The 110000-nt window shown below is 36.8% G+C and overlaps 5 protein-coding genes across 10 annotated transcripts; 2 read left to right on the top strand and 3 right to left on the bottom strand.

Moving 5' to 3' along the window:
- Positions 1 to 1702: 1702 nt before the first annotated feature.
- Positions 1703 to 8162, bottom strand: LOC121330714 (torsin-1A-interacting protein 2-like). The gene is made up of 6 exons (XM_041277437.1): positions 8135 to 8162; positions 6022 to 6153; positions 3883 to 3963; positions 3644 to 3739; positions 3281 to 3322; positions 1703 to 2703 (listed from the first exon to the last, which is right to left on the bottom strand). The coding sequence occupies exons 1-6, from the start codon at positions 8160 to 8162 to the stop codon at positions 1919 to 1921; spliced, it is 1164 nt and encodes a 387-aa protein (XP_041133371.1). The 3' UTR covers positions 1703 to 1918.
- Positions 8163 to 9739: 1577 nt separating this feature from the next.
- LOC121330842 (olfactomedin-like protein 2B) lies at positions 9740 to 20994 on the top strand. Its single transcript, XM_041277692.1, has 8 exons — positions 9740 to 10226; positions 10728 to 10991; positions 13418 to 13525; positions 14655 to 14831; positions 16231 to 16435; positions 18398 to 18964; positions 19558 to 19734; positions 20265 to 20994. The coding sequence occupies exons 1-8, from the start codon at positions 10035 to 10037 to the stop codon at positions 20864 to 20866; spliced, it is 2292 nt and encodes a 763-aa protein (XP_041133626.1). The 5' UTR covers positions 9740 to 10034; the 3' UTR covers positions 20867 to 20994.
- A 28-nt stretch (positions 20995 to 21022) lies between these two features.
- LOC121330841 (cyclic AMP-dependent transcription factor ATF-6 alpha-like) lies at positions 21023 to 70049 on the bottom strand. 3 transcript variants are annotated; one of them, XM_041277689.1, is made up of 16 exons: positions 69807 to 70047; positions 69131 to 69207; positions 68662 to 68734; positions 68141 to 68238; positions 67798 to 67909; positions 67391 to 67594; positions 63791 to 63999; positions 57432 to 57614; positions 57170 to 57261; positions 50589 to 50726; positions 47838 to 47951; positions 47074 to 47173; positions 40653 to 40720; positions 38044 to 38155; positions 30953 to 31034; positions 21023 to 24618 (listed from the first exon to the last, which is right to left on the bottom strand). In XM_041277689.1, the coding sequence occupies exons 1-16, from the start codon at positions 69898 to 69900 to the stop codon at positions 24413 to 24415; spliced, it is 1962 nt and encodes a 653-aa protein (XP_041133623.1). In that variant the 5' UTR covers positions 69901 to 70047; the 3' UTR covers positions 21023 to 24412. The 3 variants fall into 3 exon arrangements, with proteins under 3 accessions (XP_041133623.1, XP_041133625.1, XP_041133624.1); XM_041277691.1 differs by lacking the exon at positions 38044 to 38155 and having other exon boundaries at positions 24534 to 24618; positions 69807 to 70049; XM_041277690.1 differs by lacking the exons at positions 21023 to 24618; positions 30953 to 31034; positions 38044 to 38155 and adding an exon at positions 39840 to 40274 and having other exon boundaries at positions 69807 to 70049.
- Positions 70050 to 71246: 1197 nt separating this feature from the next.
- Positions 71247 to 75110, bottom strand: dusp12 (dual specificity phosphatase 12). The gene is made up of 7 exons (XM_041277323.1): positions 74906 to 75110; positions 73813 to 74137; positions 73398 to 73511; positions 73077 to 73195; positions 72243 to 72339; positions 71873 to 72056; positions 71247 to 71541 (listed from the first exon to the last, which is right to left on the bottom strand). The coding sequence occupies exons 2-7, from the start codon at positions 74064 to 74066 to the stop codon at positions 71380 to 71382; spliced, it is 930 nt and encodes a 309-aa protein (XP_041133257.1). The 5' UTR covers positions 74067 to 74137; positions 74906 to 75110; the 3' UTR covers positions 71247 to 71379.
- Positions 75111 to 84387: 9277 nt separating this feature from the next.
- Positions 84388 to 105489, top strand: LOC121294180 (retinoic acid receptor RXR-gamma-B-like). Of its 4 annotated transcripts, XM_041217800.1 has the most exons (11): positions 84397 to 84531; positions 96097 to 96251; positions 98318 to 98577; positions 100607 to 100754; positions 101853 to 102032; positions 102651 to 102811; positions 103102 to 103231; positions 103529 to 103661; positions 104383 to 104474; positions 104847 to 104952; positions 105138 to 105489. In XM_041217800.1, the coding sequence occupies exons 2-11, from the start codon at positions 96158 to 96160 to the stop codon at positions 105283 to 105285; spliced, it is 1452 nt and encodes a 483-aa protein (XP_041073734.1). In that variant the 5' UTR covers positions 84397 to 84531; positions 96097 to 96157; the 3' UTR covers positions 105286 to 105489. The 4 variants fall into 4 exon arrangements, with proteins under 4 accessions (XP_041073736.1, XP_041073735.1, XP_041073734.1 ...); XM_041217802.1 differs by lacking the exon at positions 96097 to 96251 and having other exon boundaries at positions 84388 to 84531; positions 98332 to 98577; XM_041217801.1 differs by lacking the exon at positions 96097 to 96251 and having other exon boundaries at positions 84388 to 84531.
- The last annotated feature ends 4511 nt before the right edge of the window (positions 105490 to 110000 follow it).

Genomic DNA, 110000 nt, shown 5'->3' with positions numbered 1-110000 from the left:
CTCATTTTACTCACTGGAAAAACACCCTTGATTGCAAGACTGGACCAGAGGGCAGGATAGCTTGAAACAGAAATGTACTGATTTCTTCCTTGTTACACAGCTGGTTGTCCAGCACAGTTTTATAGGTACAATACATTTTCACTGGAGTCAGCAACACATTGCATGTAGAATTGTATTGTAAAAGAACACTGACAGCTGTTTATTTTTCTTAAATCAACATAAGCAGCTCATAAAAGTATCCCTGTCACACAACTCTTAGCCTCATGGTTAAGGTGACCGGCTTCAGAAGATGGGTTTTCATGCTAATTGAGCCTACAGTTACAAAAATTAAGAAGCTCAGAATTGTACGGCTGGTTTCACATGCTAGCACCATTGATCTACTTACTGTTACTTTAGGTAAGGTTCTGTATCCCAAGATTGGTGCTAACTCTGATCTATGAAATCTGCTCTATGTTATTTTTCCCAAAAGGTTTATTTTCAGACCGGAATCACGGTACTTGGGTTTCAAACAGTACAATAAGAGCAACACTTTTACTATCTAGAAACACAAATAAAAGTTCAAAATGCATTAGTCATCTTTATCTAAAAGTTCATTTAAACTGTCAGCTCAATTGAATTTAATTTAACCTACATGGAAAACACTGTATTCTTAAACATATAGCTCCCCCTACTGATAAAAGTGTTCCACTGTGATTGACCCAGGTTAAAGAGACCAGTCAGCTGTAATTTAGACTACAACCAGGCAGATACAAGACTAAAAGAAAATATGTATTCCTGGCTTGTGAACCTACTGAGGGTCAGAGTTACTGATTAACTGAATGAGTGGGTATAACTACATTAAGTGGATATATACAAATACAAATAATTTACCAATTGAAATATTAGGGCACAAAAAGAGTAAAATTACATCTGATTTGTTAAGTGCACATATAAAACAAAAATGACTTGTCTTCATGCAGGACCCCTCCCCACCCCCTTCCTAGTGCAAGGCATATGGTTATGATTAGTGGGTTACAGCACAGAATCTCAAGGGTTTGATCACTTTAGGATAGAGCTGCATATGCTAGTTATCCAGTACTTTAAAAGAAAATGAAGACATCTTGCGTATCAATGAATTAAACAAAGAAACAAAAAAGAATGGACAAAGAAGTTAAACATGACATTAAAATAAACAACAAACGAACACATGCAAGAGAAACAGATACCCTAAAAGGCACACAGGATTAAAATTGAATCAACTCAAAATAAACATGTACCGCTATCCTTCATATATTACTTACATTGATTAGAAGACTGAATCCCTGCTGTTGAAATTTACATAGAGTGACTAATCTAGAACAACTGTTGGAATCCAATTATAGGGTCCTGGCTTACTAAGAGTTTGTTGTGGTACTTTCTTGGCCCCATTTATTTCTGAAAGGAAACAATATTGTGGGGAAAAAAAATACTAAGAAACTACTTTGGTGCAGATTAAAATTTTGGTTTTGCTTCATTTCAATATAAATAGGGAATTTTTAACAAAGCTTAGGAAATCTGTCCCTTAACCTCAAAGCAAGTGTCACCAAATGTGTACAGAAACTCCTAAATAACTGAGTGAATAGTAGAATCATGGACTATCCAGTAATATACTTTATGTGTAGTCAGTGGTTATCAATGGCCCATCCAACTTTTTATTTTTATTTTTTATTCGGTTTGCTTTTTGACATACACTGCTGGTAAATGTGCCATGGACAAAAAAAAAAAAAAGAATGATATATATCATGTTTTGTAGTCATTATACTCTTTCCAGAAATGATTGACAAATAATGGAGTTACAATAGCGAGACATGATTTCAATAGACAACTTAAAATGTCTGTGGACATATACAATCCTGGTACCAAAACTTGGAAGTAAAGAGCAATGGATGAACACAAGTACTTATTTACTGTCAGCAGAATCACAGCCATGGTTTTCAAAGTCCTTCTCGGCAGTAACAGGCAGAACTAAGTGGGAGATGCGACTCCAAAGGCCTCCTAGCTTGTCGGCATCCATCCTGTTGAACGCATCAGGCTGCTCTGAATTGATAAACCTCTTCTGAATGTAATCCCGCACCTTTTCTTCCACTGCACCCAGATTCAGCCTGGGGGTCAGCTCCTCCTCTTCGAGCAGGACAGTGAAGATGAGCGACACTGCCTTATAGGCTGCATTCTCATGGTCGCAGTATTTGTAAAAGATGAGGGTTGCGCCTGGGGGAAGCTCTTCCAATTGGTGGATCACTGCTGTTCGCTTATTACCTTCAAAGCTGCTTTTCAACTTTTCATCCAACAGCAGCTTGACCTGGTCGCTGTCCATAGAGGCCAGGCCAGACCCGTCAATCTGGACAGTGCTGGCGTTCAAAGTGGAGGAATAAGCTCCGGCGATCTGGCTTGCCAGACAGTGCAGCGTCTTGTGAGCATTCTGCCCGGAGGTCAGTATCATGCTGGCCGGCTCCGAGGGGTGAGCTGATAAGAGGTGCTTCTCAAGAAGGATCTTGCTTCTCTTCCACACTTCTTCTCTCTGGCTGGGAAAACGGGACTTCAGTTCCTTGAACTTGATTTGAAAGGTCTGGAGGGTTGGATTTTCATCTGTGGCTGGGGGCTTGGGCTTGTAGACATGTAGAAATGTGCCCTCTACAAGCAGAGCCACTAGAACTAAACAAAGGATCTTCAGTAGACAGTTGATTACTGAAAATAAAATTAAAAAGTTGTTGCATTAGGTTGTCAGCCTTACTGAATACAATCTGTTTAAGTTTCTTGTATGTCTAAATCTTATTCTTAAACAGAAGAATAAAAATATAAGTCTAATGGTTTTTGCCAAACCATTTTGATATTACCTTTTTGGCAATTCTTATTCACATGTAGTTTTATTAGGGAAATAAATTGTCCTTCAAAATGCAAATTACCCTATTAATATTAAAATATGTTTTAATGTTTCCGACAGTGCTCCTGATATTGTTGGCCAGTGTAATATAAAACAAAATAACAAAAATAGGAAGAAAAAACAATCCTATTGAGTCCATGAAAAGATTATTTGAATATTGGCCTTACTATATGAGTTTGAAAACGAAGATCTAAAAAGTTTCACAGTTTGTTTTCAAAAAGATATAAATCAAGCCAGGACAAAAATGAAGAAATCAATTAAGAAACAAAAACGGGAACATGATTATAATGCCATGCCATTAATGTCAAAGTAGTATATGGACAAACTAATATACCTTTCAAATGAGAACATGCATTATTTAACAGCAAAGTCAGTACCTACCTAAGCCAGAACTGTTTGCCTCTTCTCGCGGCTTTCTCTTTCCTAAGAAAGAAGAAGATGAAAAAAAAAGATTTTCCAACAGGAGTCTCCAAACCATAAAAAATATAAAGTTGCCATGGTTTATGAGATAATTGCAAATCATCTGGGACAGATGTGATTCTTATAAATGTACTGTACTAGAAGAAGAAGAAGAAGAAGAAGAAGAAGAAGAAGAAGAAGAAGAAGAAGAAGAAGAAGAAGAAGAAATGTCCTTATTTTCAAATGTCAATATTCAATAGTTTTTTCTCTTTTCAGAAAACAATAACACTTGAGTAAAGGGTTGTGTTCGTGTTCAGAAGACATAACTTAAGCTGATATTTACACCTTTTCCCACCGTCTCTTTGCTGGTTGGGTGTTCTGTGCTTTTTTCAGTATTTCCTCTGTGCCGTGTCTGTGAAGCAAGCTGCGGTTCACTGAAATCTGAGATAAAAATGAAAAAAAGATTTAGACAAGCAAGTAATTACAAGCACTATCTCAGTCGCAGTATTTAGACTCCATTATGTGATGAGGTGTTTTTTTCGTGACAATACATGCAAAACATGCATGAATGCTAATAACAGTACCTTGCATTCTTTCTTCCCCATTATTGGTTTGGGAATGATGATTTTTTTTCAGTGTATGTGATGCATTATCCTGATGAACAGCTAACAGGGAAAAAAACACATGTTTAAAATAACATTCACATCGAACAGTAACTTCTACCCTATCTCTCCTAATAATATAGATATGACTTCAGGTAAGTTAGAATTAGAATTACTGTATATAAGTTTAGAGTAAATAAATAAAGTCACTCCATGTACAGAACTAAAAAGGAGTTTTGATTATTTCAAATCAAAGAAATTTAACCTAAGCATTTTCAAATCACATTTTTAAAAACTGGTCACTAAGCACACACATAGGTCAGTGTTCCTGACTCCACCATCATTAGACATTGGGCAAAAAATGGGTTTCATGGCAGAGTAACAAGGTGGAAACCACTGCTCACTAAGAAGAACATGAATGCTCGTCTCAAGTTTGCCAAAAAGCACCTGGATGATCCTCATCCTGAGTTCTAGAACAATGTTCTATGGACAGATGAGTCAAAAGTGGAACTTTCTAACCAACATGGGCCCCGTTATGTCTGGCAAAAAAAACAAACACTGCATTCCACAGTAAGAACCTCATACCAACTGTCAAGCATGGAGGTGGTAGTGTCATGATTTGGGGATGCTTTCCTGTAACAGGACCTGGACGACTTGCCATCAATTGAAGGAACCATGAATTCTGCTCTGTATCAGAGAATTCTACAGGAGAAAGCCAGGCCATCCGTCTGTGAGCTGAAGCTGAAGCGCAGCTGGGTCATGTAGCAAGACGATCCGAAACACACAAGCAAGTCTACATCATAATGGCTGAAGAACAAGAAATTTAAAGTTTTGGAATGGTCTAGTCAAAGTCCAGACCTAAACCCCATTGAGATGTTGTGGCAGGACCTGAAAGAGCAGTTTATGCTCGAAAACCCACAAATGTCACTGAGTTGAAGCAGTTCTGCATGAAGGAGTGGGCCAAAATTCCTCCACGGCGCTGTGAGAGACTGATCAATAACTACAGGAAGCGTTTGGTTGCAGTTATTGCTGTTAAAGTGGCGTAACCAGATATTGAGTCTAAGGGGGTGATTACTTTTTCACACGGGGGTATTGGGTGTTGCATAACTTTCTTTAATAAATAAATGAAATAAGTATCAAAATGTTGTGTTGTTTGTTCACTCAGGGTCCCTTTTATCTAATATTAAATTGTGGTTGAAGATCTGATAACATTCAGTGTCAAAAATATGCAAAAATGCAGAAAATCCCTCAGGGTGCAAATACTTTTTCACGGTACTGTATAATGGGGATTGGTTTTATTAGTATTACAAGGATGGTAAAACGCAACTGACTGTGTATCTTGCCGTAAATCCCAGTGCTGACTGTAGTCCTGTCACTTGCAAAACAGCTCAGTCAAGCAACATGAAGCTGACAAGTGTGCAGAGAAGTGAACTGCTCAAGTTTTTTTTTTTTTTACAGCAAAGGAATCAATGCTGAGACAGCTCTCAGGGAATACCATAGAGTGCATAACACCCGCAGTTGCAGTTCTTGGCACGACTGGAATTGGATGACCAGTGGCCTTGTAATACCCAGTGGATGGATGAAACGCACTTCACCGTCTGGAAGTGTGAACACACGCAACTGTGTTATCTGGTCAGGGACTAATCTACATGCAACCATTGTGAGACCCCTACATGATATTTAAGTGACAATGTGGTGTGGCTTTACAGATAACTTTGTTATTGGACCGTTCTTTTTTGAAGAGCCATCAGCAAGGGGACCTCAAACGTGTACAGTCACTGCTGCAGAATCATTTCCAGTCCAGACCTCAAGGGTGCCGTTGTCCGGGAGGTGGCCAACATACCTGATGCTAATACTGCCGTAATCGTTGTCACACGGATGCAATTGATTCTGAATCATGGAGGAGCACATACTGAACACCTGTGATGATCAGAGGTACAGCAGGTCATAGTGACAGCCCCTAGTGACAGGTGGCATTTGCATCGCCATGGTTCCCTTAACAACTGTATGTAATTTTACCTTCCTATGCCCTACAGTTTGTGTGAGATGGTGCATTTATGTGGTAAATTTACTTTCTAATCACCCTGTCTATATTTGTTTTCACAGACCGCTACTCTGTACCTGTGGACTCAGCATCCCCCCCAGCACCATCCGAATCCCTGTTTCCAGTAACGTCTTCATCAGAATCTCCTGATGCCTCAGCTTCACTCACATCTCTCTTTAAGGGGAATTTGCTCTTTCCTTGGCTGGCACCTAAAACCAACATGCATTAAACAAACAAACAAAAATCTTTAGAGTATGACATGGCTAGGATTAATATACAGCTGTTAGGTTTCCAAAAGTTGATTGCAGATTTTTTTTCTCTTTTGTATCTGAAATAGAAAACATGACGTGCATTTGTAGGTTTAACTACTAGTTTCACAGACCCCAGTTAGCACTAATCTTATTTGACTACCTAGTGTTATAGTAGAAGTAAGGCTGTATTTGCCATTAGTTATTTCCTGATTTATTTATTTTTTCACTGATTTAATGATATCTCTATCTATATTGTTTGTATGTAGCACTCTCAGCCTGGCTAGGTATTTTGTTGAAAAATAATAGTTGGAAAAACAGTTTATTGGTACAGTATCAACCATCTCCAGATGGTGGCGCCAAATGTTTATTTTCTTTCTTTATTTTTAATCATACAGTTTAACTTGCTTAAGGGTCATAAGAACATAAGAAAGTTTACAAACAAGAGGAGGCCATTCGGCCCATTTTGCTGGTTTGGTTGTTAGCAGCTTATTGATCCCACAATCTCATCAAGCAGCTTCTTGAAGGACCCCAGGGTGTCAGCTTCAACATCATTACTGGAGAGTTCCTGTTCTGAGTGTCTCTTTACCTAACATCCATTGTGAGCCCTGGTCCTTGTTTCTTTTCTCAGGTCGAAAAAGTCCCCTGGGTCAACATGGTCAATATCTTTTAGAATTTTGAATACTCGAATGTGATCGTCGCGCAGTCTTCTTTGTCGAAGTCTGAATAGATTCAAATATTTTAGCCTGTCTGCATATAGCATGCCTTTTAAACCCAGAATAATTCTGGCCATAATTCGCTCTTCTTTGCATTATTTTTACAGCAGCAATATCCTTTTTGTAGCGAGGTGACCAGAACTGAACACAATATTCTAGATGAGGTCTTACTAATGCATTGTAAAGTTTTAACATTACTTCCCTTGATTTGAATTCAACACTTTTCACTATGCAGTATAGTATATCCGAGCATTTTGTTAGCCTTTTTTATAGCTTCCCCACATTGTCTAGTCTCTAGATGAAGACATTTCTGAGAACACAAGCTCTTAGATCTTTTTCATTGATTCCTTCTTCAATTTCAGTATCTCCCATATGGCATTTATAATGGACATTTTTACTGCCTGCATGCAGTGCCTTACACTTTTCTATATTAAATGTCATTTGCCATGTGTCTGTCCAGTTGTTCATGTTGTCTAGATCAGTTAATTATTTCTCATATTATTCTTTCTTTGTTGAATAATGCTTTGTGTTGTATATCTATAAGAGGATTCTGCTGCGCCAGAAAATGTGCATGCTGTACCTTTAACTTAAGTATGTTACACGTTTACAGAGCGTTACAAAGTCCAGCCGTACTTTCTTGTTTGTTTGGGTGCGTTCACAGAGATCATTCTGCACAGAATATGCGCAGAATGATCTCCGTGAACGCAGCCTTTATGTCCAATGCATTAGACACTTAATCTACGTGTAAAAGATAACAACCGGTGTGCGTGTGTGTCGGGGGAGAACAAAACAACCACTGCTATACATTGAATTAAAATGGTGAATATAGGTTTCATATGTAAATGAAACCGAGTGTAATTTTTTGGAAAAAAAAGTAATACGAGGGTTGATAAACGATTATATTACAAGCAGTAATACATTGCTGTTATTATAATTTGGAAATAGCAATTTGTCGTTTGCATTGCATAGTTGGAATCACATTATTTAATCAATCATTTTTCTGTGACATTACATTGTACAATTTATTTTAAAGTTCTGTTGTAAATGGACATATCATGGATTCACCACGTGGTTAACTTGATTCCAAGTCCACAGATACATTAATGGACTTCAAAATGAATCCAAAACCACAAATACAAATGTACACTCCAATGTGCTGTAATGTTTCAGTGTGTTTTCATTCACAGAAATGTGTTACTATTTTAACTCATTCATGGAAGGCTTACCATTGGTTGTAGATCTTGTTTGAGCCATTTTTGCATGAATTTCCCCCTCGTTCAACTTTCCTGATTTCACCAATTTTGACTTTGACGTTTCTTCATTCACATTTGGTGGAAGTTTCTTCACACCGGTAAAAAGAACTCGTGTTTCTTTCAGTCTTAAACGTATCAGAGAAACACTGAGCCCGGAAACATGCGCCACTATGAGGAGCTAATTTAACTCTGTCAGTTTGAGAGTCCAGTTCAGCTGTTCCTTGTATTGCAGTTTTATGACTTCTGATAGAAGACCGAGGATTCACATCTCCAAAGTATTTTCCCGTCTGTGCGCCGATTTTATTTTCGATAGATCTTCTATTACAGCATGTCCATAAGTTCCTAGGTTAAAAGGTGTGTGTTATGGTGCCCGCCCCAGGTGAATGAAAATAATAATAATAACAAATGTTCATTGCATAAGGATTCAGTATCGCTCCCTTACAACATTCTGATGTATGCTGAGAAGAAAACAAACCATAACATCCACTCCTTCTGAGGTTTCGAATGAACTTGTGTATATAGAAGCCCTTCGCCTAGCATTGGAATGAGTGTGTCAGAATTACATTTCCCTGCACCTTATCTGTATTTCCACATGGCATCTAGGTGCAGCACATTGGCACTCATTACGTGTAATGTGTTTGTATTGTTTTGTTTTAAAATAATAATAATAATAATAATAATAATAATAATAATAATAATAATAATAATAATAATAATGTGAAATTAATAAATATATTTTATGAATGAAGGCTACTGCAGTCTAACATTAGAAAGATTCGATTAATGTATTATCTTTGTACTACTTAGTATTGATTTAAGTACTATAATGCTTAAAAGAATCAGGATTTTTTATATTCCCCTAAACGGTTGTGAATTATGCTGACACATTTCCAAAGATTAAATTGAGCTGTGGAACTGAGCCGAATCAGGCTTTTTAAGCATGCAGATTGGGTTCCAAATCTAAAAGGCAAAAATGTTGCCCGCTGGTTTGAGTCATGTGATCCATAGGTGGCGCTATTGGATAAGGTTTTTTTTTTTTTTTTTTTTTTTTAGGTCATCTTCTGTCAAAGCGCACAAAACCAAAGTAAAACTTTACCCGTAGAATATTCTCACCGGCAGTCAGTCGTTAAGCAAACAAAAGCCTTGTTAGACAACTTGTTAGTCTGTTTTTATTTTGTATTATTATGTTTAAGTGCGTTTAGCTAAATCAAGTCTTCAATCTGCAGTTCATTGGTATAATGATTACAGCATTATTATGCAATTATAATATGTTAATTATATATATTATATATATATATATATATATATATATTATATTATATATATATATAATATATATATATATATAATATTAAGAACCATAGTGCTTTTTATTTTGTTTTGTGTTTTTTAATCAAAATAATTGCAGAGCTATATCGATTAATACATTCAAAATTAAATATCCACAAATACATTTAATAATTAAATATATTTTGTGTGTGATTGACTCTAATGACAAAATTGCTATGTAGTTAATTTTCCTTCTGTTAACAAAGCCTTACAACTCCTCCCAGCTTTGATTAAGCCAGAGATTCCCACTGACTGCTGTATGCTCTGCAGCACTCGCAAAAGCAGATACTTCTCTTCTGCACCTCTAACTCCTGCACGTTTCATGTAAACAGGAGTTACGGACTTCATTTTTAAACCGAAAAAAGAACTACATCTCTGCGGTTGATTTACTAGCAAAGGTGGTTGAAATGTATGCAGGGTGTCTCGGAACCGTGATGTAAATGCACAATGCAATTCTCATTTTGAGAAGAAGTGCCCTTCGGATTTGCAGCGTCTTGCCTGGATCACCCAGTTCTCATCAATTGGTTGTCACCAAGTGATCCTGATGTCTAAGATTGCGGTTTTGTGTTTTTTCTGGTGTGTGGTTCTGAGTGCGGGTTCTCCGCTGTCTAATAATGGGGAGCAGGACACTACGGCCAAATCGAGTAAAACTGGTGGAGTTTGGGAGGAATTCAAAGAAGAATACACGGAAACTCTGGAGAACGAGGCTGACAATCAGGAAAATGTTTTAACACAGGTATGAGATCCGATACCATTTTCATTGGGAATTATTTTGTACCTCACTAGGCTACAGTGAGTCTGAGTTCATGCTAAATAGACTCATTCTTGGTTATGCAGGTTTTGTGCAGAACGGCGGGCGGGCGGGGGTGTTCTATAGTTTTAAGTTATTTCAGTTTGACTTTAGTGGAAATACACACATTGTTTACAAATGTACATTTTTCACTGCGAACTAACACGAAGTTCGAGTGAGACCCAAATCAGATATTCTTAACAATAACATCAAAAATGATAACCTCGCCTATACAATGATCGCGAGAGGAGTAAACAGTCCACTGGGGACGGTAATTAATAGCAAGGGAATAGTTAACAGACTATAAATTACAGTACCTCCGCACCTTTTTCATGTTTTAAAAACCTTCCAGTTACGTCGCCAATATGTAAATTCTGGCATGCTTTTATACTTTTGTTTCAGCTAAGTCTGTTTACAATATTGTTTTACCGTCTTTCCACATTCCAGCTGTTGGGTGATTATGACAAAGTCAAAGCCGTTTCCGAAGGCTCTGACTGTCGGTGCAAGTGCGTGGTCAGACCGCTGAGCAGGACTGCCTGCAAAAGGATTGAAGAAGGCAGTGCGAAGGTGAACGACTTCTACACCGTAGAGACTGTAACATCCGGACCAGGATGCAAATGTGCCTGTATTGCCCCTCCTTCTGCCCTCAACCCCTGCGAGGGGGATTTTAGATTTAAGAAACTCCAGGAAGCTGAGAAAGATGGTATCAAGGTAAATTAATTAAACACATCTGTATGTGAAAATGATGTCAAACAGTTGCATGGATTATTGAAGACTAATCTTAAAAAGTGTTTACTCCAGTCTAAAATTCACTTTTTTAAAATGTTTTAAGTGTTAAATTATGTTCTTATTATGTTACTTATTTTGTTCGGTTCTTGTTTTGTAAAATTGCAAGTTTTCAAAATGTATTATTTATGTGTGTGTGTGTGTGTGTGTGTGTGTGTGTGTGTGTGTGTGTGTGTGTGTGTGTGTGTGTGTATATATATATATATATATATATATATATATATATATATATATATATATATATATATATATATATATATATTTTTTTTTTTATCAATTTACCATCTGTATTATGAGTTTTTAAAAGGAGCAACAGGAGTAATTTTTTGAAATATTGAGATATATTCTCTTCTCCTTTCAGAAAGGTGGTTAAAATTACGCACAGAAGCTAAAAAAAAGTTAATTATCTGCTTGCATCTCCATACTTTGTGAATTTAGCAGTTGAACAAAGTAATAAAGGTTGCCACTGTTTCCCTTTCAATTTGAAGATGGCCACCAAACATATATTTTTATGAGATGTACTCCTGCCTATTGGTAAGTGTCACTGAGCTCTTACTATCAAAGCTGCCGATAGGCTCCCCTTCACTTGATGACCCCCTCGGTCCCGCCTATCGAGGGTATAAAACTGTCATGCAGGAAAGGATTGACCTCTTTTCGCTTCGCAAGTTGGTACGGTAAGACCATCCGTGTTGCATTGAGCTCTTTTTATTACTTGAAGCGCTGTGTTGAGCTTGCTGCTAGTTCCCTTACACTTTATGCTGAACGGCCCGTCTTGGGAGATTCCACTTCACCTGGATCTCCTCAGTCAGACAAGAGGCACACGTTGGCACCCAGAGCCAGGCAGGCTCCAGCTGTGGGTCTGTCCCCTGAAAGGGACCACTGGTCAGCCTTAGGGCTGTCGGATGCAGTTGTGGGTATTTTGCAGAATGCTAGGGCGCATTCCACTAGGTCGTTGTACACCTATAAGTGAAAATATTTCCAGGATTGGTGCCAAACTAATGGTCATGACCCAAACTCTTGTCCCATGCCTGTCGTCTTGCAGTTTCTGAAGGATCTGCTTGATGCTGGTAGCTCACCTTCCACACTGAAGGTATACCTAGCATCTATTTCTGCTTGCCATGCCCCCGTTGACTCAGTGTCCCTGGACGTGCATGTTCTGGCTACCCGGTTTCTCTGAGGTACTCGGCGGTCACGCCCTCCTAGGAGGGCTACTCTCCCCGACTGGAGGTTCTCATGCAGGCCCCGTTTCAGCCTATATACTCAATTGAGTTGAAGTATCTGTCTATGAAGACAGCCTTCCTCTTGGCTATCACCTCCGTAAAGCAGGTTAGTGAGCTGCAGGCGCTGTCTGTGCATAGCTCCTGCATGCTTATTTGGGATGATGGTAGCAGAGTGTCACTGTGTGCAAACCCTGCTTTCCTCCCTAAAGGGGTCACAGCCTTCCACATTAATCAGTCTGTGGAACTGGAGTCCTTTTTCCACCACCATTTACTTCGGAGGATAGGAAGTTGAATTTCCTCTGCCTGGTGCGAGCATTGAGATGCTACCTGGATAGAATGAGAGCATTGCGTCATTCTGACCAACTCTTTGTCTGCAATGGGGCATGGACCCTGGGACAGCCCCTTTTGAAGCAGCGACTGTCACATTGGATTGCGGACACAGTCTCGACTGCGTATGATGGTGCTGGCTTACCCCCGTCTGGGTGGGTAGCCGCACATTCCATGAGAGGTGTGGCTACGTCATGGACCCATTTTAGAGGTGCCTCCATGGCTGAGATTTGTAATGCGGCTAGCTGGTCTACGCCACATACTTTTTTCCAGGTTCTATCGCCTTAATGTGATAGATCCCTCATCTCCTTCAAAGGGCACAAGGGTCCTTGAGGTTGCACGCTCGTACCCCTGACCTTGGGTCAGGCAGGGCTGAGGCGTCCCTCCCTCACAACGGCTCTGGTATTCGTTTTCCCATAAACAATGTTTGGTGGCCATCTTCGAATTGAAAGGGAACGTTAGTTTACCTACCGTAAACCTGGTTCCCTGAAAGAGAAGATGGCCACCAACCGTGAGGTCTCGTCGGTCGTCCTCATGGTTTCATCGCGAAAAGAGGTCAATCCTTCCCTGCATGACGGTTTTATTCCCTCGGTAGGTGGAACCGAGGAGGTCATCGAGGGAAGGGGAAGCCTATGAGAGCTCGGTGACACCTACCAATAGGCAGGCGTATATTCTATAAACGATGTTGGTGGCCATCTTCTCTTTCAGGGAACCAGGTTTACGGCAGGTAAACTATCTAGTTCCTTACTGAAATCCTAAAAAAGTACACAGGCTGCGAAATCTAACCTATTTAATATTTTGCAGCTCTCAAAAGTTATTAAATTGCTTGAAGGGGCCTTCTATGGTTTGGATCTCCTGAAAATGCATTCAGTTACAACTAAACTTGCACATCGCATGGAAACATTAGAAAAGGTGAGGGCTTCATTTTTGTTTTAACCAAACAGTAATGCAATGTATGTGGAAACGACTGCCCTGCTTAGTCTAAATGTTGTACATTTTAGTTTTGTCTGTGCCTGTCTATCATCCCATGTTTTCTTTTACTTTGCCATACGGCACAACACAAGACTTGGTCCACACAGTAAGTCCGATGCATTTGCTGTGTGTAGGGCATCAACACTACCAGCATCTATAATATTTATTACATTCGGCACTTCTCCCATCTAGTATACTGGTTCAGACAAATGAATACATGATTCCATTATCATAACCAGTATGAGTCCTGTATAAAAGTCCTGAATAGTGTAGAACCAGCAGCTCTATCCATCCATGCAGAAACATGGACGTTTGCTGAGGGCCAATAGCGACACACATGGTTGCAAAAAATAAATAAATAAATATTCTGATCAGGCAAATCTACAAAGTACAAAACGCCTGGAATGCTATAACACGGTGTTTAAATATTGGCGTATTCTAGAAAAGCAAATGCATGTGATTTGAACACATTATTTCTGTTCCTACTGGAATAAAATCTAGGGTGGAATTGCAGAAAGAGTTTATAAAAAGTTTCCTCATTTAGGCATAAAGTCTAGGCATTAAGCAGCCAATGTTCTGCAAGTATGCAGACCAAATAAGTCCAACAATAGAACTATTCAAGGCTTTGCAAATTTAAAGTCTAGGCAATTAAGAAAAACTCAAAATAAATACTTTAGTACTGACGTTCACATCTCATTTTGGTTTCTATAAACCTTTTAGTTCTGCTCCAGGTGTTCATATTTTCTTATTAAAACAATAAGCTTATTTAACAGCGTATGTGCCCATAAAGCTCTGTTGCCAACTTAAAGGTGTGGCTTTCCAGCTGGAATGTTACATGTTCATGTCGACAAAAAAGTGTAACACATATTTCTTTTGTAGGAATAATATAATAGAACATCTAGTGAATGGCAGACCCTAAAATTAGTATCAGTTCACCTTGAGACAAGAAAAAAATAAAGGCAGATAGAAAATGATAAATAGATGGATACATAAATATGATTGGATGTATTACAAACAAAGGACTTCAGACTTTCAACACATCTGTCAAACGTATACCTTCCTGCTCTAGGTTGCCTTACAAAACAGAACTGAAAAGAAGGAACATTTAAAAGGAAATGGCAAAGTGAACCACATACCCAAGAAAGAAAACAGTTCCACCACCAGCCCAACAGAAACTAAGAAACAGCTCACAGATCTTGGTTCTGACTTGCAGAGGGATGCTGCAACTGCCTATAGTCGCAAGGAGGTAGGGCTCTCCATTCTCCTTATTCTACCTACACACCATTTTTTATAGTCTTTTCTTTATTTAATTATATATATATAACATTTTTTTTCATTCTGAGATGGTGTATTCAGTATGTATTGTGACTTTCATGCATAAAAAGTCCTTGGCACACCCTTTGATCAGATATGTTCAGATCAACCTTTCCATGCAGATCACACTCAAACTTGTATAGCCTCTGAGACACTTAGGTGACCAGGCTGCAGGTCAGGTGGTCAAAGCGCTGATGTTCTTATAGGAAGCCATGACTTGTGATCTGATCTTGGCCAATCCTGAGACCGTGGTAGTCATACCCACTTCACCTTCTTTTAATTGGTGGTTGGTTATATAAAGTTATGAAAGTATCAAGTAATAATGTTGACATTGTCTTTTTGGCAGGAAATTACTATTCTTCTTCCTAGAATATTTGGCTAATACTAGTTGCTGTTCCCTACGTCTATAATCAGGAGTAGTAATTTTGTCTTGGGCCAGCTTGGCAACCTACTAAACAATTAAAAGCCTGCCAAGATGACTTTTATACAAAGTTCATTCTAGAATTATAAAGCACTTATTGTGTTTTATGATTTAAAAAAAAAAAAAATTTCCTTTGTATCATTTCTTGGATTTCCATATTCAAGAAACACAGAAGAAGAGTTAGATCAAGGAAGGTTTTATTGAAACTATTTTTTTTTAATGCATAAAAAGAGTGTTTGATAAAACAAAGACCTAAAGAACCTCGGTTTCTATTAGTGGAATTAATTTTATATACAGGACATCGTGGTGTTAATATAAGAACATAAGAAAATGTTGGGAACGAGAAAAGGCCATTCAGGCCAACAAGGCTCATCCCTTATTAGCGCATCATTCTCCCCTTGCTGAAGGGAACTCTTTAAAAGCACATCATTTTTGTTCCAAGTGTTTTAGATCCTATTACATCACCTGGTAGGCTATGAATTTATAACTCCTTTCATAAAAAAAAAAGTGCTTCCTAACTTCTGTTCTAAACTTACTTTTCCTCGGCATCCATTTATGCCCCCTTTGTTCTTCTCACTGTGCTAAATGTGAAGTAGTGCCTTCAATCAAGTCCCGTCTTTCCCTTTTTTTTTTTAGGCTGTAGACATTTAATTATTTGAACTTGTCTTCAAAGCTCATGTCTGAGTCCTGGGATCATACTAGTTGCCCTTTTCTGTACCTTCTCAAGTACAATTATTTTTTGTAGCGAGGTGACCAAAACTACACACAGGTGGGGTCTAACTAGGGCATTGTATAATCTTAGCATAACCTGTCTAGACTTGTATTCCACACTTTTTTGCAATATAGCCTAACATTCTATTTTTCTTTTTAATTGCCTCACCACATAATGAATAGCCTTTTTTAATGGCAGGAATATGAAGACAGTTTTGTTGGAGAAGCAGTATTCTCTAAACCACCACTAAAGAGAAATGAAGGCCTGACTGAACCACTGGAGCGTCTGGAGTCGTCTCAGACAAAGCCCAGAACAAAGCCTGTCTCCCGCCCTGTAATCATCCGAGGAATAACGTACTATAAAGCTAACCCCATAGAGGAGGACAATGACACAGATGAACAGCGTAAGTTTGCACCCTGTGGCTCACTGTACAAGATCCTGACTTTTACATTACATGGTTACACGGCTCTCGATTTCCATGGTGATTTGATTAAGCCTTGTATATTTAGTCAAATGCAATCCCTATGCAGGAAACGTGACCAGTTTTTTTTTTTACTTGTTTTAAAAAATGGTAACTTCAATAACTTTTTGCCAGTTTATTGATACATGTATTTTTGTACTGAATACAGTACATTGGGCCATTGTTTGATGGACAGGTGCTACATGCAGTTCCTATAGGAAGTATTTACCCCCCTTGGACGTTTTCACAATTTGTTGTGTTACAACCTGAAATCCTGATGCACTTAAATGGTTTTTTTTTTTTTTCCCCTTTGATTTACACAACCTACTCAACACTTTCAATGTGTGAAAAAACGGGGGGGGGGGGGGGGGGGGGGGGGGGTGGGGGGACGTCAAATCAATTAAAAATAAAAAAACTTAAGTCTTCATTAGATAATAATTATTCACCACCTTTGCTATGATACTCCTAAATAACTCCTAAATAACTCCTTCAGAATTCCCGCAATAAGTTAAATGGAATCCATCTGTGTGCAATAAAAGTGGTTCACATGATTTCAGATTAAATACACCGGTCTCTATAAGGACCCACAGTTGGGTAGTGCATTCAAAGCAAAGAGACTACCATGAAGACTAAGGGGCTTTCAAAACAACTCCGGGATAAAGTTTTGGAAAGGCACAGATCAGGGGAGGGGTATAAAAAGATTTCAAAGACATTGAGTATCCCTTGAAGCACAGCCAAGTCGATCTTTAAGAAGTGGAAAGCATATGGCACCACCCAGAATCTACTTAGAGCGGGCCGTCCTCCAAACTGAGCAGCCGGGTGAGAAGGGCATTGGTCAGAGAACCCACCAAGAGGACAATGACAAATCTGAAAGACCTACAGCGTTCCATGGCTGAGATGGGAGAAACTGTCCATGTGCCAACAATAGCTGAGGTACTCCACAAATCTGGCCTGTATGGAAGAGTGGCAAAAAGGAATTCATTTCTGAAAAAAGCCCATGTAACTCCCTGCTTGGAATTTGCAAAAAGGCATGTAGGAGACTCTGAAAAGATGTGGCAAAAGATTCTGTGGTTCGATAAAACAAAAATTTAACTAGTTGGTCTAAATGCAAATTTAGCACATCACCCAGGTAACACCATCCCTACTGTGAAGCATGGTGGTGGCAGCATCATGCTATGGGGATTCTTTTCATCGGCAGGGACTGGGAAGATTGTCAGGGTAGAGGACAAAATGGATGGAGCTAAATACAGGTAAATCCTTGAGGAAAACCTGCTTCAGTGTGCAAAAGACCTAAGACTGGGACAGAGATTCATCTTTCAGCAGGACAATGATCCCAAGCACACAGCCAAAGCGACACTGGAGTGGCTTAAAAACAAGAAAGTGAATGTCCTAGAGTGACCCAGTCAAAGCCCGGACTGGAATCCGATTGAGAATCTGTGGCAAAACTTGAAAATTGCTGTTCACCAACGATCCTCATCCAACTTGACAGAGCTTGAACAATTTTGCCAAGAAGAATGAGTGAATATTGCATGACCCAGATGTACAAACCTGGTAGATACTTACCCCAAAAGACTCACCGCTCTAATTGCTGCCAAAGGTGGTTCTACCAAGTATTGACTCAGGGGTGGTGAATACTTATCTAACCAAGACATTTTAAGTTTTTTTATTTAGTTTTTTTTTTCATTAACTGTTTCACAATAAAAATGTTCTTGCCTCTTCAAAGTGTTGAGTAGGTTGTGTAAATCACTTTTAAATGCATCAAGCTTTCAGGTTGTAACACAACAAACTGTGAAGACATCCAAGGGGGGTGAATACTTACCATAGGCATTGTAAATACAAGTTGTTTTTGTCAAATTAAAAAACTTGACCTTCGTTTTAATTTACTTTGTGTTTGATGGCCAGCAGAAGATGACTTCCCAAGTGGCGATGGTGCTATAGATCTGTTGATTGAAGAAGATCAGCTCATCAAGCACATAGGAACGGTGGTCAGGACTGTTGATATACGAGAACCAATGGCCAGACTTCCAACAACAGCTGCTCCTGAGGTGGACACACAAGACAATATGGAGACAATCCAGGCTCTGATTACAACTGCCACTGCTGTGGAGTCTACAGCCACTCCTAGCATTATCACTGAGCTTCCATCAACCTATATCACAACTACCACAGCCTTTTCAACACCTTCTACAGGAACAACAACAGTTATGACTGTTCCTTCCACCAACACCTCCACGCTTGTCCAAGACACCACCTCCGCTACCACCACAGTCACAGCCGCCACTACTATTCCTGAACAGTCCACCAGCAAAGCAGCCACTATCACTGCAGCTAGGCCTAAAACAACAACTTCCATCGCCTCCATACTGCTGAACACCACCAGCCCACCCCAGCTGACTATACCCAGGCAATGGGTCAGCATTAATGGGGATGAATCTCAGGAGAACATGGGGGATGAAGCTCAGACGAGTCCCGGTAGGTGAAAAGCTCTTATCTTTAAATGCATTTACTTATTTCCATATTCACTTTGGGTAATCATCTACTGAAATACTAATTGTAACATAGTTAAAGGGAATCATAAACTTTAAAAGCACGACATTTGCCTGCACTCTAATTCATTTATCGTAAGACTTTTGTAATGTTGCACTAAACTTGCAGTTCCAAAAGATATGTGACATATCCAACGAATAAGATACACTGTTCATTTTCAACAGAAGGATGGTTCCATATACTGCGTTTACTTAATTGTCAAAGAAGCTTAATTTTGAAATGTTTTTTGGAATAGTATAGAAAACCATACTACCGTGATCTATCAAATCACCTATGTAAAATAGATTTTGGTAGTAAAACCATTGTAGGCTCCCTAAGGGTGGAGTTAACCCCTATTGTCTGGACCAGACCACTTCTTTTGGAAGCTTTCCATTTTAGCTCGGGGGTAAGATCACAGGCTATTGGACAGCCACCTGGCACGTGGGGGGAAAAAAAAAAAAGCATAGCCTGGTTTAGGTATTTCAAATTCTGTATGTTTAATAACAATCCCATTCATATATTTTTTACTTTGCTGGCAGGCGTGTGTAAAGACACCTTGTCCACCATCTCTGATCCTGTAATTCATAACACATATGGGCAGAATGAGGGCGCCTGGGTGAAGGACCCAAAGTCCAAGGAAGACAAGATCTATGTGACAAACTATTACTATGGAAACACTTTAGTGGAATTCCGCACCATGGAAAACTTCAAACAAGGTATTACTATTCACCGTTTTGTGTAGCAATTTGCATCAGTATATTGTAATTACTTAATAGAAATTAAATCAAGCATTTTACTTGACCAGAGCAGTTTTCAATCTTTATTTACTTTTTTTTTTTTTTTTTTTTTTTTTTTTGCAAAGAACATTACACATGAAACAGCATTAAATATACAAAACAAATATTGAACAGTGGACAAATGTGGTATTTCCTGCAATAGGAAATGTTTTGCCAATGTGTACAGTATGCTGTAATGCTGGATCAGTTCCTTTAATAGAAACCAATGCTGTGTCTGTTTATAATCGAGCATCAAAGTCCCAGTTTACAAAAAACGTTTGCAAATTAAACTGTATCATTGCACCCTTTTTCACAGACCTGTAGTGCTATCAAGGGGCCTTCAACTTACATTTTAAAATTGGCAGAGAATTAGCCCCTTTGCAATCTTTGAATATTACAGGTTAATGTCATAGCTCCAAGACTAATCTAAATATCAGATTTTATTATACTTTTGTGATGTGTTCCAACAGGGCGCTGGACCAACTCCTATAAACTCCCTTACAACTGGATAGGCACAGGTCATGTTGTATATGATGGAGCCTTTTACTACAACAGAGCTTTTTCACGAGACATAATCAAGTATGATCTGAAGCGGAGGTACGTGGCTGCCTGGGCGATGCTCCACGATGCAGTGTTTGAGGAGACGACTCCCTTGAAGTGGAAAGGGCACTCCGACATCGACTTTGCAGTGGATGAGACTGGATTGTGGATCATTTACCCGGCAATCGATGACGAAGGGTTTCAGCAGGAGCTGATTGTACTGAGTAAACTGAACCCTGCAGATCTGACCATACAGAAGGAAACTACATGGAGGACTGGCTTGCGGAAGGACTTTTACGGGAATTGCTTTATTGTCTGTGGAGTTCTTTATGCGGTGGATAGCTACAACCAAATGAATGCCACTATTTCTTATGCTTTTGATACCTACACCAACACACAGGGAGTACCAAGGCTTCCTTTTGTCAATAACTTTTCATATACCACCCAGATTGACTACAATCCAAAGGAAAGAGTCCTGTATGCATGGGACCATGGGCATCAAGTCACATATGGTGTCATGTTTGCCTATTGAGATATTCTTGTGAACAGTTACAAAGGGCCATGGCACTTTTTTTTTGTATAAATAAAAAAAAAAAATAATATATATTTAATATTCTTAAGTGGGCTGTAGATCAGTACCCCTGGCTTTTTTTTTTTTTTTTTTTTTTTTTTTTTTTTTTTGCATGCATATGCTTTTTAATACTGGTATTTAATATTCAACATTTCTTTGCTGCCTGAAGTGTTCTTTTAGCATGATACACCTTTTATTTTACTTGCTATAAATACATGACAAATTCTGAACAAAAGTACAGAAGATATACCTTGGACATAATACAAAGTTTGGGAATGCACATGGACACCTCGTAGAGGATGTCTAGGACAGTTTGTCAATATCTCCTATAAGACTTATATACTTATATTTGGTTCTAAAGCTGGTACAAAAACAAACTATTTGATATGCTTTAAAAAGTGATTCACAAAAGTTGATTGTTTTATTTCAACTTCATATATCATCACAAAGCACTTAATATTCTGCAACATCACTAAGCAACATGCATTATAATTAAGATCTACTGCAGTTGCTGGTCCTGCTTTTTTTTTTTTTTTTCATTCTAAATATAAGCAAACCAACACAAATCCCTTTGCAACAGAGATTATAGTTATTTTATTTCTATCAAATTAGGGTCAACTTCATTATCGTGATACTAAAGCATCAAAGCGGCTGGTAGAACAAGCACACAAGGATTTTTCATTGTATAAAATAGTAACAGCAAGATTTAAAGTTTGTCCCAGATACTGTGGCAAAAGATCAGTGTTGTGAGCTCTTATGGTCTTCCTTTCTTTGGCTTTGTGGTGTACTGTGGATAACGGTTTAAACTTCTAGAAATAAATGCTGAATCTTTAAATGTTAACAATATGCCTTACTTTAGTTTTGTATTTTTAATTTTGAAATGGTAGCACTTCCAGGATCGTGTTCATAATGTAATTAACATCGTTTTTATTCTAAGAAGAGAAAAATGCTGTTAATTTAACAGCACCTGCATGCACCTTGTTTCTTGCTGGTTCTGTAACATCAGTGGGTTACAGTTTTTTTTTTTTTTTTTTTTGATACAAACATAGCATAATGTTAAATGCTTTATGAATATGGCCCAGATATAGAAATGTAATACACATCACTCATATCCATTCACACAGAATATCCAGAAAAATAAAATTCATAGCTCAAACCTGTTATTTCATGTTTTTCTTTATTTATGTGCTTTTCCATCATTACAAAAACAAAAGGATTTGTTATCTGTGCAGTACTCATACCCATCCATCCCACAGTAAAGAAAACTAGGCTCCCTTTAGACACAAGAGGCAGTAGAACCTGCTCAAGATGAACGTCCACTATCGACCTCCACACATCAGCTGTGTGTTTGTAACATACTGTTTTAAAAATACATCATACTCTTTCACAACTGTATCATTTAATCCACAAATATTCATGTTTTACAAACAATAGCAATATCATTTCTTATATAAACATTTATTACATTGTTTATGCAGTATATTAAACATACATGTTTTTGGGAAGCATTTTATGGTAAGAGTTAATTGGGTGGTGTTGGCTAAAATCTGACTTATAATTTAAACTTGTACACAAAGTGCTGTTTTTACTATTCATAGGTTTGAATGAGTTGCCGGATTGACATTGGCCACAATCCATTTACTACACACAAAACAGTATCTTCTCTTGTATGTTATGCATTAACCCAATTAAATGAAAAACTGCCATCAAGGGGGCCTCAAGTAGGAGGACTGTAGTAGTAATAACTGGGACAAGAAAGCAATTAACCTCACACATGAGGAGGCTTTAGAATTACTTTTTTTTAACAAACATAACAATGTATTTCACATTTTGGAGTATTTTTTATTTTTTATTGTAAAAATACTTTCTATCTAATAACTTATTTAATGAATCCATTCGTCTACATTCGAATAATTTCTGTACTGCACATCTGACCACCAGGTGTTATTACTATACAAATGTTATCCATACCAAATAAAAAACAGCTAACATTATCTTCACACCCCAGAGACTTTTAAATAAGAAATTTATTTTTTCAGTAGCTTCCGAAGGAGCTCTAAATCTAGAGAATCAATTCTGCATGGAGTTGTCAACTTTAATGCCAAAGCAATATATGTACAATGCCAGATGTTTTTTTTTTTTTTTTTTTTTTTACCACTAATCTACAATGCTAGGGCAGCTTTTTTGATACAATCTTAGTATGTTTGCGATCACAGCATCAAAGATTGAGTTTGCTTTAATGTGGTGCCCTTCTTGTTCTCAATCAGGGAAGTATCACAAGCAAAAACAAACTTAGCACATATTTTAGATATATATGCTGAATCATTTCTCATTTTAAAGTGTTATAATTTTCTGACAGCAGATATTTATACTTTGTATCTTATATAAATGTAGTCGGACATTACCATGTTTTACGTAAACATTTGTAATAAAATACTATGCATAAAAGTTTTTTTTTTTTTTGTTTTAACTTTTGTAAAAATCTAACCATTAAAACATTCAATTAAGAAAAAAGAAAATGTTTACACTATAACAACTTACGAATCTGTTCATGTAGTCATAATGCTGAATATGAAACACAGTAATAATGAAACTGCATAGTTAGTTTTCACAGACAGATTAAGCCTTATGCAAAACTAAGACTCAACCACATTTCAAATTGAATTACTCTCTGTGTCTGTATTCAGGGTTCTAGTGCGTGCAAGTGTAGACGCTGAAACACAAAATTGACTGGTGTGCCTACAATTTCTTCAGCTATATTTAAAAGGAAACTCACAATGCATGGACTTGTGACATTCAATAACATTTTTTATGTCTTATCCAGCCATCACAATTAATTGCAAGGGCTTGTCTTGTAAATTCTCTCGTCTCTCTCTTTTCTTATGTCCTTGTTTTCCAGAGACAGCACACTGCCCACTTTGAAAGTTCTTCCATTCTTTACACTTCACTCAGTCATGCCTGCTTGCAATCTGGTTTGTTTTTTTCTTTTTTGGAATAGTGGGCTAAAAAATGGCCTCAAGAAAGGAAAAGGAAATGAGGTAGAAACTATTTCACACAAACAGGTAATAAAAGACACAGAACAAAAAGCCAAGGAATGGTAGTTACCATAGAGAACAGGACGTGTTTGAGACTTAAGGACAGAGGGATATGGAGATGAAGAAATGAACCACACAGGTGAGTATGTTGCGCTTTGTTGCCTTGTCATGTCTTTTTCTAATGTGTAGTACATTAGGGGTGAAGCATTGTTATCTAAATTATTGCAGCACTAGAAACTAAAATAAAAGAAACAAAGAGGGGAAACCACAGGAAACAGTCAGAGAAGGCACTTCAGAAGCTTAACAGAAGGACATTAAAAATGACATACAATAATGACATTTCCATGAATTGTAATAAAAAGCAGAAAATCTGGGAAGCACAAATAAACATATCAACACAGGCAAACTGATGAAGACAGAGACATAACATCTACATCTACTAAACAGTTGACAGTGTGTTTGTTTTTAATTGTTATTTCATAGATTCAACGATTGCTCCAACAGGAGTGGCCTGGTTGCTAGCCGATGTCGAGTGGTAGAAGGAGTTGGTCCGATTCTCCCGTGGTTCCCGTAGGATTGGTGGGATAGAGGAGGTCTTGATGTGGAGAATCCTGGTGTCCATGACCTCACAGTCTATTTGCATCATGACTTCATAGTCCTCATTCTTTATTACACTTTCTGCAAAAGCAAAAAGCAAAAAAAAAAAGCATTTTAGCAAACGCTTTAATCTGTGATCAATATTCCTACTTCCAAAGATAGGCATACTAAGAGGGAATCTAAATACACCAGATAAGCATACTCTGTCTTTATTAGATATTTGATAAGACAAATCAGTAGTTTTTGGTAGAAGCAAGTAAACTCACGTCACTGAGTCAAAATGTTTATTGAGCACATAAATACTACAAAGCTATGTCTTTATGGAGTCTTCAACTTGTTTTTTTGTAAAATGCCTCCTTACTAACTATTTTTCAGCAACACCTGATTAACTGATGTTTATCTATCAATTAACAGGAAGCATATACCTTTTCCTGTCATGACATTAATTCTAATGGGACTGTCAGTCTTCTATACATTTTTTTCTTCTCCTTTTCTCACATTAATTCTGCTCTACAGACAACAAATACTTTTGCATGTTTAAAACACACAAACAAAAAAAAAAAAAACATGCCATCAGTTTTAAGTGCCACTGTGGTTTCAGAGTTACTCTTTTATTGTGACTGTCTTTGTCAACCAATCTGGATGCGCATAACATAAAACATATGGCTATTACGCATGTCATATACATTACCAAGTTTACTGCTGCCCCAACACAGCCAGCACTCCGGATTGGAGCCCTAAGCACTGAAGAGTTCCTTTAGGCTACAGTGTGTTGTAATATTTTTCAAAACACGTGCAGAATCCATTAAAACTCAACTTGACCGTTTCATGCACAGAGCCATATAAACATTTGGTTCAGAAGAGGGACAAAAAAAACAAACTATTTCTTCAATCATCAAAATTATGGTGGTGGATATTTCCACTGCTCTTTTGTAATTCCTACAGTGTGAATGAAGTTTATTTGGGGGCATCTAAAATTATCTACAGCATAGTTTAACACAGTACTGGAGCAAATATATTTTTATTTATATTGCAATTAGGTTAAATCATTTTTTCCAAGTGCAAAATCAGTTAAAAAAAATCTTCTAAACTTAATCATGCAAGATGGTCAGATTCTGGACCTCTGCATGACAGGACAAACAGATCCGAACTGAATTAATAGACTTAACTAAACAGCACATGGTATTTGTGTGCAGGGTGTCACTCAAGCATGTGGAAGAAGTTACATTTAATGCAGCTGAGCCTGGTTGTTTTCACACCAACCATATGCATGTCAATTAACAGAAAATATCACCAGTATGCGGGTAACATGCTTTCAACTAATTTAATATTTACCAGGGTGGGATTAACAGTAAATTAATGTATACTCATCCTAAAACAGGGCACAGTTACAACAGGCAGTTAAAAAAAAAAAAAAAAAAAAAATCATATATTATTGGAACTGGCTATGTTGACATGGTAATAATTATCAGATGCCACAGTCTGTTTATTGGAGCTCAGTGCCCCAAATACCAAATAAAACAATAGCATGGGTTGAAATAGCAATTTTTGTAGTAAAATGGGGACTATGATGTTATCAAATTAAACAGCTTCCAATAAAGAACTCTTTGTTTATAGTAGTGATTCATGTTTGGTGTTTTCTTAAAATTGTTGCTAATGTCGCATAGCTACCAGCCCTTCAGTAAAAAACACCAGATTAACAGTTAAACACTTGATCAGCACACACCATTCAAAATAGTGTTCCCAGTAGACACTATTGAAACAAATATTTTAACAGCCTGTGTGGCTTGGCGAGCCAGGATAACTTGGACCAGACTACATTTTAGACTATACAATATACACTATATGAATGAACCATAATTTTTTTCACTATAAAAAAAAAGCTTATTTCACGTTCTAAAAATAGGTACTTCAAAATATTTCACGATTAAATGCAGTATTTATTAAAATCTGAAAAAACAGCATTGTCACATTCAAAATGTATCACTTTCTCTAGTTCTATTGCAACAAATGTTCCTAAATAATGAAATACTTGAGAAACAGTAAATGCTAAATTGTAGAATATTTCATTTTTTATGTCCATCTTTTAAAGACATTCTATTTTCACCATCAGTGAAATATTAAACAAAATTAAAACATGAATACATGTAAAACTCACAACAGGCATGTGCACTGTAACAGGTAGTGTGTCAAAAAATGAAGCATTTGCTGTATTTCTTTTTTCTCTTAGGTTGGTCAGGGTGTCCTTGGCTCACCGCGCACCAGCAACCCCTGTAGACTTCAAATTTACATGAAAAATATACATGGGTACTCTCAGAAAGATTTGTACTAACAGAAATGAAAAACAGTTGCTACCAAGTTTGTATTATGAGGGAGACATAAAAGTCTTTAACTAGTCTGTTTCTTTTAAATGTACGCCTATATTGTTCAAGCCATAATTTCTCAGATTTGTTCAAGTAAGCAACACAAACTTAACAGCTGGTTATCTACAGTGGTCCCAAGGTCGATGCTAAGCAATCTGGCCTGATCAGTACTCAGCGCAGCACTCGGGTTTCCTGGAATTGTGCCTATCCTGTCCACTTTATGGACTTTACCAGTAGACAGAAATCTTTGAACTGTACCAGACAACTGCACCTGAACTCCGGCCATAACTACTTGCAATTCCTTTGAACATATTAAAATATGACCAATCACAATTTAAGAGCCCTACCATTAGACTGTACAGTAAGTAGAAATGATTGCATGCCACAGATCATTGCTGTTCTTTTGCTTTAGACTTATTTTCTGGGAAAGGTTGGGGGTCAGAAGCTAAAACATTGTTTTAGCTGTGATATGTGAAGATATTATTGCCCATTTCCGCAGTAACTGTGCCGTGTCAGCTGTGCGATTGGCTGTTTCTGAATCATGGGAATGATTCCTAATCAAACAAACAATATAATATTTCAGTATAATTTCCAGCCCACCCGACATGCCTTTAGCAACATCGAGACTGTACTATGATAACAACTGTTTTAAAACAACACATATTAAAATGCCAAAAGGACAATAAAAACAGATGTGCATTACAGTGGAAAACTCTTAATTACGGTATTGCTTGCTACATGGTCCTCTTTCACATCAACTGTATCAAATCATTCCAGATGGAGCCCAATTTAAATGTTTTTAATGAAGACTAAATGTAAATGAATTCAAGACCCTAATAGCTCAATTGTTGCTGCACAAAAATATTTCCAGCAATGTACAAAACATTTCTTTGTGCATTCATACATTAGTATTTGGGGTATGTCTGTTTATACAATAGCTCACTGGAGGTTTCCTCAATAATTTAAATACTGCACATATTGCCTAAATATTTGTGATTATATATTACACACACACACACACACACACACACATTTTATTTTAAATCTTCAGTAGCCACGTATACACTGAAAAAAAAAAAAAAACAGAAAGTTAAGTTTTAATACTTAATACTAAGTATAACAATTCAGCATATCATAGCAGTTTATTATCTTTGGAAATACACAAAAAAAAACCAAAAAACCCACAACAACATTTACTCTAAAAAACTGTAGAAAATATACTGGAGCGAAGCGGTGGATTGTTAAGGACCGACTGCAAATCATTAGGTTTAAGGCCCTATTTCTTACTAAAATCATTTTATTTTGCTAGTAAAACCTTAGTAGTGATCCGGACGGATTAGTTTGTTTAATCTCCTGGCTTTGATCAGCAAACATTTAGGTAATAACATTGTCATATGCCAAAGGCTGTAATAAGTTTGTACACACCCTGCTGGTGTTAAACAAAATCACGAGCCATCAAACTCGCTGAGCCCAAAATCAACGTGATCTGCCAAGATATACAGGCTGATGGAGGTGGAGAAAAATTCTGGGAGAAGTATGCAGCTACTTAATAAAAGCTTTTATAAAAGATCAACGAAAAAGCTAAACCCTACGTTTTCTCATTACACACTGAAACTAAATATTTTTGATTTTTTAACTAGAATATGTAGGAAAGCCTTGCTTTTGGTGAGCCACTGGCCAGATAAACTGCAATTTCTTTTAAAATAAAGTACATTTTATTAATATAATACGATTGTTCAGAATTATATACAAAATGAACCACATTATTGCAGAAAACAAGCCAAATTTCAGTGTCCTGAAGAACAGCAGACCATCAGATACAAAAAGCTGTAATCGTGTTTATACCAGTAAACATCTCCAGGTTTAAATGACTTAATAAATAATCTAGTCTGACCCATTTTCACAAGTGTTTACTAAAACATCACTCTTATAAGCTATGCATCCCTGGGGAACCAAGCAATGCAGACAGCTCTTTATGGTTCCTGAGCTGTCTTACTTTTTCCCTGTTACTGTACAGTTCAGCTGCAGGAACTCTTCTGGGTGTTTATAATCTGAGTTTATTTAACAAGATGGTATTCAGTGTTCATGTTAGCATAGGTGGAGTACTTTGGGTTTTACTCTCACAAAAGGACAGTACAAATTAATTCCTTTGTAAATGCATTTAAAACTGTTTTGCTCATTTAAAAATAAAGTTTGGTTGTAATCTGCCAAAACCTATTCTTTCCCTCCCCAAACTCAGCACTGCAAATGGCATTCCAAGTCTACAAATTGATATATAACAGTGTTGAGTTTTCAGTGGTTGGCATTGGAGGGCTCCCCATTTATTAAATATTACCCTGTCTCAGAAAATAATTGGTATTACATGTTACAAATCCAAAGAGCACAACTTTGTGGCAATGACATTTTTCTGTTTACTAAAAGAAATAGATGCATCTGTTTTTTATAATAAAGTATCAATTCATGTATTTCGACAACTTATACTGTAATTAAAGCAATGGATAGTAGCATAAGATTACCAAACATAAGGTTAGCTTTTGTTTTAAATGGTCTATAATGCAGTATTGGGTTGTTTTTCAATTGTAACGAGTGCAGATAAAGTCATTGGGATTTGGATGTAAAACTATAATTACAAAAATGCAAAACCAGCGAAACCAAAACATGATTTCCAATAATAACAAATTGTTTGTTAGCTATTTAGCCCTATGGCCTGGGAAAATACCAGTTACATCACATAATAGCTACTCTTTCATAACCTTTTTGCATCTGGATTAGGATTGGAACCCAACTCGCTGTACTGTCTAGTCTAGCTCCCTGCACATTTTCCCCGTGGGGGACTGTGGCAAAGTGCCCGCCCCTGTGTGTATTTTGTGTTATATGTTGTATGTTAATGTTGGTGTATAGTCATTGGTACATGGGATATCAATGAGTCTGTGTAACACGAGTGTTTAAAATGTATATTTGTATTTAGGCACAAGGATTGCACAGCACTTCACGTGCAAGTAAAAAGTAATAATATGTGAGCACGGGGAATTGCACTTTATTAATTCACGTGCAGTTATACCACGCCTCCAATTGAATGATTGATTAGCAATAGTGTCTCGGTACAGCTGCATAAAAGCAGCATGTTTTCATTCACTCGGGTGTTGTGTGTTTGGTGAGTGGAGAACGGGATTGGAGACGGAGGTAATAGTGATAAATTGTAAGAATAATAGTTCAAATGTCTGCTCGCCCTGTTTTGTGTAGTGTTAGTCTGTTTTTGTTTGTCTATCTATTTTGGCGAATGTCCTGTTTGTTTGTTACAACCGTTTATTTACTGTTCTGTTAATTCATTAAATGCTGAGCGCAAGCGAGCACTCAGCTTCCCCAAAACTCCACCTCTCTGTTCCTGTTTCTAGTCTGATGTCCCCCACTCCGGCCATCTTTATGATAGGGACAAACCTTGGTTTAATGGTTTTCACTTTCTTTGGCTCGGACTTCAGCCTGCGTTCAGTGCAATGGTGCTTCGAATGTGGTGTCAGGCCTATTCTACAGACCAGTTAGAGCCAAGACATCAGGATATACTAATTTCACTTCTACAGTTTATAAAGAGAACAAATGGAGCCCAAATCCAAATGAACAAAATGCATTTTAGATAATAACAAAAGAACACTACATGTAATACGACTTCTTACCAAACCACTTGAATCATTCCCTCATTTCTCAAGTGGAATTCTTGTTTTTGTTATTCTTAAAATCGAACACATTTCAGATGTTTTTTTTTTTTTTTTTTTTTTTTTTTTTTTTTTTTTTTTTTTTTTTTTCTTTGTTACTGGAATGATGCTACTGCCAACAGGCAATCCCTCTACGTTAAGCACGCCTCAGCTGAATCATAGTGTGGGACCTAGACCAAAGCCAAGAGGGAAATTTTCATTGGACTCAAGACTACAGCCACATTTAGTCTCACAATTCACAAGAACGAGAAGAAATAAACTCCCTCGATATTGACTTTATGATGAAATATAACACTTCTTTTATCCTGGAACATTACTGCGAAAGTTATAAATGACACTTGCCATTCACGTTAGCTGGCAGAACTAAGGACATCTTTGGTCTTCTTCCCTTGTTATGGCTTGTAGCAGGCAAAAGGAGATGATCCTAGAAAGAGACATTCAACAGTTATAAACAAATGCCATTATGTAATGGTGCAGCCATTTGCAAGTCCCAATAAACATATTTGTGCATCCTTTACAGTTGAAGAACAAAAAAATAACTACATTTAAATGCCTAGCTAGAAACATCTGATAAAGGGCTTTGAATAGATGTTGCTTAAACACAGGCAATATTTTCTTTGTTACATATTATTGTACAATAAACAATAAGTAAATAAGTAAAGATGATGTGGGGGTGTCTTGCACTTAATACAAATAAACAAAGTAATTCCAGCATCTGTTCATTACTTTGGCTTTGCCTTTCCCTCCGTGTCTCAAGAGAAGGGTTAAATGCCAAACTAAACAGAGCATCGGAGTGCTGACATCACAGTTTCTGTCTGGATCATTAGGAAATCGTTCAGGGTTACTGTGGGAAAGCTTATCTATCTTTCTGGTTTTTTATTGATACATTCGTCCAGTCAAAATGAAGGGATATAAGAAACAACACACACACACACACACTCACACATTTGTAACCGACAAAGAATCTCTATATGATGTGTTTCTACAGGATGACATTTCTATAAATGTTAAGGATATTTGTTGCAATCAGTTTTTTTTTTTTTTTTTTTTTTTTTGATAAAATGAGCAAATACTGTAGATCCAAATATGAGCAAATACCCAAAACTAATACGCCTTTTTTTGTCATTTTGTACAATATACAATAATATTTAAAACAATATACAATGTATTTCTTTGAATTCTTTCTATCTATCTACGTTCCTGTAAAAAAAAAAGTTGGCATTTCATTCTTTATTGCGAGCATTTCCAGTTCACTGTGAGTCATATTGCTGTAGTCTGTCAGTGTCTTAGCCTGTTCTAAAGACCATAAATTGGCACTCCTGATCACTCCTGATCGGACGCCAGCTGTGTTAGTCTCTCAACCTGCAGTAAGAGAGCTTATCCTATCACTGAGGGCAGTGATTCAAGCTCTTGACCTTTGGATGCATAAATTCAATAGCACTGATACAAGTCACTGTATCAAATAATCCTGACATACGCACTAAATAAACTTGAACAAAAATAAGTGTATAGAGAGAAACACAAACAGACACATACTGGTCGATCCTAAGGACACAGTTTTACAGAGCTGGATTTATGTAGAATAATATTTGTATTTTTAGTAGTCACCAATTGATTTTACCCTGTTTTACTCCCAATTTGAATTGCATTTAGGCTCAGCTCACCGCTACCAACACTGCGCTGACTCAGAAGCAGTGAAAACTAACACACGCTGTCCTCCGAAATGTACGCAGTTAACCGACCGTTTCTTTTCACTCTGCAGGCCCGCCATGCAGCCAACCCAGAGCTACAGCGTCGGAGGACAACGCAGCTCTGGGCAGCTTACAGGCAAGCCCACAGGCACCTGGCCAGTCTACAGGTGTCGCAAGTCCGGGGTGAGCTGAGGACACCCTGGCCGACCTAAGCCCTCCCCACCCGGTATGTGCCCAGTATACTTTTTCCATGTTTCCCTTTGAACAAACTTCTATCCTGTAACAGAAACACAGAAGGTACAGATTAGATTTCCAGACTCAATCTGCAGGTTAACAACTATATGAACACATGAGCAATCATTTAGCAAACTGTAGCGTGTGTTCCAAGTAGCAAAGACATATTTGCTTTTCTACATTTTAAATCTTTTAATGAATGGAGTGACTGTTTTTGGATATGCCCAGCTACTTTTAAATGTTTTTAAAAAAAACGACTCGGTGTAAAAGGATTTCTGACTGGTCCCACCCCCCACTCGATACTGATGTGCTACCATACTTTGGAACATACCCACTTGACAGAACACATGTTTGTGTTTTAAGTTTTAGACTTTGGGCCACTTGTAAACCAATTTTTATTTTCAAAGGGTCCAAGGAAACTGCAAGGATTGATAAGAACAACTATTAGAAAAAACTATAAAATATAGTGGTATACATCCAGAGTGAGTAGATTTACTATTAGCAGTGCAGTGTCCCATGACGGATTCTAGGGTATGCTACATGAAAATGGGACTCCACTGAGACAAAGCAATGACAGTCCTTTTGGTTCAATATCTTTCAAACAGGCGCACTGGTAAAGAGCAAGCTCATACTTTCTTTTTGTGTATGTGGCCAGGGAAAGTGAATTTAACAATAAATTTAGGATGAATTTGAAGATATGTAAAATTTAGGATGCCAGGCATTTCTACTGGTGTCGTCATGCAGTCTTTTTAGATATGAACCAAAGAGAATTAATTCCAGGTAACAACCCTTTCAACCACAAACTCATCTGATCTGTCTGGAAAAAAATATATTTAAAAAAAAAAAATCTTCCTGTGATACCAAATTATAAATCTTTATACTTGGGTCAAAACTTACTGCTTTGTATTATTGTTTATCATGTTGCTGTTTTAACAGTATGACAGCTCATAACTGGTGTCTTCTGGACAGATGGATGTTTTTATTTCCTCATTTGGCTTCTGTAAAAATCCAGTAGCTGGACAGGTCTATTTCTATATACATATCACTAAGGGTGGAGCTGCAGTGCCATCTGTTTTTACAGAGCAAATATTGGTTTGGTGTTTCTCAGATATTATATATATATATTATATATATATATAATATATATAATATATATATACTATATAATATTCTATATAAGTATATATATATATATATATATATATATATATATATATATATATATATAATATATATATATACTACATATATATATAAAATCACCCTGCACACCAACACTCTTCTCAATCACACCATGCAAGGACTAAAATCTGTTTTCATTTTTGTTGTTTATGAAAACACCCAGATTGTGCTGAACAGTAAAGGAATACAAAGAAAAAATGTGCTTTCAACATTATATCAATAATGTCAAAGCTCAAAGTCAGAATACAGCTTGTGCAGAAATACTAGTGGATCCAATTCAAAACTCCAAAAGAATATACGTTCCAAACTAGCTGACTGTAGCAAAAGCCTGAGATGAACATGTGTCTGCCAGTCCTCTCCAGCTAGAGCTCTTCGACAGAACCATCTCAGCTGTGTTTTAATGGATTCAGGCTGCTTGGCTATATAATATTAAATGTTAGTGCTGCTCTAGTTATCCTTGCTGTCTTCCTTTGACACTATCAATAGCAATACCACTAGGCACATTCTTTACTGGAATCTAGTAAGATATTTACAGCTCAAGCTTTTAATGTTTGCGTAATTTCTCATCTCAGTTTTGCACTCCCTTGGTGTGGAAAAAAACTATATTTTACTTGCTTGAGTTAGGGACCAAAGAAGCCATGTAATTATTCAAATGTATTTTTCATCTTTGTGTCAACAACATATAAAATACTAGGTAATACCAGGTAAAGCTGTTCATATAAGGAATCTCTTGTTTCCATCCTTGCTACCATACAGACCACTCCCTGGTGAATATTAGCAAATGGTAGTTACAGGAAAGCTGCTCTTGGACTATCTGTATGGCTAGCATTGTGTCAGCAATCGTAGTATTGTGTTAAACTTGCCAACCAAATCGTCTTTCACACTGGACCCAAAACACCCATCATTATGTAAAGAACTTTAGGGCATAAATAGCCAGGAAAGGAAATGAGTCCAGTACACAAAACCCTACTTCAAAGCCCACCAGTCCCCTAATTAATACATCAGCCACCTGAGAAAGCATTGAAAAGCCCATTTTTAGAACCCTTTCCTGACAGCTGAGCTGTAGACAATTATTTTTCATGTAAGCGCTAACTTAAGAGAAACAATAAAGCTAGACATTACATAGCAGAGATCTAATTAATGAACCATAATCAGTTTTTCTTTTCTCTGTCCTAACAAAGTATATGCCTCAGGAAATACAGAAACTTAAATAATCCATCAGAACAATTTATTCTTTTTTCTTTTTTTGTTTAAATAAAGACAATGTATTCTGTTTATTTAACATAGGAGGATGGGAATATTACATACACTATATACACAAGCAGGAAAGCAGGCAAAGGGATTTAATCCTCCAAGCTGAAGGTTAAAAAAAAAAAAAAAAAAAAAAAAAAAAAAAAACACTACACAGGACAGGACATATATTGCTTAAGCTGCAAGAGACAATGCACTGATGAATGGACACATAGATATTCCATTCCATCTGAATACCAGGGTTGGAAACTGCAAAGGTCTTTAAGGCTTTGTCTTGATTTTTATAAACATTGAAGAGCATGAATGGAATCCTGTCCAAACCATACCATGCTGAAAAAAGCACAATGTCCCTTTTGGACCTCAAGGTAAGCCAGTCTACTTTTCAAAGCCCCAGTTATGCCCTGTATGACCTGGTCCAGCCCATATTCTCCAGGATATAATTTTGTTCCTGCTGCATAGAAAATAAAATATGCTCTAGAGTTTTTTGTTTTTTTTTTACATGCAGGTCTAATTAGTATATACACAAAGGCTACATGCTGGACATTAGACTTACTAGAGATCATTCTGAATGAATAAACATTACTGTTTCAAAAGTTAGGTTAACTTGGGTGCCGGAGTGGTGCATCCGGTAAAGGCACTCCGCGTGGAGTGCAGGATGCACCCTACAGCCTGGAGGTCGCCAGTTCGAGTCAAGGCTATTTCACTGCCGAACGTGGACATGAGTTCCCAGGGGGCAAAGCACAATTGGCCGAGCGCTGCCCGGGTGGGGAGGGCTTAGGTCGGCCAGGGTGTCCTCAGCTCACCAAATACTCCTGTAGACTGGCTGGGCACCTGCAGGTCTGCCTGTAAGCTGGCCAGAGCTGTGTTGTCCTCCGACACTGTAGCGCTGAGGTGGCCGCATTGCGGGCCTGCAGAGTAAAAAGACGCGGACGGTTGACGGCACACATTTCGCAGGGCGCATGTGTCCGACTTCGTCCCTCCCGAGTCAGCACAGGGTTGGCAGCAGTGAGCCGGGTTGAAATAAACAATTGGGCTTACCAAAGTAAGTTCCATTAAGTTCCACTATGTTGCTATAAGGAACATACCAGATGAAAAATGGCACATTTCAATGTTAAATCTGTTAATAAATCCAAAATAGGCAGGCATGCTGTAGCTGACTGGGTCATGTGCCTACAAAAAAGAAACACAGATAAATAGGAAGGGATCGTGGTTACAACAGCTGGTCAGCCTTCTTCCGAAAACTATTTTTAAAACGTTAAAAAGTCAACTATATAACTACAGTAATATGAAAAAGACAAATAGCCACTAGAGGAATAAAAACGTTTTTCAGAAATCTTAGTTGAAGGGAATAAAAAAACTGATTCACAGACCAATGAAGTATAATGATGGAATCTAACCCTGACAGACAATACAAGGCAAACATAGAGTCACATTGTTTAAAGTTAGAGGTTCCAAATTCAATACTAGTTTTAATGTAAAGCAAGAATCTGGACCTTTATCAGAGAACTATGACCCGTTCACGTGCATTTGCTCAATAAAATTACTGCTACCCCAACATAACTGGCCAAAACTTTAACCTGGGTGTATGCATTTATTCAACCAGGTAGACAAATGGACAGGTGAAATGGTGTTATGTATTTATAATGACATACTGTTCAACAGATGTGCAGACCAAATAAAATGACCTAAACCCAGTAACGTAAAAACCATAAATAAGGTTATATTTTACAACTTCACCACATCAAATGAGATCAAAATAGCGTAATCCACAGACCAAACAAGGTTTATATCAAAACATTGTTCTCAAAAACTACCCAGAAAAGGATATGGCTGAAAAATAAAACTGCACAGGCTAATATATTGAACTGTTTATCTAGCTATCAATCCAAAGAATGTGTATCATAACTATTAAATAAATAACTCAACGGAACAGTTAGCGGGCATGGGTAAACCGATTTCTCTTAAAGATTTATTTGTTTACTCATCACACACTTCAGGAGACATTCTCACAGATATCATACCAAAGAAAAAAAGCCAATACAAAGCAGACACATGGTCATGAATAAGTCACAAACATGATGTGGTCTTCTGTCAGCACCCCTCTTTAGGGTGATAAATAGAAAAGTGGCCTTCTGGGCCATAAACAGTATCGTTGCACTTATTCCTGCAGACACTGTGTCAACAGTCACAGTGATGCACATGTGAGTGGCCGTCTGTTGAGCTGTAATGAATTAACAAAGAACACTGGCATGACAAGTTGCTGCTAGTCTCAACAATCTCTGGATTTCAAGATCTTGAATCACACCTCATCGTGGAGCAGCACTGTTTATGTCAGGCTCAGAGAAAACATAGTGTAAAGGATTGCCTTCGAACTGAACAATGGAAGACCACAGTTTCTAATTGTATCTGTATTGTAATGACAGCAAATGAAGCAGAACTTTGTTATTCATGTTAGTTTAAGGAACTATCTTGCCAAACAGAATATCAAGTTCTAAAACAGATAATACTCTGCAGAAACTCTTAACTTCAAACAGGAAATCCCTTAACTCCAATAAACTTTATATTCTTTACCTAGTTCTTTCATGGAATAGATATAGTGCTGCATATAAAAAAAATAACATTCAGAGGGCATTTATCAGGAAGGAAAAAAATTCTAACAAAGAAGGATCTTACTGCTTGGTGTTGAAAGGCCAGAATCTTGAAGGGGCTGTAGTACAACAACTAAAGGAGCATGTCTCTGCAGAAACAGTTGTACGTTTTCCTATGCTATTATGATGATGTCGCTATGAAAACTTTAACAGTAGTCAACCTATTTGCAGCCTCATTCTGACCATATTTGTGTTGCTAGGAGCTACTTAAAGAACACTAAGGGGCTCCAAGTCTGCTGAAGCCGTTAATAACAAAATACCAAAGTGCTGACATACACGGAGCCTAATCCTGTGTCTCAACCCCTTTTCAGAAAATGTCAAATGCTCTTCCATTCCATTTTTACTTCTTGAATCCACCTATTAAGAGAAATGTTTTGACAAGATAACAACAAAATGCAACAGACAACAACACTGAACTGGAACTCACCCTCCGAAATGAAACAACATAAAAGGTGTCCCCTCTTCTACGAATCTCATCAAAGAAATCCTGGTAACTGCGGTGTGCAGCATAATATACCTGTAATTCACTCCCTGAGTTCCTGAACAACAAAAAAAAATAATAAATTCAGGTGATCTTATTGCACTATTATTGTGAAGTATATAACTATTTATGATCATAACTGTCTTGTGCTTGCCATGGTTTCTTCCACCTGCACCTCATGCTTCAAAATTGTCCGACAGCTAGACAATGGCTAACAGCTAGAGCAATTTAAAAATGAACACTCCATCTTTTAAGCGTTATTTATTTACCTTGGTCTCATTGACTTACAGTGGTTCCATTTTACTCTTTACAACAAAACTGACTTCCAACGTGAATATTTATTATGGCTGTAGTAATTTAAAGGACATCCGCGATTTATTAACGCCCCCCCAAAAAAGTGGTCACACACAGAAATAAAACACAGAAATGCAGTTTGTTCATCTGAACTAAACACTGACAGCAAGGACAACTGGCAGGTATATGAATTAACCTGTTTTAGAGTTACGTGACATTTTAGGCCTTTATCACTGACAATATAAATTAAAATCTTAAGAACTTCACTTGTTCATAACTGCACTTCAATAATTTTTTTTGGCCTCCATACCATGAAATGCAAAACTGCTGGTGTGGTATGTCAAGCAAATGGGGAATTCATTAAAATGCCCCATGAAATTTGAAAACAGAAAATGGTAATGTATCGCTAAAATATAACTGATCCTTTGATGTATTGACGTGATTTTGCTGCTGCAGGCAGTTTTTACTTCCACATGTGGCCACTGCAAGTGTTTGGAACAACTGCAATTTTTTATTTCTGGAAAACGATTACTTTATTTTATTGTAGCACATAATTCCACACCCCCGAAGAAAAAAAAAAACTGGCATGTGATGTATTCAGTAATTGAAAAACTAGAAGGATTTTATGGGTTATTGCTGTTTTTTTGTTTAGTCGTTGTAAGTCACAGTTTCTCCACTGTTGAAGACAATGTTAAAACTCACCCCACTTGTTGTATAAGCCTGCTACTGTGTGTATTCCGGTTCACAGTGAGGTGAACACATAAATCCTGGTCTTTCTTACAACCCCATGTTGTTTTCACAAGTGAACAAACATAAATACAATTCCTCTCCAATATTAGCACAAAAGCATTCCCTGATTGACATTTGTAATTACTCATTGCACAGATTTCTTTGATCTTTGTACCCCCCCCCCCCAAATAAAAGTACTACAGCACTACATAGCTTACTTCTTTTATATGGAATAAACAGAGCTCACAACCTGCAGCCTTAAAGAGTAAGTAGTGGGGTTCTGAAAAACACAGTGTTACCTGTCCCCAGGTGTTGCTACAACTGTTTCAATAACGTACCTGTATTTACTCTTTTCCTTATTAACATCCTGACAACTTTTTACACTTACAACTTCGAAGTCTGTTTTAAAGCTCTTTTCAAAATGGCCACTCTGTTACTCAGGCTTTTCTGTTCCTTACCACATCATGAGTCATTATTGCTGCATTTCCTGCCTGACTATGTGGGCATTTTGAAAAGATCTTTGAAACCTTTTAAAGCTAGAAGTGCAAAAAGTTGTCAGGATGTTAACAATTAAAAGCAAAGTTACAGGTATGCTATTTAAACACCTGTAGCAACACCTGAGGTCGTGTAACATTATATTCTTCAGTACCTTGCTACTTACACGTTAATGTTATAACCAGTCGCAGAGAGTGCTACTGGAAGCTATAGGAAAAAATGTGTGTTAAAGACACAAACGTCGGCCAGATTAGAAAAGATTGGCTTAAAAAATGATTTAAAGCAGGGTGGTGTTTGGACAGTGCTAAAAAAAGCACACCCACAGTTGCAGAGTTCTGGAAAACCATTTAATGTAGTAGGGTCTGGTGGTGGTAATGGGGGTTTAAAATATAAATATTTAAAAATGGAATTTAAGAAACAATAACTAAATCCACTAAAATATACAACATACATGATCGTCTGTATTTATTGAGGATCTAATACTGTAAACAAAGCAGGTTATGGGTTACGGGAAATAACTTAATTAATTTTTAGCCAACAAAGCTATATTCCCTCCCTTATGCTTTGCTGTTCGGCATCTTCAAGAGTTACTGTTTGAAGTCTGCTGTCCAGCTGGTTGATTCCAGACAGCTGCACAGCCAATATTGTCCAGTTGAATACTAAACAAAATATGAAATATGCATGGAATAATGACTGATAGTGAACTGTTAATTCAACTGTACAAACTGCAACAATAACTCATTGCTAAAGACTGATTAAATGAAAATGGAAGAGTGTTCCATTACAAAATACAGAACAGTGAAATGGAAAGTATTCCAGTTGACAGACAGTTATGAGGGTTTGCCTTTGGAATATCCTGCAGTGTAAGTTCAGCTTTTTGCACACTGTTCAGAACATGCTGTCTCACCCCAGCTCTCTAATCTACCGTATACATGCAAGTTATAGCAATCCTGATATCTATATCAGAGGATGTGCATGCAGGTCACAAAAGTAATAGGAGACGATCTGCAGGAATGCCTGAACTGAAGGTAACTTACTTGTCAGCTGTATCAGTGTACTGGACCGTCACAAACTGGGCAACATCAGCCTTTTTATCCTGAGATTTCTATTGGAAAAAATACAAAGAAAGCTTAGAAACAAAAAATAATGGCTTCATTACATTGGTAACAGAATACAACGTAGTCTTATTCAGTGGCCTATGGTGTTTCTTTCAGAGTATAACATACACCTGTTTACACATTATAGGAGAATTTCTGTGAGCTATACATATATATATATATATATATATATATATATATATATATATATATACACACACACACACATACATTTTCTATTTTCTCAAATGACTGACCTTTAAGTAAGGTAAAAATACTACACTTTTTGTTCTGTGTTCCTGTGGGATATACAGACCATGTACTGCTGACAAACAAATATGATTCTTAGCTGAGTTACACTTGGAAATAGAGGGTTGCTGCTGTAATGTACATGATAGTTATTATTTTAGTTCTTTATAATTTCTCTCCCAATTTAAGATAATTATTTTTAGGATCTGTTGACTCCGAAGCAGCAAAGACGAACACACGCTGTCCTCCCAAGCGTGTGCCCTCAGCCAACTTCTTCTTTTCACATTGCAGACCCACCAAGCTGACACCTCAGAGCTAAAGCATCGGAGGACAATACAGCTCTAGGCAGCTTACAGGCTTTCCCGCAGGCGCCCGGACAGACTACAGGGGGCGCTTGTGCGTGGTGAACCAAGGACACCCTGGACGACTTTTTTTTTTTTTTTTACTGAATATCCTTCAAGGATTTTAGTTCAATTTACAGTCCAATATTTTTTAACTCAACAGTTTTTGTGGTTGCTTATTTTTGAAAAACGTGGCATGCACACTGGATACATAGAGCAGGTCAGCAAATCAAACAATGTAAATGCAGGTGCTGCCTGCCGAATTCGCGGCATTGGATTAAAACAAACCCCCACAAAACAAGCAAATGGAGCGAAAACGCAAATCCATGCCTCAATACATAGAAGAAAATTCCTGTTTTCACACTTTCAAGAAAATTAAAGACGAGGGTGAGGTGGATGCAAGTATTGACTACCCAATGATCTATTGAGTGCACTGGAAGATGAATTTAGAATTTTCAATGTGAGTACAACTATATATATACGCATACACACACACACACACACACACACATTATTTTTTCCAGTTTTAATATAAAAAAATAAACTCCGAAAATGTGGAGCACTACCTCTCGATATGTGCACACGCACGTTTCATTCTACAGTTTCCTTCAATTTCCTCGATAATTGTGCAGACTTCGGTATCTGGCCGAATCCTAAAAACTTGGATTCGGTGCATCCCTAATTTTATATATATATATATATATATATATATATATATATATATATATATATATATATATATATATATATAGAGATAGAGAGAGAGAGAGAGAGAGAGAGAGAGAGAGAGAGAGAGAGAGAGAGAGAGAGAGAGAGAGAGAGAGAGAGAGAGAGAGAGAGAGAGACACACACACACACACACACAGTGCAGTCCGTTTGTAAGAATCACATCCGTCCCAGGTGTTTTGATTCTTATAAGTGGTTGATTCTAAAAAGCAGACCGATAATTTCTGTGGAGCAGAATCAAACTTAGTATGAGAATAAGAGCTAGTACCTTGGATGCAATGTAATGGGTTGACCACTAGATGTCATGAGTTCCCGCATGTATGCATGCCTAGGAAAATCCACAGCTGCCTTTCCTTAACGAATTATGGATAATAGTCAATTGGTTAACTGCCTGTTAAAGTTAATGACACCTCGATAGAAATGGCTTAGCCAATAGCTTTGTGATGGGGGTATAGGAGGCGTAAGGAAGCAGAAGAAACAAAAAGAAACCAAAACTCGAGTAAGAGATCTAGGTTTGCTCCAAACGAAGTACTGTTAGTGCTCCAGCTAGGTTTATTTTGTTTGTTTTATTAGCGGTTGTTTCGCAATACTCCAGCCTGATCATTTACACTGTCCTCGGCCACTCTGTCGCAATACAATTAGCAAAAGCGTGCCATCAGCGGTTTAAATATAGTACACAGATGTCAATGGTGCTCAATCATTGAGGACAATACATCAAAACAATCAAAATAAGTCCTTGTGTGTAAGCAACTTGTTATACGATCATGATGATCATGTTTATTCAAGGCTGCAGAATCCTATTTTACTACGGTATACTTGAGAAGCGATCGTCTCATGAGGGTGCCTAGTTTAACTGCTGTGCAGCATTAAGTGTATGGCCTTTGAATTAAAATGACATTATAGTACAGTATTTTACTGTCAGGACTACCACTGTATTTAATGATCTACGGTTACTTATTTTCTGTTGTGATGCAAATCTCACAGTTTTTCATTTAGCAGAGATGCAAAGCTCTGCAATCCCACCCCCCCTTCCCCATTCCCTCTACAGGCACACAATAAAACTGCTGTACTCAGTATGTATTCAATGAATGCGTATTCACTTTATTGAAACAAATGTTTCACTAAAAGAGAACATAAAAAAAAAAAAACATACCTGCACAATGCAGTGGCACAGTCACGTTTGATTACAAACAATGCCGCGTTTCCTGCATTACTGCACTATCCACGCTGTGTATGTGCCTAATCAAATTCAAATTCAAAAACAGCTTTTACTGGCTGTACACGTCATTTCACTTGATCAAGTACCATATTACATGTAATCAGTTTGCCCCAAAATGATTCTTATAAGCAGACTGCTTGATTCTTACAAGCAGATTATTTTACATTGGTTGGTATAGGAATTATTTTGTCCCTGTGGTTTTGATCACTATATGCTGTTGATTCTTATAAACGGACTGCACTAATGATATATATACACACACACACACAATTTTATAAAAACATTATAAGTATATAAAGGAAGAGCTCCTGTACATTTATCACTTTCACTGCACAGTCAAGCAAAAGAGTAACCAGCATCTGTAGAATATCCTCAGAGAAACAGGAAGTACACCCAGTCTACTCTCTGCAAGGCTGACTTGATAGGAATGGTTAGTCCTTTAAAGCTATTACAGAATTACCCCCACAATCGGCCTCTTCTAGACCAGGAGAAGGCTAGAGGAGGCTCCAGTGTCTTGTTTGGTCCAGTTTGGGGGAGCCTGTTAAACACAGTGCTGCTATTCAGTTACTAGAAGAGCTTGTAAAAAGTGAGGGGTGGGGGTAAATTAAAGAGCATTAGGTTAAGAGAGATGAGAACCCCTGAGCTAAGACTCTGCTGGAAACCATAAATCAAACTGACTGAACAACAACACAGAATATGGTAGCAGGCAGTGATCTCTGCCTGCAGTAAGAATATAAATCAAGGACTCATGATTTTTAGGGTATTGTATTTAGACTGGTGACTGTAACACAATGCATTAATCTAATTATAAGGAAATTATCCAAACTGTAGAGAACACAGCCAACCCGTATTCGGTAACAGACCAACAAAGTACTGGTTCAATGTTTTGAGTGCAATTAAACAGAATCAAGCAAGACGAGACTATTAGAACAGTTTTTTTTTTTTTTGGTTAATAACACTGGTAACTCAGGAAAGGGTCAGATTTTTATATCCAAACTGCTACATATTTCTGGCATTTAGGCATCGATGTTTCTTGGTGTCAAAGTGATAAACTCCTTAGCAATTGTTACCAATGTGTAAAGCCCAGTGAATTTTTTTTTTTTTTTTTTTTTTTTTTTTATATTTTTCATTTTCTTTTTCACAAATTTTGTTGTATCCACTAAATTGTGTTTTATTACAGATACATGTTAATAAAATAACTCAAATATATGTATATAAATAAAAACAAAAGTATACATCACATTTAAACTATATACATTTATTAAACATTACTAGTTTTTTGTTTTTTTTCCAAACAAAAACAGAGAAAATAATTTATTTACCATAATTTCTCATTGGTGACAGTAACAGTAATGTAAGTGAAGTCCTCCACTATTTTCACTGTATCTATGTACGGTAAATTTTTGAATGCCTAAATGCCTAGTTTTGCTTTTAACAGATCTTGCTTGTGTACATTTTCTAATGCTTACACAACGTATTTGGTTAAGATTTTTACTTTTCAGAAAACTCATAAAAATGAGATGTTTTCTCTCAAGAGTCAATCTGGCAACCAATTTACATTTTCGAAATAATGTTATCCACGAACATACCCAAAGGCAACATGTGGCAAGACATGGAAAACGTGTGTGTGCGCCCCATAGGCTGCGGACCCCGGCATTAGTGAGTGATGGACAACCCCTTGCATGTTAGAATTCAGATTTGAAGTTATTTCTATTGTTGGAAAAAGAAAGGCTTGTCAAAGTTCAATGCCAACATTGCCTGAAATGTTTATTATCTTACAACAGCTGTAATATTTAAAATGACAATATGTCAATTAAAATTCATATTTAGAAACTTTAGATGTCATTTTAAGCTACAGTACTACAGTATAACAGTAGAACTCTTTTTGCAATATACTAATTCTTTATGTACCACGGACTGATTTAAGCTTTTAGGTGAGCATATTCAACACCAGAGTCTCCATGGTACTGTTTTACTTCTCTAACATGCAGCTGCAGACAGTAGTGGTTTAAACGTATATGCTAGTGATTTCCAGGAGGTTAGATTGAGTTAATCAGTAATTGCAGAAGACCAAACCAAATTAACAAGCTGTGAGTTCAAAGCACCTTTGCTTGCCAGGAATTCTAAGGCAGCTCTCAACCATATATGTAATATTTCGATATAAGCGATAGTTACGCTCAGTGAGAATGCAGTACTGTGCACATTTGAGTGCTCTACCCTGAAAGGACAGGCACTGAAGCTTTAATAAATGTTCTTCCCAGAAAGCTATTTAACGCAAATGGTAGAAAATATGTGGACAGCCACTGAATTGATGGAGACAACATCTTTATTAAGTGGTTGCATGCATATTTCCATCACCCTAGGCACCATCCACTTTTTAAATCTATGTATCTCGTTATACAGAAATTCTAACCACCTGGGCAGCCAATGAAGGAAACAGACCCCAACAATTATGAACAGTTCCACAGTGAAGGACATTTGATTTAGGTTCCTTACAGTCTCATACGTATTTCACTTAAGTAAATATCAGCATTTAATTGGACTCTACAGTGTTAAAACCTGTTTCGAGTTAACCTGTTGACAGGACGTATTTAAAATAATTTCCCCAAGCTCTTTTGAGATGTTGTCCTTTCGACTTCATGCCTAGTAAAAGTAAAACATTTCAAGACAATGATTTCAATAAGATTTTAATTGCCTTTTTACTGGCTTCAAAGAAATGGTAAAACATCTTGACTCTTCATCTATAAACAGGGGATTCTGATATTTCTAAAGGGGAATTTTTACCCTTTATGTTTTCCAGTTTGAGGTCAGATTCTGTGATAAACATGAAAGCGATGCTATAGAATGGCACTCATCTTCCTCTGACAGCCACCACAAAGTAGATGAGAGATATGATAAAATGAGAGGAGGCAGGTTTCCTGTAAGAACTGGGAAATTATTTAGAAACAGACATTATGTGTTTCACAGATTTGTTTCAAAGGTTATCAAGCAAAACAGTTTAAGGAAATGTCATCAGGTTACATGAGATTTGCCATGGATCAAAGAATTGCAGAACATGACATGTCATTGCACTGTTTCAAAGCATTCACAGTAGGAATTACTGGGAATGTACCACGGAAACATGGCTACAGTAAAAGACTACAGAATTCACTTGAAGATAAGAAATGGTTTTGTTGAATACATCCAGTCAGCAAAATAATTTATTAACTTTTTTTCTCAATTAATCACATTTGATGTGCGTGTCAGGTGGTAACAAAAGTACACTGCCAGAATATCCTTCTCAAGTGTTGCAAAAGTATGCAAATTACTACTGGGCTTCAGAAAAAGATTACAAGTGCATAGGCACACTAGATACTTTAAGCTAACACACCAGTGCCACTGTAGAACACTAGATGCTGACAAGAACAAACATTGTCTAAAAGAACATGAACTAAGCAGATTCAGGACCCTTATTCCAAAGAATGCTCACAATGTAAGAGGCTTGTTTACTTTGTTATTTTGGGTGCTGTATTATTTATACCCTCTATTTAACTGCATAGAGAGCAGAAAATAAAAGGTCAGTTCTTTTTTTCACCCTGAAAGCTATAATTATTATTTCTCTTTACAAAAAAAAATAATAATAAAACAAAAAACACTGCATGTAAAGCGCAGAGGAATAACATGCCACAAACCTGTGGCATATAGTAAAAACTACTCTTATTTTGTACGTGTGGGTGCAAAGACATAAAACTACAATTAGGCAAACACTTTGGCTGGTGTCTTCTTCAGAGTACTGTTTTAAATGAATTGGATAATAAAGCACTGCTGTATTAAATGCACCACATACCTGCATGCTTCTTGCTTTGTGCTGACTGTTCGTCATCCTTCTGGATTTTGTCCTTTCAACTTCATGCCTATGAACCCAGCCACGCAGCTCATGAGCTAACCTATAAATACCAACAGAAAAAGAAATCTGAAATATATGATTATAGAAAGTTGTTGTATGAGTTAGCAAAACACGATTTGATTAATGGTTTTCTTTACTGGAAAAGAAACGTTTCTAATGTTTTATTTTTAGAGATCTCTTTTATCCTTGTGAAGTTATCATGTGCACACAATGAAATAAAATGACCATCACGGTGCAGAGTAAAAACGTCTCCCTGGAAGATATTGATAACGCTTCACGAGTTACTGGACACAATTGGTTAAAGAGGCAAGTACTTTCTACAAGCTAGAAAAAATACTGTTATTCATACTTTACACTGTCACAATACTCTAACCTGATGTTTCAATAGCGAACAATTACCAATTTCTTCACAAGCAAAACTGCAAAACAGATGAATCAGTACAGTGAAAGAAAGCAGAAGGCTCCCTCCATTAAAACTGCCCTAATTTACAATATTAAACTAACAGAGTATGTAGAACTACTTCATCTGAAGCTAATGTAACAGTTATTATCTTTAGAAAAGCTTTGAAGTGGTTTGTTATTGAGGCCAGTCTGTCCTGGTATCTATCTGTGAGACAGCTTGTGTTTATCTGATCAATCTACTCACTGCAACTACAGAGCACGGTTCACATGATATATACGATCTGGATATGCTCAGTCCTGACCTGATAGACTTGGTCCTGTTGACATGAGGCTGACATGAGGGAGATGGAAAATACAACAGAGGCTCCTCCCTCACCACCATCAAGGCCTTCTGATCCAAGGCTGAGCTGTCAGATCTTTATATAAAAAAAAAAATATATATATAATAATAATAAAAAAAAAAATGGAGTGAAACATTGTTAATACTACGAATACAGATTAAACACTTTTATAAAGTCTGACAACAGTATTAGCAAATCAGTACATGACAAGAGTAATCTCTCTGGCATTCGCTTTCACTGGAATTCCAAATCCTGCTAAAACAGGACACTGCACAGTTTAAAGAAATGAAATGTCATAAAGACATCTCTCTGTTCACTCAGTGTGTCTTGTAGTTATCACCCAATTAAGGTAGAGGACCTCAGAATGCTGTTGTCTAGAAACTCACTCCAAAAGAAGCTTGCTTTGAAACTTCCAACTGTTCTATGCAGCAGGCATTCCTGTTTGATAACAGGACTTTAGTATCCTCATAATCAAGGACAGTTTAAGTAGGAAAACCGGCTACTTAGGACACCTGCCCTTTATACTGACACATTAAACCATGTCCTGCTGTAGTTTCTTATTTTGGGCATAATGCTGATAAGCAGTTAAGGAAATATACACCGGTATATTATCATACATATTCCCAAGTAAGTGCAGCAAATTTGTCATTTATTTTATGAGGCACTTTTTTTCCCAAACTGCCATCATCAAAATCTATATCATTATTCAGTGTAATTTAAGACTAAATGTATGCAATAAAAAGAAGTCAGACAACGAACACTGCAAATATAATCTGTTTTGGAGTGCTACAGTATAATCACAGGGGTATTATATACAAGAGTATATAAAACAGAATAGTTCTTCATATGAACAAAAGCATATTCAATGACATATTTAATGACATGCCACCTCCCCAAACTGGTCACCTATCACTGAAGTGGAAAATATTCAAAGTTATCGTACCTTACACTGAACTAGGAAATGCCATGGAAAACTACTGCTCTTCAAGTATTCACCATCGTGTCAACATGACACCCATCACTGGCAATTCCATATACCCAGGAGAGCTGCGTGATAATTAATCCTTGAATGAACAGATTGGGGACATACAGCCATATCTGGTTCCCCCAAATCAGCTGCCCCATCTTTTGAATTTGCATTGAGGTGGACGCTACCAGTGATTTATAAAAGCATTTACTCAAAAGGAGTGCGATTACCACTCAAAGATCTCACTACCTGCAGAATTCAGAGTTGCTTTAACCCAGCACTGCAGCACACTGGATAAACATCAGACATGTGTTACAATCTATCAGCTCTATGAAGTATTTATTGCTCAAGGTTAATTGAAAGGGTTTCTTATGAGAGCAAGATTTTGTGACCGGCATTTTGGATCAAAGTCCGGGCCGCGTGATGCAAACTCACTCATATTCAACTGTACACCATGGTACGAAACAACTCAATCCCAAATGGTGAACTAGAAAACATTTATAACATTCAGGGGGAAGTTCTCTCTGCTTTCTTTCTGCACTGTTTTGGGGTATGTAAAGTGGTTTGCTGTGTTGCAGCTTGTACAGGGACAGCTACTGTATGAATGAAGAATTCTACACATCACACATGGTATACTTATCTTGCAAGCCACTTTTTCAACATGATGACAACCACACTGCTGACAGCAGGGCATGAAGCCGGCAGAGCTCAACCATTGCGGCTCTCAATACATAAGATTACAATCATTTAGTTACACAGGTTTAGGAGCATTTGATCAGATTTCTTAAGTAATCCTTACTTGTCAGGAAACAGTCTTCCATTACAGTTTAGTACTATATGAAATGCCAAAGTATAGAGACATAAGCACAATTCAGTGTGAAACTTTAGCTTTAAAACAAAAAAAAAAAGGATATAGTTACACAACATTCCACTCAGTTTAGGAATTGCTCATGTTAGTGCTTAAATTCCCCTTTGAATTACAGAAGTCTTCATTAGCATTGCCATACAAATTATAGCATCTCACCAAACCTAGTGAACTATGAGGGAGGGCCTTTGCCAGAAAAATAAAATAAACATTCATGCAATATCTTCAAAAGGGTGTTTGAATGAAGTTTAACAATATATGGTAAATAAAAGCCATCTTGCACTTTTTGCTCTGTCTATAAACCCATAAACCCTTAACAATACTGAGCTCGAAAATGCACACACCACGACAATGAAACAAAATGCAGCCATCATCATCATTGGCACAGACTGTACTAAAGGGCTTTTTCCATTCTGTGATTTACGTCAGCTGCGTTCTCAGATTCAAGTCAAACTTTTTTTTTTTTTTTTTTGCTTTGAAAGGAATTGGGTTAGTAGCCATCTCACTTCAAAAACAGTAAAGAATCATAGCCGGTCTTCAACTAAAAAATGTTTGCATACAGTTTAGACCACACGAAATGTTTTGAAAGCACAATAAAGTATTGTTTTGTTTTTCATTTAAAACATACATATCCATTTAACCAAATTTAAAACATATGCATTTGTTGAAATCACATTTTCTGATTGTCATCTTACTTAAAAATCTGCCTTTAAAACATATGGTACCAGCAGCTTAAAAAACTAAATAAGATTTTTTTTTTTCTTTCTGATTGATAACTATAATCCGACTCATTCTGAAGAGTCATGACAGAAAATCATGAGGAAAAAAGAAAGACCATGGTTTCTATAAAATGGATGATTTCTGTCTAAGAAATAATTACCTGTCAGGGGTTTGTGGAATGAGAAACTCAGGTGTTTCCTGCGCCATGTTATTCTCATTTTCAGTCGAGAATTCAAGCAGATGTCTGCTGCTGTGTACTGCACTGGAGATCTTGGTGCTTGGATCTTGCTGAAATAAACTGAAATTATAAAAAAGACCTGCACTTAATTTTAATGTATCATATCCGGTTATATGCTTTTTTTATACAGTTCATATCAGACTGTAAATGACAACTGACAGCATTAGATGCAAGATCACTCTGCATTAAAAGGTGGCATTTAGTGAATGAAGAAACTTTCAAAAGATACTCATCATTTTAATTGATGTCTGATGTCTTTCCATGACTTTCAACAAAACTAATTAAACATGCTAATATGCAGTGGTAAGACCATCTGTCACAAAGACTGTCCAACTACCTGTTCAGGGAATACAGAGGAGTGAGCAGGCAGGGGTGCAACTGAGAAGAACTCATGCGTTATTAACAAGAAGTGAGACTTGGAATGAAAGCATTAATACAGTCTGTGGGGGTTTGGGACTTTTATTAGGCACCAGAATTGCAAACGAGATTAGTCAGAGTAAGGCTCCTTTTTTTTTTTTTTAATGCATGAGTTTGACGGGTGCTACAGTATATAGTGTTCTAGACTAACTATAATACACTGAGAAACTAGCCACAGTTTAAGCACTAACTTGTTTATGACAGATTCTCAGATGTAACTGAACACTGATCCAGCAATGAGATCATACTTTGTTTGCAAGTAATAAGGTTAGTTATACTGCTGTGGGAGACCACATGTATTTCCCTAGACATGAACTACTCATTTAGTTGAATAAGAACTCTCGTTCCCATATTTTTCAGACTTACACTTGAAACCAAGACATTCATTCATATATCGGATTCATTCATATCGGTGCTGTGAAAAAGTATTTTTCACATTGAATTTGGTCAGATCTTTTTGTGGCTTGTAGTAGTGTATAAAGGGAGTCTGAGAGAAAGAAATGACACCAAAGTTTGGTGCTTCTTTCATTTGTTTGGTGTGCAAGGTAATCAAACAGGCAACCTTCAGGTGTGAAAAAGTTATTGCCACCCACCCCCCCTAGTTAACTCAACCCAATTAAAGGGATAGTTAGGGTCAGCTGTTTGAATACTTTTGTTAACAATCAGGCCTGATTTAGGCCAGCCCTGTCCAATATAAATCTGACAAACTTTGGCCCTTACCATCAGAGTGAAGTTGTCAGCACACAGGTTCTAGAGGCACATCATGCCACGATCAAAAGAAATTCCTGAAGACCTCCAGAAAAAAAGTTATTGATGCCTATCAGTCTGGAAAGGGTTACAAAGCCATTTCTAAGGCACTGGGGCTCCACCAAACCACAGTCAGAGCCATATTGTCCAAATGGAGAAAGTTTGGGACAGTAGTGAATCTTCCCAGGAGTGGCATCCTGCCAAAATCTCTCCAAGAGCAAGGTGTAAAATCATCCAGGAAGTCAGGAAGAACCCTAGAACAACATCCAGAGATCTGCAGGCCTCTCGCCTCGGCTATGGTCAGAGTTCATGATCCCACCATCAGAAAGACACTGGGCAAAAATAGGATTCATGGCAGAGTAGCAAGGCTGAAACCACTGCTCACTAAGAAGAACGCTCGTTTCAGGTTTGCCAAAAAGCACCTAGATGATCCTCAAGAGTTCTGGAACAATGTTCTATGGACAGATGAGTCAAAAGTGGAACTTTTTGGCCAACATGGGCCCTGTTATGTCTAGCAAAAACCAAACACTGCATTCCACAGTAAGAACCTCATACCAACGGACAAGCATGGTGGTGGTAGTGTCATGATTTGGGGATGCTTTGCTGCATCAGGACCTGGACGACTTGACATCATTGAAGGAGCCATGAATTCTGCTCTGTATCAGAAAATTCTACAGGAGAATGTCAGGCCATCCGTCTGTGAGCTGAAGCTGAAGCACAGCTGGGTCATGCAGCAAGACAATGACCCGAAACATACAAGCAAGTCTACATCATAATGGTTGAAGAACAAGAAATCAAAAGTTTTGGAATGGCCTAGTGAAAGTCCAGACCTAAACCCCATTGAGATGTAGTGGCAGGACCTGAAACGAGCAGTTTATGCTCAAAAACCCACAAATGTCACTGAGTTGAAGCAGTTCTGCATGGAGTGGGCCAAAATTCCTCCACAGTGCTGGGAGAGACTGGTCAATAACTACAGGAAGCATTTGGTTGCAGTTATTGCTGCTAAAGGTGGTGTAACCAGTTATTGAGTCTAAGCGATTACTTTTTCACACGGTGTTTGCATAACTTTCTTTAATAAATAAATGAAACAAGTATCAATTCTGTGTTATTTGTTCACTCAGGGTCCCTTTTTTTCTAATATAAGATTTTGGTTGAAGATCTGATAATATTCAATGTCAAAAATATGCAGAAAATCAGACAGGGGGGCAAATACTTTATGGTACTGTGTGTGTGTGTGTGTGTGTGTGTGTGTATATATATATATATATATATATATATATATATACACACACACACACACACACATACACACACACATATATATATATATATACACATACACACATACATACATACATACACTAGCTGAAGTACCTGCCGTTACCTAGGGAAATTCAATATTTCATGCATGACAAATTAGGGAATGGTAGCCTTATGTTTTCTCGATCTTGGGTGTCGCACAATGCGCTCTGACCCCTTTCCCTTTTTTTTTTTTGTTTCTGCAATTTGTTTTTGTTTTTTTGGTTTCTTTAATTTGAGATACATGGCTACTGTAGTGATCCAGCAATGGGTTTACTAAATAAAATACCTCAGGGGTCAAAATTTTGAATCCAAACATAGCCCTCAACCTCTGTCTGGATAAAAGCGGAGGCCATGCCAAGTTTGGTTGCACTGGCTCCTGCGGGGTTCGAATGCATAAAGGAACAGTCCAACTTTCCTGTTTATATATTAAGATTTCTACACTTTCTACATCATAAGCCCGCATTTCAGAGTTGTGCGCGTATCGAATGCATTTGCACCCACACCTACTTAAGAGACTGCCGACAGCAAAATGAAAACACCTATTGATACTTACTGGCTCCAACATACACAAAATAGAGACCTTATAGGTCTTGTGATGCAAGAAACATTTGAGTATATAACAAAACTATTCCTTTAGGTCTCTGTGACAGAAACAGAATGATTCTTGGTGGTAAATCTCCCTCCCGGCCTGTGAGGGCACTAAGTACAGAGCACCCTGGACCACATGGCCTGGCAAGTCATTCCCAGGGTTAAAAGGAAGGGTTGTCATCTAGAAAGGGGGCGGAGCTCCGGTGAACCCGGAAGGGAAACGATGTGGCAGCAGTGGATTAAAGGAGCTGCTGCAATCGTTTACCAAGTGTTGGTACAAACAGGAGATGGAGCGATGTGATCTGTTCCTTCATTTATGGTTAAGGAAACGACCCGGAAGGACCTGTGTTAAAAATATCGTACAAGTGTTTTGTTTGTTTTGTCTCGTCTCTAATTGTTGTTATTAGTAGACGGCTAACATGTTCTGGTACTGTCGCCAGAGGTCAGCACGAACCCGGACATCACTACACCTGTGTCATGACAATAATTGTATTAACACCACGAGCACTGCAGCACGCACCCAGGACTGGTGGCCGTGTTTGTACATTGTGTGTGTGTAACTGGACTGTGTTTATAATTTGGGATTGCAAACCCTTTATTTTGAACAGTGCAATACATATTGCTGTGTATTGCCTGGGATTATTGTTTGAGTTCACCAGACCTGGACTACAACATTAAAGCTTTCTAATTGGATTATTACTGTCTTGTCTCCTGATTAAGCACTGCATCACTTCTGCATCTGTACACTGTTACCACTTTGCCACAGTCTCTTAAAAATAAAACACTTCTTGCAACTGTAGAAACATACTCAGTTTCTTTGAATTTCAACTGGGCTGGAAAAAACTCATTACTCCTCAAAGCTTGACAGCATGGAAACTCTTGTTAATGTCACTTAATGATACTGGTCTTGTCATTCTTTCCAGCATGGAATACTCACACTCCAGCTATGGGAAAAAATAATTTGCATTACCTAGCATTTTAGGATTCAGACATGATAAAAAAAATTTAAAAAAATTAAAAACTATACAAATATAATTTAGATCTTTTATTTAACATCATGTAATCAACGAAACTACAAAATGAAATCGCAAAATTCTACCGGAAGCTTTCCATTTTTGTCAGTTTTTCACTAAGTATATGGAAAGCTACAAAGAGGTATGCAATTCAATATGTTAACGTAACATTATTCAGCATGTTTCGTTCGAAATGACATGCATGTACAGATGCAACATTTTCTGTTTTAATTTGCAGGTTGAGGGCATGAGAACTGTTGGCATTCAGCTAGCCAGGAATTGAATCACTTATCTAGGCTGATTTTGTATTTGTCTAATAAACTACACATTTTTTAAAGTGTTACTGAACATGCTGTAGGGTTTAAAACACAATAAATTACTTTCCGTATTATGCATCAGGTCTTCCCAACAAAATGCTGAACCAGGTGATGTTTTGAATTCAGAAGACATTTTGACAGGAAGACCCGATGCACAATAAAAACTGGTCAAAACTGATTTATGACCAGACATATGTTAACAAAAACATAAAAACAAATCACTTGTAAATCATATTGCAGGAATATGTACACAAAAGCAGGAAGACAGAGAAAGTAATGTGATGTGTTTATACCCTGCTTGAATTCCCCTGTACAAAAAATGTTTTCTTCCCTTTTAAAATATTATAAAATTCTAATTCTGTGTGCTATCACTTAGGCCAGATCGGTCCTTCCTTGGCTGTAACTAAGGCTCAAGTAAACCTTTTAATTTGAGATTCAGCAGTTTATGATATTTATGTTGTATTATCAAGTAACAAGAAATATGATACATATACAGGAACGGTACGTGACGATAAATACTCTGAATTAGCACAGTCATTGAAAAAGCATCAATTGATGTTTACTAATGCTTGTAGCATAGGTGATGCTGCTGTTAATGCAAGCCTGCTTGCTCACAAAATAGCTGCTTCTTCAAAACCATTTTCTGATGGAGTTCTTGAAGAAATGCTGCTGAAATACTGTCTTGAGAAGCAACAATCTTTCTCCATCATGAATATCGCCAAATCAAAATGTTATTCTCAATTTAACTCGATACTCAAGATATCCTCAGCCTAGTTATTTGATCCAGATGTTGACTGTGCTGGTTCAAGCAAAGGTTCCAGGTATCAGGAGCAACAGTAGCAGTCACTAATGTTCTTTGCCGTTATCTTTTTGCTGAGTGCTAAATAAAAAATTGATCAGTATCTATTTATATCTTGCTTTTTTTTTTTGTTGTGCTGGGACGAACATTAATTGTTATGTTTGGACATTCATTCAAGATTTAGATATTTGTTCAAATATCTAAATAAAAAACAAGTGATTAAACACTTCAAATAAAACATACATTAAAAAGACGGCATTGTGCAACATAAACAATGTTTACTCACCGTTTTAGGATTGCATCATGAAAGAAAATTAAAACGTTGATTAATATAGAGTTTTGCAAGTATGACCCATATCATAGTATTGCAGACAGAAATGGACCCCAATTGTAGCGGCAGTAAGAATCCAAGCGTGCAACTTGTATCTTCCAAAATAGAAAGCTATTTTATTTAGCAAACAGAGTGAACAGCAATGCTAGGGCTGATTTTAGGCGACAGTCAGAACACACCAGGAGAACACCCCCCAATGTTCCATGCCCCCCTCCCCTCACAGCAGCAGTAGCAGCAGCGAGGGAAAGAGAGCAGCGGCTCCAACAGAAAAATCAAAAATCTCGCGAAGGCGACGGTTGTCTGCGATCAAATTGGACGGACAATATATATATATATATATATATATATATAATATATATATATATATATATATATATATATATATATATATATATATATATATATATATATACACAGTTAAAATCATTTTTGACTGATACAGACATTGTTTTTTGACAGGGTTCAATGCTGGACTAAATCTTAAACCATTTGAAAGCACGACTCAGTTTGCAAGCACACTCAATATGCATGTGCAAACCTACAACATTTGATTGTTGGGTAAACCCAGAATGTGTTTACTTGACGAGTATTGCCTTGGAAATGATTGTTTAATTCCGTTTTTTTTCACTGCACATGTTGAAGCGCAGAATAAGGAGATCCGAACACAACCATTTAACTGTGGGTTACAGATTTAATGTATGTTCAAATACATTTTTAAACCACTGTACAAAAAAAAAAAGAAAAAAAACTTGAGGATTTTAACAGCAACATGTTTTGTCAGCACAGTTAAATAACATGTTTGTGTCTGTGAATTGCCACGTTGATTAAGATTCATATGAAACAGAGGATACTTTTGAAGCAATAGCAGGGACCTCCCTCATAACTAGAGATATCCAGGGGCAAGAGGCAAGACCTATAATCAACTAACTCAAGATGCTTCACGTTCTGGTTTCAATCATTTTGGTCAACTGAATACAATACATGCTTACCTCAATGGGCCACTGTTCAGCATTATGAATGCCAAGACCACCAGGACACAAACAGACCTCCTTTTTGGTGCTGTTATCTTCAGGATTAGGTTCTAGAAAACAAAACACAATCTATATAAATTTACTTCTATTGGGAGAGTTAGGATTTAGTATTGCATATTTCTATAGCATTAATATCATGTACTGTAAAATAAAGTGATACAGTCCTCAGTGTTAATACCACTGGCTGTGTGTGTGTGCGCGTGTTTGTGATTATACCCACCTCTGATGAAAGCCCATCAAGCCGTTTTTGAAGGGAACCATTTTCATTCTTCAGTTTTTCGTTTTCAGACAGAGCTACCTTCAACCTGGCCTCCAGAGTGAGCAGATATTCCTTTTTCTTTTTCCTCGATTGAGAAGCAGATTCACGGTTTTTGAGAATACGCTGCTGTCTCCTCAACACATTCTTGAGGGGGGGGGGGGGGGGGGGGGAATCAATTTGTAAAATTAATTAATAAAAATACCTCACACCCAAAAAAAAAAAAAAACCAAAACAATAGAAGTAGGTACCATGCACAAAGGGTTTTGGCTCCCATTCTCTTCTGAATGTTGCATTTGGTAAGGCTTAAAAACTCAGAACTTGATTCACTCAGCTTAAGCAAGGCAATCATCTTTTTTTTTTTTTTCTTTGAAATGGAACCAGAAATAATGCAAAACAGATCATTGTGTGTTGCTAATCAGATTACAGCATTAATTTGGTTATTAACTCACTGATAATGACTCCAACTGTACATAAAAAGCTGGGTCACTTTGATTAGGTTCTAATGAATCAGTCTGCTGCAAATGAAATTCAAATGTTTCTATTAAGGTTCCAGTTGTTCACAGCAATTGGCTAGTCTTGCTATGCCTCCTCAGCAGATGGAAAGCTACAAAGAGGTATGCATGTTGCAGTACAACATGGAAAAAATGACATGGAATCACTAAATCCCAAATGGATATCTGTAATGAGTAACAAATGTTGATGACTCCAACACGTGTCTGAATGCATTGCACAACTCTTAAAATCAGTTTTAATGCAATGTTTGAGACCATTTTTTCTTGTGTATAATAAACGTCCACATCTTATCACAACATGAAAACAAAACTCCTGTTTCTGTGCAGCTTTCAGCCTTTTGCTGGACACCCATATCCATCCGTAATATAAGTCTGCAACTGCACGTCGCTGAAACTGCAATTTGATTTATAAAACGCAAGAAGGTTGTTTCTTTGCAAACTGCAGAAGTGAAATTCACTGCATGTGCTGGCAAAACTATTTAGCTCTAAAGTGAAGTTTAGCTGTTTATAGACTGAAGTTGGAAAAAGAGTAGTGTTGGGGAAAAATGAAAGTACCAAGCCTACTTATAATCCTAAACAAATCCCAATAACATTGCACAAAAATGCAGCTGGTTGCTCTTCTTTAGCATGGCATCACAATCCTGTGGCTATTGTTGTTATTGAAATCCGCAAGCCGAGATGCTTGTCAGTTAACTGGGATCTGTAGCGAGATTGGTTGCAATTCAGCAGTGAAAATGTTTACTCACACAAGTAGGTGGACCCGAAGAAAACCAGCATTTGCTTGGCTACATTGCGGATATTTGGGAACTTAGTTTCACTCAAAGAGGAATAAAACTTGTCCAGTGTTACTGAATTGTGCTTTTCCTTGAACGTAGTTCACATTGGAGTTCAATGAGCTTCAGATGCAATTCTTCTGGGACTTTCTCGTAGTCAAATGGGCATGGGCACCAGTTCTAGGGTCTTCTCAATCTTTTCAAAGTTGGAAAATCGACGAGAAAATTCCCTGCAAGCCACTCAGAATTTTGCTATATTTGTCTGCCTTCTCTGATGACACTTCCATACATTTATGTATTGGAAAGTGAGCGAGCACTTTGCTTTTTATGTATTTCGCAAACAGGACAAATTTTACTTTAAAAGCTTTCACACTGGAGTACAATTCATGTACAAACATACCCTTACCTTGCAGGTTCACAGTAATTTTGTTCAAATGTGTTATGATATCCTCACCAAACTCAAGGTTGCACACCTAGTTCGGATTCTTTTAATTCAGAGAATTTGCCTTCTTTCATCCTTAAGCTCCCACACTCACTGCAGCACATTTGCTAAACTAAGCCAGTGGACATTCATATTATAAAAAGTCAGTCAGGGTCTTATTTTGTTTCGTGATCTTGAATGCCAGAACATAACTTGCCATAGTACAGAGGCTGAACTTTGTCGCATAAAAATGTTTTGTTGTTCCTTTGGTTAGAAGTGAATTGTTCAGCTTTCCTTGCCTTTTCCTCAGTTGCCAAGTTACAGCTACAATTACAATGTTTCATTGTAAAATGACAGTTAAAATTGTATTCTTTGAACACGGCAATGTTCTCCTGACAAATCAGGCATATAGCCTTTGATCTCACGTCAGTAAGGCTGAGGCGATGCATCGTTTGACAACTATCGATAGTCAAGCCTGTGCATTTTTTTTGTGTAAAGGGTTTAAGCAAAGGAAAGCTTTTTTTTTTTTTTATTATTATTAAAATTTGTAATCAGCAATTATTTTTTGCATTAAGCACAGAACGTCTCTTGTCCCCTCATGTCTGACTCACTGAATCTGCATGTGATTGAGCTTGCCTCCCCCCGTGAGTGTTGACTGATGGGATTGCATCTGTGCAGGAGTCCTCAAAGTAACAGACCAAGTTAAGAGCGTTGTGTCAGAATTACAAATTCTGTATCGACCGAGCTACAACTGATTCAAATAAACACAAAAATAACAATATATTTTATTATTACTATTTGCATAAACTGATGTAATCAATGTAAAATGCATAATAGTTTTTAAAGAGTGACTAGCAATGTTACACAGTAATCCACAGCTCCACATGTATTAATGCGTTTAATTTTTTTGCCCTTTCATTACGTCGATGAATCAATGAGTCTGCTTTTTTGGAGAAAGACATATCGTTAGTGAAAAATTAGGCATCGCCCCAGCCTTACACGTCGGTGAAGTCTATTCTTTGTTAAACCTGGCACTCAGTCAATATCCACTTTCCTCTTCTTTTAAACACTTTTTTTTTTTCAAAAATGCACAAAAAAAAAAATCACTACTGCAGTTAAAAGAAACCACATGCTCACAGGACTGAATCAACATCATACACCTACTGCGTCTCACGTGGGCCAGTGCAAAGTGGTTTGTTTTGGCAAGGCACTGCGAGTGCCTGCGTGTTTATAAGTCAGCACCTGATGATCGTAGGTCGAGAGATGTTACTTTGGAATGAACTGAAGCACTTATCAAGACTGAGTGAAGGAGAGTTTATATTTTACTATATTTAGTAATTGAGTAATTTATTAATTTAAAAACACTGCAGCTCACAAGCCATATGAAATGTCCCCACGGGCTGCAGTTTGCCCACCCTTGGTATAACAGCTACTATTTATTCTTTTCAAGAGTAAAATAAAAACGCAAGATGAAACAAGTTTTCCAGCAACAAAATCCTACATGCAATAAAGCCAAGTTATTCCTCTTATGGTCACATCACATTTTTACAGTGGACCCGGTGTTCAATATAGCAATTATACAAAAACAAAGCACCTGAATAATATTATAAATGCACTCAATGGGGGTTGTTTATAAACCCCTGTTTTACCTTGTTAAATTATTTCAAGTGACTTCCACTACTCTAGTATGCAGTGTTCATCCGAGATCTGATTACCGAATTATACACTCATAGACCGCTGGAGAAAGAAAGCAGGTTGGTTCTGTGCACAGTAGGTAATCTGAACTTTTGATTGCCAACTATGACCTTTTCCATGGAAGAAGGCTGTCTATCCTGGACACCCCTGTGGTTCTGTAATACTGTAATACAACCACACCTGTGAGTGTACAGTATCAAGAAGGTTTATGGCACAGGGACTTAAACTAAACATAGTTTTAGTGGCCCATGGATGACAGACAGATATTTTACACACTGTTGGTCTGTTTCCATGGACTGTGTAAGAAACAAAAAATACAAAGTGGATGCTAGCTCGATTTGACTGTTTAAGTCACAAATTTAATCTTAAATTGTGTGTACATTTTGAAAGATTTATCCAGTTCTGTAATAACAGCCTGGTTTTTCTGCTGTATAATTATTTGGATTTTAAATGTTGTTTGGTTTTAAATCTGTCTCCTAAGCAACTATTAAATCTGGGACCAGTGCCATTGCAGGGAAAACAATACCATTTATTTAGTTACAAATTCAAATTTCTGAACAGCTACCCAACCCAAAACGGCACATACAAACTGGGAACAACAATTGAGAAGACACTAAACTGTACAGCAGTGAAAGAATATGAGGCAGAACAAACAACAAGAACCATAATTAAAAAAAAATAAAAAATAAGTAATGGGATTAAAAGGTATTTAAGGACCTTTCTATTTTATGTATTGTGTTACATGCTCCCATATGTTGCTACAACTGTAAGTAAGGTGTGCATATTGTTTTAATTATTATTTTTTTACACCTTGACCACTTTTTCCCCACAAACTGCATTGCTCTGTGGCTGTTTCTATTACATTTCCAAGATGGCGTCTCATGTATTTCTCAGAACTACATTTTCCATCATCCTCCTGCTCACTGGTAAATCCATCTCAGTTACATATGTGAGCAAGAAGATAATGGGAAATATATTTTGCGTGGTCCTTATATACCCTTTAAGGTTGCTAAAATACCAATAACAACAACAACAACAACGTTAAAAGGAGATTTAAAATAAATAAAATAAATGTTATAGTACCTATAAACATAACTTCCAAACCTTTCCAAAACCATTCTGAAAGGACGAAACCCCCAGTTTCCTTTCCCACCTTCTCCAGGAGCCCGTCAATGTTTAAATATGCTACTTCAGGCAGCATGTGAAAAATTAATTGGAAATATGTTTGCTAATGAAGCACACCTTTTTCATGTACAATGCAAAATAACTTCCACATACAGGACTACACAGCACTTCCCATTGTTTTCAACACATTGTTCAGTGCCTGTAGCTAAAAGGAAACGTGGATTTTTTGTGAAACTGTCCTGTTTTCAATCAAATACTGCCTGGAATCAGTCTTGGTTCTTATGAAATCCACGGGCCGTTTTAACAGGGACGTATTTCTTAACTGTATTTTACATGTTTACAGCTAAATTAAAATCATACTTAAAAGAATATCCTCATATTCTTATGAGTACTAAAACGTGTTACAGCCTTTGATAAATAATATTTGTCTAGGTCAGAAAGTTCATCTTTTTTCAAAACAATGACAACCTAATCAATAAATGATGAGAATTGGTTTAGCCATCATTGGGAATTTAGTGTGTTTACAATTTTGGCTCATACTAACAATTTACATTACCTTGTAATAGCATTCCATAACCCAGAATAAGAGATTTATGTACGCTACAACATTTTCCAGTCTAATGGAATTCCCAAGAGAAATACTGTAATATTTGGAAACAAATGTACAGCTGTTTCAACTCTATTTATCATCATCTCAGAGCTTTATTTTGACCCTTTTGTATCTTTCGGAAAAGCTAGCAAACTAGGAAGCCACAACTTTTTACAGCAGCTTGACACTTCTTGTAGCTTATAATAAGGTTTGTTATTATTTTACCATTTGTACATTATTATATAATCCTATGGATTTCTAATCATAAACCAAAACAAAATATAAATTCTTTCCTATTGAGGTGATATTCTGTGTTTCGTGCACCACACACTGGAAATCTGCCCTTCTCGCTCCCTCTGCAGGCTAGTTCGGCGTATTTGTATGCCCTACAGTGATTAATGAATTGAAATGATAAAAAGATCATAATCGCACATGGTTTAGACAATATAACACTGGATACCTCATCATTTATTCATGGAAACTACAAATAATCCTAGTATTATTATATTATGAATTTCTGTCTCAGACTTGTTTTACACACTTGCAGTGGGAGAAAAGATTCAAACCAGAAATACCTAGGTGGGTTTTGCATAACCTTTTGTATCATGCCCATGTACCATAGTATGTGCTACTGGTGGCAGATGGTGTTTCTAACCTGTTCCATGCCTACATTTAGTCATCTAAATATCTATGGCACTACCATAAAACTTAAAATAATCGCCGGTCTCCAATACTCGCCTGGGCTGTTTGGAAATATGATCACTAGATACCGGGTCTCTCATGAATAATAATAATATAATGCGCATCAAATTGAATGTTCCAGCCAATACACACCCATGGCTGTACGGCGAGCTTTCCAATTTGTTTTTCAACAGCGATGAACCGACCCCGAGGCTCAGGATGAATGACAAGAAAACTAAATTTAATTTATTTTAAAAAAGTACACATACCAGATTTTTTATCCTTTTTTAAAACCACTTGTGAAGCAATTTTGAGCGTGCTGAAAGTAAAATACAAACTTGTTTTCTGCCTTTTAGTGTATTTGTACGTGTTTTTATTATTATTTATTTTTTTATTAACAGTATTTTGTGCATTTGAGTCAACGAATATTCATACTTTGCTCCTTTTTCCAGCGTTCTTTCCCCTAGCACAACATTTATAAAATATATTGAGTAATTCCTTGAAAAAATGAAACAAAAACATACATCTCCGTCAGCAGCTCCGGTCTGGTAGTGTCCCACAGAGATGGGCTGGCTCTGGGCAACTGCGGGGAGTGCAGCGTTTCCGGTGGTAGTCAGTCTGTCTCCAGGGTGATTGGTGACAGTGATGACCCCATCAGCGAGGGTTACAACCTGCCGCGTGGTCAAGACCTGCTGCACCACTTGGATTGGCTGATGCAGCACCACTGGTCGTCCTGGCAGAAAAAGATTGTTTATGAGCTAAAGGCAGGAACACGCTTCGAGGAAGACCCATTAGTTAGGCCTTAACATGCATAAGAAAGTAATTGTATTCATCAATTTGGATCTGTAACACAAGTACAACAATTGTTCACTTGGTGGCTCTATCTGCTTAGGGGTGTCATGCTATCAATTATTTGTGTGAAGGTAATTAAAACACATTTTTTAAAAATCACCCAAAAATCTATTCATTTTCTTTGCAAATCCCAAACAGTAATTTCTGTTTATATTTTTGTATTGCTCTGTACTCAACCTGCAGTTAAATCGCATATGCTTTCTGGTCGAAATGTGTCATTGCTTTATATTTTATTGAAATCTACAGCTGTTGTTTAAGAGATTCCATATGACAATCCTTTGATTGACTTAAAGCTTCCAAAAAACTATTCTCTGCTTTACCAAAGCCAAGCAGTTGTCAGTACTATGGGCAAACACAATGGAAGAAAGTAGGTGATTTTACTTTCTTGGAAAAAAAAAAAAACTAAATAAACTAAAAACACAGTCTTTAGGAAAACATCTGCTTCAAACTTTTCAACACGCTTTTTTTTTTATTATTTAATTCTTGTAAAATCTCTTCTGAATTAACATACGAGGCTAAAAGTGAGTGACACCATTTGTTTATTTTATGATCCGTACGTTAACATAACATGAATTGTAGGCACCACACCGGTCTTTTTTTTTTTGTATTCGTTGCAAAGGTTTTCAAAATGTTTTTTGGTCTAGGTGACCCATTTGGTCTAAGCTTTCTGGGATGCTTCTCGTAGTTCGTATCTCATGCAAGAATAAGCTGTACCATGCTTGACTGCTGGGAACTGGGGTCCCCGTGGAGATTGCTGGTATGTCAAATCCCAGATGGGACATATTGTGAAAACACACTGCAAAAGCTTGCTGTTTTGAAGTCACAGATTCCTCATTGCTCATAAGAGGAGAAGGCTAACAACATGTACAAGTCCACGAAAATAGTGGAAGGAGAAATAACAAAAGAAACCAGACAGGATTCTGTCCACTGAGACTATAAACATCTTTAAATAGATTGATCTTATTTTATACATCCTATTTCAATTCCTTGGCTATATAAGGATTCAAATAAAAAGTCCAATGATTTGAACGGCTAGAAAAGAATGGACAATTAAGCCATTTTAAGACGTAACCTCTATGAAGGACCACCCATCACAGATACCCCCGCCTCAACACCCTCCCACACCTTTGGCAGTGTAAAAACTCAGCCTGTTTTTTTAAAAATACAGTAAAGTTACAGTTTAAAAAGACCTGGACAGCTATTAATGTGCAAGTTACCCATCACCAGAAAACACATTAACCTCCTGTGCATATAAAATCATTATATATATATATATATATATATATATATATATATATATATATATATATATATATCGATATATACACAAATAGAAAGAAATACATTCTTTACTACACATTATGCTGACAAAATTATAAAATTAACTTGATACTCACTTGAGAGTTACTTTTTTTATAAAAGAAGAATTGAATCTTCTCTCTTGTATTGCGGTATTAACCCTACAGCTAATACTGCTCGTCAGTTAAACTTGATTCACAAGAGATGATCAGCCTCATTTAAGAACACAAAAGGGCTGGCCTCCTCTCAAGACTTGCTATGCTGCCTGTTGGGCTTCAGTTTAGAAAATGATCCTGTGTGACATGCCTTAGCCCATCAACACCACCCCTGGATTGCTGACAAACAGAAATCACATTCCCCACCCTCACAGGTGGAAGGACACAATAGACAATAAAAAACTTCCAAAACACGCCAGCCTCTAATCAACTTTCCTTTAGTTTGCAGAACATTTCTGATACCAACTGTGTACCTGGTTTGATAAAATATATACAAAACCGAGGATGTTCATCCCCTTTGAAAAAATAGTGCAAGTGGAACTTTGGGGTTTTCAGCATCATGTGTCTACTTTGTAGAGGTCTACATAGAATACCGTGTTTAATTAAGGTATGACAACTGTTTAGTTTAGTTTTACACAGCTGCTTTACTTTAACCGTTACAGTACCTAGTAGGGTAATGTTTAGCAGGCTATACAAATAAACCTGTTCAGTCATATACTGAGAAACGTATCCAACTGATATTCTGACAGTCTTAGGTCAAATGTCTGGACCAGCTGTTTACATTTCCCCTTTAAATACATTAATAGCACTGTAGTACCAATTATACTATATAAGACAGTTTTTGCAAGTAAAACACTCTCAGCTGCTGCATACTGGAGGGTACAGGAGTGACTGAAACATGTCAATAACCTAAGCTATCAAGTAATTGAATACTGTGAAATGTGTTTGTAAAGAAAGAGCATAACTAACATGAATGCTCTGAATGACAACTTAATTATCAACCATTACACACATATCAACAGTAATTAAAATTAAAAACCAGATTAAATACATATATTCCAACAATGTAAAGATAGGTTATATCTAGCAGGGTTTGTAACAGTAACACATACAACAGTGAACCTAGAGAATAAAATATAATGGCGTCAAATTCAAGGTCATTGGTGCAATTAGATTTGGGAGAGGAATTTCCAAAACACTGAAATTATGAAGTCAGATTTGAAATGGTTTATGAGATATTAGATTTAGAAGTAGTGGCGGATTTACAAAAAACATACAAGCACCTCTAAGAGGAATGCTTACTTAAAAGGAAAGTATGTTTCTGTTAGTAAGAGTGAGAATGTCTTCTTACTGTTATAATCTGGTTAATAAAATACACGACCACTTGTAGCAATGTATAAAAATGCAATGCATCCCAAGGTAAGCATCACATTTGTGGCTCACCAGTTTTTTTTTGCATTAAAATGCAGCACACTAAAATATAACTAAGAGTTGGATGACACCTGCTGGAAAGACGTGTATTTACAACACATGTCCATGAATATGATGTTAGTAAAAGTTTTACAAAAACAACAAAAGAGAATCTATGGCGTTAGTTTTGCTCTAAACACACTAGTGATTATGGGAATGCCCTTAAATGCAAAAAACTGAAGAGAAAATACATCAGCATGTTTTACTCCTTAGTATTAAGCCAACTGCTACTCACTGGTTTAACTTAAATAACCTCAAACAGCAGTGCACGTTCAAACTTTTATATCCATTTTATTTTACAATGGTTTATAACAAGAAATGCAAATAAACTGTGTACCTTCCAGAGATAGAATCTACACACAGTCTATCACTCTCTTTTACTACGTGTTCTAATTACTACACTGGCTTATCTAAAGTGGCATTACTATGGATATATATGAGGCAAGAGTGATGTGGCACAAAGACTAGAAGATATTAATTTGTAGTTTAATCAGTAGCAAATCTTACCTCCAGGAAGAGCTGGTTGGATGGTAACAGGTTGCTGCTTCAACCCAGGCAGCACAGTATGAAGAGGCTGGATTAGTATTGGTTTAGCTGGAATATTGCCAGTGTTAAGAGAAAAGGGAACTGCTGTGACTACTGGCTTAGGCTGAATAGAAATCTTTGGTGTCACCTGAATTGGGCGCTTTGGTGGATTTGAAGAGGACTTTCCTTAGCAGGGTGAAAAGAAAATGAGAAAGCATTTTATATTTAATACACCGATTTGATCCATTACTAAAACAACTAGAAAAAAAAAAAACTGTAATACAGTAGAAATAAGAATGCATTTACTTTTTTTTTTTTTTAATGACGTTTTGAAAACAACTTTCTAATTTTAAAAGTACATCAAGGAAAGACATTGATGTGCTTTTTACCTGTGGCACTCTTCCTCCAGGCTTTGCGCTCTACCTTCAGATCAGAGCCGCTGGTGTCTGAATACAGGGATACAGGAGACAGCTGAGACTGAGAAGAGATATTGAACTCTTCCTGCAAACAAAAGATGCATTAAAGAAATATAGGCATGATTTTTTTTTTTTCCACAAAATACTAGATAAAAACAAATTACAAAAAAATATATAAAAATGGTAATTGGATAAAAACAAACACACTGTGGGTTTCTCATCATATCCTACAACTGGGTAAAACTGATACAGGGGACAATAATAGCCAAGTGAACATTTAACTTCAGAGAACAACAGTAGCAGGACTGGTACTCACAGGTACACTGTATGGCGAGAGGGTGTCCACAGAGGAAGGAGACGGGGCTGAACTGATTGTCGTGGTCGGGGAGAGGGAGCCAGCTGCCCTCTCCCAATCTGCACACAAAAATATTACTTTAAATACTATTTAACCTACATTTTCAAGCAGTCCCAACAGTTCCAAGCTGTGTTGCTATGGCAAAATAGCGGTGAGCAATTTTGTAATGCAAAACAAAATCTGTTCTGAAGATGTATCAAAGGCAGGGGTCTCTATTCAATAGACAGATATTGAGACAGGCAGTATTACCACATCATTAAAAAAAAGTATCTGTGTGTGCCAATGCTATGAAAAAACCACACATGAGTATCTTCAATGTATCAATTGGCCCCAGTCATATTTGATGCTTAAGATTTAACTGTAATCCAACACATCACCTCCTGCTTGCAAACCACTTACTTGTACTTCTCACATCATATACAGAGGGCCCTGTTTTCAATACCAATTTTCAACTGACCAAAAATAAATGAATACACACTTGCCTGTGCAGCTACTGCTAGTCTCATCCCAGGGCATTAAATCAATATCAAAATCAAGGCCTCCATCATTGTATACCTATAAAAACAAAAAAGAAGCTATTTAACCTTCATAGACCAAATGTACATTTATACATATTCTATTTCTGAGAGGTAATAAAAGTACAAAAGACTCTTGGCAAAAGGATGCATTGGCAACGAATGTGCAATTATGCATTTGAAAGTTAAGTATGGGTTCAGGATATCAAGATTCTTACATCAGGGTTAGTCAATATTAGACTCTCCATTAGCCATTCTCAATGAATATTCAGCAGCTACAGAACACTAGGCTGAGAAAAATGAGTGAGGGTCAGGCCATTGAAGAACCAGGTGTGTCAGACAGGTCTCTTCATCTATCCCCGCTACCCATCTGAACTCAATCACTAAATATGGAACAACAGTTCAACCTGTTTTGCCCTCAGCATACAGTACTCACATCTGATTCATGAGCCAAACACTGCAGCAGCTCTTCTGCATCTCCCAAATCTCCCAGCTCATCAAACAGGCTATAATCTGCAAGAAAAAAAGCAGATTTTTACCATTGAAAACTATTCTTTAAAACGAAACCATATAAGGTTTATCTTGCAAGAATTAATTTATCTTTGTTGGGTCCAACACCCTGAACTTCCCTCTAATTAAGCCTTTGTTTGTGCTGGGGCTACTGATTTGCATAATGAATTGGTTAAAAGAGCATGGATTTTATGCGTGCTACTGCATTGCTGTACACGAATTGTTAGTTTTTATGTGAAACAGGTTAAACAAAAATCGTATAGACACACACACACACACTTGACAAAACCATAACGTCACACATCTGTACGGAATATACATCCCAAATAAACATCCAAATACAGAATCGAAGTTAAGTTATAATAGATGAAAGATTATAATATAATACTAACAAAAACGCACAAACATAAACATAAACAACTCAAAAGAAACTTGGATATTGGCTTAAAAGATGTCCACGCCACAGCGCGTCCGACTACAGGCTTTAAATTAATAAGCAAGTGGGTGTGTGCTGGTTATGTATAAATATTTACAACCCAGGGTAGCAGCGATACATTTACACAAAAAGTCGCTGTATTAATTATGTAACAAAGTTCACTTACCCCACTCACCACCCTGATCGATAAAAATATTATTCATTGTGGAACTGTTGTGGTTCAGGTGAGTTTCTAGTTCTGACATTAACCCTGTTGCCATTCTTTGCTGAATACATTAGTTACAAATAAATCAATTTGATAGATCTTTTAGGCTTGGAATTCTTAGCAAAAAGACTGATCTCGAAATACACTTTACTTCCTGGCTTGTGTGTATCTCTTACTTTAAATACACGTCTGTTTAAATCCTTTCATTAACTATGGGTACTGTGAAGGGACATAAATCTGAACACGCTCATGAAATACAACGCATACGTTTCTGACTGTCAGATTCCAGGAACACAGTAAAACTATCCCTCTGATGTATTTGAAACATATTGTGCATTTACAGTAAAGTGATATCTGCTTTTGTTTATCCTAATGTAGTTACTTTATTAATTGATGATTTAGTAAGCTTTGTAAGGCCCCTTGGAGTATAATTTCCATGTATTCCTGTACACTTCGCCTGTGTGCTGTTCTGGATTTGTCAAAATGTACCTAGATTTGGTTTCCTTTAGTTTTGCCGAACATTATATAATTTCGCTTCTGACGTTAATAATTAAAAAAAAAAAAAAATACAAAAATACAAAAATCGGCGTTTCAAGATAACACGATGTGGTGGGTATTGAGAACACACAGCATTTAATTATGCATCCCACATGCTATCCCGTTTGCAGGAGTGTATTTTATTGAATGTACTGACGATACTTATGTATAATTAACTACCCCTGGTCAAAAGTTGTTGGTATATACATTTGTTGTGTAGTCTCTCGTGTAGTCTCTCTCTCTATATATATATATATATATATATATATATATATATATATATATATATATATAGCAATGTGTTGACAAATATGTTCATCTGTAGATAAGGATTATTAAAAACCACTCGAAAATGTTGTCGAAATACATAAAGCACTATCAACCAGTGAAAAGTATGTTTAATATGTAACCTATTTTAGAGGTCGACAGGACAAAAGACAAAAGACATAATGGCTCCACTCCCAACATCCAAAAAATATGACAATATCAACAAAACAGTGTGTAAACAATTACCATCCAATTACAGACCGCTTGAAAGCAGGGCTAGCCAATAAAATCAATACAAGCAGCAAAGTGTGGTGAAACTGATACTAGGGCAGGCCCGAAGAAGGAATCCATCCATCCCACAAACAGCATTGAAACAGGTGTAATTACCATTTATCAAACAGACTGGAGGAATGCTGTGGAGCCACAAAATCACCATGGTGACCGCATTTTCAAATAAAAGCAAATGCTTCACAAAACAACAAGTGATGATATATATATATATATATATATATATATATATATATATATATATATATATATATATATATATATATATATATTTTAAAACTGAGTCCAGCCATTTTTTTTTTCGCAATGTAATTGTTATTCTGCACTTGCTGGTACACACTATTTAACTGAGGAGAAGTGGTCTTGAGCAGTTCATTTTAATATTCATTTTAAACTTTGCATGTATTTGTTCTGAATCAGCATCTTAATGAGATCTGTCTTGTTAGCTGTTCTCCCGTCTCAGTCCAGGTATCTGAAGGTGTTTTATCTCATCCACTCTGTTCTTGTGAATCTGGAAAGCAGGCGTCACCCACCGACCACATGAACACTGCTCTCCAAACCAGTTGAAAGAACCCAGTTTCGAGCTGCATTTAGGGCACAGGAGCTTCAAAGGAAAAAAAATACATTTTACACACAGCTTCACGATTTCATCAAATATATATATTTTTTGTGATAAAAGTTAAAAGGTGAAAGGCCTTTAATTTGAATAAACATGCATATTACATGAATATACAAATGTTTATTTTTGCATATGATGTTGCACACTTTGCCATGGGAAGAAAGCATGGAGACGGTGATATGAAAATAGGGAGCTGCAATTTTTTTAGATTAGATCATAGTGGCTTGAACATAAGCCAAGTATCCCCTGTGGCACTTATAAAATGAATGCCACTTCACGACAACCTATTTAAGATTTTACTAGGACTTTCTTTCACCTGTCCATCCAAAACTCCAAGCAGTGCTTGCTCCATCCACTGCACAGGTTCAATGAAGTGTGATGTACACTGGGACTGATCCCCACACACAGCTGTTAGATGGGAGAATTTTTTGTGAGCAAAGGCTGCTGGTCCAGTTCCTGGAGTATGGTTCAGAATGCTAGAACTGCGAAACAGAGCGCGTCTGAAAATAAAGAAACACAAAACAAATCAATTCACTTTTTAAACAGACCCATATTAATGAATATAGTATGAAAATGCTCACTTAAGAGATGCCAAGGTCAAACTTATACAAAGACTAGTCAAGCTAGACACACTTTTCCATGAGTGTGAATGCAGTGGTTTTCTCTCTAGTAGTAAAGCATCAGACCTGCACTTCCTGCACCTGCAGATGGCTTCACTGCTCTGTGTCTGTCCAGGGGAGGTCGGGTCAGCTGCAAATACTTCCCTTGGAAGGTTCTTAAGTTCTTATGAAAATAATGAAATAGGTTATTAGGCTTATTTGCAAAGTTTTGTGTACATTATGCAGTAGTACTACAGCCCTACAACAATAACCCACTGATCAAACACTATTAATACATAAACTTTAGTTAATCAATGCAGGTCCTTGCTTTACCAGGCAAAACTGAATAACATTTTCTAGCCACAAATTACACACATCAGGAAAATAAAAAAAATATATCATTAGAAGCATAACCAAAGACACCAAGCATGTAAAAGCAGCTACATGTTAATAGTCTAACACAATTTTACTTCTCTATATTATTAATTAAGGTGTCTGGTTGACAATAACTGCCATTTATAGTAAAGGTTGTGCGTTGGCTGTGTGGTTAGCTGTGCAATTACCTGGGTATCTGCAGTAAAGGCTGTGAGTTAGCTGTGTGGTTAGCTGTGCAATTACCTGGGTATCTGCAGTAAAGGCTGTGGGTTAGCTGTGTAATTACCTGGGTATCTGCAATAAAGGCTGTGTGGTTAGCTGTGTAATTACCTGGGTATCTGCAGTAAAGGCTGTGGGTTAGCTGTGCAATTACCTGGGTATCTGCAGTAAAGGCTGTGGGTTAGCTGTGCAATTACCTGGGTATCTGCAGTAAAGGCTGTGAGTTAGCTGTGTAATTACCTGGGTATCTGCAATAAAGGCTGTGTGGTTAGCTGTGTAATTACTTGGGTATTTGCAGTAAAGGCTATGGGTTAGTGGTGTAATTACCTGGGTATTTTTCTGTGACTTTTCGTAGTCTGTACTGTTTGTATACAGGACTTGTTTCATCCACCTTGCAGCCCATTGTCTCGTATAGTTCTAACTGGTCCAAAAACTCTTCAATAATTCTAAAAAATAAAAAAATAAAAAAGACAAAAACTTGATACCCATAACTAAGAAAATCTAATTCTATGTCATGCAAGAAGCATCATAAAATGTGTAGCTACTAATTATCCTGAGCTCGTACATGCTCAGTAATTGGGATCTTTTTAAGCCATAACAAAAAAAAATGGCAAGCCAAATTGTTAATTAAGAAAAACTACTACTCACTTGACATCAGGTTTGATGTTCTGCAGTTTAACATATGCATCACTCAGGTTCAAACTGTGTGTCTTCATCATAAATGCAGTCACCACAGCAGCACTTCGACTCACCCCTGCATGACTAAACAATCAGGAATATTGCACATTTCTGTAGTAAGCACATTTAGGTATTCAATTGCATTCATGCAAACTGTACATTTGCTACATAAATTTAGCACAATTAGCACAATTAACAGAGGCTGCACAAAATCATAAAGAAACATTCTGTTGTCTTTTTTTTTTTATTATTCTGATTACGCAATGCTGTTTCAAATAATACAATATTCCATCATTCATTAACTCATTTTATGATATACCTGCTTACTGACAGTATTTGTTTTAGCAGATACTGCACTGCACTGAAATATTGCATTACTACCTACCAGTGTACCAGAACTGCAGCTGGAGTTGTTGTCAGCGCTTCTGTGATGAACTGAACGCAGTCATCCAGAATGCTAAGCAGATCACTGCTCGATTCATCCAGGGCATAAATAAATTTCCTTTGAAAAGAACCCAGGACTTCAGGTTCCTCGGAGTCTACTGTGAGAATGTGAGTGATGGCAGCATCGGTCAAATTCTTGCAGTCTGTAAGGTCACTGGCACCTCCAATATAAACCCCTGACTGCACACAGATCATGGTTAGCACAGTTTGTTACAGAAACTCCTGGGGCCTTTTTTTTGTTTTTTACTTCCCGAAGGTCGAATCACCTAAATGGAAATGAATAGGTATTTTACTGATGACAATATAATTACAAGTATACAAGTTTTGCAGAATTATCCAAGGATTTTTTTTTTTTTTTTTTTTTTTTTTTTTTTTTTTTTTTTTAAGGTGAACGTTGAAGTTATGCACTGTTTTCAAACTACGGATTAGCTTCATATAAATCAGTAGTTCTGTATAATGAGCATTTTCCAACTGTCTTGGAGTGGAATCATATATCACCGTTGACTTGTTGCCCTCTAGCGGTTTTTCAACAAAACCTAATGGTACACAGTCAAATTACTTATGGATGCCACAGAAACAAAGTGCTAAAAAAATATCAAGAACGTTTACAAACGAAAGGAGGCCATTGCTCGTTTGGTCGCTAGTAGCTTATTGATCCCAGAATCTCATCGAACAGCTTCTTGAACTTAGGATCCCAGGGTGTCAGCTTCAACAACATTCTACAAGTCGACGAAGATTGAGTGGACAAAGGACACTAGAATCGTGCCGTAAATACTTAATTAACAATATTTCACTGTATACTGCTATAAATGTCATTTTGTAACTGAGATAGATTTTATTTGCACTCTCGTACAGTCCATCACCGTTATTATCCAGCGTGCACACTGGCTGACATCTTTCGAAATGTTTTTCATCTACGATATTACAAAAAAAAACCCAATAATATACTAAAATAATAAAATGATACACAGCAATTTTATCAACATTAGATCCCCCCCCAGAAACTTAAAAAATAGCTTAACACAATAGCTTACCTTTCTATTTTCGCTTCTGCTCCCGTGGAAAGAATCCGGTTAGAAACCAATACATTAATATTTTGGTTCCTACCTGGCAACCAAAGTTAATCAACTGCTGTGTGAATAAATGCAAACTATTGAGATTTGTAATCTGAATAGATTTTTTTTCGTCTTTGGAAATATATCATTACATGTAATAGTAACTCATAGGCCTCTATGTTATTGTGTGATCTCCTTGACAGGAACTTCAGGCTGGCAGTGTTCTGGTTATTCGATGATCTAGTCTCTGAGGGTCGTTTTGTTGATGACGCTTTTACCAGGATTATTATTATTATTATTATTATTATTATTATTATTATTATTATTATTATTAATGTATATTTACCTGTTTGTTTATTTTGTATATATCGTATATGAAAGAAAGTAGATATCAGTAGTTGTACTTGAAGGCAATGATAAGGACAAAACCCCTGTGATACTGTACACACTGTATCACGTATTCACGTATTCTGTAGTGTAATCTGTTTCAGCACCGTCGATAGTTTAGATAGCAGATCTGACATTGAAATAGGTCTAAAAGTGATGCTTGTAAAGTTACCTCCATGGTTGCCACATGCCCCTGTTTTCCTTGGATTGTCCTGGTTGCTAGAGAGTTTAAACTTTTAACAACAACCCTTCTGTTCAGGTGTCCTTTTTTTTTGTACCTCAGAGGTGACAATCCTAGACTCTACTGGCCATTCTGGAAAACAGACTTTAGCAGATTCCCACCTTAACTTCCCTGATTGAGTTAGAGGCCTTAACCATAGTATCCCCCCGTAACAAGTTAAACAAGTTAAGCACCTTGAGGTCACGTTGCGCAAAATAAATGCAGTCAGCTATTTTTTTATGTTTTATTTTACCAGCCCTTAAAAAATGTACAAATGTTTGAGAACCATGGGCTTTAAAGTGATTATTTTCAGTGTTGACAATTAATAATTAGCTTCTTTGTTTATGTCACAGAAGGCTAGGTCATGTGGTACAGTAGTGATCCAAATAATACAGGGGAACTCAACAATGTCAGTCTGCTCTAAAGAAATACAGTACAAACATTGGTATGTCCTTTTGTAATTTTTGTGTAGTGTCTCTAAAAAGTTCAATTGATAAACAAAGAATAAACAAACTGAAAGCTGTCAGAGTAGAACACAAATCGTTATATTATTGAACCGTTAGAATGACGCCCCATTCTCCTCAAGTACTACCCTAGAACATTCATATCACTTTAGATCTGAATTTAAATGTTAGGATAATTCTAAGAATTAAAAATAAGTGGATCAGCTGCAGTGTCATCAGAGTTGGTACAAAACTTGCATGTTAAAACCCTAGCCTGGCCACCCCTCAATTTAGGATTGGCCATCTTCCAGGATAAAATGACAACTGTGATTTTGCTGAAGAATAAAGCTGAACTGCACCCTGCTAGTGTAGCAGCAGTCCCTGGCATGAGGAGATGGCATGCTGCAGGGGTGGGCAATGGTGCGGCAGTGATGCTAGTGAAGTCTGGAGCAGCAGCACAAGGCTCAGGCAGTGCTCCGGATCCCAGTGGCACAAGTGGCAGATGGCGGGAATGTGGCTCTGTTCTGCTCATGCTGAGGTTGGCTGATTGGCCAGGTAAGTGTGACTACCTCGGGCTCGGCTGTGGCAGCTCAGTTTAAATCATGGTTGTGCTGCAGACCGCGATGATCCACGACTATCGAAATAAGGTGTGTAATGCATTGCTCTATCCATTCCTGATGTTGAACTGTGACACCTAATATTGCTGCAAGACTCTGAGCCCATGCATTTTTTTACTGGCTTCTCAATTTAATTCAGTGCAGTTCTTGTTGTAGATGGTGGCCTTTCAAATATAAATCAGTATTGATATTGGCTGCTGCTTTACTTATTAGGAGAAAGAAAACTAGCTAATTGTGATCTCAGTCCAAGATTCTGTTTTGTTCCATCCGCTATCAATACACCCTACAAGCTAGCAATATGGATAAACTGTAATCATTTTTTAAATAAACATATAAAGTTTAAATAAGCAAGTACATTCAAAATATGTCAGTATGTGTTCCAAATCTTAATTGTTCAATAATTAATCTTGAAAAAAAAAAATAACACTGTTTATTTTTGAAAAAGTAGTGCAAAATTTTCCCCTGTTTTTCCTGTCAGAGAGTAACCAAAAAAATAATTTAAAAAAAAATTCACTGAAATTCAAATTCTTTGCTAATTGGCCCTAGCATGTACCTGCAAGAACAGTTTTTCAGAGTACAGATCAGCAGGACCTTTTTAAAGGTGAAGGTGTACAGTACATAACTTTAGTTTATATATCCATTTTCTGCCCTTGATTAGATTTGGTACCATTTGCACTGCTCCACTTCTTTTTTAATTCAATGTCATTTCTTCAGTTGGCTTTGAAATATCTTAGAAACACACTTTGAATGGTCACACTTACATATTATTTCATGTAAAAAAAAAAAAAATCTAAATTACCATATTGATTATAAACAAAATATTGGCTTGAATGGGGTTTCGGTCTTGGGTATGGCAGGGCCTTTTTTTTTACGCAAAGTTACCTGGTGCTGAAAAAGTCAACTTGAATCATTGCATAAATGGTTTTTCTACACTGTGTGAGCTGAAAGTCCTTGATAATGTGCCCTGAGAGATGTGACATTTGAGCAGGTGTGACTCAGCCTCATTCTCTCACTAAACCCTGTCACTTCTGGCTTTCATTTAAATGTGCTTTTGGCGTACAACCCCACATCCAATGACAAAATATATGCTAAACAGCACACATACTAGACAGGAGATATTCTGAAATGTGTTTACAGTGTCATTAAAAACACTGTCTGCAGTGCAGAGTCAGTGCTCTGAGAATGAATTAAGCCTTTCTTTCTAGGTACAGTATTAGGTAAGGATTCCTTAATTAAACACAAATTGTCACATTTACATCTGTGGCTCAAGAGCAGGTGCTTAAACTGTAATCTCATTGGTTCCCTCGGGACACATTCAGATTAGCCTGAGGTGGTCCTGTCAGAATCCTTTCAGAACCTGATCCAACCACTCATTTTACAAACGCTTCTTTAAGTCTGACCTTGGATTTGTCCTTGTCTATAAAAGAAACACTGCTTGAATGAGAAGTTACTGTGTTAGCTCGGCCCAGGACTAAATGAAAGGATTTTGACGTTTCTTGCTATAATCTGCAAGACAACATAACATGACAGCACACAACTTTATTTATCATAGAGACCTGCAGGTGTGTCTTTATTCAAATGGAAACCAGGGTCCACCTGTCAAAAATAACTGTTCAGATATAATAACTCTAATTCCTGTTAACACCAATGAGGAAGATTTGAATACTCTTAGTGGCGATATTGAAATCTAAACACAGATAAGGATTACAGGACCCATTTATTTATTATTTTAAAAAGCACCTATTATTTTAAATATGTTCATAGTTAGCAGTGATCAAACAAAAACCTAATTGAGCCTGACTATATACAGTATTGTCTTATTTCCGTTTCAATGGAACATACTGTACATTGTAAAAACCCTATGAAACTGATGCTGTAATACGTGCATTTCTGATTTGAATGGTGTACAAACTCTCTTTTGGGTGGGAAAATATAATTTTTCAGGTTAGGTTTCAAGATTATTGTAATTGTTTTTAAGCTGTTGATTTCTGAAAAAATGCCAAAAAAAAGGTATGTAGCTCAGAACCCATTCAGTCTCCTAAAGCCTGGAACTATTACATACAGTGCAGTACCTCTTATGTACCTGAAATAAATCTGAGATGGGCAGGGGAGAAATAGAATCTATATTTGTTGAGCTGGAATGACCCAGGGTTAATTTGCTAAACAGACCCAGCTACTGTTTTTCACAGTTTGCATCTCTGTAAATGGATTAACCTCTGAAATTACCATAGCGACAATACTGTCTGTGTGACCTTGTGAAATGCTACACTTTTAAAAAACAGATTCTAATTAGAAAACATTGTCATTTAATGCGGTCTGTATGAGACATTGTTAATGTACAAGGACAGACTCACTTCTCCACATACAGCACAAGACAGGCTTACATTGCAAAAATGTAATTGGCGTCATTGTTAAAAAAATAAATAACTATATAATTCAACAGTAAAGCGCAATACTAGAAGGATAAAGCATTTTAGAGTAATGATAAATACATGTTTTTACTGTATTATAAGTGTATTTTTTCCTCTATAGCCATAAATGATTTCTAAGACCCCAGCAATGAATTCTCTTTGACATAGTCGTTTGTATGATGTCTTGTCATCGTTACCACAGTATGTTTTGACTGAAGAATGAAATGAAATATAAATTGCCTGCAGCAGGTTTATGATACTGCATACAAAATGTTACATATGTTTCCATTTCACGCAAGCTGTTCAGAACATATTTTCTGTGTGACATTTTATTGTGTTAAAAAAAAAAAAAAAAAGTATTATTTTTATTTTCAGCAAAATAAATATTAATGGGCTGTGTAGTACAGATTAGGGGGAGGACATTTTTATGTACATGTATCCTTACTTCTGTTCCTTTCCTAGCTTTAATTTTTCTGAGGTCATTTCCTAGACTGTATGGCAGACTCTGAATGTATGCACACCATGATAGTCTGACAAAGAGGGGCATCTAAGTACTGCCTTTATGTGTTTGGTCACCATGCTACTGACCCATGAAGCATCTAAATGGCTGATTTATATGTCTGGACTTGAAACATTTCTAAAAAAGATAGTAGTTTTGTTTTTTTTGGTTTTTTTTATCAAATTGATTAGCACTGTTTAAAATGTGGGGCATCCAAACATTTGATTACATTTTAAAATTAAAGTTCCATAGATTTTCTCCACCATGCCAGTCCAATCATTGTAAAGGTCTCAAATGTGCAACTATGAAAAAAACCACATGTTTTAGCCAATAAGTATCAGTATTTAAACGTGTTAGCTGATACTACACTAGGTTAAAGAAATCGCCTTTTGCAATTCATTCGTTTATTTAGACTGTCTTGCACTTCCTAGGTCAAATTGTCCAAGCAAACTGAAAACTTAGCATACTACCAGAAGTTTGTTTCAAATTCTTTAAAAACTGCCCATTCGAGACCTATATCGCCAGTGGGAGTGAAACATGAGTTACTAAAACTAGATACTCACAACTGAACAACTAGATCCTGTAACATCCTCATTTCTAGTAGTATCATTTTTACTGTGCAGTGTACAGTTATTTATAACAAGTCCTCGTGTGTTGGGTACTGCTGTATAGCCAGGCTGTGCTTGATTGGATCTTTTGCCAGTCAATGCTGTTGATTAAGGGTTTGATTTATGATTAACCTCCAGTGCCAATAAGCATTGATTGATGGAATGTTGTTTTGGCCTTTCCTGTAGAGTGGTTCACTCCTCCAGGAGATTTTGATGGGGGTTGTGATGAACGCTATTGCGCAATGTGTGTCTTTTGTTGTTCGATTCGCAAGAGGATACAATGCAAACCAAACCTCAGAGGAGATATTGTAGTTTATAAATGTTCATACTCAAAAGCATACAGAAGAATAAATTAATCAATTCTGTTATTTTTACAGTTTTACAGTTTGCAGTTTTGTATTGGAAAGATGTTTCAGATTTTAAATTACAGTATATCCACGTAAAATAATATTTTTTTATTATTATTATTTCTTTCTTAGCAGATGCCCTTATCCAGTGCAACTTACAATTGTTACAAAATATCACATTATAAAAAATCATATTACAGAATATCACATTACAGATAAGAGCAGTTATGAGGTACAGTAAAATCAGTAGAAAATAAGATCAAATTCAAATAAGAGCAAAATAAAGAATACAGTAAACAATTACATTTAAGAGCGAGTTTGACTAAGAGCAGTGAACTTGTGGTAAAAAAAAGATTTGCTTAAACCAGTGAAGTCCATTAAGAGCACGTTGTAAGTAAGATAAGTGGATGAGAACAAATTGGAAGCTGGCAACTTGATAAACTTCCATAGTGGATCTATTAAAAATGCTGTAACTCAAGAGTCTCAATAAATATAATATATATATATATAGATATATAATATTATATATATATATATATATATATATATATATATATATATATATATATATAAATAATTTAATAGACAAGTGATATTCATAACACTGCTATAGACTTTTGTTGGCCTCCTTAACAGCCTTAAACAGCTTCATGAAGATAGACCTTGACACAACATTCTTTTAATATCTCATGAGATACGGCTTTGAATAGGGCCCAATGGGTCTTGATGAACGCTGGTTCCTATTCGGTAGTTATCATTGTGCGAGAACAGATTGAATTGCTTTGAGTGTTTTTCTCTTAATATTTAAATCTGTCTAGACTCTTTGTGTCTATTAGCCCACTACTAATCAGCAGAGATATGTGATTTGGCTGGTACAATAGACTTAAAAATCATCAAAAATGTAATAACGGCCAATGCAGAAGAGACTTTGCCGAGGTCACCTAGATCTGATTGTGTACCTGCAAGACATGATCTTGCTGAGCCTGCCTTGTCTTACAATTCCATACTGCATCACTCTGTGCATGTGACTGACTGGGGCTGCCACTGCAGGTCACCGTCACATTGCTTGAGGACCCGAGAAGAGCATTGACGAAGGCTCTGAATTGATTTGGGTGACAGCGCGAGGAAACGCCAGATTGGAAGGTGATGCACTATTAATGAATGTCTTGATGGACACAAGAAAGTGATTATGTTGCCTGAGGCAAAAGCCATGGATCTGTTAAAAGTGTTTAATAACGCTTTTGTTGATAACCAGGAGAAAATAAATTCTATTGGGATTTTTTTTTTTTTTTGGCAAATGTTTTCTGGTTCTTTTAATAGTGAGTGTTTCTTTGTTTAACGTTACCTTGTGGTGAACAGAAGGTATGGCGTAAGAGTCACTTCATAATAAGGGATTTGCAATGGACCCATTCCCAAATGATTATTTACATTTAAAACAAAACCCTATTTCTAGATTGGAGCTGTATTTTTCTTGTTTCTTGATTTCAGCATAATCTGTCTATCTATCTATCTATCTATCTATCTATCTATCTATCTATAGTTCAGTGATTATTTTAATTTACATATTGTATTATACTTGCAATTTCACATTTGTAAGTAGTTAACTGCACTTGTTTTAATTTAGATTTTGTTTTTTTCTTATTTAACTCAATATTCTTCCCCTGAGAAGGTCACTGATTCTGTTCTCTTTAAACAGCGCCCTGTTATTCTAAATTTCCAATTGCAAGATCTATCCATTAGGACATAACAGCAAATGAGCTTTCCCATCCAGGCATTAAAAGGAATTACAAATAGCCTAATTGTGATAAATAGACATGTTTAGGGTACAACAGCTGGTTTGCTAAGTCATTATTGAAGAGGAAACTGACAACCAGGGAGTGAATCTAGCAGCTAATGTCAACTAGACACGAGGCCATCTCGTGATCTGAGGTATAATGTATTTATGTAAGTCAGTTCCATGCCATGTAATAAAAAAAAAGGTTATAATCTAGTGACAAAATGTATATGATTGCTTCTGTTGCTTGTAATCACTGAAATGTTCAAAAGACATAGACCATTTAAAACAGAGTACAGCACAATGTTATTGCCAGCAAAAGAGCAGAGTTTTGATACACTGTAAAGTGATACAGTTGCTTCTGTGGTAGAGTGAGTTGACAGGTGGTTCCGGTTTGTTGTTGGATGAGGGATTAGTGCAGAGGTAATTGTTTGGTTGGCTAGTTTGAATACAAAAGGATTTCTGCAGGAGGTTTGTTTCATTCACAGAGCTGTGGGGGAAGGTCTTGGGATTTTAGGTGGTGATGGATGCTGATGGGGGTATGGTAACCACAGTATATTGAATAATCTGGGACTATTGTCATGTTCGGTTTGCTACATATATTGCAATATTGTTTTTTTTTTTTATTTCTTTGAGACTTTTAAAGCAGCAAAGGGGTACTCCTTTTTTTTGTATTTACAATGTAATGTCTTTATAAAAATATTGTTTCAAACAATTCTCTAAATGATATTGTTTAGATCTAATGTTTTAAACTGAATTGCTGTGGTTTTATTATTATTATTATTATTATTATTATTATTATTATTATTATTATTATTATTATTTCTACATATGTCATTACCATGTATTGGGTACATAAGAATTTCCAGAACAATATACAGTTTTTTTAAAAATTATTATTCCTGTTTTTTATTCTCAATTTAAATTACTCGCATGCATTTAGTAATTCAATACCACTAGGTTAGATTAGCACAGCACTGATATATTCAGACCTAAATTGAATGTAAAGTTACTTGACTGTGGGAAAAAAACACATGTACTTATTATTATGGAAAATAGTCGCAAAAGGAGAATGAAACATTGGTGTAAAATGAAAAGTCTAAGACAAGCATAAAAAGCTTGTTTTACACACCCATTAGCAGTTAAAATAGGACGAGAAGAAAACAAAACGAGGGTGATGTACCCAGACCATGTGCCTCCATTAGGAGATAAAAGGAACAGGTTGATAAATTGCCATTTTAGCCCTTTTCTTTGACTTTTCACGAATTTACATTATTTAAAACGGCAGACATGAAAAGGCCTGAGCAGTGTGGAATGGGTTGGAAAAAAAGCCATTCATCCTTGTTAGCGTCCTCCTGTGTTCCTTTATGGTGCGTTTTTACAAGGGTGGGAGCCGAGATGTCTTTCCCATTAGATTGAAGAGCGGTCACCCCCAACAGCAGCAGAGAGTCTCCCAAACAGAGTTCAAGATTGGGAATGCTGGTGACTCCTGTATAACCTTCTGAGGTACCGAGCGCTCACCCTGAAATGACCCCTTACTCCGAGGAAAGAGCTAGGGGAGCTCCAAGGGGTCTCCAGACGTACAATCAGAACTTCTAACTCGCAAACACACATAATAGGTGGATGTCTCTTTTAACCTCAAACACGGCGTTTTAAAGTATATACTACTAAGTCAAATCAAGTCATTTTTTATTGTTATTTGTTTAAAAAAACAAACAAAAAAAAAAAACAGCACTCTCTGCAATCACTATCAGTAAATTAAGGAACGCAACTGTTTTTACTTAACTGTTAGCAACTAGCGAAATTAAAGGAAATACAGCTATAATCTACAATGTAATTGATGTAAAATTGTTTTTAAGTGCTGTACCTATTTATATAACTCACTATTTTAATAATTAGCTTCAGATAGCATTGTAGAAATACAAGTAGACTGATGTTTAAGTTTAAAAGTTGAAAGTTGCACAGTGATTTACAAAAAAAAAAAAAAAAAAAAGACACAAATAAGTACAATATTTAACGTTTGTTCAGTTTTGCAGAAAGTCTGCTATAGTAGTGAATGACTGAGTAACTTGGAGCCCGTGGAATTCTGTTGTCAATGAGAGAATCTCATCTTTCGCTACCCCCTTAGCGAGGCCCCTCTGTGCGCCAGTTGTGCAGGAGTAGTGAGAGTTCAGTCGGCCAGCGAGGAATTCGGAGGGAGATGCTGTCTGTGACGGCGTTGCTTGTACAACAACCCTAAGAAAACAACACAGCAATAACTCATACACTATGGATAACAATGAGTCGTTTCTGCATCTCAGTAAGTGTTGCTTTTTTTTTTTTTTTTAAGTGAAAACATTATTGCATATTCTGTTACTCGAGTTTACTCTGGTGAGTGTATGCATATTCTGTATGGCGTAGCCTATTTTGTGAGTTCCTGTAACGATTTGGTAAACAGAATTCCATCATAGGACTTTAGACTGGATATAAATCTGAGTGTTGTTTTCTGTTTAGTTAGCACTTGTCTTGTTTATTGACAAGACGTTCGTGCCAGTGTTAAGTCAGGTGATTTAAATTCTCGCTCTCAGACAGGGTCATGGGGTGGCACTTTAATTACTGTTGATGTAATTTATGGCCTTTTTTCCTAGCGCGTCTCTTGAGTCAACTTATAGTAAACTGTTTGCAGGCGGTATTTATTAGTCTGGAATGGAACTGGATAGCTAGTATTTGCGACCAGAGCCGAGGAGAAAGTTCACGTTTGCTTTGCGTGCATTTCAACTGGATTTTTGACTTGTAGTAATGTTTTACCTTTTTGGGGAAATGCACCGGCTGAAACGAGGTTAAAGATGAAACAATTATAAATTGCATTTAGTCTGTGAAAGTAGTATTTGATGCTGTGCATTGTATCGCATTCGTAAGGCTGTCGTCAACAGGAGTGGATGGGGTTTGAACTGACAGTAGGGTAACAAAAGACACATTAAGTAATATGGGTGTTTTAATATGTGCTCCTGTTTTAATTCTTGTAACTAAAAACACGTAACCTACACGAAGGGACCACAGTACGCTTGTAGCTGTACACAGACGTTTACTTTTGTTATTGTCTCCTACGGTTTATTGCAGTAAATCAGCCTTTTGTAATGGAAAATTAGTACATAGAATGTATTTAAGTTACATTTAGAGGGAGTGTCAGCGATTTACTACTTTTTGTATGAACATACTGTAGACCCTAGAGAGATCAGTCTCACTGTATTACTGTAAACCATGCATTGTCAATAATCCAGGTTAAAACAAAAACCATTTAGTACTGTACTCGAGGACCAGGAGTGAATGCTACTAATATAAATAACTAGGTTCACTAACTGTATGGACAGCTGTACATATTTCAGTTGCCAAATAATATATTTTTTTTTGGTTTTGACTGAGGTGATGTTATTCATAAATGCAATTTAAATCCACATTGGAAACGGCAGAATATCTGTGTTTCTCTGTGGTAATAATATGAGGAACAGCTTGTTGAGCACGCAGGCGGAGAGAGTTCTAGTTAAGCTTTTACTGGATGTTTGGTACAATGCCAGTCTAACACAAAGTAGTTAATTTTGAACCAGATAATCATTTTAACTATGTTAACCTCACTTAGTATATTGCTCATCTCCAACCCCCAAAAGCAGCATTAATAAACTTTGTAAATTGCCTTTATTGGGTGTTTGCCCAGTCAAGTGATCTTGGTTAGCCCTTTACATCAACCAGTTAATTGTATTATGTTTGTGTCTTTTTAGTGGTGCACAGCTATGGTAAGGCAAAAACACATGTAGGCATTTACATAAAATGTTGTAACTCTTTGTCTGTGGTACAGTAGGGGTTGGGCCGTTGTACCCTGTTTGTTTAAATAAGGACACATTTAGTTAACACAACAAGGGTTTCTGCCAAGTGCAAAAATTAATTTAAACTATTCAGGTTATTAGATGACACTCCAAACAGCCGAAGGAGTGCTTTGCGTCCTCTCCAGGAGAACCCAGTGCTCCTCAAGTTCAGCCTTATCACTACGAGTGTATGAGATGCTGTTCTCAGAGCACTTCTGTATCTTGCCTCAACTTGAGTCTTTGTGAACACACTCTTAGTAAAGGTACACAATGCCAATGTTGTCTCTTAGGTATTCTGTTTTGCAAGTGGTCTTAAGGAAGGCAGGTTAGTAGGCAGCTCAGATTGCAGTTCAAATGCACTTCTTCAGTGCTAACATCCACATTACACCTTCGCATTACTGTAGCGCATTGAACTGATTCACCAGTGATGTAGACTGGATTCTCTCCAGAATTGTGTGTATTTGTGGTGCTGTAACAGATTAGGGAGTGTATGATACAGGTTAGAGGTGAAGAATGGGAACTGGGAGATTGTTAGCTATACTGTAAGATTAACAGAAAACTTCACATTACACAACTTGAACTCCTAGCATTGGAATGAACATGATATTGTCACGTCTGGATATCTGCTCAAAATTCAGAATATTTGTTCATTTGTAAAATGTAATCTAAGCCATTATATGTAACGCTGTATTAAAGTTAAAAATAAATAAATAAATAAATAAATCACAGAAGTTAGAATAGGTTGTGAAGGCCTTAGTTTGCCCTAGTGAATTAACTACAAAACAAAGGATGCCATCTAGTAGTTTAAATTGAACTGACTTGCTTCCAAAATGTGAAGCACCGTCTGCGGTTCAAGGTAGAGCTCTCTGCAGTATGTGTGTGTGCATCCTAATCTGGACTGTTTATTTTGTGCTGTCTAAAACTTTTAAAAGAAAAGGTCAAGAGGAGCTGGTTAATCCTCTTTTTTGTTTGTTTTATTAATCCCACACATCAAACAGAGCTCTTTTCACTTGCAATTTTACAAACTATTGCGCAAATTCTGGCAAGGCGGTAAATCGGTGTAAGGCAAAACATGTTGTCATAGGTGTTTCTAATTCAGCTGTGTCATTTCTGGCAGATACGGACATGGATTTTTGCCTTTGAATACTTGTCAAGAAATGTTTGTTCTAATGTTTGGATATTTGTTACAGGCCAGCACTATTAAGTCCTTGCATGTACTGTATGGGATCTTCTGAATTTTGTAATTAACATCGTTTTCACACATTATTTTAAAAAATCCATTCTTAATAAATATGTTGACTTTATGTTGATTTACAAATTAACAGACCACAATGTTACCAATATTGTTTATGTTATTTGTAATAAGTAAGACACAACCAGATTCAGATCCATTAAACACTGTTGAAATAATACACAACAGATGATGTTGCTTGTATAAAAGTACAGTATGTTTAATGTAAATCATATTTTATTTTACTCATCTGCTGCTGTCTTCACACTCAGTGTAATTTGACACACAGTTTATTAAACTGAAATGCAACCTGTCACTCTATGCTACAGGTACTGTAGAAAGCATTTTCTGTTGGTGAAAATGAAGTGCTGAATTTAGCACTTAAATAAGCACTGATTTAAAACCAGGCCAGAGACAAAATAATCTGATCTGTTTCAACAAACGGTTCCTCTTGGACTGATATGAAGATAATCTGTCTAATCCAGCAATTCTCTCTCCATCCACACTCATTCACTTTGCTGTGCCCAGTCACTAGTTGCGGCACTCTGCTCAGTGAGTGTATTTGTCCCTCTGTGTTGGTTCATACTGCCATGTGGCACCCTAAGTGTTCAACTCCTAATGATAAACTCAGTGGAGCTACAGGATATATTAACTGTAAGTACCCTGTTATCATTATATGCTAAAAGCCTACATTTCAGGTCAAACAATCTTTTAACAATACAGCTATGCTGCAGTATCTGCTTTTTGTTACTGAAATTTAATGGTCTTAATGACATGGTAGTGTTTACATCTAGCTGTTCATAAGGACCAAGGGAGAAATTTCTATGTGATTTAAATGTTACCTTGTACTCTTCTCCTTTAGGCATCATAATTCCTTCATTTCTATGGTGAGCTTAAAGAGTAAGTAGCAGGGTTACTAAAAATATAGTGTTACACGTCCCCACGTGCTGCTACAACTGTTTAAATAACGTACATGTAATTCTTCTTTTCATTGTTAACATCCTGACAACTTTTTGCACTTATAACTTTAAAGTCTATTTGTGGCTACTCTGGTTCACGTTGTCAAACAGGTAACACAGCAATAACGGTCCATGATGTGGTGTGGTACGGAAAAGAAAAGCCAGAGCAGTTGATATGTTTTATTTTTTATTTTTGCAGTGATTTAGAGCACAGAACTCAAACCCCAGTCCGCTAGAGCGGCCATTTTGAAAAATCACACGTACATTATTTAAACAGTTGTAGTAACACATAGGGACGTGTACCGTTCTATTTTTCAGAACCCCACTACTTAATCTTTAAGCTGTGCTGTGTCTCGCCGTTTCTGAGCTCCACCAGGAGCTGAATGAGCTGCTAAGCGTGGCCAGTAATTATCTTTATCTTCTTTTCACTTTACTGATCTGTGTAATCTACATGTATATTTAATCCCAGCTAAGACCAACAGGGGATGCCTTTTTAACACAGGGAATTAGAAAATGTTTAATGAATAGAAAAGATTTAAAATAAAAATAGAAATCCATAACTGATGTTGATGAATGACAGCAGTTCTAAATACCATCAGCCCTTTAACTCAAAGTGAATCCTGCTGGGGTTTCCCTCCAGATATAATTTATTGACCCATAAAATAAAAAAAAATCATGTTTATATATTTTATGTTTAGATCGTTCAGTTTGACACTGATATTGTTAGTTGATCTCGCTAGTTTTAATAATAATCATTACAATGCCATGTAATGTGTGCCACTACACCAAAGTTACATCACTGTACAAAGCCATTTAGGGGGTCTATGGTCATTGTGTCACAATTCACCTTTTCACATAGGTAAATGTAATCATTTACATTCTTCTAAAGGATACTGCAAATTGTAGCGCTCTTGTAATGAAAAGAAGCCATCCATAATCCTACAACATTTACCTAAGGCAAGGTATTTCTGTTTTATTTGCTTATATAGTATCTCTGCTACCTTTTTATTCCGGGAAGAAGTCTGCATGTTTATTTCCTGACCCTTGTTTCTTACAGTGCTCTTCTGCAGCTGGTTGTTCTGTGTTGTGCTTGTGTAAAGCCCCTGTTTGTCATGCTGCCTGATGTTTCACTTCAATATGTACTGAGCTCTTTTCCTTCTGGGTTTCCTATTTGATTATTTCTTTGCTTTAGCTCAAGGGTTTTCTGTTTTCGTTGTGCTTTGTCACCAACATCATGGATGTGATTAATGCAGGGTAAACACTCTCTCTAAATCAAAGGGAATGTGATTTCATGTTTTGTTTTTTTCTGCACTTGGATCACCAGCTGGGACTATCTAAAGTATTTTCTATAAATCTTAATTTCCTGTGTTAGAGCGTAAAGGATATTTGGTGGGGCATGAGCAAAAGGGACTAAGCAAGTTGGCAACTCCGATGTGGTTGTTGACATACACAATACAGACCATGTCTATATACCATATTACCTTGAATTAACGCTGCAGCGTTTATTTTAGATTGCTAAAAAAAAACAAAAAAAACGCTGTAGCATTTATTGAAGGACAGTGCTTATTCAAGGGTGGCAGTAATTACAAGTACTATGGCTTTCAAAAAGCGCAATTTTTTTTTTACAGTATTTGAGGGAGGTGTATATTGAAGTTTATTTCTGCAGATAGAACTTGATCAGGATGGTGAAGTCCTGCAACTTTAAACTGAGCTGTAGAGCTCACAGATCAGACCAGTGTTTGACTAGGTGAGGTCACACACCAGTGTAGCGTGGAGAGGGAAATAGTAACGAGAATATCAATTTAACACCGAGGAGGTCGGTTTATTTTCCCTTTCTTTTCTTACAGCAGTTTCTAAGTCGCAGGGCTGAACTCTTTAATATACAGTGCGTTTCTTTCTCTTCAGTCAGCAATTAAACACTTGTCGTCTCCTGATCCAGGCAGGGCTTCGGTGAGGAAGGTGAGTTCATCCTGAGGCTATCCATTAAACGGCAACGCCGCAGCGAGAGCTACACTAGCTTCTGCTCCCTTTGACACTCCAACACACCACACCCCCCATTCTCCGAACTTCCTGTCTGGATCAGGATTCTGCAGCGTCTCTTATTAGCCAAAGTACAGTGCATAAAAGCAAAACAAAAAGGCATTTAACTATTATGTAATTATGTATCATTTAGGTAATTATGTATAATTTAGGTACATCGGCTATGTTTTGGGTCATATTGACCCGATGCAATTTCAGACTAATTTAAACAGCCTTAAATTGATTAAATGTTTTTATTTGCAAAAGTTTTACTCTTTTGTGCTCTCTTAGTCCAGGAGCTGTGATAAAACTTGTTTGACTGCCAACCTGGGAGCTGCTCATTTTGGAATGTCTTTACCAGTGAGATGCTGTTGCAATGCTGACAGAGAAAATTAGGCTCTGCCTTGTAGATATGTATTGTTTGTTTATTAATATCTCCAGACACATGCAGCCATTTCCAGAGATAACAATACAGATATAATAATAATAAAATAACAAATTGAAGAAGTTTGTTTTATTCTTGCACACAAATCTACATAGATAACGGGTCACAGCGACCCAAAACATCTTATTTGTATACATGACCTGTTCTAACAGGTTCTGTTTTCTGTGTATAACTTCATGACCCCAACTTAGGAAAGTCATAAAATATTATGCAGATAATGAAAAGAAAAATAGCATTTAAGCTAATTGGAAACTTGAGTCGGGTAAATAGGAGGGTATTAATTTATATATATATATATATATATATATATAAATTATGTGTGTGTGTGTGTGTGTATATAATGATTTCCATTACATGAGAGTAGATGTTGAACTCGGCTCTCACATATATATGTAATGCTGCTGTATTTACTTCTACACCACTATCAGTACATAGTGAGGTGTACCTGTTGTATTTTATTTTGTTTGGGTTCCATTAACTACAGTAAAATACCGGTATGCTCCAGTGTGTAATTGTATTCTTTTAAATTTGTTGTATTCAAGTTTATTCAATTAATTTTGTTTCTATTTGTAATGCTTTGCCATACTGTGTTTTGTATGCGTCTCATTATTAAGTGCTGCATTTATCTGAGCAGGGGTAGAGAAAAAAAAAGTTATATGTTTCATTATTGAGAGCAGCGTTTATTACAAATCTGGTATCTGAGTGTGGCGCTTATTCAAGGTCGGTGGTAATTCAAAGTGATATTAATGCTTTTTTCTATTTTTCTACTCAGGGATTGAAGGACGGTGTTTCCAGAATAGTTTTTATTTTTGTTTTGATGGATTAATTAAACTAATGACAGTCCAGAACAAATGAGTATCAAGTTATTGAATACATTTTCGAATAAAGTTATTTGACTAAGCTATGCTGTTCTGTAGCAATAGACACGGATTTCATATTGTACAGTAAATGTATTCAGATGTTTATGCATGCAGGATTGTCAGGTAAAAGCACCTTTTCCATATTTCCACTGTGAAATCTAGAAAATGTATATGAATATTTACCAAAGGCTGGTTTATTAATAATACCTTTTTCTCTTTGCCAGCTATCAGTACATAATCAGCTGCATTACAGTAACATCTGCTCTGAGTCCTCAAAAAAGACAATGAGGCACTTCAATGTCTCTGCCCTAACAGCCAATTAATTAAAAGCATTTCTGCAATTCCTTGCCTGTTAGTAATTAAGAGGTAAATGAGTGGGTTCCCTTTGCAATTATGTAGTGTTTACAATGAAACTGCTCTGGTATGGCAGGATTCCAAAATAAAGAACTTCCCCCAGATGAATTCATTCTTCTAAGTGCCAGCAGATCTGTACTCTGAATGTAATTATAGCTATCAATGGCAGAGAGCCCAGCTGGATCCTCACTTGGCTTATTCTAAGCATTTGTCCTCCTCAGTACAGTACAGTGAACGGGAGGCTACAGTATTTTCTTCATTAAGTAGGGTTTTTGCATGGATCTGTTCCAAAATGTGTTTGACAGGTTTGTGACATTAGACAAGACCAGTGAGAGTTGGATCTGTTTTTTAAGGTTAGGCAAAGGGGCTTGCTTCCATGTTTCATTAATTTAAGCGCATACTTTATGCGCTTTATTCACTGGCTAGGAGAGACTGCATGGAAAATGGAAGTCATGGAACATTTTTATTGATGAGTGGGAGGATCCATCACTGCTTCTGTAAGCACAGTTTCTCCTATGGTCTTCCATATTGCCAATTATCCTAGCCTAAAAAAAAACACCTCTGGGGATTTATCTGGCCGTGTGCACACCTCTGTCTGATTAACTAATCTAATTACAGAAGCCCATGTGCAGAAGCCCTTAAGCCAGCTACAGGCAGGTGTAGCCAATTACTACCCAGCAATGAAAATTGCATTTGTCTTTGAATTGTTCAGTTATTGAATTAGTCCCACATGTTGCAAAGCAGTGCTATGACAGAGTCATTTATTGCAGTAAAGAGAACAGTTGACTCAAGTTACATGTTAGAAACAAGCATGGGTGTGTTGTGATTAACAGAGTTGATCTGTAACAAAAACTAATGATTACACCAATAAATCCATTATTCATGTGAGTCCATCAGCTGAATCATTCATATTTTTATAGTTTACTGCCATTGGATTTCATTAAGTGTTAACTGCTAATAAGCTTTAACAGATTGAGGTGCAGTTCCTGTATGTAACACAGTGCTGTCTTTTGTTGTAGGTAATATGTGTATATAATTCAGAGAAAGACAGCCAGTGAGTCAGTGATACATTTCTTGAAGAAATACCAACTTAAAGGAATTTAACTAATTAAAAAAAAAAAACACGTCATATCGGATTTTTTTTTAGCCTTGCAGACAAAATGTAACAGTACTTTGATATGTCACCTAATATGGCTGCAATGTTTTAGTTATGAAACCTTTTGGTTTATGGATGATAAAGACCAGATATTGGCTTCAAGGTTCAGCGCTGTATTCTGTGATTCCTGAGAGAAAACATCAGCAGTATAAAGTTCCATACAAAGACAAACAAGAGGTGGAATTTTATTTGTAGACAATAAAATACGTCATATGACCATGCATAAGAAGTGGTAGGGGTGTGTACACGTGAATGGGATGGCCATGCATGCAGCACTGATCTGCAGTGATTCCTCAGAACCTGCCCAGGCAGACAGCTCGGATGGGAGTTGCTCTGGGTTGTTACGGTAGTAGGCGTTCGCACACACTAAGGATGAGTCTTTTGGAGTTGAAGTAGATTCCCCCTCCTGAACAGGAATATTTTATTTTGTCATTTGAGAAGAGGTTCTAGTTCTTAAAGTGTTACTATTCAAGATCAGCTTGGTTTATCCCCCAGATTGGGATCTGGATAAGAACACACCATGAATACAGCTGCCTTAGTTCTGCTTGTGAACAGACAATCAAGTAAAAGATTTTCAGTGAATCGCCCTAGAAGAAGCCGAAAGGCATTTTGCTGTAAACGATGAATAGGAATTTTACATAGAAATTATAGAAGCAGCAGGCAGAAAGATCTGTAAATTAATTCGTGAAATTGAGAGATGTTTAGTTAATATTGAAGCAGGTGAAAAGTCGGATATATCTTTATTGATAATATACAGTATTTTTGCTCTGCAGCAGTGAAGAACAGTGTTTTCTGGTTCACAGTCAGTGATCAAAAGGGAATGACATTTCTGTCAATATAATCTCCTTCATGGATGTCCTGTATCAAGCTGCTGTTTACCTATGATTCACTCATGCTTAATGCTCATTTTTTATTGATCAACAACAATTGACCTTTTATTACTGACTGCATTTCAAAAGCTGGGATTTTTGGAAAGCCAAAATAGAAGCAATGAGTTTGTTGTGCTTACAGTAGGTGACTTCATTTGTCTCGGGGTCCTGCTTCCGTCTCGTGACAAAGTAGTCTTCCAAGAGTCGACTGCACATCCAAGACAGGGTGGTAGAGATGCCGCTCAAGGGGCAGTTGCAACTTGCAAGCAGTTTCTATTTGTGCAAGGTTTTGTGCGTATGTTCTGTGGTGATACAAGAGCTAGATCATGTTGACATTTGCAAATGTCCTTGTTAGTTTATGTAGCATGTTTTTACTGCTTGTCGTGTTATTTTTTAGAACTCTTGCTCAAGGAAGTAGTAGCAGTATGAGCCCAGTCTCTGACAATAACACTAGTTGGTTGCTAATGCCGTTTTTGTTATTCAGAGAACATTTTACTGGAGGGCTATGGGTTTTTATAAAGCAGCAACCTTATTAAATGTTCAAAACTATTTTAAAGCCTTAAAGCTGTACTGCCAGCGAAAAAAAAGTTTCAATACTTTCCAGAGTGTAGCAGAGATTATAGCGGCTCTATTTAATCTGGTTCCTTTTAGTCTTCAATCACAGAGACGTTTGGAGATGAAAATGTCTCCCTTTTCCTAGACAGCTGGCCTCTCTGTTGATAAACTGGCTAGAGATGCTTATGAAGGGATAAGAGGATTTAGTGCCACAGCTGATTAGACATCAATCTCATTTAGAAGTGTAGGAATGTATTTTGACAGTTACAGAATACTACATTTGTAATCCATCTAGTGTGTCCCATAGACCTGCTAGAGAAAATAGTCCTAAAATAGTAATGTAAGCTGTGCATTAACATTAAGTCAAACAATAATTACAACCACACATGATAATATTGAGGACATGTACAGCAGTACAGTATTCGCTACATTACACTAACCAGCTACTAATACACTAACTGCTGTCAACCAGCAGTTTTAAAGAATCATTTCAAACACTGATATTCTTATAACAGAAATAAAGAGCCAGCAATAGACTTCTTAGGACAGTATCAAGTCCTGTTGTGGTTATATAGCATGAATACAACTACAGTACTACTGCATATAGTACTTGAATACATTGTCTGAATGTTAGCTAGTATAGTAATTTAATCTATTAAAATGTCTATATTGGGTTTCTGAAACATGATTTAATAGCTACTGCATACAAATCTATTCAGCACTGTAGAAACAAATGCAACATAAGTCTAAAGCATTTGCATAGGCAAAGATTAAAACAGATATATGGAAAATATAACTAGTTACTGAAAAAGATACACATTTATGACTGAAGTTACCCTTACAAAAGGTTTTAACAGTACTGTGTAAAATGGTGGTTCAACATTCTTTTCCTATCTTTCCCTAGAAGCTTGTTTTTATTACATGACAAAGTGCCATGTGAAACAGTGCTGTTTTCTGGAAGGAATTGATTTAATGAAACACATTTAGATGGTAATGTATTTGAGGATTTAGGATTTCAGTTTTAACTTTGCTAACGTGTGCATTTCTACGGTGTGCCTATGCTCAATCGATTTTTAAAACTGCCGGAGTTGTACTCTGCAGCCCATGAGTTGGTGATCACTTGAGCCGATTGCCTTTAAACTTGGTACACAAAGACTGCGATAAGAGGGAGTCTGACCTTTGAGTTGTGGTACAACTGGCCAAAGATCATTTTTCTGTTTGGAAATCAGTGTTGTCTCTGAAACTGTTAAACAACATCCCAACTCTGTAAGAATAGCGACAGTGCTTGAGTATTAAAAGGAAGAGAATGAAAATAGATGTAGGCAAGTGAAGAAATGCAAGACATTCTGTAATGTGCAATACAGAAGCTTGGTCGTTAGACTTTGCACAGTGTTAGGTTGCTGTGTTTCGCTGTGTGGGTCTGTGTGCATGTGTCTGAGTTTGTGTGGCAAAGACACAAATAACAGCAGAGGCTCAGTCACTAGGCTCAATCACAGTGCAACATTCCACAGGGGGGGGGGGGGGGGGGGGGGGGGCTGCCTGTGTTTTGTTTTAACAGAATACCTGTATTTGAGCAGCCATCCCCTCTCTGCTGAAAGATACTGTTCAGGGATGTGATCACTACTGAAATACTAGAGCATGGCTGGAAAAGAAACTGCAGAAGAACCTGCAACAAGACTAAACATGTATGAGAATCTCCGTCCCTTCATGATGCTTCCGATGGGTTGTGAAAGTGAGTAAATATAAAGAGCTCTGCTACTTTTTCTTTTGTTTTCAATAGAATAATGTCTGGTATTGATTAGATGTGTTTTTTGAGTGAGAAGTCAAAGTGGACAACTAGTTTGTCATGTGATTGGTTTTATTCAATTTAAATTGGTAATGCGCTCAAACTGTACATGCAGGCAATAGATCCTGCATGCATTATCGGTGTGTAACCTGTGTCTCTCTTGGTTTATACAGCATTAAAATGGACTACATTACTCTTGTATCCTTTTTCAGTTTTTGCAAGATTTGCTACATTAGTTACATTAATGCAAATTTTGAGGAGCCTTTCTGATCAATTTCTCTTCTGAGAAATGTCTAGAAAAATAGTGTATGTGTGTGTCTGTGTGTGCATATATATATATATATATATTATACAGTGCCTTGCAAAAGTATTCAGACCCCTGACCAATTCTCTCATATTACCGAATTAGAAATGGTACATTGAAATTTCGTTCTGTTTGATATTTTATCTTTAAACACTGAAACTCAGAATCAATTATATTAAGGTGACATTGGTTTTATGTCGGGAAATATTTTTAAGAGAAATAAAAAACTGAAATATCTTGCTTGCATAAGTATTCAACCCCTGTGCTGTGGAAGTTCCCAGTTTGCACTGATGAAAGAAATTGCCCTAACGAGGACACAGTTACCTTACCATTGGCCTCCACCTGTGAACCATTAAAGTTGCTGTCACATTTTCTGCATAAAAACCCCACTGTTGAAAGATCATTGGTAAGGCTGTGAATCTGAAGGAAAATAAAGACCAAAGAGCATTCTACAGAAGTTAGAGATAAAGTAATACAAATGCATAGATTAGGGAAAGGGTACAAAATAATATCCAAGTGGCTATCCCAGTGAGCACAGTTGGATCAATAATCAGGAAGTGGAAGCTGCATCACACCACCCAGGCACTGCCAAGAAAAGGCTGTCCCTCAAAATTCAGCGCTCAGATAAGAAGGAGACTTGTGAGAGAAGCCACAGAGAGGCCAACAATCACTTTGAAGGAGCTACAGAGTTCAGTGGCTGGGAGTGGAGTAATGGTGCACCAGTCAACCATATCAAGAGCTCTGCATAACACTGGCCTGTATGGGAGGGTGGCAAGAAAGAAGCTGTTACTCAAAAAGTACCATCTGAAAGCACGTCTGGAGTTTCAGTTTTTTATTTTTCTTAAAAATATTTTCCAACATAAAACCAATGTCACCTTACAATAATTGATTTTGAGTTTAAGTGTTTTAAAATAAAATATCGAACAGAACAAAATTTCAATGTACCATTTGTAATTCAGTAATATGAGAGAATTGGTCAGGGGTCTGAATACTTTTGCAAGGCACTGTGTATGTGTGTGTGTGTGTGTGTATATATATATATATATATATATATATATATATATATATATATATATATATATATATATATATATATATAAACATAAACAGGTTATTTATTATTGGGTGTGTCTGTTACATCATGATTATTAATGGCAAATGCACCAATGTGTAATAAGCTTAAAAACCTCTCAGTTTGCGTTGAAGCAAATGTTTGTGCAGTGGTGAACAGCCCTGATGATTTGACATTACAGAATCAAAATGTCATGCCACATTACCTTCGTGATTGACAGATTCTGTAAATGTGTTTGCCTATCTAAATGTCACGCTGTCATTCTTGTTCACAAACAATAAATATTGGAGATTGGACATTGCTTTACATTATCACACTGAAGAATGTTTTGATCTGCTAGCATGGTTGACCCCACTTCACTGTTGGCAGCTTATTATCCTTTACAGTAATTTTCTTCAAGAAATTGCAGTCTGGCTATATTTTCTATTCTGTGGTGCCTTTCCTAAAATTGCTGTAAATATAGGTGTTTAAAAAAAAAAAAAAAAAAATTATTAAGGACTTAACGAACAAAAAAGTGTCCGCATTAGGGAATTGGGAAATAACGTGGGTTATAAACAACTTGATTGGCTCTTGTTGCCTGTCTGTAACTGCAACATTGGTATCATCTGAAACCCAAATGTTCTGTTCTGATTGCAGATTCTTCTGTGCAGGTTAACCACACACCTGTGAACGCTCCTGCATCACAGTCTGCAGTGAATTCCATGGCTGGGCACCCATCAGTGATCAGTGCATCAATCAACCATTCAAGGTCATTCACATCCCCAATGAACACACTAGGACCACCTATCAATGGATTAGCCTCTCCATATTCAGTTATAACATCGTCCTTAGGGTTGCCGTCTGTCTCGCTACCATCCACACCTGGCATGAACTATGGGGGATTAAATAGTCCGCAGGTAGGTGCCACATTTCAACTGAAGTTGTTCTGGGCAATAAGCTCTTAAAATCTGTCATTTTTGTGACTTAATAATGCAGTTACCTACATGTTAAACAAAGACACATGCTTTGCCCTTTTATTTAAGGGGCATTTACAAGCCTGTGTTATTTTTGATTCAAGGTTGTGTATTTGACTGTTGCTTTAAAAATGTGTGATTTCTGTAACTGTAAGATGTGTACAGCTACAGCCAAAAGTTTTGCATCCCCTAAAGTTTAGGATTGAGACATAAAAAAAAAAAATATATATATTGTTTTATTTAACATCATTTAATCAAAGAAGCTACAGTACAAAATGATATTGCAAAAGTCTACTGGAAGCCGTAATAGTACAGCATTTCATGTTAAATTTTGAAACGTCACATTTTTCCATTTTTTGTCAGTTTTTCATTAAGTATATGGAAAACTAGAAAGCGGCATATAATTCAATATGTTAACATAACATTGTTTAGCAGGTTTCATTCGACTTTATGAAGCAAAATTTGTTAATTCTATAGGGTGATGTAAAACCTTTTAAGATGGTGCGGGGGTTGCTTTTATATTATTGTGTTGTAAAGCGTGCAGTTTATACTGATATTTTAACATGACCACATGCTGTCTCTTTTCATTCATGGAGTGTTATCACCATTGCTGAATGCTAGAAACTGACATTCTGAGCTGTAAGCTCAGAGGAGAGCATCTTACATGTATTCTCAGTAATAAAGAGTGACAGCTTGGACCATTGGGAACCTGTTGCTTGCCAGTTAATGGAACCAAATGTAGGTTGCTATTCCGAATATCATATGCTTTTAACAGGAAGAACAAAACTCTAAATATATCTTCTAATTTAGGCTCAGTTTCATTACTTCTGAACACAGAAAAGTGTTAATTATTGAAGGCATTTAAAACCACGCTGTTTAAAAAAGCATAGCAGGATCACCACAAAGGAACGTATAGAAGCTCTTTTACTTGTTTGCGGTCTATAGTAATAGTTTCTTAACTGCATAAGCTCAGCTAACCTTCTCACAGCTGCCTTTCTGCCATGATCACAGAACCATCTTGCACACTGATGTTAACTCCCATTTGGCTGCTCCACCTGACTATACATTAATTCTCTGAGAATCAGCAGATGACCTTGCTTGTCATAACAACAAGAAATTCTAACAAGCTGGGTTGAATTATCGGCAACATTTTTCAAAGTGAAAAAAAAAAAAAACTATTTTATTTTATTTGATCACATGAAAATCATGCATTCTCTTACAGGGATTTTTTATTTATTTATTTATGCTTTTGTTGCTGGAAGTCACTGGATGTTTCAATTGTGTGTGTATGTGCGTGTGTGTATATATAATATAGTATTAATAATATATTATCCCATTTAAGTCATGGTGTCATTATTTAAGGGTTATTCATTAACATAGTCACTGGAGTCTAGACTGGAGTTTACTTTATTTTTGACACCTTTTTTCCCTCATCTGTGGGGTTAAGGTTTTTAATGCCATTCTTATTTAAGAAATTAGATGTGATGAAGCAGGCACAACTAACTGTTTATGGTCACATGTGTTACCTACCCAAGTACACATTAAGTTATTTCTTTTGACTGAATAAAAAGATTCAGGCCAAACCAGCTGATTCCCATAGGGCTGCAGTAAGGAATTCTGAGTCTGCTGACCTCTGGTGGGAGAGAGTGGAACTGTAGCTGTCAAAGCAGACTGGTTTTAAACATCAGATTCTATTGCAATGTTTCAGAGTGTAGTGGAAGTACACTGTTGATAATTGCATAATACATATATAGTTTATAATGCAACTGTAAATATTTAACAAATGAGTAGTGTATTCTACAAATACATTCCAGTGTTTATTAAGTGTATTTCAAACCAACAGTAATGTGCTATTTTATAACTCCTTTTTCCTACCACAAAATATCATTCTTCATCTTGTTCTACTACACAAGAAAGTAAGGTCATTGTGTAAAATGTTGTTAGCAAGCTGACTATGTCAGTTGTTTTTCAGATGAGCTTAATGAGCAATGTGAGCAGTACAGAAGATATCAAGCCCCCTCCAGGACTTTCTGGAATTGGAAACCTTAGCAGCTATCCGTGTACAAGCCCGGGATCCTTATCAAAACACATATGTGCGATCTGTGGAGATCGGTCCTCAGGTAACCTGTTCTGTTTTTACAGATCTGGATTTCCTTTTGGTAATGTCCCTTGTTAAAGTTTACTGTGTCATTTCATTGCAAACTGACAAAATATAGTAAAGCGCAATAAGAGGACAGCAAAATTAAGCACATATGGTAAAGCATTGTTAATGTCATGGTTAAGCAGAATAAATGAATAGTATACTACAAAGGAAACTGAACAATGGCATGCAACTGCACCATGGTAAACTTTATTAAAGGTTAAGATGGATGTGAGGCTGAAGTAAATGCATTGGGGCTGAAGACCTGTCTTTATCTACAGAGGGCATGTAGCAAGTGCAAGCTGTCCCTCAGTGCTCTGCAGTGTTGCTCAGCCTGGCCCTGGAAGGTGCGAGGGGAGCTCAGTCACCAATCCATCTTACACGTAGCCACTCTCTGAGACTGCCTGCAAAAGGGCATATTAGTGTGTATAAAGATTTGAAATCACCTCTGAAAATATCATATCCTTACTGTATATTGTACCTTTCAAATCTAAGACGTTACTTTTAAAAGTAGTTAAGGCAATTATCCTAGTTTAAATATTGACGTCCGGCCCTAATTCACTGACAACCAAAACCTACATAGCAACATGGAAAAGCCATCATTCAGAGTGCAGGCAATATGATTAAACCAATAAGAAAACTGCACAAAAAAGAAGCATCAGAGAAAATTAAACTGAACAGAAGTAGAAAGTAAATATAGTGAATGCTATAAAACTGACTTGCCTTGTTACTCAATCTACTGATTTTTTTTTTTTTTTTTTCTTGAGGATAAAGGATCAATATTTTAGTAAAAGGAATTTAATCAAATGTGTCTGTTTCAGTTGAATTATTAAAGCTTCTTTTTTCAACAAGACAAAAACAATTGTCATTTGTTCACTGGGAATATCACTGTCTATTAATGTGCTGTTTAAAATATACAAATCTAAAACATGAAAAGGGTATTTGTGTTAAATTAGTAATTTTATGTTGTTGATTACCTTAATGATGGAAATTAAGGTAGAGTTTGTGACTAATATTATAAATGTTACCCAACTACCAAACTTTAAAAAAAAAAAAGCGAAAAAACATGTGTTTACAGGGAAGCACTACGGCGTGTACAGCTGTGAAGGATGCAAAGGGTTCTTCAAGAGGACTATCAGGAAAGACCTTACATACACGTGTCGGGACAGCAAGGATTGTATAGTTGACAAGCGTCAGCGCAATCGCTGCCAGTACTGCCGCTATCAGAAGTGTCTGGCAATGGGAATGAAGAGAGAAGGTATGGTTTATGTTATTATCTCATTAAGAAGTAAAACTCTGCTCAAGTTGGAACTGGGCTTCTCTTACTGTACTGAGAGTAATAAAGAAGATTCATATTCTTGCTATCATGATTTTTGCTTAATGTTGATACCATCTAGTGTCCAGATATTGTAAGTGCACAAGTATGCTTGTAAATATAGCAATGGCCAAATGTTTAGCATCACGCTATAGAATTAACTCATTTTGCTTCATAAAGTCGAATGCAGCCTGCTGAATAATGTTACGTTAACATATTGAATTACATACCGCTTTGTGGTTTTCCATGTACTTAACATAAAACTGACAAAAATTGAAAAACGCGACGTTTCGAAATCTAACATGAAACTCTGTACTACTGTTATGGCTTCCCGCAGACTTTTGCAATGTCATTTTGTAGTTTCTTTGATTCTATAATGTTAAATAAAATATCTAAATTATGTTCATATAGTTAAATGATATATGTATATATATAAATGACGTCTCGGTGATACAAAACTTTTTGTCTATCCCTGTAATTTTAACTTTTCATATTATTTGTCCAAGACAATAGACTGTAATAGTTGTTTTCCTGAATGTTATTTGTCCACTCTGTTTTCAGCTGTACAGGAGGAAAGGCAAAGAGGCAGAGAAAAGAGTGATAATGAGGTGGAGTCAACAGGCACTTACAATGATGAAATGCCTGTGGATAAAATCCTGGATGCAGAACTTGCAGTTGAACCAAAGACAGAAATCTATGTGGATGCCAGTACAGACAATTCTGTATGTCCTGTAATTTAATTTGAACCTAATAAATGTTTGGAATATATTCTTCAAAATGCACTGCGCTTGGGGTTCTTATTGTATAATGTTACATTACTTAGTGTTGTAAGAGGTATCATGCTGAAGATATTTACACTACTGACATTTTATACAGTAGTAACTACAGTACACTAACTACAGTGTAATTGCAAAGTAAAGTGTAATACATTGTAACCCATACTACTGTGTTTATACTGCATTATGTGCCATATCTGTGCATCTTCCATATTCAATTCTCTCTCCTTTTCCAGTTTAATGATCCAGTTACCAACATTTGCCAAGCAGCAGACAAACAGCTCTTCACTCTGGTGGAATGGGCTAAGAGAATCCCCCACTTTTCAGAGCTGCCTCTGGATGATCAAGTCATTCTTCTGAGGGCAGGTACAAACACTTCAAAAATATCTGAACGTGTATGTGCAAGCTGACGCAATGCATTTTTTATAGTTTGTAGTTATCAAATGCACACTTTGAAAAATCTTTCCTCCCAGACCAGTATTCATGTTACCTACTGTATCATTGCTTGGCCATTCATAATGTTCCCAGAGACACTATATATATATAGATATTATATATATATATATATATATATATATTATATATATATATATTATATATATATATATAATATATCTATATATATATATTTTGAACATCTCTGATTTCCTGATTTAATTCAAGGTTGGAATGAATTGCTAATCGCCTCATTTTCACACCGGTCAGTATCTGTGAAAGATGGCATCCTTCTTGCCACTGGTTTACATGTACATCGAAGCAGTGCCCACAGTGCTGGGGTTGGGTCCATTTTTGACAGGTTTGTGTCAGAAACTTTATTATGTGGCTTTATAACTGAAATTATTATTATTATTATTATTATTATTATTATTATTAGTAGTAGTAGCGGTAGTAGTAGTCATAGTTGTAATATTGTTATTAGTGTTATTATGAAAGGAGGGGTAAAACAATTGTGGAAGCATACAATTGTCACTAAGTTGCATTGTATAGATGTGGAGTTATTGTTCCGAGTAGAGTCACAGTAGCTATTTAATAGTATTCAGAGTTCTTGTACCGAGTAGTGTCAGAGCAGCTAGTTAATAGTGTTAGGGCCTTATTTTCCACTGTTCTCTAATAATAAGGAATGGCTTATTTATTTTAATAAGTTAAAAAACAATGATGCTATTGTGTATAGGGTTTACATATTTCTTATAATACACAAGCAAAGCAGGTTGACACATTGAAATGTTAAGGGTGGAATGGGTGACATTAGTAAAGGAGGTGTCCGTAGTAGAAACCTGGTAGAGCTACAGTGCCTCTAAGTTTACTGACTGCAATGGTAAACATGCCATCAACATGTTGTTGCGTTTCATATTTCTTACAGTATGCTACAGCAATATTGGGTTAAAAAAAGAAATGAGATAAGTACCTTATGTGCTTGTAGTATATTAAACCCCAAACAGTTTAGAATAGATCTCTACAGATTTCTGCAAAATCTTTGTTGTTCCTAGTTGACATAAGAATACATTTTATTTCATCAGAGTTCTCACAGAATTAGTGTCTAAAATGAAAGACATGCAGATGGATAAAACGGAACTGGGATGCCTTCGAGCCATTGTTCTTTACAATCCAGGTAATATGCTGCGAATGTATTTGAAATAAACAATAAATAAAAAACTCATATTCATGACTGGCAGTTACTCCCATACATATTGTGAATGTGAACTGTGATTTTGAAATGTATTCACTTGATTGTCTTAAAGATCCAAACAATGAGTCCATTGTGTTTGCAAGGAGCAAAACCACATAATGTTACAAAGCTAGCTTTTCTTAGCGCTTTTTTTTTTTTTTTTTTTTTTTTATAAGGTTTATCCATGCTTGAAAAACGGGCGCAAGTAACAAAGAGCACTGTTCCCAGCCCTCTGGTATTAAACAATATGAAAATGTTACTGTTCTTTTTTCAGCAGTGTTTCTTTTTTTTTTTTTGCTGTCTGTATTCCTCCAGATGCAAAGGGCCTATCAAACCCACTGGAAGTAGAAGGACTGAGGGAAAAGGTTTATGCATCACTTGAGGGTTATACGAAACAGAAATACCCAGAGCAGCCTGGCAGGTACGCAGTCTACCCCTTCGTTCATCAATGACTATCAGTTGTTTCACTCCTATGCCTTGTTACCAAGACGTCCTCTTTTCAGGACCTTTTTGTATGTGACAATGTTAGTTGAAACCTTTAAAAACATGTTTTCCTTTTTGCGATGTTCACAAAATGATTTTATCTATTTATTTTTTTTTAAATAGGTTTGCCAAACTTCTGCTTCGACTGCCTGCACTACGATCAATTGGGTTGAAATGTTTAGAGCACCTCTTCTTCTTCAAGTTGATTGGAGACACCCCGATAGACACTTTTCTTATGGAAATGCTTGAAGCACCACACCAAATAACATGACACAGTGCCTCTTCTATTTGTAAATATTTTGATGACTGTGTAATGGAAAGTAAAAGTTAATTGTGGAAGTTGTAAACTACATATTTTGCATCACGTCCAATCACAGTTATTAGTGTGAAAACTTCTAAAGGATAAAAATAAGCAGTCAAAATGAGGTTAATAGAATTGTAAAACAATGCTTTTGTAAATAGTTCTGTCCAATTTTGGCGTATGAATTTAATAGTTGTCTTTATATGATATAAAATCTAATTTTATTCAGTAATAAAAAAAAATATATAAACTGAGATTCAGTGTGAAGTTTTTGGGTTTTACAAGGCCAGTATTATTCAATAAAAAAAAGTATTTTGTAACCCTTTTTCAGGTTTTTCCATTTAGAACTGTATAGGCCAGTGCAGACAGTATTGGGGATTTTTTGCGGACCTCTGTGAAATGGCACTGATGACACAAATTATTCCAGTATATTTCCAGTACCTCATGCATTCTTTCTTATCTGTGCTGCCATCTATTAGCTGTATTACAGCCACTAATCGTCAAGGACAATGCAGCTTATTGATGATCAGTTTGGAGATTTCACTGCTCACCACTCATACAGTCTCAGGAAAAATGTCATCTTCTTCAAAAGTCCTATTCGCAATGCACTCTATATTCATAAAGCAGATACTACTAAATACCGAACTCCTTTTGATAAAACACATGCAAACCAAGTGTGGTGCCTGCGTGGTTTCATTGTCTTATTTCTAGTACACTCGTAATGTTGCACCACTAGGTGGCAGGCTGTGAATTGAAGCATCATTCCTGGTCTCCAGTATCCTAGTTCCATTTTGTTTTAAAGTGAAATCAAGAGTAAGGTATACAGCAAATAACAGGTTTGCTTAACACACTTCCAAATAGTTTCCTACAGGTTATATTTGAACAAGTGGGGTTCATTTTATCTGTGTAAGTTACTGCATTTTGTGGCATCATGGTTTTCTTAATAACAAATTGATGAAAATAGTTTCACAACTTGAAGAACATGAAAAGGAATGCCCCTCCTCTTACAAACTTATGATATTCATACTGACCACAACTATGACATTTACCTCACACAAACTTTAAGTTCAGCTGACATTTAAAATAGCAAACAGGTTAGACAGTGGTTGCTTTGACAAAGCTTGTGAAGAATGTATTACAGCTAGGCAGTGAATTTCAATACAGGCAACCACCATACCCAACAGCAGCGTTACCAACTCGGTAAGAATGGGCAGACAGTAGGTTTTTACTTGGGGACAGTTCCAAGCATGCTAAATAGAATTGAGATCACGCTGATGGACATTCCAATTCCAAACTAGCGGCACCAACATGAACTTCAATGGAGTGCAGGGTTGCAGCTCTTGCTGTACATGACAGCTGTTCACTGAGCCAGTCTTACTGATGCTATCTGCCATGATCCTGGACCCAGCACTGACGCATGGTGGTACCTGACCGTGAGTCTGGGTCTCACAGCATGGTAGCAAGCCTTTGGTTTTGACAGATGTATCTGATATCTTATAGTTCACTATAAAGTTATCACATTAAGGGGCTAATGTAAGGATATGCGTACTGTAAAAAATTGCAACTGCAAAATACAAATTGCCTAGCTTAATGATTTTGCACTGCAGCCTATGTAAGCTTAAGAGCAATGCAAATTGCTAAACACATAAATAATGAGCTGCAATCATGATAATGAGGGTTGCAATGAGCGCCACCTGTGCATTGGGGTATTTACCAGCCACACAACCCAGAGGTGAGGTGAGTTAGGTGTACAGAAAGCAGTAGCCACTGTATGACATTTGTGGAGCACAAAAATTCAAACCAAACAAAATATGTCAGATGAAGGGCAACAAAGTCCTCTTGGCACACAGAAAAGAAAATAAGAGGTCACTCAACATGAAATTGAGTTATTTGGAAAAGCCTCAGCCAACATCAGTTATGCTACCAAAGAGGCCATATGGTCCTCTATAGTGGAGAAAGTCAATTCTGTCTGTTGGTTGGTGTTACCAGGAGGACAGTCAACCAGGAGATGAAAAGGTGAAATTCAGCTATTTGGTCTAGGATGACCTGCGGAGTGAGATGATAACACCTTACCACTGCATCCTCCAGCATGCCATATAAAGTGACCCTGGGTTTGAATATGCAGTCTCCTCCGTCTTGTTTTTCTCCTCTAAAGGTTTTCCTGCTTGTCCTCAACAAGAGCCAAGCATTGCCACATCAGGAAGTGAACCACAGCAGCCACCCTGAGTCCAATGACAGGTCTCTGAAGGTGTGTGGTTTTATACAGCTCTGAATTACTCACTTCTACAATGGTTTGCACCTTGTATGAGGAGGTACAAAGTTTTTGGAAAGTCAGCAATTGCCTAAGAGCAAGGCAAAATCCTTACATCACATTATAATGTTTGCGCCCGCTTAATATCCAGATCCCACCCAATTCAATGTTCTTTTCATCGCTTGAATACATTTCAATATCATTTAAATGGATTAATGATGGCAAAGTGCTAATTTAATAGCGGGTGCAGAACATCGTATGAAAACCATTTTTTACGTACACTGCATTTTTAGTGGCCGCTAAAGTCCCACTTTATGGCAGCTAAACATGGTTTGTGCATGCAAAATGCAGATTTTGGCCGCGACATGGGTGTTTTGCAGCCGCAAAGAACGTTGTGTCAGCAGAGGCTCAGAATTTATGTCAGGGCAACTCCGCTTAATTTGTGTTTTAATGAATTGTCAGATTTGTTTAAAAACAAATATGGAAATCAGAAGCATTTTGTCTGTTTATTGAGCTCACCTGCACTCATGAATGGAGCTTTGATGCAAAGTACTGACTCATTGCTCTTGGTCCTAGCTTCTGTGTTCTCTGACCGGAGATGTTATCACAGCAAACATCCATTAGTGCACGGCTTGGAACATCGCCACAATGAGGTTAGCCACAGGAGTCCTTAAGTGATGCCTCTAACTCAAGGTTTACAGATAGAAGACTATAAAGCAAAATCTCTTAATATCAGTGAGAGATAATATTGCATAGAATCCAATTGGACATACACACTTTGCAAACAGGAAAGTAGTACTGGGAGCCAATTTTTTATATATATATATATATATATATATATATATATATATATATATATATATATATATATATATATATATATAGATATCCTATATAAAATGTATATTATGCTAACTGAAGCAAGTATTGGAAGATAGAAGTAGAAATACAAGATACAAGAGATATTGTATTGGGAAATGTAATGTCCTCTGTTCTTTGAGAAAAAAAAAAAAAAGGTTCTCTACATTAACATTTTTCCCAATGATGTCATTCTTTTTTCATGTTTGTCAACCACACACACACATTAAACAGAGTGCTCTTATGAAATATGCCCAACCCACCTCAATTTCCGCTTCAGTGTGAGAATTTGGAATCCTGTTCACCAGACGACACCATTTTAGACGGACTCCCTCACTTGGTGGCTGACGTCTGATTGACAGCTGTTGTAGGGCGTTCCAAATTGTTTTAGTTTTAGTTCTGTCCATGGCTGTCGGTTATATTTTTGGCCTCTGTGCGCAAGTAGTCTTTTTTTTTATTCTTTCTTGCAATGCCAGCTCATGGATGGATGAATAAAGTAAATGCGGATTCAGTATCCCAGCAAGGGGAGTTTCTTCAAGCCTGGAGATGAGGAATTACGTTTGTTGCTAGGTCACGTTAGATCAGGCACTAGAACACTTAACCCTTAATCACAATCAGAGGCATCGTTTCACGCATCCTGCTTTTCCACAACTAGAGCCAGGGTTGCTACAACTATAACCCTTTATTATGGTTTCGGAATGTTAAGTATTATGGTTCTATTTAGTATGATGTATACTTCAAGAGTTCCACAGAAATCCCAGAAGAACCACAGGGATCATTTTTTTTCTTAAACCTGTGCGACTGTTAATTTAAGACCAGTATTTCCCAAACATAAAAAAATTATGTTCGGTATAAAAATAAATCTATGTAATCCTATTGTTGTTTCCTTCAAAGTTGCAGTGTAAGCTAAAGGAATATTCATGTATATTTGTATTGTGACAGGGATTTCATATTGCATCAAAAAATAGCAAGAGGGCATTTTATAATGTAGCTGGGTAATTAATCGTGGTTGATATGGTTATTCGCTGTATCTGTGTGGTGTACATGGGACCTGGCTTATTATAGATAGAATTATTGCAAAGTAAATAAAAAGTATTCTAAAAAATGAGTTTTTTCCTTAACCCAAAACCCTAATTTAATATTTTTTTTAAAAGTATAATTTACTGGTTACTCAAAAATACATATATTTATATATCAACATTTTTTAATGGGGTTTGTATTGTAAAATCAAAGAGAGGAACATGATACTGTATAGAGCTAAGAGATTATTAAAATGAACATTTTGAAATTACCCATCTTAAATTATAATGTTAAAATTAATTACTGGACAACTTTGTTCCGAATTAAAAATCCAGTGTGAAAGATACAGATCAACAAAATGGTGAATCAATAATACAAAACTGCATCTTTATGTATGTATGTATGTATGTATGTGCTTCTTTGAGTATTCTGTTTCTAAAAACAAACTTATAGACTTCGACAGAAAAATAATAATAATAATAATAATAATAATAATAATAATAATAATAATAATAATAATAATAATAATAATAATAATAATACATATTCCATTCAG

Source organism: Polyodon spathula, chromosome 18 (assembly GCF_017654505.1).
Source record: "Polyodon spathula isolate WHYD16114869_AA chromosome 18, ASM1765450v1, whole genome shotgun sequence".
NCBI lineage: Eukaryota > Metazoa > Chordata > Actinopteri > Acipenseriformes > Polyodontidae > Polyodon > Polyodon spathula.
This window is presented reverse-complemented; position numbering and strand designations above follow the sequence as displayed.

Bases quoted from the DNA above. Each gene is read 5' to 3' on its own strand.
- LOC121330714 (XM_041277437.1), bottom strand. From the start codon at position 8,162: ATGGCTCAAACAAGATCTACAACCAATG. The intron at 3,740-3,882 runs GTACTGTTATTA...TTTTTATCTCAG, and splicing joins TGGGGAAGAAAGAATGCAAG to ATTTCAGTGAACCGCAGCTT. The intron at 2,704-3,280 runs GTAGGTACTGAC...TTTTATTTTCAG, and splicing joins GGCAAACAGTTCTGGCTTAG to TAATCAACTGTCTACTGAAG.
- LOC121330842 (XM_041277692.1), top strand. From the start codon at position 10,035: ATGTCTAAGATTGCGGTTTTGTGTTTTTTCTGGTGTGTGGTTCTGAGT. The intron at 14,832-16,230 runs GTAGGGCTCTCC...TTTTAATGGCAG, and splicing joins CTGCCTATAGTCGCAAGGAG to GAATATGAAGACAGTTTTGT. The intron at 18,965-19,557 runs GTAGGTGAAAAG...CTTTGCTGGCAG, and splicing joins TGAAGCTCAGACGAGTCCCG to GCGTGTGTAAAGACACCTTG.
- LOC121330841 (XM_041277689.1), bottom strand. From the start codon at position 69,900: ATGGCAACAGGGTTAATGTCAGAACTAGAAACTCACCTGAACCACAAC. The intron at 67,910-68,140 runs GTGAGTACCAGT...TTTTGTTTGCAG, and splicing joins TCTCGCCATACAGTGTACCT to GAAGAGTTCAATATCTCTTC. The intron at 64,000-67,390 runs GTAAGATTTGCT...TTTTTCTGCCAG, and splicing joins CCAACCAGCTCTTCCTGGAG to GACGACCAGTGGTGCTGCAT.
- dusp12 (XM_041277323.1), bottom strand. From the start codon at position 74,066: ATGATCTGTGTGCAGTCAGGGGTTTATATTGGAGGTGCCAGTGACCTT. The intron at 72,340-73,076 runs GTAATTACACCA...TATTTTCATAAG, and splicing joins AGTCACAGAAAAATACCCAG to AACTTAAGAACCTTCCAAGG. The intron at 71,542-71,872 runs GTGAAAGAAAGT...TTTCCTTTGAAG, and splicing joins TTGGAGTTTTGGATGGACAG to CTCCTGTGCCCTAAATGCAG.
- LOC121294180 (XM_041217800.1), top strand. From the start codon at position 96,158: ATGGCTGGAAAAGAAACTGCAGAAGAACCTGCAACAAGACTAAACATG. The intron at 98,578-100,606 runs GTAGGTGCCACA...GTTGTTTTTCAG, and splicing joins GGGGATTAAATAGTCCGCAG to ATGAGCTTAATGAGCAATGT. The intron at 100,755-101,852 runs GTAACCTGTTCT...ATGTGTTTACAG, and splicing joins CTGTGGAGATCGGTCCTCAG to GGAAGCACTACGGCGTGTAC.